General features: G+C 39.8%; 6 protein-coding genes, 1 long non-coding RNA gene and 1 other non-coding gene across 12 annotated transcripts; 6 read left to right on the top strand and 2 right to left on the bottom strand.

Moving 5' to 3' along the window:
- Positions 1-16,105: 16,105 nt before the first annotated feature.
- LOC143418766 (uncharacterized) lies at positions 16,106-18,010 on the top strand. The gene is made up of 3 exons (XR_013098782.1): positions 16,106-16,191; positions 16,493-16,548; positions 17,705-18,010. It is a non-coding gene; the product is annotated as an uncharacterized LOC143418766 (long non-coding RNA).
- A 6,122-nt stretch (positions 18,011-24,132) lies between these two features.
- LOC105941081 (uncharacterized) lies at positions 24,133-29,925 on the top strand. The gene is made up of 8 exons (XR_003024288.2): positions 24,133-24,350; positions 24,508-24,825; positions 24,915-25,223; positions 25,500-25,541; positions 25,802-25,838; positions 26,165-26,220; positions 28,481-28,507; positions 28,985-29,925. It is a non-coding gene; the product is annotated as an uncharacterized LOC105941081 (transcript).
- A 2,813-nt stretch (positions 29,926-32,738) lies between these two features.
- LOC111501119 (uncharacterized) lies at positions 32,739-40,241 on the top strand. The gene is made up of 8 exons (XM_076884472.1): positions 32,739-32,872; positions 36,407-36,598; positions 36,765-37,085; positions 37,170-37,484; positions 38,258-38,284; positions 38,484-38,561; positions 38,856-38,911; positions 39,340-40,241. The coding sequence occupies exons 1-8, from the start codon at positions 32,833-32,835 to the stop codon at positions 39,649-39,651; spliced, it is 1,341 nt and encodes a 446-aa protein (XP_076740587.1). The 5' UTR covers positions 32,739-32,832; the 3' UTR covers positions 39,652-40,241.
- Positions 40,242-53,805: 13,564 nt separating this feature from the next.
- Positions 53,806-58,559, top strand: LOC101484152 (uncharacterized). The gene is made up of 8 exons (XM_004559035.2): positions 53,806-53,899; positions 54,619-54,825; positions 55,097-55,384; positions 55,475-55,783; positions 56,222-56,317; positions 56,655-56,729; positions 56,960-57,015; positions 57,424-58,559. The coding sequence occupies exons 1-8, from the start codon at positions 53,860-53,862 to the stop codon at positions 57,721-57,723; spliced, it is 1,371 nt and encodes a 456-aa protein (XP_004559092.2). The 5' UTR covers positions 53,806-53,859; the 3' UTR covers positions 57,724-58,559.
- Positions 58,560-66,112: 7,553 nt separating this feature from the next.
- cand2 (cullin-associated and neddylation-dissociated 2 (putative)) lies at positions 66,113-83,502 on the bottom strand. Its single transcript, XM_004559037.2, has 24 exons — positions 83,369-83,502; positions 82,249-82,392; positions 80,414-80,568; positions 79,838-79,961; positions 79,604-79,661; positions 79,061-79,259; positions 78,519-78,624; positions 77,086-77,228; positions 76,077-76,387; positions 75,487-75,628; positions 74,802-74,920; positions 74,504-74,650; positions 73,851-74,072; positions 73,554-73,760; positions 72,833-73,020; positions 71,264-71,429; positions 70,900-71,040; positions 70,260-70,399; positions 69,797-69,972; positions 69,507-69,602; positions 67,639-67,808; positions 67,397-67,561; positions 67,139-67,246; positions 66,113-66,867 (listed from the first exon to the last, which is right to left on the bottom strand). The coding sequence occupies exons 1-24, from the start codon at positions 83,434-83,436 to the stop codon at positions 66,637-66,639; spliced, it is 3,726 nt and encodes a 1,241-aa protein (XP_004559094.2). The 5' UTR covers positions 83,437-83,502; the 3' UTR covers positions 66,113-66,636.
- Positions 83,503-83,547: 45 nt separating this feature from the next.
- On the top strand, positions 83,548-92,783 carry sec13 (SEC13 homolog, nuclear pore and COPII coat complex component). 2 transcript variants are annotated; one of them, XM_076884337.1, is made up of 9 exons: positions 83,548-83,683; positions 84,654-84,698; positions 87,168-87,283; positions 88,389-88,540; positions 89,842-89,975; positions 90,066-90,199; positions 90,976-91,096; positions 91,444-91,590; positions 91,893-92,783. In XM_076884337.1, exons 2-9 carry the CDS (start codon positions 84,693-84,695, stop codon positions 92,001-92,003), a joined length of 921 nt encoding a protein of 306 aa, XP_076740452.1. In that variant the 5' UTR covers positions 83,548-83,683; positions 84,654-84,692; the 3' UTR covers positions 92,004-92,783. The 2 variants fall into 2 exon arrangements, with proteins under 2 accessions (XP_076740452.1, XP_004559093.1); XM_004559036.5 differs by lacking the exon at positions 83,548-83,683 and adding an exon at positions 84,301-84,454.
- A 1,000-nt stretch (positions 92,784-93,783) lies between these two features.
- On the top strand, positions 93,784-110,975 carry LOC101485000 (deoxyribonuclease-1). Of its 4 annotated transcripts, XM_076884336.1 has the most exons (11): positions 93,789-93,897; positions 94,054-94,228; positions 99,995-100,087; positions 100,177-100,271; positions 100,370-100,456; positions 100,573-100,685; positions 104,530-104,642; positions 105,580-105,734; positions 106,261-106,357; positions 106,449-106,533; positions 110,418-110,975. In XM_076884336.1, the coding sequence occupies exons 3-11, from the start codon at positions 100,007-100,009 to the stop codon at positions 110,489-110,491; spliced, it is 900 nt and encodes a 299-aa protein (XP_076740451.1). In that variant the 5' UTR covers positions 93,789-93,897; positions 94,054-94,228; positions 99,995-100,006; the 3' UTR covers positions 110,492-110,975. The 4 variants fall into 4 exon arrangements, with proteins under 4 accessions (XP_004559097.2, XP_076740451.1, XP_004559096.2 ...); XM_004559040.5 differs by lacking the exon at positions 94,054-94,228 and having other exon boundaries at positions 93,784-93,897; XM_004559039.6 differs by lacking the exons at positions 93,789-93,897; positions 94,054-94,228 and adding an exon at positions 98,535-98,662 and having other exon boundaries at positions 100,379-100,456.
- A 14,148-nt stretch (positions 110,976-125,123) lies between these two features.
- On the bottom strand, positions 125,124-126,993 carry LOC143412424 (duodenase-1-like). The gene is made up of 5 exons (XM_076884334.1): positions 126,919-126,993; positions 126,684-126,831; positions 126,086-126,218; positions 125,622-125,876; positions 125,124-125,507 (listed from the first exon to the last, which is right to left on the bottom strand). Exons 1-5 carry the CDS (start codon positions 126,974-126,976, stop codon positions 125,328-125,330), a joined length of 774 nt encoding a protein of 257 aa, XP_076740449.1. The 5' UTR covers positions 126,977-126,993; the 3' UTR covers positions 125,124-125,327.
- Between the last annotated feature and the right edge of the window lie 17,186 nt (positions 126,994-144,179).

The following is a 144,179-nucleotide window of genomic DNA, read 5'->3' as shown; positions in this document are numbered from 1 at the left end:
GTAACTTAAAACCGAAATTAATGAAAGATCACTGCAGACCAACAGACTGAGGAGGGAAAAAGACATCAGGAAACAAACCGCAGATAAATAATTCAGACTTCAAGATCTTAAACAAACATCCAAAACCAGATAATGAAGTTTCTGCTGCTACTCGTCCTCTCAATAACAACAGGTACAAACACTCATTTGCTAACACATTAACACTCAGAGTGTATCTGAATGTATAATATTATAGATAACAAACGTATTTTTGATGTGGTGTAATCTTTTTTAAGACCGCTTAACACTAAAGGGATGCAAACTGTATGTAGAAACAGTCTGACAGTGAACCTGAAGGAAATCCAGCTGCAAATAATAAAATACTCAAACTCACAAACTGAACAATAATTTTGAAAAGACACTGTACAATATTTAAATTTACTTAAAAATTTGCTGTCACATACACACAGTTGTGATAATCATAAACACACAATTAATGATGAATTTAAACATTTACATGTGGTGCAGGGACAATTCTTAATATGTGCAAACAATCTCTGCATTAACAAACCACTTCTGATTTATAATTATAGGACGTACATTTTTCTGTCACTTTTTTATTATTATTATTAATTATTTCTTACAATATAAGCTCAAATATTTGTGCTGACAGCATTTCTTTATTAGGTCCAGAAAAACTGAGACGTGCTGGACTGGAAGGGCATTTTCACTTATGTCTGAACCATGAAATGATTACCAGAATATTTTTTTTAACTGGAGCATTTATTAAACTTTCTGACAATTGAAGAAATACTTTAATTTGTATATTTGCTAATTCTGGCATTTTTTTCTGTTTATTACTTAAAAATGTATTATGCACATTTTTTTTTAGATTTTTCAAGAGGACTCACACTGATGATATAGAAGTCACAAAATCTCACATACAAACGTGAGACACTATAGAGGTTAAGATCAAACCGGACTGCGTGTAGCTGACAGTGTAAAATGAGAATGAGATTCCTTTTGCAGAATATGATGTAATATAACTGTCTCTTTGATTTGCAGGTTACGAGGTCAGCTTTGGAATGAAAGCATGTCACCAAGGATGGTTTAAATTCACCTGCAAATATCCTGAAATAAATAAATCACATCAAGACAATGACATAGTCGATTCCAATGAAACAACCATTCAAAGCTCTGAGAAAGATGTGTGGGAAACTGAAGGCAGATTTTACCATGATACAAAAAGTAAAAATCACCAGGCAGCCATTAAAGACCTTAAAGATAAGTGTAACTCGACTGACAGAAAAGACGAGAAACCAGAACCTGGTAAGAAATGTAGCACATCTATAATTATTATTATTAGTAGTAGTAGTATTAGTATTATTATTATAAAAATGAACTGGATCATGAGAGACCTAAGAGATCTATTCCCCATGTATTTCAAATCATTGCCAAAAGAAAATTAATTTGAACACGAAAGAAACATTCCAAGTCCTCATAAGATGACAAATATTTGATTTCACTGTTTTGTTTACAGAGCTTGAGAGCTGCCAACGAACACTGAATCTCATTTTGTACAAAAAAACATGTGACTCTCCTGGAGATGATTACATGTCTGGGTTCACGTTTTTCTGCAGAAAGAACAATTTCACCTGTGAAGATATTTTATTAACAAATCATCCTCAAAAGTCGAAAGGATTATTCATTCTCACCAGCCATGGCTTTAGCGCCTCTATCAGTCATGTGTCCCGATGGGATACTGGTGTCTACTGGTGCGCAGTGGTATCAAATGAGGGAAGATTTTCACTCAAACGAGTAAAAATTAACCTCTTATCCCCAGCGCCCCTATGTGAGTATTACACATTTTCTAAATAATACATGAAAGCAAGTCTCAAATATATCATGTTTTTCTTTTTTTCTGTTTTCTACTCCTATAGATGCAATAAAGAAATCAGCCACTGTTGGCAAGAACTTCACCTACTGGTGTAAATACAACCAGGATATCTCCTCACTTAAAACATTTTTTTGTAAGGGAGAAGATCCATCTATATGTAAGCCTCTCATAAACAACAGAAAGACTCACATAAACAGGTTGTCTACGAGTGATACAAAGAATAAAATTACTATAACAGTGAGAGAAATAACATTAAATGACAGTGGGACATACTGGTGTGGAGCAGAAAGACCCGACAACCAAACAAGCAACGTTTTCTTTGGCAGATTGTTCCTGACTGTAGGTGAGTCACGATTTTTATATTATTTCAAATTATTATTATAATTCTGTAAGGACTATCAACAAAATGAGTCACTTTGAGATGTACAGTAAACCACAAAAGACAGGAATTCTTAAAACGTATTTAAACGTAGTTTCTAACGTAAAAAGCTAAAGTTTGCCCAAACATGAAAGATGGATGTGTCCACTGACCTGCCATCTGTTTCTTTCTAAACTTTTTAAAAGTCTGAATGTTTGGATTTTGGACACCGTCAGGTTGTTTTTTGGAACCAGAGGTGATCATACTTACATAATATGATGTAGTGCAAAATTATTAGTTAATTCTAGCAAGCTGTATTTTTGAACTATATGACTGCAACACACAAATATCTGTTCATCAATGCTGAGAAAGACTATAATACTATAAATGTGCTAATGAAATAGTGCAAACGTGGATGAGCTGCACCACACAAAAGGTGCTGCAGTCACAGCAGCTGCTAACTGTGAGAAATGCAATCATTATTTTAAAAAGAGTTACCCGCATACAGCTGATGTGAAGAAAGGGATTTTTAGTAGCAGCCATCCCTGTTTTAAGACCGGATGTACAGTTGTACATTTCCCGTAACTTTATTTTGCAGTCAGTTGCTACTGTGAAGATGGACTCCAAAATCATGTCCAAAATACAAAAACACAAAGATCGCATTAAATTACAAAGAGCAGAAGGTGGGAACAATCACCATTGCTGTGTCATAAAAAATCTAATGATCAATTTTGACGTTTGAAGAGTGTACAATCGATTGTTTGTTTACACCACTCAACAAAAGCAGAACTGCATTACAGAATCAGAAGACACATCGTCCACATTCAGAAGCACATCTCTGTATAGTGACAGTTATTATGATTTAAACAGGCAAATGTTCAGTATTCAAGCTAAAGGTGAACAATAGTCAAACCAGATGTTCCCCCGTTATGTCGATATCAGCTAGTCAAGTACACACCTACACAGCATGTTAACAAACCGTGAAAAAAAGCCACACAAAAAATTAATGAATGATTGCTTGTAAGGGTTTCTATACATTAGTATTTACAAAGGGTATGTTGTGACTTACCTTCAAAATTACAGCGGTCCTTCACTATAACATGGTTCACCTTTTGCGGCCTATTTCGCTGATTTTTATTAGTGCACTTTTGCATTTTTATTTTTTTTTTACAGTGCATTGTGTTCTGCTTCCTTTTTTTTTTTTTTTTTTTTTTTTTTAAATGACATCAGAAACAGCAGTATGCAACATTACGTGATGGCAGAGCTTCAGTTCATCCTTTGTCATTTTTTTTTTTTTTTTTTTTTTTTTTTTTTATAAATAGGACAGGGGGAATGAATGAGAGAAAGAGGGGGAGAGAAAGAAAGAAAACCAAAGGGGAGAAGAGACGGTGAGAGGGGGGGGGGAAGAGAGAGAGAGAAAAAAAAAAAGAACTCCTGGGTCACCTGTATGGAGAAAAAAAAAAAAAACAAAAAAAACAAACAGAGGAGACAGCAAACAACAAAGAGCAACATAATAATAGAGAAAACAAAGCACCATCACAATAAACTAGCTAGTCATAGATATCAATATTTACTAAATAATAAACGATATTGTGCAGCACGCAAGATAGACAGCGCACAGTGTGCTTTGAGGCAGCAGCCAAGAAAGCTTTAGTCCGCGTCTGTGAATACCCATGTGTGCATACCTGTGTGGATCAGCATGCTTGCATTCCAAAGGTTTCTCCATGTAATGATCTGTTAGGGAGTGTGGGGGGGCCACAGCCCCGTCCTCCAGGGTGTGAAGCGGGTATGGAGGAGATCAAAACTCCAGACATCCAGAGGCCCCCAGAACACAAGAGACCAAGGAAGACCAACAGAGGGGCAGCCGCGCCACTGTTCCAGTAAGAGCTGAGGAGAGTCCCAGATGAGGGCTCGCCCAGCAGCCGCGGAGCAGAAGTCAGGGGGAGTTGCAGTGACGCGCCCGTGAGCTCCGCCGGCCCCCAGCTGTGCCTGAGTGACCGAGCCCCAGGCCGAGAGGCCGGGGGCACCCCACCTCCAAAGGGGCCCGAGCGAGCCCCAGGCCCCGACAAGCGGCCGCCAAGGAGTGAGCCGGTGTGTACCCGGACGCCCACCCCCAGACACAAAGAACCACCAACACACCGACACCTGAGGGAGTCCGCCACCGGCAGGGGAAGTGGTGGTGGGTGGAGATAGGCCTCCAAACCTTGGAGGGCCTGAGGTGTCCCCAGAGAGGTGGCGTCTGATACCCAACCTGACATATAGACACAGACATACAGGCACCCACAGACACAAACATCCATTCCCACCCTCATGCTCTCATATGCACTCACTCCACACTCAACCAACGTAGAGACAGACATAAAGAGACGCTGTACACACGATCACACTCCCCAAGCGTACTCTACAAACCGGGTCTAGGTGCCCCCGCCCCTGGAGGGGGGAATTGCACCCAGACCCAGGTGGTGTTACCCTTTTCCCTGCGGTGGGGAGAGGCAGACCACCCCGACTCCGCAGCAGCAGGGAGGCCCCACACCCCAGACCGCAGTCGGACGGCCAACTCCTCCTACTAGCCCTCCCGCTCCAGCAGGCCGCAGAGAATGGGAGTGGGAGAAGACTCCAAACCTCCCTCCACCCGCTCATTGTAGTGTTGATGCATATGTGTTCTAAGGTGTAATTAAAACCCAGGAGGGCATGGAGCTACCTGCCAAGGAGCAGCAGGTAAGCGCATAGTCCCTCCTGCTAGCCCTCAATGACTAAGTGTATTTAAAATTGAGAGGTGGGCAACGACGTCAGGGGTGAGGTATACACCCTGATGGTAATTTGGACTCCGTGATTGTGCCCACCCCCAAGATCCTATATGTATGTGTAATGAGAGTGTGAATAATGTGAATGTCTAAGTTGTGGGATAAAATTGAGGCAGAGGCAGCCAGAAGGGGACGAGGGGGGGGGGGGGGGGGGGTAGCCTCCTCTGGACCCTGGTGACATACCCCCACTCCAAGGCCCTGCATGTGTGGGTGGTTGTGGAGGAGCGGGAAGAGGGAGGCAGCTGGAGATGGGGAGGGAAGGAAGGGAGGGGCAGGTAACCCCTCCCTGGGGCCAGCTCCCCCGCTGACCCCAGTAGGCACTCCCACCCTCCGCGACCCGCCAGGGAAGGGGGGCCCAGGCCCATCAGACCGGGGCCCAGTACAGTAGCGCCCTCCGGCTCCACAGAGCCCTGGACAGTCCACCCAACCCCACCACAGAGAAAACTGCACCCACCCCACCATCCACACATCTTCCAGACTACATAAGACGGTAAACGCCCAGGCTGAGATCTTCCTCCACCTCTCCTGTATCTCCCCCTCTTGCAGAGAGTTCCTGAGAGAAGAAAGCTCCTGCAAGATGTGACCATCCCCCCCACCAGTTGAAGAGCCCCCCAGGCGGCTCGACGCACCGGCGGCACCCTGCTCCAGGGCCGGGCCCCCATGCACCCACCCGCCCACAACCCCGGCAGCACACCAACCAGGACCCAAGCCCCCGAGGCCCGGCCCGGGCCCCAGCCCAGAGACGGAGCGCCCCCAGAACCTCACGCCCATCCCGGACCCACCCAGGGGCAGCCAGGTTGCCAGGTCAGTAACCCACGTCCGTCAGCACAGACCCTCCCCTAGCCCCGCTGCATGCAGCCGCGAGGAAACAGTCACCTGAGAGCCAACAGAGCCCCCAACCGGACGTGACCGCTACCCCGGGTTGAGCCCCCCAAGGAAGATGCCTCCCGGGAACCCCCCGACGCCCTAAGCCTGTCCCTACCCCCTCACCAATCACAACAGTGAAGGCGGGACCAAATTATGACCCCCCACCCCCACTAGGTGATGGAGCTGATAAAAGGGGCCCAGAGCAATTGATCTAATGTGGTGGCAGAGGCTGTGTCAAGACTAATGTAATCTAATAGATAATTTCTATATTGGTTAGAATTAAGATTATTTTTATTTTTCCAGTTCATGAGGACTGTTTTCTTGGCTATGCATAGGGCAGTGAAAATCATATGGGCTATATTCTTTTCTGAAGTGACATTATCTAAGCTGCCCAGTAGACACACTAAGGGGGAAGTTGGAATGTTACATTTCAGACACTTTGATAAGTCTTCACATATCTCGCACCAAAACTTTTGCACTGGTGGACAGAACCAAAGAGCATGAATGTAATTGTCTGGTGTATTGCCTTGACAGTGTGAGCAGTTGTTGGAAGATGTAAAGCCCATCTTGAACATCCGATGACCTGTATAGTGCACTCTATGAAGTATTTTGTATTGTATTAATTGCAGACTGGGATTTTTAATTAATTTAAAAGTTTTTAAGCAAATCTGAGACCAGAAGTTTTGGTCTAGGTTGACTGATAAATCTGCTTCCCACTTTGCAGTAGGAAGGGATATTGATTCATCTAATTTAGAAAGTGTTCTGTATATTTTAGATAATAATTTGGGGGATTTAAGAGTAAGAAAATGTGCCGCACTTAGTGGTGTTTGTAATTCAACTTGACTGAGGTTAAATTTCTTTTTTACTATGGATTTAATTTGTTGATATTCTAAAAACCTTGTCTTGTTGATCCCATATTGTTCAACTAGTCTGTCAAATGGAATAAATTCTGTTCCCTCTAATATATGTTCTAAGTATTTAATTCCTTTACAACTCCATTCTGGGAAATTAATCATATTATTGTTTTGTAATATGTCAGGGTTATTCCAGATAGGTGTACGTTTGCATGGGATTAATGAAGACTTCGTTATTTTTAGAAACTCCCACCATGCTGTCAGAGAAAAGCTGATGTTGATACTTTTAAAGCATTCATGTCTTTTGATGTTTGAGCTAATAAATGGTAGGTCTGAAATCTCTAGATCCTTGCATAGTGCCTGTTCAACATCTAGCCAGGGCTCAACTAAGAAGGTATGTTTTAACCATTCTGAGATGAACTGAAGCCTGTTGGCTAAGAAGTATTGGTGAAAATTAGGCAGATCTAATCCTCCTCTATCCTTGGTTCTTTGTAGCGTTTTTAAGCTAATACACGGGGGTTTATCTTTCCAAAGGAATTTGGAAATATATGAATCCAGAGATCTGAACCAATCTTGTGATGGTTTGTTAGGGATCATCAAAAATAAGTAATTTATTTTTGGCAAGATCATCATTTTTATAGTGGCGACCCTTCCCATGAGTGATATGGGTAAAGATTTCCATCTAGTCAGATCGCCTTCTACTTTCTTTAGAAGTGGGATGTGGTTTAGTTTAGTTAAGTCTGAAAGCTTAGGAGAGACATTAATACCTAAATATTTAATATTTCTGGATTGCAGTGGGGCAGAGGAAGAATTATGGAAGGAGCAGTTAATGGGGAGAACTGTAGATTTTGGCCAGTTAATTGAATAATCTGAAACTCTTGAAAACCAGTGTATTAAAGTAATTACCTCAGAGAGGTTGGTTTGTGTGTTTTGCAGAAAAAGCAACACATCATCCGCATAGAGACTGATTTTATGTTCTATGTTCTTACATTTTATGCCCTTAATTGTTGTAGCCTGTCTAAATGCTGCTGCTAGAGGTTCGATAAAAATTGCAAAAAGTGAAGGGGAGAGTGGGCATCCCTGTCTGGTGCCCCTCAGGAGACAGAAGCTGGAGGATGTCTGGTCATTTGTTCTGATACGAGCCGTTGGGGAATTGTATAATATTCTTATCCAGTTTATGAAAGAGTTTCCAAAACCAAATTTGTGTAAAGTTGCGAATAAAAATTTCCAATTAACTCTGTCAAATGCTTTTTCTGCATCTAGAGATAATATTATGGTTTCGATGTTTTTATCGTATGAGTAGTCTATTAAATTAAGTAATCTACGAGTGTTTGTTGAGGAGTGCCGACCTTTTATGAAACCAGTTTGGTCAGGATGAATTAAGAGGGGGGTCATTTTCTCTAATCTCTTTGAGAGAGCTTTGCAGATTATTTTAAGGTCTACATTTAAAAGAGAAATTGGACGATAGCTTGAGGGAAATAAAGGGTCTTTGCCTGGTTTTAGCAGGAGACTAATGTTGGCAGAATTCATATTTGGTGGTAGTCTGCCCTTTTCCTCGATTTCCTGCAACATGCTGTGGAATACTGGTGCCAAAATTGTCCAGAATTCTTTGTAGAATTCTGCAGGGAAGCCGTCTGGACCTGGAGCCTTATTATTGGGCATACTTATCAGGGCTTCCTGGAGTTCACTTGGCGTCAGTGGCGAATCCAGTTCCATTGCTTGACTGTCTAGTAATTTTGGAAGAGTTACGTTGTCAAGAAACAGATCAATTTCATTTTTAGATGGGTTTATTTGTGGTGAGTATAAAGTTTCATAGAAATCCCTAAAAATGTTGTTTATTCTTCCAGGATCATATATTGTGTTCCCCGATAAATCTTTAGCAGCACATATAGTTATTTTTTCTTTATTTAATTTTAGCTGGTTAGCTAGAAATCGACCTGATTTGTTACTGTGTTCAAAATTCTGCAAGCGAAGTCTTTGTATAAGGAATTGTGTTTTTTTATTAATAGTTTCATTTAATTCTAGTTTTGTTTTGCATATTTTGTTCAATGTTTCCTGATCTTGGTGGGACGCGTAGGCTTCTTCTAGTGATTTGATGTTTTTTTCTAATTCCTGAATATTTTTGTTTTCTTCTTTCTTTTTGTGTGATGAGAAAGAAATTATTTTACCTCTCATCACAGCTTTCCCTGCTTCCCATAGAACAGAAGCAGATATTCCGGGAGTGTCATTAAAGTCTAAATATGAAGTCCATTCCTTTTTAAAGTATTTAATAAAGTCTTCATCTTTAAGTAGTGATATATTAAATCTCCAGTTTTTACTTGGCGTAGTATTGTTCTTGTGCATTAGTGTTAAAGATACAGGAGCATGATCGCTGACAGCTATAGGATGAATCTCAGTGTCTGAAATGTCACACAGCAGTGAGCTGCTGACCAAAAAATAATCCAGACGAGAGTAAGAGTGATGAACATGCGAGAAAAAAGTATATTCCTTACTGGTGGGGTGAAGAGAGCGCCATGCATCGCAAAGACCAAAGTCGTTCATATACTGTTTGATTATATTTGTTGACTGCCAATTACGCTGAGTTCCTGTTGTGTTGAGCCTATCCATTTCTTCATTTAGTCCAAGGTTGAGGTCACCGCCAAGAATGAGTGTGCAATCAAGGTGTTCAGAGAGTGCACTAAAAAAACCGTGGAAGAATGAGGGTTCATCAACATTTGGACCATATATACTAACAATACATAGTTTTTTGTTCAGTATTGATAGTTTAATAATTAGAAATCTACCCTCTGGATCTATAACTGTATCGAGTAGCATTGTGTTCTGCTTCCTAATCAGTTGTAGATCATTGTCGATCTCCTCCGTGCCGTCTCTCCTGTACAGAATCGCTACATCGATCGCTAGCAGTGAGACTCTGAAGTGCAGTACTGTATGTTTGTAAGTTTCCCCCCAACAAACACAATGCCGACGAAACGTTTTCCAAAGGCACCTGCGGTAGCATCCAAAAGGCAGAGGAAGCGCAAAAAGTTGGACTTCTGATTCGTTAGTGTTGAATTCTCTCGCAGCTGCTCTATTCCCATGCTCTGGACCTGAAAACAGGGTTTGATCTTTGGTTTCATTCAATAATACTGGACTTATTTTTCTACAAAGGTTTGAACCTTGAGAGAAACAAGAGAGAAAAGTGTGAAAATGTTCATGTCTGTATGGGAAACGTGTATAAAGTGTGTAGTGAGGGGTTTACAGCCTTAAAACATCTAAAATAATTGTAAAAAATAAAGTTGGCTACTTTGTGGATTTCACCTATTGTGGGTTATTTTTAGAACATAACACCCTCGATAATCCTTTCTCTTGGGGGGAAAAAATATCACGATGAAGACGATGAACATTATCTACAGATATATTTGGTAAATGCCCAAGACATCTAGAGAAATGTAAATTGCTGTTGATTCATCCATTTGGTTGACTTGTTTTGGGAAACCTGACCGTAAACAAGGCACGAATATCGCACTGGAAACAAAGCGCTATACAGTTTTCCCACCGGAAGCAGCATATGCTAAGGTGCACATAGTCTATTAGAGGAACTATAGATTGTGTTAGTTCCACATTGGCATCATTTATTATCCCCAAAGTTTGCTGCTTGATCAACACACTTAGTCTTGATTTTAAACCACATGGTCCTTCTCTAAGTGGAGTGACTGAAATAAATAATTGTTTGTTCTCACTACGAACATGATAAACTGATTTCCAACCAAGACCCATTCCTGTAAAAAAGTCAGTTCTGTTATTATAACTCTAACAGCAACACAGCTCAGCAGTAGCATGTACAGCTGCTGCTGTTTTTGTTTTCATTTCCTGCACCTCCTGTAACCCACAGAAACGCAATAGCAGGAAATTATCAGCCACAACTGAAATCGCTGACATCGCTTCAGTTTTGAAATTCTTTTTTTAAATCTTTGTCTTCTGTGATTTAAAATGTAGTTTAAATTAACCTCACCAAGTTCACATTTTTCAGGGTAATGCAACACTGACAACGACACTTCCTATCCATAAAATATCGTCTATTTTTTCAGCGACACTGGTTTGACACAGTGTAGTTTGCGGACTTCTTCAGTGGTTTTCATTACATTGTAGGCTCCCTGATAGTCAACAATTTCCAAGATATTGGGTTTTTTTTGTATTGTTTTTAATTTAAGGTGATTCTTTAAGTGGCTCCATGATGAAATACTTTACAAATGCATCTAAAACAAAAAAGATTCTCAGTTCATGAGTGGGAGGAGACACAAACCCCTGGCAGGGTTACATCAGCAAGGGTGTCTGGTATAATAACTCAAGACATGCCAAATCAAATATCTGAAATGTATTTAAAAGTTGTTTTTTAAAGTTTTAAAAGCAAAAAAAAAATGTTTAGCAGTAGAACTCAATGATATAGGTTTTTATTTCATATGTTTCACTTATAGAAAAGAAAAGGCTTTAATGACGAGGACTGTCTCTTATTGTTGAAGGCGAGTCTTTCATGCAAAATTTCAGGGTGCAACATAAAAGCACACAAACTGTCACAAAGCATCTTTGTACTGAGTTGAGCAAAAGCATTTTTAGCATTATAAATCACCGTGCATTTTAGTAGTCATTCATGTTGCTGTACCTAGAGTACTGTGTGGAAGTCTGAGGTAACACACACACACAACGTCTTTATAACTATTGTGTAAACCTCAGAAAAAAGCAATCAGGATCATTAATCAAGCTGGATTTAGAGACCACACTAATGTTCTACTTTTAAAGACTAAAATCATGAAGTTCATGGAATTCATAAAATATAAAACTGCCAAGTTATATACATGTATAATTATGATATGTTATGTTATGTTACTCTGTTATGTACAGAGGATGTTGTTTTCCACAGAGAATAACCTGGGGTGAAATCTGAAGACTTAATGATAACAGTTAAAACCTGTTGTGTTTCCATTTGTGGAGTAAAACTGTGGAACATTGGGTTTTTTTATTTTAAAACCTGCTTTTAGAAAAAGAAGAAATTAATGAAATTGATGACTGATAGTATACATTATTATGCAAATTCATATCAGATTCTTATCTAGCGTTATATTTATACATAGATTTTTCATTTCTTTTTCCTCTTATTTTGTGTGTGGGGCGAGTGTTTACAAGCACTGAGGGGAAGTGGGGGTAATGACGAATATCAAATCAAATTAAATCACTTTTATTGTCACATCACATGTGCAGGTACACTGGTACAGTACATGTGAGTGAAATTCTTGTGTGCGAGCTTCACAAGCAACAGAGGTGTGCAAAAATACAATAACATAAGAACAAGCAAAATATAAGAATGGCTAAATCTGAGAGTTATATGAATAAATATATGTACAATATAAGAGTGTATGCGCCTTACTGAATGTGTATACTAAATATGTATATTTACGTGTGTGTATATATGTGTGTGTGTGTGTGTGTGTAATTTTACTGAATACTGATACTGAATACTGATACTGAATATGGTGAATCGATAGCATGTTCAACATCGGGTAGGAAGTATGTACATACATGTTCCTACTCCATAATTGAGTGGATATTTGATGCCCTTTATATTTTGTTTATTTTGTGTTAGTAAGTGTATACATTTGTCATGAGCAAGATGGCCCCTGTTTGTTTACTTTTCATGTTGTGCTAGTGTCTTTGCTACACTTTTGTCCAGCGTCATCTCAGTTCGCATTTATGATCTCCATGCGTTATTGGCGATCAAATCTGCTATGGATAATTTTCAGAGTCAACGAAACAAGGTTGTTTTCCCACCGCCGCTTGAGCGCGGCGCAGCACCCGGTTTACCTCCATTCTTGCTGGTCAGCTCTTTTTTGCTTCCAAGGCCTCATCGGAGGAAGCAGAGAACTTGGTCTTCAGGGGCTTTACTCTTGGGCTGCCGCTGGTAAGATACGGCAGAAACTTGTTGGAGCTGGATTAATCCCCACGACTCCCTGTGTTTACCATCCGGGCTGTCACCTGAAAGCATGGAAAGCCATGGCTTATTGCAGTAGGAACCCTGATTTGCTGTGTGGCTTACCACATTGTGCGGACTCTACCCCTGTCCCGGTGGGATGCAAAAAAGTGAATTGATGCCCGCTCAATTGCCAACAAGTCTTATATTTTAAATGACTTGTTCTGTGCAAAGAAGCTTGACTTCATGTTTATGAGACGTGGCAACATGAGAATGAAGTCTCACGTCTTTTAGAGCTTTGTCCCGCAGACTGTTCATTTCTCTGTGCACCTCTGATATCTGGACAAGGAGGTGGAACAGCTGTAATTTTTAAAAAGACATTTTTATGCCAGATGATCTCTTTGAGCTGTTACAATTCTTTCGAGATGATCATGATAAAAATTGGAAGAGATTAGCCCCTCTACGGTATCTTAATTTATCGTCCACCTGGGTCTGCTGCAGCTTTTCTTTCAGACTTGCAAGAACTTTTAACTTCCACTATTAAACTGGTCATGGTCATCATTGTTTGAGACTTCAACATTCATGCAGAGGACTCATCAAATAGTACAACTAAGGAATTCCTGAGCATCATGCACTCTTTTAATTTTGTTCAGCATGTATCAGGCCCTACTCACACTGCTGGGCATACTCTGGACTTGGTCTTCACTTATGGCATTTCCCTTGACCAGTGGTGTAAATGGCGTTGTTTTTAGCGATCATAAGACAGTCTCTTTTGATGTATCTGTCAACTCAGAGTCTCTTCCCCAAGGGTTTATTAGGCGCAGGCGCTTTATTGATGACTTTTATTTCTAAATGTTCTTCCTTTTTTGATTTTAAGACTTCTTTTGACGATGTTGAGCTCCATATTAACTCTTTTAATGAACACTATCTTGCCATTCTCCATCAGGTTGCTCCTTTTGAAACTAGGCATTGTTCTGTTCGGTCCCGTACACCCTGGTTAAATAATCAATCTTGTGGTCTTCGACGCTCCTGTCAGAAAGCAGAGCGTCTCTGGAAGTTCACTGGTCTGGTTGTCTATCGTGAGCAATTCAAAGATCTTCTTCACTTATAAAACGAGTCTGTGAAAAAGGCTAGATCCTCTTATTTCAATAATCTTATAAATCGTCATAAGAATAACCCAAGAATTCTATTTGATACCATCAACAGTATTGTTTCTCCTCCAACTCAGCATGCTCAGTTACTTTCTGATTAAGATTGCAATACTTTTCTCCATCACTTTGTAAATAAGGTGATGGACTTGAGATCCAAAATCTCCTAAAGTGCCTCCCCTTATGAAGATGCCCCTCGGTGTCCTGGGTCATTTACTTCCTTTCATCCAATCACACTTAATGATTTAATTACAGTGATAGGTAAAATGAAATCCTCACCATTAGTTCCCTTTGTCCTGTCTGGGACTCTCAGCAGCATTGGTCCCACATTGCTATCCGTCATCAACAGCACACTGAGGCAAGGTTGCGTTCCATCCTATTTTAAACATGCTGAGGTAACTCCTCTATTGAAAAAACAGAATCTAGATCCTCGCTCTACTAGTAATTACCAGCCTATTTCAAAATTGCCATGTTTAAGCAAATTACTGTAAAGAAATGTAGAAAATCTGTTCAGGTCCTTAGTATGCAGATTATAGATTGCTGACCGTTTTCAGTCTGGCTTTCAAAAGCATCACTCCACTGAGACGGCTCTCTTAAGGGTCTATAATGATTTATTAATGGCTTCTGATGCAGGGGATTGTTCTGTGATCGTTTTGCTTGACCTCAGTGCAGCCTTTGATACCATCCATCCATCCATTCGCTTCCACTTATCCTTGTCAGGGCGCTGGAGCCTATCCCAGCTGTCATAGGGCGAGAGGCGGGGTACACTCTGGACAGTTCGCATGTCTGTCGCAGTGCTAACACACAGGGATAGACAATCATTCGCACTCACATTCGCTCCTGCATTCACACCTATGGGCAATTTAGATTTTTCAATTAACCTATCCCCACAAAGTGCATGTCTTTGGACTGTGGGAGGAAGCCGGAGTACCCGGGGAGAACCCACGCTGTGAGGCAACAGTGCTAACCACCATGCTGCCTTTGATACCATTGACCATAAAATTCTACTTAACAAGTTGAAGGTTTTGGCTGGCCTATCTGGATCTGCCTGGTTTTCTTCCTAATTATCAGATAGGACCTTTTCTGTTAGGGCTGACAGGTTTACCTCTAACATTACCCCCCTAACCTGTGGGGTTCCACAGGGTTCAGTTTTGGGTCTATTATGATTTTCTTTTTATATTCTTCCTTTAGCTGGCATAATTCAATCTTATTATGTCTATGCCGATGACATTCAGCTGCATATGTCCTTTAAGCCTCACCAGCTGGGTAGGCTGTCCACCTTAGTCCAGTGTTTAACTCAAATCTCTGATTGGCTTTCTAACAATTACCATGTTTTAAACAAAAATAAAACAGAGACCATGACTGTAGCTCCTTAAGAACTACAATCTAAAATCAGTCAAGTTATTGCCTCTTTCTTTCCTTCTGCCAAGTCAAATATTCGAAATCTTGGAGTAAGCTTTGATTCTTCTCTGGACCTCCTTCCTGCTTCTTTCATTTAAGGAACATTTCTAAACTCCAACATATGGGTTCCTCAGCTGAATTATAAAACATTGTTCATGCATTTGTGTCATCGTGTTTAGATTATTGTAGCGCCCTGTTTACCAGCTTGGACAAATCATCTCTTTCTCGCCTCTAAGCTATACAAAATGCAGCGGCCAGGCTACTAACATGCTCTAGCAAGCGTGCTCACATTACCCCCATTTTATATTATTTACATTGGCTCCCAATAGATTTTAGAATTCGTTTTAAAATTCTTGTTTTAACATAGAGCACTAAATGGCCAGGCCCCAGATTATTTATCCAAGCTTCTTATAAAATACACCACTGCCTGTTGTCTTCGCTTCCAGGCTCAGAGTTTGTTGGTTGTTCCCTGAACACGACTGAACATTGCATATGCATTTATATTTGATTTGTTTGTCTTATATGAAGAAAATAAAACGTTTTTCCTCATAAACAGATGGGCCTGCAAACACAGCACCTGATGCACCTTCTAAAAGTCATGGTAAGAGATTACACTTAATGTTTTAATTCTTGGTTGTCACTACGAACATGATAAACTGAGTTCCAACCAAGACCCATTCCATGCATTTAATGTTTTAAAACTGTTGCTGAACACGAGTGAGGTGAAGATGTTCACGAGGTTTAAAAAGAACAGTTTCATTTAAATTTCTCTACAGTCTCAAATAAAATTACACAAGCGTCCACAGTCTGGGAGATAAAGCCATGCTGACTTTTTGTTTGCCTTCATTTCCTCAGATGTAGTGATTGTTGTGATCGTCTGTGTCACTTTGCTGCTGCTGCTGCTGCTGGTGTTTGTGATCGTCTTGATCCTTATCTACAAACGTAAGTACATTTTATTATTCATTTGTGGAGCACAGAACAACCATCTCTTCCTTCCCTGTGTTTTGTACATATGATGTCTAAAATCCCACAGCAGACAGGATGATGTTAGCAGCTTCTATTCATTTTTTGTTTGCTTTTTGAAATTGATATTTTAATATGTAATATGTAAATACTACATTATCAATGAAACTCTTACAGTTCTTTCTTTAAAGGTCATTGAGCTCGTGGAAGAAATTGAATTAATTTTTATGAGATTTGTAGAAATTTGTTCAATTTGCACTATTTCTTTTCTGTTTGGCAGGAATTTCAAAATTACAAAACACAGGAAATGAAGCAGCTGTGCAGAATATAAAAGAGGTGAGTGACTTAGGCTGTGCCATGTGTCATGTCTGCTCACTCTATTGTATTGTAATGTATTAGTATTATTAATGTAATGCCTCAGAAGTCAGATGGTTGAGCTGGGAGTAACTCCTCAGTTGAGCTTGTTACAGTAACAATAACTAAGCATGAAGTTGGAAAAGCAGAGAAATGCAGGATTTTTCTCTCTTTAGAAAACCTTTCATTCATCAGTGCTTGTTGTTTTTGTTTGAAAACACAGCTGCAGCAGACTCACATCCAGAGCCTGGATAAAGCTCTTAAACATGTCTTACAGTTTTACTACTATTTACATTCACAGCTGTGGAGTGGTCAGGCTTGGTGGGACTGCTATATCTTTATGAACTGGAAGTCTGACTTGAGCCAGTTCAAGATACCTGAAACAAGTCAGAATCTGGATCACGATTCTTTTATTGTCATTAAACATCAGATGTTCAACGAAATTAGAAGCAACTCCCAGCTGCAGCATTTTGAATAAATAACAATAAAAACACCAACCTATGGGGTATTGCACTTGTCACACTTGTTGCTGGAGTGAGCAGGTCAGTCTGTAGTGTAGAGGGTGTAGAGCAGTGGGCTCAGCACACACACTCGTGGGGAGCCACTGCTCAGTGTACAACTGGAGGAGAGGCGGGGACCTCCATAGAGCTGTCATACTTGGAGAAACTACACAGTGAGACCAAAACCACTTTTTATTCAGGCGTTTTAATCCTGTATTGATGATCATTATAACGTGGTAGTTTATGGAGATTACCTTGCTTTTGGGGTAAGATGCAGGTGGAGAGAAGCTCAAGTTTCTGGCACTTTTGGGTGGGGATTTTTCAGCTGGGTTGCTTCTTGCTTTCATGTGATGAAGCCCATTTTACCAATAAAATGTGTTTGTTAGAGGAAACCAGTTTCTTAATGATCTTGAGTGAATATACTCTAGAAATTATGACCTAACCGTTACCAGATCAGTGCATCAATGTTAAGTTGTAACCAGCTGGCTAACTGCAGCTTGCTTGATAATGTTATCACAAGAAAAATCACAATTCAAATGTGAGTTGGCCAGGAATTTTATTTGCACTTTGCATGGAAAAGGCTTCCTGTTAGATCAAATATAAACTGTTCAACGGTGTGTTTTCATTCTTTCCTGCAGGAGAATATCTATGAAGAGTTCCAGGAGCACCTTGAGTATCCAGACTCAGAAACTGCAACAAACACAGTTTATCTCACTGTGAATCCCCCAAACCAGCCTGACTCACTGCATTACTCTACTATCAACTTTCAAAGCAGGTCAAACAGAGCTGGTGGTGAGACACCGACTGTCAAACCCAGCTCCTCTGCCTACAAATATTCTGCTGTGACGTTCAGCAAACGTCCGACCAACTCATCTGTTAATCAGCTACACAGACCTACAGAGGAGTCTTTGTACTCCAGAGTCAAAAGGACGGGAAAAAACTAAAACGGGAATTAGAGTTCATTTCTCTTGTTAGAAATGTATAAATTACAGAACCTGTATGGCCAAGAATTCAGGTCATTACATCTGTGTTATTACATCAGTCCATCTAAGACTGATTAACACCAAACTTCTTAGATGTTGGCTTGATGGAGACAGAAATCACTCAACTAATGTGAGGACTTGCGATCTTTTTACACTGATCCATACTGAGCTCTTAGATATCAACTGGTAGAGTCCCAGCGATACAAGGCACACTTGATGCTGCTTCTTCTGAACAGGCGTTCCCGCTGACCAGCCTGTTTGGACTTTGGGATTAGACTTGTTCAAGTTTAAACCCATCATGGGTTGGCTCAGGCAGCCTGGGCTGGGGTGTAGACGTGTGTTTCAGCTAACTAACATTAGCAAAAGTCAAAATCAGGTTACTGTAAATATTATTTAAGCAATGATTTAAAAAAATCCTAAACAATCCTGATGTTTATCTTTCGATCACTCAATGTCATCTATCTGCAAAAGTGCACACATTACTCTGCTGTACAACCACAGTGTGATTCTTGAAATCAACAAAAATCAAAAATTATTTCTATAGCACATAATTATGCAACAAAGTTGATCAAAGTGCTTTGCAGTTGGTCAGACCAATAATATAAGACAGTTAGAATAAAAACAGTGAAAAGGAGGGCAAGAAAACAATATGGGTAAACAGCATAACTAGCCACGAAATTACCAACTAGTTTGAATTAAAAGCCAGACTAAAACAATAAGTTTTAAGATGCAATTTAAAAGACTGGATGGACTCGAAGGAACAAATATAAGGAGCGAGGTTATTCCAGAGTCGGGGTGCTACGATAGCAAAGGACCGATCACCTCTGGACTTCAGACGAGACCTCGGTTGCATCACGAGCATCTGATTGGAAGATCTTAGTGCTCTATTAGGAATATACAAATGGAGGAGTTCAGACAGATACGATCTTCAACAGGGAGCCAATGTAAGTTGACTAGTACGATTTGACAGCTGCGTTTTGAACTAAGTGGAGCGAGAAGAGAAGAATATGGGCAGCCTGAGTAGAGGGAATTTCTTCCCTACCTTCCCTTTTTCAATTAGAACTCCCAGTGGCTCCTTTCATGGAGGACGAGTGGCTCTACTTCAAGCCCCTGCTGAGTGGTCAAACTCCTCACTTTATCTCACTTATCTCATTTCTATCACTTTTATCCACAATCACATTCTTTCATTTAATGACTGAAAAAAATTATAATCAGTTATTTCTGTACCTTAATAATAATCATATCCTCTCACAGCATAAACTTGGTTTTCAGATTGAAATACTTCCCAACTAATGCTCTCTTAAAATCCCGTGTTCTCTGCCGATCGTGGTCATCTTAAAGTGGTGATAGCTGTAGGTCTGACTAAAGCTTTTGAATTGGTTCATTTTTCTTTCTTTCTCTCTTTTTTTTTTTTGTGCCTGTCCCGTTTGGATCTTTAGCCATCAGAATTGTTGTTTGAAGGCCAAGAAAGATGCCAAGCGGCTTTACTATACCAACTGGATCATCATGGCCTTGCCATATTGGTCCATTTGATTGGCCTTTATTATAATTATGTATTTATTTTATTTGGTTTTCGGTTGTTACAGACAGGACAGACATGACTGGGGGATAGGACAGGAAGAAAGAATGGAAGAAAGAGAGGGAGAGAAAGAAAAATAGAGGGGGAAGAAGAGATGGTGAGAAAGGGGGGAAGAAAAAAAAGGAAAAACAAACACAACACCTGGATCACCTGTATGGAGATAAGAAAAAACAGAAGAGAAAACAAACAAGAAAGAGCAACATAATAAATACAAGTTCATTCTTCTTTCTTTAGATGAGCTTAGTGTTATTGGTCTTTCCCAGCATGCACTGATGTGGTTTCAGTCTCCTCTTTCTCTTATTGCGCTTCACCAGAGATGATCATTGTTTTCATTCAGCGTTAGACAAAGATATAGCTCGGTAATTCTCCACCATATATATATATATATATATATTGATATGCAAATTTCTATTAGGCTGTTCTTTTTACTATGTTTTACAGACTCTGTCATCTTACAGACTTACATCTTCACCTTGGTTTAAGACATAAGTTTGTGATATACCACTTATATCAATTCATCATTAAATGTAGTGACTTTGACTTGATTTTCTTATCTTGATTGTCTAAAACAATTTTTTTTGTTCCTTCTGTTTCAAGTCGTGCTCTAAAATGTTCTGTTGAGATCCTCATTAAGGTCTCTTTTGTACTGACAGAAGTTTGTGAAAAACCTTTATGTTTTAGGTTCCTGCTGATTGGAATTTGTGACCTTTAGTTTTTTGTTTGTCTTTAGCAGCTGAATCCGTTGTTGTTGTTCTGAATTAGTTATATATGATCTGCCTTTGTTGTATTATGTGTTCTGTATTGTTCTGTACAAATGTTTGTTTAGACGTTGAGGAGTTTATCCCATTAAAATGAATTTGAAGGAAAGAGCTTAAAAATTAATTCCTGGTTGCTTCAAAAGTTTCTGCGCAGAAATCTGCCCATGATCATGACAGGGTTGAAGCTTCATCGATTGCTGTTTATTGTAAATCATGTTTATATTTATGTCAAGCTCCATTTGTGTATTTTTTGTTAAAGAAAAAAGAGATCATAATGTATTTTAAGATGTTCAAATGTTATTAGGCAGAGGAGGTGTCCTTAAAGAATTAACCTGTAATTATATGTCGTTTTGTTGACTGTATAATAAAGCAAGTTTCACGTAGCCGTGATATCTGTCCATCGTTCAGTTTCATTTAACATCAATCATCAGTTCAAGCAATCAAATGAAGTCCAGGAGTCAACTCTGAGCATGAAAGAGTGTCGTTGGCAGTACATGACAAACAATTATAAAACTTGGACAGGTGAGCTGTGAACAGAGTGATATATTTTAGAAAATAAAAATCTATATATACCAAGAGGTTAGACACATAAATGCAGACTTCACAACCAAAGCAGCAGTATGTTAGAGTAGTGCTGTGCAGTTATATAGCATTTATAATAGCTCTTTGAACATAGTGTTAGGGTCTGTAGTGAGATTAGAAAATCAATATACAAAAATTGTAGCCTTATTCTTTCAGCTGCAACCTAAACAGTCTGAGAGCAAATAAACAGCAAATACAAAAACAGAAGTAAAGTACGTGGGTATTATTCACTACCACACTTTTTACATAAGATTAGTAAATACAAGGCTTAGATGTCTTATTTTAGATTCATGTCATGTCGGCCTCGAGCCTTTTTAAAAGATGTAGTTGTTTTAACCCCCCCCCCCTTTTTCTTTTAATGCTAGTTTTCTCTGTGAAAGACAAAGACTCTCTTTCAATAAACTCGCAGTATCTCTAAAACTTCAATAAACTCAACATGATTCCGAAATTATGTGGAATTCATTTCTCTTTATAGCCCAATTAAATGCTGTCTACATTTCCTCCACTGAGATGTTGGTGGCTAGATAATCTAAAAAACAATGTTCTGAGTGTTGCTTTCACTTTGCTTGTCTTAGCTAGACTCAAGCTATTTGATGAGAGTCCTGGTTCGAACCCAGGCAGGAGCTGCCGTGTGATCTTTGTGGGGTTTTTTATGGTTTTTTGTACATTAAAATGTATTTAATTAAGGAAGCCATGGATTTTTACCTCTAGCTCATACCATGAATAATTGAATAACTAATTTTCATGGAATGTTTTTGAAGCATCAAAGCAGCAATTTAAGCAATCTGATGCTGTTAACCCCAATAAGCATGAAGGGGCCATGACTGAGGGAACCAAATAGTGGAATTCTGTTCCAAAGTCTTCTGATGAAAGAAGAGGTGATGGGAGACCCATGCACCAACTTTTTAAAACATATTCCTGATATCAAATTCATCCTTAATTTATATTTTAAAAAATAAAATCAGATTTTAGATATTGTGTTTGTGGAAACGGATAACATATAATCTAAAAAATCTAAAATAGATAATAGATAATATTTGTTTACTTGTTAAACATGCATTTCTGTAAAAGAACACATGCTGTGAGAGACGTTTCCCTTTCTTTTTGATAATCCTTTTTATTGTCATCACCACTGCTGTTACCAGTTGGATTATCTGAGTTGGAGTTGATCAAGGCACCAAGGCAAAGTTGGAGGTCCAAAGAAAGGTGACCAGAATTTTGTTCTCTTAAACTTGAAGCTACACATTGGAGAGCCACTGAGTAAGTATTGGTTCTAGTTTGAGTTAAATAAAGTTGATTAGATAAAGAAATGTTTTCCCAGTAAAAGCTTGCTCACTTGCACATTGATCGTTTCAACACTTCTCTTCAGACAGTCACAGCTGTTAAGAGGCTCAGCAGAGAGAAGCACATGAAGGTAGGAAATTGGGCCCAAAAGCAGGGCGTTAATGAAGAGCAGTGAGGCTTTATTTACAGAAAAACACAATGTCCAGCATTCAGCACTGTGGCTCCCGTGGCGATTCCTCCATGAATCTCACACAGTGCATGTTAGGTCTAATGTCAGACCTCGCTGGCGCAGAGGTTTGTCACTGTGGACAAAAGCAAGACACTCCGTATGGTTGTCACTTGCTAGCGAGGGAAGTCCGGCAAGATGTTGAGCTGACTTCAAACTGATTCCCCTTGCAGGCTCTGTTATTGACCACCGTGGGTTATTCAAACACAGTGAAACTGGTTTAAATTGGTTACACAATGTAAAACCCATATAGTGTGCCATAAAAGCTAAGTATGTGTTTGTATGCATGTGCGAACATGTGAATGAATGTGTCTCTGTATTAGTGACTTCCTGCCACACAATATATGCTTACAACTGTTTAACCATATTTCCTAGTTATCCAAAGGTCACCTCCCCACACCTGTATACGGCTTAACTTTAATGATTCACCATAAACACTTACCAATAGCCTCCCCCACGCAGATGTAGGTGGGGGATAAGAATAGAAACAGAAGAATAACTTTGATCATACAGTTTGAACCAAGGCAAACAAATTTAAGTACAATAATGGCAACATTTAACAATTCACTCTAACACTGCAAATATTCCTAAAGATGAAAAGATGGCCACTCCCAAATCCAACCCGTGACTTCTCTCTGTGGCAAGACACTCCGCTCTGAGTCCTGGTGACACAAACACACACACAGTTCAGCAGGTGATCTACAATTGATAGCGAGGTCTTTACTCATTGAAACATATAAGTCGACGGCTGTACTTAACGGGTTTCCCATATGGAAAAGGTATATATATATATAAAGTTTGTATCTGTCTTGTGTGAAACTTGTATGAAAAGCATATAAGAGTGAAAACAGATAAAAGATCCCTTGAAAAATTATATAAATGAAACTTTTATGTTTTGGATACTTACTAAAACAATATATGAAAGTAATGAGAAAGTGGCCACTTTCATGAGTAAATCATATGAGCCTTATGCGATTTACTATATGAAGTAGGCCACATCTTATGCAAGTCTTTTATAAGGTTTTTCTATTTCTTTTCCATATGGGTTAGGTTGCTCCTGATGAGAGTAATCTGCTACAGCTGGCTGCAGGTGATGAGCAGCAGGTGTGGCTGGAACACCACAGGAACAGGAACACTTCCGAGTCGCAATCCCCCTGGTCTGTGTGTGTGTGAGGATAATGGTACATTAAACGTACTATTATCCTCACAAAAACATGAAAAAGATCTGGATACTTCATTATGTATTTAATGACACATTAAGCACAGAGTGTGGTTAAAAATGAACCGAGTCTCCTGCCCTTAAAACCTAAAACGTTTCAGTCTGCAGTGTAAAGAGATTCATTTACTTATAACTGATTCCATTCCTAGTTTTTATTATAGAACTATTAAGTTATTTCTGATGTTCAGTCACATGCTTCTACCAAACTTCCCTTTTCACACCCAAACGAGCCACTTATTTCCTGTTTAATGCAAAAAGTTGTGTTTGTGTTTGTCAGAGGGGGCGGTGGTGAATGGGCCATGAGAGGAAGAGGGAGGGGTGGTTAGAACGGTAGGCGTGAAAAATTTTGGCCACAAAAACTGAAAATCAGCAAACAAAACTGCCGAGCAACAGACTGGAGACACAAACTGAAGACAAACAACGAAGACATAAAGCTTCAAAACCAGTATAATGAAGTTACTGCTCCTACTCATCCTCTCTTAAGAAGGACGTGTGGGAAGAAAATGGTAGATTTGTCCTCTACCATGATACAAAAAATAAAAATCTCAAGGTTGCAATAAAACATGTTGAAGAGCGAGAGTTTGGGGAGTACAGGTGCAGGTTTTTCCAAAGATCGAACTCATCTGACATACAGGAAGGAAAACTGGAGACTAGTAAGAAATGTGACATCTGTTCAAATAATAATAATAATAATAATAATAATAATTATATATTAATCAATTTCCATAGTCTGCAAGTCCTCATCAATTTAAAGTCTAGCTGCCTATGGAGCTAAATTTTAAATACTTTATTTCTCTGATTTGTTTACAGAGCATGCAAACTGCCCGCGAACATTTCTCAGCGTGTACAGAACAGCTAACAGCACCATCACATGTGGTTATCCAGATGTTTACGAGTCCCACATAAAGTTCTTCTGTAAAAAGAAACATTTTGCCTGTGAGGACATTTTATCAACAAAATCTTCTTCAACGCCAAAAGGGAAGTTTACTCTCACAGGCAGCAGCCGTGCCTTTAACATTTCCATCAGTCATGTGACCTCACAGGATGCTGGTGATTACTGGTGTGGAGTGGAATCAAATGATGGAAGTTACAGATTATCACACACACAAATACACCTGAAAGTTATAGGTGAGTATTCCACATGTTCAGTATCACAGGTTTAAATGATAAAAGCTGGCTGATAAGCTGAAGGCAAATATTTGTCTTTTTGTCTTCAGATATTCAACCTTTGACATCAACTATTGGACAGAACTTCACATACCAGTGTAAGTACAACCAGGATGCCTCCTCATGTATAAAATCCATCTGCAAAGGAGAAGATTCAACTGTATGCAAACAGCTAGTAACCAGCACAGAGCCTGACGTGAACCAGAGGTTTATAATGAAAGAGAACAACGGGAGTATCACCATTACAGTGAGAGAAGTAACAGCAAACGATGGTGGGATATACTGGTGTGGAGCAAGAGTCCCTCACAAACACAATCAAACACATGACGACTTCTTTGATGGATTTCATTTGATTCTAGGTAAGTTGCTTGTACAATTTATCACTAATTCTTAACATGTTTCTGTTCTATTGAGTTTCATAGAAGTCTTACAAAACAATGTTAGCAATAATATTTAATTTATCTCTTGCATTAGGTAAACATCTTTTATGTCTCACTTGTGCAAGAGATGGTTTTAATTAGTATCTTAAAAATACAGAAAAGAAGTGACAAAGCTGGATTAAGATGTTCACACAGTTTATAAAAACAGAAAGAAAAAGCTTTAACGGTGAGGACTGTGGTTTTTCTCTGAAACAGGTCTTCTAACCACAGCAACCACCGCAGCTCCTCAGAGTTCTGGTGAGAGACTTTATTTAATTTATTTAATATCTTAAATCTGCTATGAAGGCAAGTGCTGAAGCTGGATTAAGACGTTCACGCTGTTTATGAAAACATAGAAATAAACTGATGATGTGAAAGTCTCAAAACTTTCAAAAGCTTTATCTTTCCTATGTTCTTCAGCACCGGCAGTTGAACAATAATGTCATGCTGAATAATTTTCTGGTCTAAATTTCTGTGATGTAGTGATGACCTTGATCCTATGTGTGGCTGTGTTGCAGCTGATGTTTGCAATCATTTTATTCCTTATCTATAAACGTGAGTACATTCATTTTCATTTCTCAAAAATAAGACAATATTGAGATTCTTCCATATTTTGCAAAGATAACATCTAAAAATCCACAGCAGACAGAGTGACATTAGCAGAGTCCCCAAATTCTCCATCCCATGACATATGAATACTTCTGAATACAAGTTATGATTATCTTTTCAAATTTCTTGTTAAATCGGATTAAATCAAAATAGAAAATGGTTCAGTGATAATGATCAGTGCAACTCTGGCAGTTCTTTTTCAGAAGCAGCCAGTGGAGGCTGCTGCATATCAGTTTAGTGAAATGTGTTTATTTTCTCTTTTCCCTTTGCAGGAGTCTCACATTTAAAAAATGCTGAAAATGGAGCTGGAGCATCGTAAGTCAAACAGGTAGGTGCATGTGTCTGATATGAAGTATAGTTAATGCAGCAATGTTTTGATACAACCATTAGTTAACTTTTTCATGTATTAGTCATTTTTTATACTGAGGAGAGAGCAGCAACATAGGTACAAAAAACAATGATGTGGTGGATTTGGATGAGAGGGGAGAGTTATCATAGTGAGTAAGCTGAATCCATGAAAGGATGCACTATATGGATTTCAGTCACCCAAATGAAACCACAAACTTTCTAGTCTTTTAGTAAAACCATATAATTTTTCAGACAATCAACAAAAAGCTCTCCAAAAGCACAAAAAAATCAAGAAATCCAGTTCATTACCTCTCAACTAGTAGAGAATATTCCAAACTAAACCTCCTCATCAGCCTATCCAGTATGATAGGTATGAGTATTCATCCATCACCTCTGTGGATTTGTCATCCTGAGAGAAACCACTCAATGAGGGTTTATTATGGTGATGTTGCTAAGCCTCACTGTTTAATGAGTATTGTTGAGAGTAGAGGCAGCAATGTTGTACCAAGTGATCTAAAATAACTATGTAGTGCTATTTCACATAAAAGATTGCACTCATAAATGCAGCAATTTATAAACAACCAATTAGTTAAAACAAAAGTAGTTTCCACACAATGACGAAGTAACGTTGATTAAATTTTAGGGACATAATTTTATTATTGACTCTCCTCATCAGGCCAGCTATTAATCTTTAACTGCATGGACATTATTTAAGCTCGTATCCAAAAAACAGAAATAATGTTGACATATTGCTCAACATGTCTTGCAGCCTGTCTGAAGAGATTAAATTTGTAGCGTTCTGTAGAAAACCACTGCCTATGTTTCCTCTGCTGAGAGGTTTGTGGCTATGTAATCCATCAGATAAAACTCCAGCGACATTTTACATCAAGATGTTCTAAGTCTTGCGACACCAACAACAAGCACAAACCAAATTCTAATTTTATTTGTCACATACACAGTACAACATGTAGTGAAATGCTTGTGTATGAGGCAGCAGACGTAGCCACGCCATTCCAGGGCTTGGTTTTAGCATGGGGGGTCTAGCCAGGAGACCCTTACTGGATAACCAGTTGCTGGTTTTTTCTACTATCAGCTTGAAAAAACACAGCAATTAGTGCATGTAGTAGGTGTTAAAGGTATCACGCTGCAGTGTTTTGAATCACATCTATCTCAAAGACTCCAATTTGTGCATGTAAATGGAGAGTCCTCTTCACACACTAAGGTCAATTATGAAGTTCCGCAGGGTTTTGTTCTGGTACCATTTCTGCTACATTGTATCATTAGAGGGCATAGTATACATTTTCACTGTATACACACCAATTAGTAACTGCAGGCATGTCTTAAAGTCCGGAATGGCCTCTAATTTTCTGCTTCTAAATTCAGATAAAACTGACGTTATTTTACTCGGCCCTGAAAATCTTAGAAATATGGTATCTAACCAGATTCTTACTCTGGATGGCGTTAGCTTGGCCTCCAGTAACGCAGTTGGTCTTGACCAATAAATGTCCTTCAACGCACATATTAAACAAATATGTAAGACTGCTTTCTTCCATTTGTGCAACATCTCTAAAATTAGAAATATCCTGTCTCAGAGTGACGCTGAAGAACTAGTTCATGCATTTATTATTTCCAGGCTGGACTACTGTAATTCATTATTACCAGGATGTCCCAAAAAAAACCCTGAAAAGCCTTCAGCTAATCCAAAACGCTGCAGCAAGAGTCCTGACAGGGACTAGAAAGACAGAGCAGATTTCCTCTTCATTGGCTTCCTGTTAAATCCATAGTCAAATTCAAAATCCTGCTCCTCACATACAAGTCTAGAATAATCAGGCCCCATCTTATCTTAACGAAGTTATAGTACCATATCACCCCATTAGAGCACTTAGCTCTCTGACTGCGGGCTTGCTTGTTGTTCCCAATCCTTCAGTTTTCAGGCCCCTGTTCTGTGGAACCAGCTTTGGATTTGGGAGACAGACACCCGCTCTGTGTAGGCTTAAAACTTTCCTTTGTGCTAAAGCATATAGTTAGGGCTGGATCAGGCGATCCTGAATCCTCCTTAAGTCATGCTGAGGTAGGATTCACCCCCAGCATGTTGCAGCAGATGGCCCCGCCCCTCCCTGAGCCTGTTAAAAGGGAGTTTTTCCTTCTCACTGTTTCAAAAGCATTTGCTCATGTGATTGTTTGAATTTTTCTCTCTTTTCTTGTATTACAATATGCTTTTATTCTGCTTTTTATTGTAGGATAATGGCAACAACAAATACCTTGAGGTACCTGTTTTTACACACACACACACACACACACACAGACAGACAGACAGACAGATAGATAGATGCTATTCTACTACAGATGACAAAATTTAGGTACTGTTTCATCATAGAAGATTGAATGTCATGAACCTTTAGCCATGCTAAAAGAGGAATATGTTAAGTTAAATTCAAATTTCCTTTCTTTTTTATAAACTTAACGATGTAGTTTTAGTGCCAACAGCTAACAGTATGTTATAGTCGAAGTATAAAGGAAAAAAAATGAAAGGAATCACTGAGTGAAGAGCAAAACATTACTTCAGAATGCTGTGTGGCTGCCTGTGTGTATACCTTATTGTATGTATTCTCTATTGTCTCAAACACAGGTACCCAGTGGTAACAATTTGGTATAATTATTATTTTAGTTGTAATTTGTAGTGCAGTTTTTATCACAAGTGTTGTGACTGTGTCTAAACAATGTTTGTCGTTCTCTTACTGAAGGTCTGTGCCTGTGAGGATACACAGGAGCACCTCCAGGTGTCAGACTCAGAACATGCAGCGAACTCAATTTAAGTTAGAGCCAACCTTCACTCTGTGCTTTCTCGCCACATTACGCAAACATCAACTTTCAAAGCTGTTCTGTCAAAGCTGGTGGTGAGGTACTCAAACCCAGCTCCTCAGCCTGTGAATGTTCTACTGTGGAGTTCAGCAAATGTTCAACCAGCCCGACTTGCCTTTCTATCAGCTAAAACAACAAAGAGGAATGTTTTTCTGATTACTGCGCATTGCCAAAAAATGAGGTTTAAAGTTAACACAGCCAAACAAGAAATACTTTTTATTCTCAGAGTTCATAACAGAGTTGGGCAAAAATAAATATCATTTTTAAAAATACTGCCCTTTGTTCCTAGAATAGTCTGTAGAACAAAATAAAACTGTCAGAACTTGTTACTGTGACTTAATATACTTAATAGTTTAAGTCAATTTAAAGGATCAACAAAATAGATATGAGACAACGAGATTACTCTTAAAATTGATTTGAAATTCATTGTTTTGTGGTTGGGTACGAGCTGGTTGTATTCACTCAAACATGTACGGTTTGACAGCTGTATTTGTGTGACAGCTGATTTTTGTAATTGTTACAATTTCTCCTCCTCTCTTGGGCACATAAAATGTTACTAAATAAGGAGAAATAAAAAACACAAAGAATTTAACACCCTGCTTCTGGCTTGATAAGCAAAAGAAATTCCATAGAAATTCCTCGAACACGTTTTAAGACCAGAGGAGACGTTTTAGAGCGGTGGCCCCCAGGTTGTGGAATGCGCTCCCTCCATCATTACGTTGCCTTGATTGTATTTATTCTTTTAAAAAGCAGCTTAAGACTCATTTGTGCTGAACGTTTGACTGTGCTGTTTTTATGTATATCTGTTTTTATATTACTGCGAAGCACTTTGTGGTTTTTATCCTGTACAGAGTGCTATATAAATAAATTGAATTGAATTTTTCTGACTGTAATTATTAGGAATAATAGGATTTTCAGCTAAAGCGATATTCACAATAAACAATAAAAAGTCATACTGTCACAAACTGAAAGCAGGGACTCAAGCGCAGAGCAGGTTGACGTATCAGAACACGATTTATTTACACACCAGTGCAATACTATATACAGTGACGGGGGAAAGTCCAGGATTCCAGGGGATTAGGGGAAGGCTCTCTCTCTCTCTCTCTCACGCTCGCTCACGTCCTTACATCCGACTCACACACGTCCGTACCGCGGGGAGGTCACAGGTCCGGGAAGATAAACTGGAATAGGGAAGGGAGAAATCACTCACAAATCACGAAGGTAGGGCGTAAAGGTATAAGACCAAAAGAAAGACTAACGTCAGTAGCTCAATCATCCAGCGATGAGAGGATCTGTGACCCAGCCTCAAATAGTAGATCGGTAATCAGCTGATCGCCATCAGCTGATCGCCAACAGCTGTGTGAGCCAAGGGTGGGAGCCAGCTGTGAGCTCCGCCCAGGCAGAGAGGTAGGGGAGAGAGAGAAAAAGCAAAAACACAAGTGTAGCCTTGTGAGGCCGGCTGGGCAGGCACAGGGACCATGACACATACCATTCCCCTGGTTCTTTCTCTAACGTCTTTATTGTTCTACTAAATCTCAACTTTAGCAATTTCTTGTAAATGTTTTATAAAACTATTCGTTGGTGCTTAGAAAGTAGTCAGCCTAGACCCAGTGCGAAATCTGGGTTGTAATACAGTGCTACAACCCTGCTACAGTTAGCTCTGGGATCACAGCCAGGTCCAGCTGCTGAAGACAATCATCAGCTTCCAGTCAGCAAAACTGTTGGGTCTGCGCTTCAGCAGGCCTGCTAGTTCAGACTTATTCCTGTGAACAAAGCAGGACAGAACACTTTAACCGTTTCTTAACTTGCTAGCAAGTTAAGAAACTTGCGACCCCCCTGCAGCCTTTTATTCTGTGACACAGTTTACACAAACACCTACTGTAAAAAACCCCTATGGTGCATCATAAAACTAAGGCACTGTGTGTGTGTGTGTGTGTGTGTGTGTGTGTGTGTGTGCGCGCGCGCGCGTGTGTGTGCATGCATGCTGACTGGAAGCTGATGATTGTGTGTGTGTGTGTGTGTGTGTGTGTGTGTGTGTGTGTGTGTGTGTGTGTGTGCGCGTGACTCCCTGGTGATCATCTCCCCTCACCCCTGTATGTGGCTTAGCTTCCTCCAAAGGTTTGCCCTGTACAAACAGGAGATAAAGAGCAGGAAGTAAAACATCCTCACTAAATAAGGACACGAGAACCTTACGTGAAATGTCTGCAGGTAAAAACTACAGCTAACTGTCTCCCCCACCATTCAGCAGGCGGGGAGGGGAACAGAAACAGAGAATGTCTTTGATCACACAATTAAAGTAACACAATGACAAGATTTAACAATTTCAACCTAACAAAAACCTTTTTTACGCAAAACTACAAAATTAATTATGACAGGTTTTATAAAAGAGTTAAAGAACCAGAATTTCAAGTTAACTTCCTGTTACTTGATGAGATTATGAACCAAAATTAGATTGTTATGATCTTAAAGATACATTCTTTAATAAAACATGCATTATAATATACCAGAAGGAATTTTTAGCATTTTGAAATACATACATACATACATACATAGTTGTCACATGTCTATCTGCTGGTCTTGCAGTGACCCGTGGACAGTATTTATTTTGGGCTTTCAGTCAGTGTGTTCAAATGTTCAACACAAACCACGGGACAGCAGAAATAAAAATGTCTGTAAGGCTTTTTTCTCTTCACAAGTTGAACTTCTTCAGTCTTTTAATCGTGGTGTTTAACAGAGGTGACAAAATAGACACTCTTCACTAAAGTAGAAGTACAAACACTTATCTTAAAAATACTCTGGTAAAAACTGAAATACTGAACCAGCTTCTTTATTCAAGTAACTGTGAAAAATTACACACCCTAGAAAGTGCCCAAAATATTTTGAGTTTCGTGTTTTCAGAACTGTGTACATACATGGTGTATGTGTATACATTATAAACATATCTAATATAATTATATCTATTAAAATTATATTGTATGTCTTCTATTTCTTTTCATTGGGGTCTCGTGTCATGTGTAAAAACATGATTTACTGTTTATCCATCCATTCGCTTCCGCTATCCCAGCTGTCATAGGGCGAGAGGTACAAAAAGTGTGTAACTGTGCAAAAAGGTGTGCCATTAAATGATCATCTGTTTTGCAAACAAGATTGCAAGAGATACACAAACTGTATTAAATCAGGCCTAACGAGACAGGGGAAGCAAAAACCAGACACATTAACATCAGACATCACTTCAAAGTAAAACAGGAAACATAACACAGAGATGCGGACTTGACTCGGGGATACAGCAACTATCACAGACAGAAAAGCAGAACACTAAAACTCTAACAAAACCCACATAGAGAACCTAAACTAAGAATAATCCTATGACCCATAAGACAAAGCTAGAATATAATGAAATAACCAAATCAAAGAACCAAAAACACAAAACACTGGGTGGACGACCCAGGCACCCTAACAAGCTGTCCATCTTTCTCAAACTTACACATACCAATAACTTCCTCTTTACTAAAAATGAGAAGATGGCAGTGTGTGATGTTGAAAGGGGGCATTAAAAACAATTTAAAAATGGGAAGTACAAACAGGAAGGAGCAGCAAGAAAATGTAGGTTCCATAAACCATGAAGTTAAGAATAGACACTGGAGAGCAACTCAGCAGCCAACAAGCGAATGGGAACTAACTGCATTTGAATACTTAAGTCATAAAGATTTTAAAGAACAAAACAAACATAATGAAGTTACTTCTACTGCTCATCCTCTCACTAATGACAGGTAAAGAGATTACTAACCCTGATATTATTTAATAATGAGTGCTGTACTGTATATTACATTATATGTTCTTATTATGGTGTTAAATCATACACAGTAGGACGTTTGAGTTTGAGCTTTTTATTTTCTGCTTATGTACTGTCTTCATAACTTATAATAATTTACTTTGAAACAGGCCATCTTTTGGCAAAAATAATGAGTTTTCACAGAGTTAAATATGATTTGCAGACCTCATTTAATCCTCTAGTAAAACTAATGACATTATCACTCAGTAAAATACTTGTAATAAAAATGTTGACATTTACTTCTGATGATGACACACATGACAATGTGGGAGACAGAGGATTACAGAAGCAAATAGTCTGAGTTCATTTTTAGCTGTTTTACAGCTTTTTTTAACCTCATTTAGAAGAATTAGACGACTCTAACACTTCATTTCACATCTTTGTTATTTTTGTGAAATTCCTCTTTGCCAAGATTTTAATTGTAGTGTGTAATGTCCTATGAAATGGGCACTCATTATATACACTAAAACACAGTGTCTTCAAACTAGAAGCGTTTAAGTTTCTATTTTATTTAAAGTGTAAAGTTTTTTGTGTGTGCGTGTTTACGTCAGAGGTTTTGTGTCCAGGTTTAGGAAACGCCCCTGAGCAGATGTAAGAGGAAACCACAGATTTGGAAAGGCAGAGAGTGAATAAAAACAATTTTAATGAACAATGTGCTTTAACAACAACAGAACTCCAAGAGAATAGAACAGGAACATGAGCTCAGTGGCATCAAACAGGAACAGAAGAACACAACCAGTAAAGGCAAAATGACACACAAAAGCAAAAGGCAAAGTAAAACGGGAAGTGACAAGAAAAAGGAAAACTATAATGAGCTCATGATGTAACAAGCCAATTGTGACAGATTACAATTTTAAAAAAGAAAGAAAAAAAAAAGGTCTCTATGCCCTCCTGTAGGCCCCCCACCCACAGGAAGCACTGTGGGCGTAGGGTGGGTTGTGTGTTGTGGCAGCCGAGGGCAGAGGCCCTGACGGACCGATCCCTGGCAACCGAGGCTGGCGGTGTGGATATGAAACATCAGCTCTCTGGTGGGGAAGGATCCTGGGTCAGTATGTGAGGTTGAGAGGTACCAGCCAGATATAATCAGGCTCACCTCTACACACGGTTTGAGCTCTGGAACCAGTGTCCTTGTTGAGAGGCAGCAGGCTGGGGTGCGTAGCCTGGTGTCCCCTCGGCTTCCTTGCCTGTATGTCGGGGCTTTTGAATGAGAGGGTTTGTTCTCTGTGCGTCCAGGTCAGGGAGCAGGTCCAGCCTGTCATCTGTGCAGAACAATAGATCAGAGACAATGCATTCGACCTTGTCGCTCAAAGTATTCTGTGGGACATGGTCCACTATTATGGGGTATCTGGTCGGTTGTTGCAAGCTATTTGGTTCTTATACAACTGCTGCAAGAGCCTGGTTTGCATTGCCAGCAATAATTTGGACTATTTCCTGGTGGGTTTTGAACGCTGCTCTTTGTCATTGATTGTATTCTTAATTCTTGTAGACAGAATTTCTAGGCATAGCCAGATGGTGGAAGGTTGTTCAGTGACTTGTGCAGTCACAGGGTCTTGTTCAGAGGGAAGCGGGAGGTCGATAGATGGATTGGTACTGTGGCTGCAGAGATGTGGCTGCTGTACCACAGCTTCCATTGTGCAGAAAAGAGTGCTGTGAGAGCAGTGTTGGGGAGTAACAGAATACACGTACGAGCCCAGTTGTAAGTAAGCTGTTAAGACTTAGAAGTACACTGTGTTTGTGATTGTGGTTTGGGAACAGTGTTGGTCAAGTTACTTGAAAAAAGTAATCAGTTTTTTTAACTTGTTTTATCAGTTTTAATCTTTTAACTTTATGCATCAAGCAAAACATTTGATTATATGCAACATTTTCTGACTTGAATAAATTAGTTTAACATTTAAACCTATTTTCTACACATTCCAGCACATAAAATAAAATATTTTTTGTGTTTTCACTCACTCTTTCAAACAGATGCAAGTAAAACACAGCAGAAAATAAATAAAGTCAAAGACTCAGCGGTCCTTTTGCTCTATTTTCACCTGTAAAGCAGGAGCAGGGTAGGCGGAGGGTTACCCTGGTGCAGGTGTGCTGCGGTCAGTTGAAGAATCCGCGCGAGTGTCTCTGTGAGTTTCCCATCACGTCGTAGCTACTCGGTGCTTGCTCGGAAGTTTAGGGGTTTTTTTCGCTGTAAAAAGAAGTTTTCTTTCCACGCACGATGGACGCTAATGTTTTTGTCACTTTTTATGGAATCAAACTCAAAGTAAGGTCAGTACTTCCACACTTTAAACGCTGCACGCTCATACTCTCTCCCGCACTCGATATATTATCCATTGTTGATCTGCACACAGCTGCTGTCACCAACGTCGCACTTGCTTACGTCACTGTCATGAGACATTCTCGCAAAAAAAATCACGGTTTTAGTAACGCAGTAACGCAGCGTTCCTACGGGAAAGTAACGGTAATCTAATTACCGATTTTGCAATAGTAATCCCTTACTTTACTCGTTACTTGAAAAAAGTAATCAGATTACAGTAACGCGTTACAAGTAACGCGTTACTGCCCATCTCTGTTTGGGAACACGGTGTTGTATTCTGGTCTCGTGCACGACAGACTACAGAATACCCCAACGGGGCAGTTAGGTTTATTAACAAGTCATGTGACTCAGATTGACTCTCTGTCATGTACAACAACAACAACAACAACAACAACATACAGCCTAACGTTCCGGCCCAACACTCACTTACTTGTGTCACACTGTCACACGTGTACACATGGAGCCCGACTTATTAGACAGAGGTCTCTTTACTAAAGTTCGGAGCTGTAAATTCCGACACCACTTCACATTTAAAGTGAATCTGACCTGCCAGCAAACAAGCTGCTCTCAGCTGGAAGTAAGTTCTTTTTAAAAAACTAGCGTTAGCCTAATGCAACTAACTTGTTTTAGTTGTGGTAGTTACCTGGGTTATGTGCCACTAAAGTATCTTTGATGTACTATTGCTGTCTGATTTATTACTATTAATGAATGTTGCATTAACAACCTGCTAGCTGCAAATAATCATGTGCAGTTATGAAAGCAGACAAAAAGAAAACATCACTGATACAGGAATAGTTTTCTACGAGATCGCTGCAAAAGTGCAGCCTTACCTAATGTCCACCTACTGTTACTCATTTTAAATAAAGATTTAAAACTCTAGTTGGTGTTGGTATGGCGAATAATCTTCAGTAATAGTAATAAATCACACAGCAATAGTACATTCATGTAGTTGTAAAAAGCATGATCATATATTAGTAATCCAAAGTATTCAGAATACGTTACTCTCATTGAGTAACAGAATACGTTGCAAAATACATTTTGAGGCATGTATTCTTTAATCTGTAGTGGAATACATTTTAAAAGTAACCTTCCCTAAATACCATCTTCGGACCCCCCTGTGCGATTTTATTTCAGTGACCTTTATCATGTGAATGTTTGCTTTAGGTTGTGAGCTGCTGTCAGAAGAGAAGATTTGCACAAAAGGATGGGTTGAATTCACCTGCAACCAAAACACAACTAGAAAATGTCAAATGACTAAGGCTTCAACAACTGAGCAAAACACTCTCAGAGTGATCATTAAGCAACATCAGACGAAGAATTCATCAGCTGACAGAGAGGAATTAGAATTTAAAATTGGTAAGAAGGAATAATTTCTTATTCACATTCATATATGCTGTGGCTGATTTTAATTCACATTGGTCAACACATTCATAGTTTGGATTACTGTATCTAAATAAATGGATCATGTGAGCCTTTCCTTTCCAGTGAAAAAGACATTTGTGAGTAATACTTTTTTTCCCAGCAAAACAATGCCCAAAAGCATTTCATCAAATTGCATACAGAACAGCTAAAACCACCATCAGATGTGATTATCCAGAAGACAAATACAAGTCGTGGATCAAGTTTTTCTGCAAAGGGGAAGGTTTCACCTGCGAGGACAATTTATCAACAAAATCTTATCCAAAGTCAAACAGGACATTCACTCCCTCAAACATCAGCCATAGCTTCAATATGTCCATCAGTAATGTGTCCTCTCAGGATGATGGTATTTACTGGTGCGGCGTAAGATCACCTGAGGGGATTCATCATGCTGCACTCACAAAAATAAAACTAAGTATTAAAAGTAAATAACTTATCTTTTCCACTTTAAAGGTTTACGTTTTATATTTAGGAACTACTAACGTATGTTTGCCTCTGTTTTCCACAGATATTAAGAGCTTCACAAGATCACCAGCTGTTGGAGAGAACTTCACGTACTGGTGTAAATATAACCAGACTCTCTCAAATTGTACAAAATTTATCTGTAAGGGAGAAGATCCATCTATATGTACACCTTTAGTAAGCACCAGAGATCCCAATAGGAACAAGAGGTTTTGGATGAATGACAATAAAAAAAAGAAAAATATCACCATGACAGTGAGAGAAGTGACAGCGGACGACAGTGGGACATACTGGTGTGGAGCAGAAAGCACCAATGAACACCAAAGTAACAGGTTCTTCAACAGATTGTCCCTGACTGTAGGTGAGCCGTGCTATTTTATTATCTGACCCTGGGTCATAATGCACAGCATATTAAAGCAGGCTCATTTTACACATATATTATACTTTTAATTCATTATTTATAATGTTTTATTTTTTGCAGTTTTAATAAAATCATTTTAAAAATAAAAATATTAAAAAATAAAGACTTTTAATCGTAACTGTTAGCAAGAAAATGACTTTAAAAGAATTTAAAAGAAACGAACTTGCCAAAAAGGTTTGACACAGAATGAGCTTTAAGAAAAGAGGATGTGCTTATACTCGGCACTAAAAATGTGTATTTTCTGATTATGAGGTATTACTACATTAGGTTAATAAATGGTAAATGGACGGGTTCTTGTATTGCACTTTTCTACTCTGAGCACTCAAAGCGCTTTATACAACTTGTTCATTCAACAAATCAAATCCATTCACACAAGCACTTTTCTAGGTTTTCAGTGCAACCTAACTTACATTCTATTACACATTCACACTCTGATGGATGCATCGGAGAGCAACCAGCGGTTAGTATCTTGCACAAGGATATTTGATATGCAGATTTTGTAATGCCACTTTAAAAATTGGAGAGGAAAACGAGATGGTAACCTCTAAGCTGGTGTCTAAAAATTATAAATATTCTTTTTTTCCAAATTGATGATATTATTTTATCATTTAATTAAACTCTGTTAATCTAATGCCTCAAAGTAGAGTCTGAATGCACATTTGTTTCCTTCGGTTTCCACCAATCATTTACGTCTGCTGTTTTTTCAACTACAGGACCCACTGCATCTGCTGAGAGTCATGGTGAGAGAGTACATGTGGTATCCTAAAACTTCTGCAGCTTATGAGAAGTGGGAAAGTTTGTCGATGTTCACATAACATTTTTTATTTTTTAAATTTCTTAAAAACTGCTCCTTTCACATTTTCCAACAAAGACAGTTTGGGATGTCAATGCTGGGATGATGAATAATGCTGGAAAATTGTTGTTTGGTTTACGCTGCAGGCATTTCTGACGTTGGAATAGTTGTAATCATAATAACTGGGTTGGTGTTTCTGGTCGTTTTCATCCTTGTCTACAGACGTAAGAACTTTCACTAAATCCTTTGTACATCATCAGTCACACAAACATGTTTGCTGCTTTTATCCAAAAAAAGAAAAAACACATCCCTGTACTTTTGTACAAATGCTATCTAACAATCTGCAGTATACATGATGCATGACATTAGCTGACGTAGATTTTTTAAAGTTATGAAAGATATCATCTTTGCTGAGTTCTCATCATATCAGACATTTAAAAACAATCAAACTAGAAAAAATGTAAATCTTTAACAGATAATTTTGCTTATTTCTTGATTTTCTGCTTCGTCTCTGCCAGGAATCTCCTTTTCAAAATGCAGAGGAGCTAATGCAGCATTGCAACATGCCAAAGAGGTTAGTGTGGAATTTTATTTTGTTTATTTATTTATTTTCATGTATAACTGGTGACAATCCAGGAAACATAGTTGAAATGTCTCCCCAGTTAAAACCTCCTGGACTGAACTGCAGACACACAGATGTTGGCTCATAAAAGCTTTTCAGGCAGACGTCTGTTATAAAGGATGAAATATATTTCACATTACGGCAATAATGAAAGAAAATATACATTCCTTTAAAATATATTTTACTGGCAACTAATGATTACAACTAATCAGCACATTGCAACATAACCTGCCGCAATGTTTTTTTAATCATTTTGAAAATGATTGTAGGGTGTATTTATGATAAAACATGACAGCAATAAATCATACAGATGAATAAACATCCAAAAGTTTTATGTGATTTTATATGAAGTTTTTAAACTATATTTTTTTATTTTGTAGTTGAAGGACTGTACGTATGAGGAGATACAGGAGCGCCCCCAGCAACCAGACCAGCCAGAAAATGCACTGACCTCGATTTATGTCACTGCTAGCGTCCCCACAGATGTAGCTGCCTCACCACATTACGATTGCATCAACTTTGAAAGCTGCTCTGACAAAGCGGGTGGTGAGGCGCTGAAACGCAGCTCCTCTGCCTGTGAATATTCTACTTTGACATTAAGCAAATGTCCAACCAACCCGACAATCACTCAACCATCCAGACCTGCAGAGGAGACTATCTACTCAGTAATCAATGAGCCTGAGCCAAAATGAAATGTGCTTTTTAAAGCGTGTTATATTCTGTGGAGCTGGGCAGGTGTAGGTGTGTGGTGCTGCTCTTTCTTCCACTCTCTCTCTCTTTTCTCTCCAGGGCCCACATGCCGCTCTTTTCCCCAGTCGGCACCTGGACCCACTCGGCCATTAACCCCGACATTATAAAATCCAGGTGTTGTTTTCTAGTGTATGAAACCGAGGTTGAGCAAAAGAAGAGCCCGGTAATGTATTTTGGAGTTGTGTTTGTGGGAGCAGTGTTGAAATCTAGTGATGGGCAAATTAAGCTTGTTTTGAAAAAGTGTTTGTTACCCAGTTTTTCAACACGGTGCTATTTGGCGGCATTTGGTGGCCAAGAATATGAAGAGCAGCTTGGAAAAGGAAAAATGAACTGCTAATGATGCTCACACTCAGCTCGCGCAATCGGACTACTGTTGTGGTCCTCTTAATATGTCTTTGGGGAGTTTTTTCTCTTTCTTTTTTTTGTGCGTGCATATTTCTTATGTATGTTTTTGGTTTGGCTTTTGACTTAAGATAACACAACGTTATTATATTTGCTTTTTTATTTAGTAATAGCAGAATGTCCTTCTTTCCTGGTGAATTGTGTCATGTTTTTCTTTTTGTTTTGATATTGATATAACAGCACTGCTGTCTCTTTGTGTCGATAAGAATAAAGTTTATAATTTAAAAGTTTCTGTATTATTTTGCTTGTTTCTTTCTCTCCCAGCTCTACTTTGGTTGCTCCCCACACCCTCCTCGGGCCTCCGTCTTGGGGACATAACAAAGAGTTTAGATGAAATCTGCAAATGATGTCATAATTGGTGGAAAGTATTTCCCAGAAGGATGACTGGCTCAGTGATTTTATTTAGCACAATGACTGGTTCATAAAATGTGAGCTGGTCACACAGACTGTAAATAACACATTGTGTGGAAGAAAGAAAGGGTCATAGATTCCTTTATCAATTCATCTATCAGTAATCGATCAGGGAATTTAAAAAAAAGAAAAGAAACTAATAACCAGAACTTATCTAAACTAAGAACAAATCAGTCTGTGTGTGCTGTCGACTCAACCACTCAATTAACTTTTACCAGGCCATTCTTTGACATCTTACTGTCAGTGACAAGTTAACAGGTCCGTGTATCACAGTGATGTAGTTAGCATCACTTCCTGCTTTCAAGATAAGTGTTTTTCTGCATGTCTGTGGTCATGCAGCAGTTTATTTGTGCCACTTCTTGATCCCACAGGTTTTTAGTTGGAAGTTAACTCATCGTTATTTTTGCTGCATTGCCAACACCAACCTCTCTCAGGGTTAGAACAGTTCCTGTTCCTGGCTCTGCTTCTGCAGAAATGATGCAGGCTCATTTGAGCTTACAGGGTTTACAGATTACATCAATTTACAGATGAAACTGGGCCTTAAACATCTGGTTTGCAGGATGAAAACGACAGATTTTGTGACGTGAAACTAAAGATTTGATTAAATTGGCTTGGTTAGTGATTCACATTTACATTACTACTATAAATATTCTAAAACGATTTTAGAGTTCAGCAAACTACCTGACGTTGTGAATGAATGTGGTGGGAAACATGTCGCTTTCCCATCATTCGACATGTTGTCTTCGAGGTGTTTTCAGTCGAGGTTTAAGAGACTAAAATATTTTCTTTCATCTCCAGTTCAGACAGTGTTCAAATTTTCTGGAATCAGTGTCATTCAACATCATGTGGTCACATACAAATAAACGTTGCTTTGCTTTTGTGAAATATTCTTCATAGCCTAACCTTGACGTGATGGTGCAGTAAAAACTAAAAGTATGAAGCTATTTCTGTCGTGCTGTCTGATCATTTCCTTTGTCCCACGCAACACTTACCTCATCTTTACTGCCAATGATAAGATCGTAACCTATGACAAAATAACATTAAACAGAAAAGTTAGTGTGAGGAAACTTTAGGTATTATGTGACAGAAATTTAAGCGACCAACAGAAGAGCCAGCGTGACAAAAGGAAGCTAACTGCAGATCTGAAACCAACATAATGAACTTACTGCTACTACTCATCCTCTCACTGACGACAGGTAAAAACATTACTAACACATACTTACAGATATCTCACACTAAGCAACACTACATATACATATGTGACACAGATGTCTGATTATCTATAGTGTTAACTGTATGAGAAGGGGTCCTACCTACTAAACACAGAAAATTCAATAACAGGACATAACAGGATACTAACATTTCTCTTTGATCTGCAGGTTGTGCTGCCTATGGTGTTGATGATGATGATGAATTGATGGCATGCAAACAAGGATGGGTTCAATTCATCTGCAAATATCCTGGAGCAAATAAAAAATATGACCACGTCAATGTAGTTTTTCCCAATAGAACAAGCTTACGAAGCTCTCTGAAGGATGTTTGGGACGATAAAGGCAGATTTTCTCTGTACCATGATACAAAACATAAAACTCTGATGGTGGGCATCAGAGATCTTAAACAAGCAGACTTTGGGACGTACAGATGTGAATTTGATCAAGGCTCAAACAGATCTCCTGTCATAAAGAAATTGGAATCTGGTAAGAAATGTGATTATTATTGTTGTTGTTGATGTTATTAGTACAACACAAGAAATTAATAACTAAAATCAGATTTCCTCACCTGTATTTTGGTATTATATAGTTTGTTTCTATCACACAACATAAATCATAGTTTGGAAATGTAAAGATTTATTACAGATTACAGGTTAAACGCATGTTTACATTACTTTGTTTGTTTTTTAATCTCAGAAGTTACTTTACATCTCAGACTTTTGAAAGGAAATTTCACAGTTTGCTCGTGTCTTCATCTGTTTCACACCTTTGTCAGCACACGAGGAAGTTAAAAATGTTAAAGTAGTGTGTGACAAAGTACAAGTTACATGTTGTGATATAATGAAGCACATTCAAATACTTTATTGTCCTTGTTTGGGGGGGTTTGTCTTTATTTTTATACAGAAAACTGCCAGCAGCCATTTACTCAAACTGTGACCAGAGCAGCTAACATCAAGTGTCATCCAGATGTTTATTTCAAGTACGGGGTCCAGTTTTTCTGCAGAGGGGAGAATTTCACCTGTAACGATATTTTGTCAACAAAAGGTCAGAGGTTAAACGGGAAATTCAGACTCACAAACACCAACAGAGGCTTCAACGTGTCCATCAGTGGTGTTTCCTCACAGGACGCTGGTGTCTACTGGTGTGGAGTGGAATCAAAGGATGGAAGCTACAGAGTTTCAGTCAGACAAATAAAACTGGAGGTTGAAGGTGCTGTAGGTTTATTATTAATCATGTATCATATATTTAAGTCCATATATCAAACCAATTAAAAAGTCCAGGAAACATTTTTTCAGGATCTAAGAGTCAAAACATTCTGGTGTGTTTCTGTGAAGGACCAGTGTTACTTTTGCTACCTGATGCATGTTTGATGTATGTCTTAATCTTTTGTTGGACAAATACAGTTAAATATAATTCTCACTGTTTGTTTATAGAGCCATCAAGAGCATCACCAACTTTCACACAGTCAGCTGTTGTTCCTCACGAGAGCTCTGGTAAGAATCTGTGTTTGTCCACAAAGGGAGTGATGACTTTGAAGTCTCTAACATGGTCATGCGGGCCCTGTGTGAGAGCACTTTGGGGAGACATATGTCCAGCAGAGGAAGTCTGTAGTCAGAGAAACCCACACTGGGCACGTGGTCATGAAATGTAGCAGCCTATACCACAGGCTGACATTTTAGTCCTCCAGTCAGATACTGCTGCTGCAAAGTGGTCTGCTATATTTATTTAAGGGTTTAGGCATGCCTAGATTTAGGAGAGCATATGCCCACACTCTAGGTGTAGACTGCCCTACTCGGGCCCAGATATGGCCCAAATTACACACAAGTGCTGGGACCCACAGTGCAGGTCACACATGTGTCTCTTGGTGCATTACCACCAGTGAATGGTATGGAGCGAGGACCACAATGCTGCTCTAAGGGTTTCACCAAATTCAACTGGTGTATTTATCTAAATTATATCTATGATGGGTCAGTGTTACTTTTGCTACCTGATGTATATTTGATGTATGTCTTAATCTTTTGTTGGACAAATACATTTAATTATAATTCTCACTTTTTTTTACAGAGCCATCAACAGCATCACCAACTTTCACACAGTCAGCTGTTGTTCCTCATGTGAGCTCTGGTAAGAATCTGTGTTTGTCCACAAAGGGTGTGACCACTTTGAAGCCTCTAAGCCAGCAGACATGGTCCTGTGGGTCTGATGTAAGAGTATGTCCAGCAGAGGTAGTCTGTAGTCAGAGAAGCCCACACTGGACTATGTCACAATGAAATGCAGCAGCGTATACCATTGGCTGCACATTTTAGTCCTTCAATTAAATATCGTTGCTGAAAAGTTCAAGGTGGTCTGGTACATTTATTTAAAATGGCCATAATCTCTCCTTTGTTTAGGCATCCCTGCATTTAGGAAGGCATATACCCACACTCTAGATGTAGACTGCTCCACTTAGGCCCAGATATGCCCCAAATCACACACAAGTACTGGGACTGGGCACATGTGTGACCACAGTGCAGGTCACACATGAGCCTCATGGTACCTTACCACCAGTGAATGGCATGGAGCGTGAGCTGAATTTAGATTAATTACAGCTCGATTCCTAAAAATGTTGTTTTGATTGAGCATCAAAGGGCTGTACAGCGGTTCCTCGTTTATCGCGGGAGTTCTAAAAATAACCCAGGACAGGTTAAATCCAGAAAGTAGCCAACTTCATTTTTTACAATTAATATAGATGTTTTAAGGCTGTAAAACCCCTCACGACACACTTTATACACTTTTCTATGACAGGCGTGAACATTTTCACACTTTTCTGTCTTGTTTAAACTCTCAAAGTTCAAACCTTAGTAGAAAAATAAGTCCAGTATTATAGAACGAAACCAAAGATCAAACCCTGTGTTCAGGTCCAGAACATGGGAACAGAGCAGCTGCCAGAGAATTCAGCATTAATGAATCAATGGTACAGATGTAGAGGAAGCAAGAAGAATGAGTTGAGTAAAGTTTGACTTATCTGACTGTTTTGTTTCGCTTAATGTGCCTTATAATCCGGTGCGCCTAATGGTCTGAAAAATACGGTAATTTCTACTTTCCTTTAGCACGTCCAGAAGTCAGACTTTTTGTCTGATAGTTATCATCTTCCTCTGCTTTCAGCAGACAAAACGGTGCGAAAAGTTTCATCGACATTGTTGTGTTTGTTGGGGAGAAAACTTACAAACATACAGCACTGTACTTCAGAGTCACACTGCTAGCGATGGAAGATTATGTAAATTTGACAAGCTGAACGCATTTTGTACTGAACAGGAGACACAGCACGGAGGAGATGCAGAACACAACGTGTTGTAAAAAAACAACAACAACAACCCATGCAAAATTGCACAAGAAAATCCGCAAAACAGCGAGGCCTCAAAAAGTGAACCGCTTTATAGTGAAGGACCACTGTATTGCCCAAAAATATGTTTAACAAAGTGAATATGAACTTAGTTGAACTCTAAACTGAGCTGATTCAATCTCACATAGAAAACTGAGTTTTAAGTTCCAGAACATTACAATTACAATGACTTTAATGTCTGTGTTGTTAATTAACACTTGGGAATCTACCAGGGATCAGTCCATTGTTTAGTCCACCTCAGCAGGTTAGCACAGAAAGAACTGGTGCAGATGCAAAAAGAGGTCATGCAAAGTCCACACAGAAAGATGGTCCAGTCCTGCTGTGAGACAACAGTGCCAGCTACTGCATCGAGTTTTTGAATTTTAAACATTATAAAGTGTCGCCTGAAATTAGAGCAAATGCAATAAGACAGTTGATTTATGAGATTAGCTAGACTCAGTAAGACTGTTTTGGTGATTGGTTGCGGAAAAGATGTTGACATTTTTATTTTATTTTGTTTCAACATGTGAACATATTATAAAAGTAAATGCTGAGTTTGAATCAGTAACTCTCTAAAGACAATTAAAAACTATATTTAGTCCCGTTAAGAATCTTAAAGTGATTTCAGACTCATCTTCACATAGTTTGAAACATGATGCCAGCTGGAACAAACATTTTTCCATCGGTGTCTAAAGTTTACACCCTTTTGTTTATTTTGCAGGTGTCTTCGAGCTGCTCATTACTGTAATGAAGTGTATAACTGTGCTGGTGCTTCTGGGAGTTTCAATCCTTATCTTCAAACGTGAGAATGTTCATTAATCTCTGTCAAATTGTAATTGTGTGACAGCAATAATGTGTGTGATGGTTATTATGTGTTGTTGAGCTAGAAATTCAGTAGTAAAAGTTTTAGGTAAAAATGTTTTACCTTATTTGCAGTTTTAAGTCCAATTTGTCTGAATAGCATTTATTATTAGGATTATGAATCAACTATTTCAACAACATTTTTCGTTCTCTTGTTGAAGGACTGTGTGTCCAAGGAGATACAGGAGCGCCTCCAGCAGCCAGAAGATGCAGCAAACTCAATTTGTGTCACTCCCAGCATTCCCACAGGTGTTGCTGCCTCACCACATTATGCTAGCATCAACTTTCAAAGCTGCTCTGGTAGTGAGCACTGAAACCCGGCTCCTCTGCCTGTAAATATATATTACAATCTTAAATTAAGCAAATTTCCAACCAACCAACTGTCTCTCAACCATCCAGACCAACAGAGCAGAAACACCACTCAGCAGTCAATGAGCCTGAGCAATAGACATAAGGACAGCTCTGCCACTTAGTCATTTTTGAGGTTATTTAATGTAAACAAATGTTGTACTCATTAATATCCATAGATTAACATGTAATTACAAACAAATCTGGGCAGTTTATAATGTGCCAGCTGGTTAACTGCTGCTGAATATAAGCAAAGATGATGGCAAAGCGATACTCGCCATGGAAGGATTTCTTGCTCCTGATAACGCTCCAGTGCTCTGCAGAAAAACCCCGCTCAAAAGCCTTACACACCTTGGCTAACTCCTTAACTCCAACATCCCTGCTCTCCTCCCTCTGGTGTTCATTGACCTGTCGCTCATTCAGTCTTAACTTAAATCCGACCTCGCATTTTAAAGAGCTGTACAAATTATTCGGACTAGTGTGTACCACCTCCAGGAGCACCGAAATTAGGCTTTAAAGTCCACGATTTATAAGTTCATCCACCAGGATTAATGGGCCTCCACTGAATCTTTCTTACTTTGAATTGTTGTTTGGCAGGAGACTGTGTGTTGGACCTACTTAAGGAAAACTTAGAGTAAGTCCCAAGCTCAAGGAAAAGTTGCTTGGCCTGAATACTTTGCCCGAGGCCAGGAATTTCAGCAGCTTATGTTCAACCTGCAGAACTGTGCAGGTGGACAGAGGGAGGGACAGTATCTGGAGTGGGCAGTTAAATGGTAATGATAAATGGTCTGGTTCTTATATAGCACCTACTCTTTCTGAATACTCAAAGCGTTTTCTGTCTAACATTCATATACAATCATCATCTAAGTGTACGTTTGTGTCACAGAGGCCGAGATTTGCTACAAAAAATATTTTATAATAATGCATGTTTTAAATGGTCATGAAAGCCATTGTTCATATTTACATTTCATGTTGTGTTTTCCTTTTTCTTTGCTTCTGTGTATTGTGCTGGGTTTAATGTCACATCCTACTTTCTTATGTAGCCTAAATGTGAAGTTGCTTTAAAAAGAAAAAACAGGAATACATCATGTAGTTCACGTGCCTGTGTATTGTCACCACTGCTGTTGCCATGTTCCACAGTAATTAGAAAAACTCGTAGCTTCCTGCCGTTACCACTGATCAGCATTTAAGATCTGTGCAGGGCAGCTGAAACCCATTCAGTAATTATGCTGTCACCAGAGTTACTGAACTTCATTTTGGGGGGTGGTAATATTGGATGATGAATTAAGATGGAAATGTCATATTGAACATGTTAGAAAAAAGATGGTTAAAAATATTTATATTTCGAGTAATGTCAGAGATACTAGATTATAAGGCAATGCGTATTTTATATTTCTCACTAATTTCCCCCAATCTCAATTATTGTGTTGAAGTGTGGGGGAATACATATATAAGTAATATAAAACCTTTATACTTGTTTCAGAAGAAAGCGGTACGAATGGTTCATAATGTTAAATACAGAGATCATACAAATGAACTGTTTATAAAATTGAAATTGCTGAAATTAGAAGATTTGGTGAAATTACAGACATTATTAATTATGTTCAAGGCAAATAATAATACATTACCTCTTAAGTTACAAAGTTTGTTTGTATTGTGTTTAGGAAGTGGGGACAGTGAAGGAAGTTTTATTTTAAGCATTAGTCTACCAGGAACACAAATCACAGCAGCAGTCACCACAAGGCACTTTATATTGCACAGTAGATACAATATTGTATTGTACAATAGTCCTTCTATTATTGTACAATTATAAGATACAGAGAAAAACCCAACAATCATGTGACCCCCTATGAGCAAGCACTTTGGCGACAGTGGGAAGGAAAAACTCCCTTTTAACTCATTCACTGCCAGCCATTTTCAAATCAGGCAACTCCCCACTGCCAGGGTTTTTGAGCATTTTTACTCATTTTTGAAGAGCCACAGAAAACTGTGTGTTATGATCATATAAACGCTGAACCTACCAAAATGAAGAACAGACTCTCTTCTTTCATCCAAAAAAAAAGCTTGTTTCTACCATTTTCCATTCTTTAGTAATCAGCTGTAGAAGAGAGGTGGGTTCCACCAAAAATGCCTGTTTTGACCAAAAAAAGGGAGAAAACGAGCTTTTTGTGAAAAATACATTTCAAGCAGAAAAGTGCCTTTGACACTAATATTTCTTGCTTTGTGACACCTCTAACATATAAAATAGTTTTTCACTTCTATAAAACAGAAATAACACTGAGAAAGGTTATGTTTTATCAAAACAATTTATTTACAAATATATGAAAAAATAAAATTCACTGACAAGCTGCCCAAGGTTGTATTCTGGCCCCTCCCATTGAAAAACTTAATTGACGTCTATAGACGTCAATGGCAGTCAACGTAAGTTTTTCAATTGACATCTATAGACGTCAATGGCAGTGAATGAGTTAACAGGAAGAAACCTCCAGCAGAACCAGGCTCAGGGAGGGGCGGGGCCATCTGCTATGACCAGTTGGGGTGAGAGAAGGAAAACAGGATAAAGACATGCTGTGGAAGAGAAACAGAGATTAATAACTCTTGGTGGCGCTGTCACTTGGTGTTTGCTCGCTCTGCGGTAGAGTATCACTTCCTGTTCCTGCTCAAACACAGTGGTGTTTCTGAGTAGCTTATTTGCTTAGCAATTTAATTAACAACTTTTAAATACATTCTTTTTCATAGTATAATCTTCACGTGCTTCATCCGAAGCACACTTTCTGTGTACTCACTACCTAATTTATAGCCAAAGTATTCACTCACTTTCTCTGTACTGTTTCGCTAGCTTAGCCTAGCTCGTAGCCAACTCGTTAGCACCATGGCTACTTCACCTGTCCTTTCTGCACTTTCCTGCTCATTGTGTCAGATGTTTAGTTACTCCTCGGCCTCCTTTAGCAATAATGATATCTGTAACAAATGTAGCATATTTGCAGCTCTGGAGGCCAGGATTACTGAATTGGAGACTCGGCTTCGCACTCTTCATTCACCCATAGCTAGCCAGGCCCCTGTAGCTGGTGCAGCCGAAGATAGCATAGGCCCCGCTAGCTGTTCCCCGGCAGACGCCAAGCAGCTGGGGAAAGAGGGTGGGTGACGGTGAGGAGGAAGCATAGTCCTAAACAGAAGCCCCAGGTACACCACCAACCCGTTCATGTGTCTAACCGTTTTTCCCCACTCGGCGACACACCCGCCGGGGGTCAAACTCTGGTAATTGGTGATTCTGTTCTCAGACATGTGAAGCTAGAGACACCAGCAACCATAGTCAATTGTCTTCCAGGGGCCAGAGCAGGCGACATTGAAGGAAATTTAAAACTGCTGGCTAAGGGTAAACGTAAATTCATTAAAATCAAAATTCACGTCGGCAGTAATGACACCCGGTTACGCCAATCGGAGGTCACTAAAATCAATATTGAATCGGTGTGCAACTTTGCCAAAACAATGTTGGACTCTGTAGTTTTCTCTGGTCCCCTCCCCAATCAGACCAGGAGTGACATGTTAGACGGATATTCTTCTTAAATTGCTGGCTGTCTGAGTGGTGTCCCAGAAACGATGTGGGCTTCATAGATAATTGGCAAACCTTCTGGAGGGAACCTGGTCTTGTTAGGAGAGACCGCATCCATCCCACTTTGGATGGAGCAGCTCTCATTTCTAGAAAAATGGACAAATTTATTAAACCCCCCAAAATATGACTATCCAGAGTTGGGACCAGGAAGCAGAGTTGCAGTCTTACACGCCTCTCTGCAGCATCTCTCCTCCTGCTACCCACCCAAAAACCCATCTCCATAGATACTGTGTCAGCTTCCAAAAAGACAAAAAACAAACTAAAAACCAGCAACAAACAACTTAAACATAAACAATTACAAAGAAAGAACAATACAGTATCCACATCTGAACCAAAGAATAAAAAAACAGTTAAATGTGGATTATTAAATATTAGGTCTCTCTCCTCCAAGTCTCTGTTAGTACATGACTTAATAATTGATCAACAAATCGATTTACTCTGCCTTACAGAAACCTGGTTGCAGCAGGATGATTATGTTAGTTTAAATGAATCAACACCCCCGAGTCATTCTAACTACCAGAAACCTCGAAGCACAGGCCGAGGGGGAGGTGTGGCAGCAATTTTTCACACCAGCCTATTAATTAATGAAAGACCAAGACAGACTTTTAATTCACTTGAAAGCCTGAAAGCTTAGCCTCAGAAACCAGTCTTACTTGTTATCATCTATCGTCCACCTGGGCCTTACACAGAGTTTCTGTCTGATGTCTCAGACTTTATATCTGATTTAGTTCTGAGCTCAGATAAAATAATTATTGTGGGTGATTTTAACATCCATGTAGATGCTAAAAATGACAGCCTCAACATGGCCTTTAATCTGTTATTAGACTCAATTGGTTTCTCTCAAAATGTAAAAGAACCCACCCACCACTTTAATCACACTCTAGATCTTGTTTTAACATATGGCATAGAAACTGAACATTTAACAGTGTTTCCTGAAAACCCTCTCCTGTCTGATCATTTCCTGATAACATTTACATTTACAATAATTGATTACACAGCGGTGGAGAGTAGACTTTATCACAGTAGATGTCTTTCTGAAAGCGCTGTAAGTAAGTTTAAGAATATAATCCACCCACTGTTATCATCTTCAATGCCCTGTACCAACACAGAGCAGAGCAGCTATCTGAACGCTACTCCAACAGAGGTCGATTATCTTGTTAATAATTTCACCTCCTCACTACGTACGACTCTGGATACTGTAGCTCCTGTGAAAACTAAGGTCTCTAATCAGAAGTACATGACTCTGTGGTATAATTCTGAAACACGTACCCTAAAGCAGATGATCGTAATCTGGAGAGGAAATAGCGTGTCACAAATTTAGAGGATCATCATTTCGCCTGGAGAAATAGTTTGCTGCTTTATAAGAAAGCCCTCCGCAAAGCCAGAACATCTTACTATTCATCACTGATTGAAGAAAATAAGAACCACCCCAGGTTTCTCTTCAGCTCTGTAGCCAGGCTGACAAAAAGTCAGAGCTCTTTTGAGCCAACCATCCCTTTAACGTTAACTAGTAATGACTTCATGAACTTCTTCGGTTTCTAACAAATGGTCAGCAGCCAGCTGGAGCTTAAGCAATCATAACACACAGTGGCGGTCCTAGCCTGTTTGGCTCCCTGGATTGTACATTAACATAAAACTGTTGTCGGAACCACACACACACATGAAGTACATATGTGTATGCATTGTATGCAAACGGCTACCAAACAGCCATCATAATACATCATAGAATGAGAACAGGACAAATCAACAATTGACAAGGACTAATTAATATTAAAATCATAATGTTTGGAGTTTAGTCTGTTACTGTTGCTATATTTACCATTTCTTCTTGGCGCAACTGTAACGCACATTATTTAGGGATTAATATTAAAGTATTCTGATTCTGATTGTTTCAGGATGAGCTGCCATTATCCATTGACACATCTGCTTGCATCTTTTGCTCGTTTCTCCTCCTCTTCTTTTCTCTTTTTTCTAAACTGAGCACCTGATGACTTTGAACTTGTCTTGTCCATCTTCCATTGGTTTTAATTTCGCACTCCAGTATGAACACAAGTCCCCCAACTCCAGTTTCACCACAACATAACCTAATAGACCTACTGTCATGGACCCGGGCCATGTGGGCCCGGTATTCTCGGTTTTTGTATGTTTTGTATTTCATCCCCTAGTCATGCCTTGGTTCCTAGGTTCTTCTGTTAAGATGTTCCTTATTTGGTTACCTCCTGTGTGCCCCTGTGTAACTGTGAGCCCTCGTGTTTTATTCCATGTCTTCCTCAGCCCGTTATGTCTGTGTTTTTCCCCGTGCTCTCTCTCCTCCTGTTTGAACCTCTGTACTTCCTGTTTGACTCTGCCTGTCTCCCGTCAGTGTTATGTTCACCCCGCCCTGTCTCGTTATGGTTATCTGTGTCAGCTGTGTTCCCCGTGTGTTCCCACTTTCCTCGTTAACCCTCTGTGTATTTCTGTCTGCGTCTCCCTCTGTTCGGCGTCGCGTTCTCCCTCATGTTGTGTGGATCTTCCTGTGTCTACCTGCGAGTGTTAGTTTACTTTTCCCCAGTTTAGTTTTGTATTTCCTGTGTTCTGCCGTGCCAGCATTAAAGCTGTGTTTCTCGAGTTCATCCCCGTGTCTGTGAGTTATGCATTTGGGTCCTCCTCCTGCTTGCCACACAGCGATCCATGACACCTACAGCTTAGTTCACAGATTCACTTTGTCTAAGGTGTATTTCTGGGAGTTCACACAACCCAGGATTCAAATCATGAATACATAATGGGCTTGGATTTACATCATTATAAATGAAATTTGCTCTATTTGGAAGCAGCCGCCCCCCCTCCCCTGTGTGAGACTTTAAATCATCAAACTGTAAATTATAAATTTTAAATTGTTATTGATGCCTTTACCCCGAGTCCTAAAGAGTATATTTATTTTCTTACGCTTCTTATATTTATTGTTTGTTTACTTGCACTGCTGTAACTGGAGCCTCGTCGTCTCGTCTCTCTATATACTGGATTGTATGTAGCAGAGATGACAATAAAGTTTACTGTGACTTCAGCAGCGAGCACGCGCACCGAGGGCTCTTGCGCTCACTTTTCGTGTATAGAATTTCGAGAAAACATCGGTGCAAATTATAAGTCTGTATCATGATGTCTGGTGTTTTCGTGTTTGTTGGTTTGTTTTTATTTTTGTTTTATTTTGCAAGTTGGTTATTAGATGCTGCCCCCGCCGCCCCGCCCTCTCCTCTCTGTGCAGCAAGCCTCACAAACGGAGGGCGCCCTTACTCCCAGCAAATGGGCGACAGAAAACCGATCGGTGCCTATGCCATTCCCAATATGCGCTGGCTGATGTTGGAGCAGCATAAGTACGAGCAATTTTTTATTTTGCCGATGACCATGATGCCGCCCCCCGCCACGATGCCGCCCCGGGCAACCGCCCGTGTCGCCCGTATCAAAAACCGCTACTGATAACACAGAAGAACAAATGAACACCACCACCCTGAGGTGTGGAGCAGTGAAAGAAATGCACAAAATTATAACCTGGGTCATAAAACTGTCTTGCAAATCCAAACTGGGAGCTGGTTCCAAAGAAGAGGGGCTTTTTGTGCTCCTGCCTTACTTCTGCCTTCTGTCTTTAGAATTATTCACCACATGTAAATCATTGGGGAAAATATGCTTCACTGTGGGAGAGTGGTTAGAGTTTTGCAAAAAGATTCAATAATATTTGCAAATTGTGTCTAACTATTGGAAAACTATTGCATGTCAAGAGTGGTTCTGTTTCACAGACCACTTATTTCCTGTTTGGTGCTAAAAGATGTAATGTATAAGAGGAGGAGTGTATGCTTAGAAAGTGCAAAGGGGAAGTACAGACAGAAAGTCAGAAGACTAAATTTTGACCAACAGACCGGAGAGACAAACTAACTGCAGATAAATAAGCCTTCAAACCCAAACCAACACGATGAAGTTACTGCTAATGCTCATCCTCCTACTTATATCAGGTGAGGAGATCAGAATACATATGATGCAATAATAATAACTATGTTGTAAATTGTTATGTTATGCATTTTTAATCTCTTTTGCATCATTGCCTCGAACAATTACCATTAATATACGATCCTCCTTCTGTGGAATTTGCCTGCAGGCCAAGCCTCTTCTGCTTCGACTCTGTTTTTATCTTTAGTCTTTACTCTCAGAGCTTTAAACACCACAAGACTGCAGCAGAAACTGATGAAATACTCGAGTATAATCAATCAGATTCTCCAGTTTCGTAATGATTGAGTTTTGATATTGATAAATATTTTAATTCACGCAGCAGCTTTCTGTTCTGGATTTAAATGCACTAAGTTTATTACTATAATTTAGAAGCTATTTTCAGTTCTTTTAAATTATAGTAACAAACCAAAGTAACCAAATTGTTACTTTAAGCTGTTAAACAGCTTTGTGTCACTGCTTGTCTTGATTGCCAATGTAGGGTCAATAATTCTAAATAAAGAAAGATACTTTGGGTGTGATCAACTCGCGTAACAGTGCACGGCCCAGAACTCACGCAACTCATATGACCAGAAATAGAAGAAACGTTTAGTATTTATATTCTGGATTTTTTTTGTTACATTTATATTAAAAAAGATGATTGATGATGATGATGTCTTTAAGATGATTGCATCAACCCCTGTGATTATCTTACAATGACTGACATGATGTGAGTGTTTGTCTTTAGATTGTGAGTCAGAAACGAAGAGATTCACATCAGAATGGACCGAATTCACCTGCAACTGTCAAAAAACACCTGGAAAATGTCAAATGGTCCATGTAGCTGATCGTAGCTCAAAAACTGAAAAAAAGACTCTCAGAGTAATCCTCAAACAAGATGAGAACAAGGACCCCAAAAAGAATGATGACAAAAAAGAACTGCAATTTAAACTTGGTAAGAGACTCGCTTTAAAATTCAAGTGTTTTTATTTGTTGTTTGTTTGTTTTTACTGTATAAAACAATATTTTTATAAGAACCATCAACAATGAAAAAGACAAACAAAAAAGCTTCCAATAGTAAAAATTTTATCTGCCAATTCAAGAAATTACACTTATTATTAATGCACTATTTATTTTTTTAGAGACATTTTATTTACTTACTTACTCATTTCCTACAACCATTTTGTTAGAATTGTTTACGTTTTTCTTTGTTGTTTTCTTTGCAGAAGAAAATGGCTGTCCAAAGCAATTCAATCAAACTGCATACAAAACAGCTAAAACCACCATCAGATGCGATCATCCTGAAAATAAAACTGAGTTGTGGTTTTTCTGCAAAGAGAAATCTTCTGTCTGTAACAACATTTTATCAGACAGAATATCCTTTCACACAAACACATACAGTGTCTCCATCAGTAATGTGTCCAGTGAGGACAAGGGTGCCTACTGGTGTGGAGTAAAGTTCACTGAGAACAATCATCATGTCGCACTAACAAAAGTAAAATTGAAAGTCGAAGGTGAGTAAATTCACATGTTCAGCCCCCGAGGTCTAAATTTTAGGAAATGGCACAACTAAAATACTGTCTGCTGGCAAATTCTTTCTTTAGAGATTAAAAATTTCAAAAGAAGCCCAGTTGTTGGACAGAACTTCACTTACTGGTGTAAATACGACCAGACTGTCTCCTCAACAACAAAGTTCATCTGTAAGGGAGAAGATCCATCCATATGTCAAGCTCTCATAAACACCAGCCAGCCTGGTATGAACAACAGGTTTTTCATGACTGATAACATAAAAGAGAAAAACATCACGATAACAGTGAGAGAAGTAACATCAGCAGACAGCGGGACGTACTGGTGTGGAGCGGAAACAAAACAACAACGCAGCAACAAGTTCTTCAACAGACTGTCCCTGACAGGTGAGACGTGCTGTTTTATTCTGTGGCTGTCATCTGACCCGTGGTCATTAAGCACAAGACAGACATATGTTTTTTTTACCTATTTTATTATACATTATTCATAATAACTAGAAATAAACTGTATGAACCCTTAAACTGCATACTTACACAAACATAGTAACATACAAAAGTTTTATATGACAGGAAGCTGTTTGAGCTTTAAGATAGGAAAATAATAATAATAACTGTTTTTTACTCTCAGCAACAAAGCACAACGTTTTAAAAAATTACCAAGATGAATTTTTAAAAAGCTGTGACATTTAAGCAAGAGTGTCAATTTTTTTAACAAAACCATCCCACCAGAGATCACAACACAAGAAGAAATCAAAATAACAAACACAAGAAAAAACACTTTTAATTTGCAAACTTCAACAGATATTTTTTATTTTTTGCTTTCAGTACAACCAGCACCACCTTCATCCGCTACCCCTTTAACTACAACAACCACCACAACTGCTGAGAGTCATGGTGTGACAGTAGAGCTGGAGACAGATGGTAAGTCTGAAGATGTCCACGTTGTTTAGTTTTACCTTTTAACATCTGTAAAACTCATTTATTTCCTCAGGACATAAAGTTATGATACATGTGCGTGTTTTACATTTAATTTATGAATTCTATCATATGTAACATGAACCAAAGGCTCTGCTGCGAGTCGTTGTGAGATGTGTGATACACCCTGAAAATTCTGCTGTTCATAAGAAATGGGGAAGTTTCAAGATGGTCACACGTATAAAACATTCACATTGTTTTTATACTATTTTCTTTCAATTGTTCAACAAAGACAGTTTGAGACGTTTATGATGGAAATGTTTATTCTGGTTTTGTGTTGCAGTCATCTTTGGGATTACCACTGCTGTGATCATTGGCGTGGCTGTGTTTCTGATCGGTTTCTTCCTTATTTACAAACGTGAGAACATGCATTATTGCACATCATGAAACACAACTATATACAGGCTATTTTTACCCACATAAACACACCCATGTACTTCTCTATTTGTAATGTCTACTGCTAAAATTTCAAGTTAATAATAGTTTGAAAATTTCTATTTAAATCACACTGAACAAAACCAAATTACTAGAAAATACTCAACATGTGATTTTGCTTGTTCCCTAATTTTTCTTACTTGTTTCTGCCAGGAGTTTCATGTACAAAAAACAAAGGAATTAGTGCATCGCTGCAGCACGTCAAAGAGGTTAGTGTGAAAATGTCTTTAATATAACTGGTGCACAGAGTCTGACCCAGCAATCATGGATAATTGAACAGAGCTGCACACACGCAGATGTCGGCTTACAAAAGTGTTCTAGTCAGGCGTCTCTTATAAAGCTTCAAATGTTTTTCACATTATTGCAAGAAAGAAAAAAATGCTTTAATACATCTGAATGACAATTAAATTAATAACAGCAACTCAACACATCACAACTGAACTTCTTTGAGAATAATTTCAGAAAATATTTAAACTACAGTTTGAATTTGCTAAATGACATAATAATTTTTAATATATATATATATATATTCTGAGTATAATTTGCATGTATATTGTTAATTTTTCGGATGCTATGTGTTGTTTTTTAACTTAATTTTTCATCGCATTCAATTGCAGGACTCTGCCTATGAGGAAATCCAGGAGCGCCTCCAGACGCCAGGAAATGCAGTGGATTCGATTTATGTCACTGCCGGCATGCACACAGATGTCACCTCAGTACATTACTCTACCATCAACTTTCAGAGCCACTCTCGGGAAGCTGGTGGTGAGGAAGTGAATCCCAGCACGTCTGCCTGTGAATATTCTACTGTGGATTTCAGAAAACGTCCAGATAACTCAACCATCACTCAAGCATCCAGACCAGCAGAGGAGAATCTCTACTCAGCAGTCAATGAGCTAGAGCAAATACGAAAATAAGATCAGCTCTGTCAGGAATTTCTAGATGATTTCAGCATTATACATCCAACTTGTAGAATTAGTTTTAGTGAAAATGTGTTAATGTGATGTTATGATTAAATAACGTTAAATATGACTCAGGGGTTCAGCAACTTGTCTTAGGATGTTGAAAATTTGGTTCAGAATGAAGAGTTAGTAAAACAAACTGTAAAACTATGTAGCTGCAAAAACCGCGTATAACCACGAGGAGAGAGAGGTTTTGACTGACTGCTATAGATAGATAGATAGATAGTAGGGGTGCAACAATACACAAAATTCATGGTTCGGTTCGATACTTTGGTGTCACGGTTCGATATTTTTTTGATACAAAAAAATGTTCATGACTTTTTAATTATTATTTTGATTAGTCAGTCTAGACTCAATGCTTGAGGTAGTTAAGCTGAGTGATAATGTTGTGTGTGTGTATTTGTGTATGAGTGTGTGTGTGTGTGTGTGTGTGTGTGTGTGTGTGTGTGTGTGTGTGTGTGTGTGTGTGTGTGTGTGTGTGTGTGTGTGTGTGTGTGTTTATCAGTCCAGTCCCTTTTTGTTGAGGAGACGGATGGCTTGTGGAAAAAAGCTGTTGCACAGTCTGGATGTGTGTGCCCGAATGCTTCGGTACCTTTTTCCAGATTTTTAGGTTTTGTATTGTTGATTGTAATTTATGCTTAGAAATATTTAACCATATATGCTTAGAGGTGTATAATCAATTGTGTAGTGATAGGATGTGTGATCTTTAGCAGGCTGCAAAGGCTTGGTGTGTATTCCACACTGGAATGCACACCTACATCCTGGGAGCATGGGAAGAGGTCGTACCTTGTTTTATTGTTTTATGGTAGGATTAACGTAGTTGGTAGGAGTGTGAAGAGTGTGTGAGAGGGGTGTGTCCGATCAGCCACAATGCTGGTGGCTTTGCGAATACAGCATGTAGTGTAGATGTCCTCAATAGAGGGGAGAGAGACCCCGATGATCTTCTCTACTGTTCCCACTATCCGCTGTAGGGTCTTGCGGCACAGTTCCCAAACCAGACATTGATACAGCCACTCAGGATGCTCTCAATAGTTCCTCTATAGAAGGTGGTCAGGATCGGTGGTGGAAGCCGGGCCTTTCTCAGTCTTCTCAGAAAGAAGAGACGCTGTTGGGCTTTCTTGTGCAGGGAGCTGGTGTTGAGCGACCAGCTGAGGTCCTTCTCCAGGTGGACACCCAGGAATTTGTTGCTGTCGACGATCTTCACAGAGGAGCCGTTGATGCTCAGCGGTGAGTGGTCGCCTCGTGTCTTCCTAAAGTCAACAACCATCTCTTTTGTCTTGTCAACATTCAGAGACAGATTGTTGTCTTTACACCAGTCCGTTAGTCTCTGCACTTCCTCTCTGTACGCTGACTCGTCGTTCTTGCTAATGAGACCCACCACGGCCGTGTCATCAGCAAACTTAATGATGTAATTCGAACTGTGTGTTGCTACACAGTCATGAGTCAGCAGTGTGAACAGCAGAGGACTGAGCACACAGCCTTGTGGGGCCCCAGTGCTCAGTGTGGTGGTGCTGGAGGTGCAGTTCCCGATCCGTACTGACTGAGGCCTTCCGGTCAGAAAGTCCAGGATCCAGTTGCAGAGGGAGGTGTTCAGGCCCAACAGGCTCAGCTTTCCGATCAGTTGTTGGGGGATGATCGTGTTGAATGCTGAGCTGAAATCTATGTACAGCATTCGAACATGTGTATCCTTCTTTTCCAAGTGTGTGAGGGCAAGATGGAGTGCAGTAGAGATGGCGTCGTCCATTGAGCGGTTATGGCGGTACGCAAATTGCAGTGGGTCCAGTGAGGGGGGCAGCAGGGTCTTGATGTGTCTCATGACGAGCCGCTCGAAGCACTTTATGATGGTGGGTGTAAGTGCAACAGGACGGTAGTCGTTGAGACAGGACACAGAAGACTTCTTGGGCACGGGGACGATGGTGGTGGCCTTGAAGCACGTGCGAACGACAGCACTGCTCAGAGAGATGTTGAAGATGTCGGTGAGAACATCTGCCAGCTGTTCAGCACATTCTCTGAGCACTCTGCCTGGGATGTTGTCTGGTCCAGCAGCTTTACCTGGTCGTTCGGAGGAGAGGTGGACTTCCTCGCCGCCACGTCGTTCTGCCTGTCGAACCGAGCGTAGAAGCTGTTCAGCGCATCTGGGAGGGAGCCGTCACCGTCACAGGCAGGTGATGTCATCCTGTAGTTAGTGATGACTTGTAAGCCCTGCCACATGCACCGTGTGTCGCCGCTGTCCTTGAAGTGGTTGTGGATTCTCTGGACGTATACACGCTTCGCCTCTCTGATGGCCCGAGAAAGTTCGGCCCTAGCTCTTCTAAGCGCCACCTTATCTCCCGCTTTGAAGGCAGAGTCTCGGGTCCTCAGAAGTGCACGCACTTCCGCAGTAATCGACGGTTTCTGGTTGGGTCGTGAGATGATGGTCTGTCTTGCTAGTTTGCGCTGCGCTCAGTGGATCTGCACTTGACAGTGCAGCCTAGGCGAAGTAGTCGAACGCAGATCCACTGAGCGCTCAACACAGACAGCATTGTCAGAAGAAAAGTTGATAAAATAAATAAAAAAAATTGCATTGTTCGATACATATGCGTACCGAACCGAAAGCACTGTATCGAACGGTTCAATATCGATACGAGTATTGTTGCACCCCTAATAGATAGATAGATAGATAGATAGATAGATAGATAGATAGATAGATAGATAGATAGATAGATAGATAGATAGATAGATAGATAGATTGATTGATTGATTGATTGATTGATTGATTGATTTTAGTTGGACAGGGTGGGATTAAGTGAGCGTATGCTTCTTCATATTTCTTTTTGACACCTCTGCTTTACATAATAGATTTTTTAAGATGAATGTCATTTGGTTTTTTGCTTTTGAACCACAAATTCATGACAGGGTCATTCCTGCTGTGGCTCCCTGTTTGTATGTGATGGTGTTGTTACTGTTTCAAGTCACTTCAAACAAATCGTGCTACAACAAGTCAGCTAAGCTGTTATTAAACTGTTATTGAGTTGACATCTTTATTTACTCTTACTGACTGGAGGAAAAGGAGCAATGGATCATGAAGAAAAATCTGTTTTGTTGTTATGTGTTATGTTAGTATGTCGCTGTGCATTTATAAAATCTGAATGCATGACTACTCATATTCATCTATGTCATGCAACATTCAAATCACATTTGCTCTACACTGCATAAATTCAAGCCAGTGATGAAGAACCAAAAACTGCAGTTCCTCTAATGACCACCTGACGTTGTCTAGATAGAGATTGGTCACCAAAGACGTCTGTGTTAAAACACTCAACTTTACAGAAGAAATAAAGATGTTTTGTTTGCTAATGTCACATTGAGAATGATACTCAAGGAAGATTAATACAACTGAAATATTTAATATACTATAACAGTATTTCTGATGATAATTAGCACGGCCCACAGCAGGCGTTTTGTGTTCTGCTGAAGCTCTTCGAAGACAAACTGTCAGCTTTTGCGTTTTTTCAACAAAACATTTTATTTTAAGCTTGTTGTTCATCATCAGCATCTTGGTAGCAAGCTAACCACCCAGCTCTAGGTATAAGTAATCACTTATGCCAACTTATACACAACTGGCTGCATGTGGATTTATAAAAAAGTGTGCATGTGTGTGTGTGTGTGTGTGTGTGTGTGTGTGTGTGTGTGTGTGTGTGTGTGTGTGTGTGTGTGTGTGACTGCTCTAAAATGTACAGCATATGCAGCCTTTTGTTACCATCTCTCGCTGCATTCAGAATAAATGTTCTAAACAAGTAAATGCATTTGTTTAAAAATTCTGTATCTGTCCTCTTGAATTTTGATTTTTTTTTCTATCACATGCTTGTGTCTGTAATTATGGAATAATTTAAGGTATTTGCAGTTCATCTTTTAGTTCGAAATGAAGTCATCGTTGTTGCAGCTACCTCTCCAACACTGCCTTCTTCCAGAGTTAGACCACATTCTACTTTAACCCTCTGTTCATCTAACCTCAAAGCAAAGAACCAGGCACAGTTAGAGTGTTTTCAGAAGAAACTGCAACACAGTGGGATGTTGTGAAAAAAGATTGCATAACCAGTGTGTCATAGACTTCCTGTTATTTTCTTTCTCTCATACACCACATCATGTATACAATGAGAGGATGCAAAGTATGATGAGAAAAGAGTTGCGTTCAAAAGAAAATTAAGAACAATTGAGAGAAATTTACGAAACAACACTGGCGAGCGACAGACTGAAGAGACAAAGTGACCGAAGGAAACTAACTGCAGACTTCCAAAACCAACACGATGAAGTTCCTGCGACTCGTCGTCTCTCTGATGACAGGATCACTAAAGATCCTGTATATGCATATATATGTTTACTATATTTCAGTGTCTGAACTCTACAAGTCCTATCTGTATAAGAAGGACGTCTACAACCAACTGAAGTTCTCAGACACACAAATTCAATAACTGTACATCACATTTCTCTTTGCTCTGCAGGTTATGAGGCCTTCTTTGAAGTGGCTGCATATGCAGCATCATGGGTTCAATTCAGCTGCAGATAACCAAAAACAAATAAAAAAATATGATTATATTGATACATTTATTCCCAGCAGAACAACCTTAGCAAGCTCACAGAAGGATGTGTCAGAAAATACAGGCTGATTTTCTCTGTAACATGAAAAAAAAATAAAAATCTCAAGGTGGTCATTAAACATCTTGAACAGGCAGGTCGTGGGTACTACAAATGTATTTTATCAAAGATCAAACTTATGTCCTGTCATTAAGAACATGTTATTGGAACCTGGTAAGAAATGTGTGGATGTTGTTAAGAAGAAGTAGTAGTAGTGATAGTAGCAGTACATGTGGTGTTTAACTATTCTTTAGTAGCTAAAAAGAACAATAAACAGTTCCAATATAATGAAAACCTTTCGCTTAGTGTAATCAGTCAGAGCTCGCTGAAAGAATTCGGATCATCCTTTCTGGAACTAAAAACTGAAACTCAGAGTTACCATCTTTTGACTTCCTCAAGTTTAAATTTACACTTACAATTTGTTGAAGCTGCTTTCTGGAACACAGCCCCGGTCTTCAGCTCTCAGAAATCTCTATTACAAACATTTCATCAGGTTTACCAGCTAAAGTGGATCTGTTATATGTTTTTGTGACTTTTTTCACATACATGTAAACATGTATGCTCTTGAATACCATTCTGGTCGTTTAGTTTTGGAGTAACCAACCAAATCAACAGTTCACTGCACAACCTCATCAGCTGGCACAGAGTCAACTGTTGGTTGTTTTTGAGGCCTAAAGACTAATATTGCATTAGATATATGACCAAAGTTTAAACAATAGTATGAATCTACTTTTAAACTGGTGCATGTTCATAATAAACACTGCCAGCGTTTTAAATAATGAGAAGGTTCAGGTCTCAGACTGTTCTACAAACTGTTTTAGGAGGGTTTATTTTCTAATATTGGAGCAGCATGTCACAGAGTTTTCATTCCTAATGTAGTAAAGTGTGAGTGGAAGTGTAGAAGGCATGCTTTTGTTTACCCAGTTAGTCCAAAAGGGAACAGAAATCTGAAAAACATGATCTGTCTCGCCTCTGATGCACAGAAGCCCCACCCACTAACAGTTCAAGACTTCCTTAAAAGGAAAGCTGTCTTAAAGGGGGAGGAGCTAAATAGTTTCTTTCAGATAGAGCATAAACTAAATCAAGTCTCCATAAGCAGCACTGTAAACAGACTGATTACATTCATCCATTCAGTTTCTAAAACTACGTATTCAGGGTCTCAGAAGGCCGGGGCCTCTACCCAAGCTGAGGGTATTTGAATTTGATCTGTAAAACATGCTCTACTAGAATATATCTGCATAATTTTTAAAATATGGAGCAAAATGCATCTCCTTCAAAGCAGAGTATTGATGATAGATTGATTAAATATGGATTGATTTCTATTTCTGGTTTTGTCCACAGACCCGGGGTCTGTGATTTCAGTTGTGGTTCACTGTCTGCATGTGCTGATGTTGCTGCTTATAGTCATCACATGGTTTGTCTTCAGATATCTCTGACATTTTTTCAATTTCGGAAAATCATTTATAATAAGATCTTTCTCATTTTATTTTACATACAATCACAAAATCAAAAACATAAAATGCAGAAATTATTGCATGGTTCATGCTAAATAGAAATGAGGATTTGTGGCCAAAATCATTAAAATACAATGATAAAACCTTTCTTTTTTTAATGTGTCTGAAGAGGAATGGAGCACAAAGGAAAATAAATGAGCTAGTGTGTAGCATAAAATTGTACTACATAATATCTACACAAAAAAGCACAGCACAGTACCACACTCAGTGAAAATTCACCATCCAAGGCTGAAAAGTTAAGCCAACACAAGTACCAAAAGCTGCAGCTCCTCTAATGACTAATTCAGGTTTTCTCCAAATAGACTCCTGTGTTAAACCTCTCAACTTTATGGCAGAAGATGGAGACCATGGTCATGGTCTCCACAGCTTAATGTTACCTTTAACACATTTTTTTCTATTCCCTTTTTACTTGTACGTTGCCTTTAAGCATGTTCAGTATGTGTTTATGTATTGCTCTGGCCCTGATTATATGAAACTAGCATTTACATAAATCATTTCATTAGTTAAAAAGCAGAGAGATGCCAGTTAACACAACTTTCATCTGAGAGAAAGATGTCGCTGCTACTAGTACTGTTCAAAGAGGCAGACGAACATCTTAGATCCAACATTTAACTGCTGAAGATTAATAACATTTAAATTAGAAATATGTTTGACAAGTATTTCTGTGGATAGTTAGCGAGGCCTGCAGCACAGGTGGTCCTTCTGTTGTCTCGAAAACTTGCTAAACAGTTTTTACATTTAATTGACAAGTTTTATTTAAAACCTGTAATTTACTTCAGAGCAACACACTTTACACCTTAATAAGAAGTGAAAAGCCAACAGATCTAAAACATGTAGTAAATATAGGCTTTTGTCAGCAACACTTGCTGTTTTAAAAAATGAATATTATAAAATGTGAACACACATTTATTTTAGTCTGTGAGTCACTGGCTTTAGTTTCTTCTTAAATATTGTTTTTCTGTGTGACATTATTTCACACATCATGGAGCAATTCATTTGTGCGTCCTTTCATAATGTACAAAATGGATTTTTATTAATAAATTAACTCCTCTTTTTTTCATTACATTGGAGCTTTTATTTGTGTGTGTGTTTTGGGTTTTTTAGGGCCTCATTTAACCATCTGAGGTGGGATTACATCAGATTGACTTCAGTTTGTGGAGAGCTCAAAGTGGCTAACACTTCACTTTTCTGAGTGAAATTCTAGCAGTCGTAGCGTACAGCCTGGACAGACTTCTACAAGTCTCAAAGTACACAAGCTTTTTTGCGCCACAGACCGGAATTTACAGAGAATTGCTGGCAGCTGTGGTTGCCAGAATTTCACGGTGAAAGATGAACTGTAAATGTAGAACACAAAACGGTATCCTATTTTGGTAAAAATTAAAAGCACGGTATGTTTCGAGTAATTAACATACAGTTGTAACTTGTAAATTCAAATGAAAAAAGCAGCAAAGATTGTCATTCATACAGAGTTATTATGTAAATTGTAGGGTGATTAATTGTAGATAATGTTACAGATTTTTCCTGTTGTTTTCTAAGACAGTGTGCCATATTACTGTAAATTAATATATTTTCAAGTAGTGTAAAAATAAAAGCAAATCACCGTTTGTCAATCATCATCATTTACTCTTTTTGATTTAATGGTAATTTACCGTTGCCATTTTACAGTTTTCTAGGGTAATTTTTACATACATTTCTTACAGTGCAGTTGCAAAAAAAAAGAAATTTAGAAAACCATAAATTTCACACCCAAGGCTCAACTCTCACGGCCTGGTTGCAAATGACTCACAGACGGGTCCGTGGCCTGGTGGTTGAGGACCGCTGCCTTATAGGACAATTAATTACTAGTTCTTTTCTAATAATGTGTCACTGAAGTATAGATCATGAATGTTGCTGGTTATTTCCTGTCATGTTTAAAAGCTGAGGCTCACATTACTCTGTTGAACCATTCAGTCCTCAGCTCCATTGAAAACAAATCCTTCATGTTTTTTTCACAATTTTATTGTCCTATAACGTAAAAAATACAAAAAAAAAAGATTCTATATATTTCTACACTTTTCCATTGATATTACATTAATCCAGACAATGTTATAACAATGCAAAATGCAAACAATGCATTAGTTGTATGACGTCCTTATACGCTCTGTTGTTTGTGCTACGTGTTACCCCAGAACTCTAAATACAAACATAATATAAATATAATAAAAACATAATACAAATTTGATTTGTCACAGTTGTTTATTTATGTGAAAAATACAAATTTTGTTTATAAACATCTAAAAGAACCAGCTCGAATAACCTGTAAAGGATGTAATCATGCTCAGTTTTACTTTAATATACCAATTTATTTATAAATCTTACAAAACTAGGGAAAAGTCTGCACTTCACACAGACAGCTGACTGAAAAGCACGTCACACTCAGTGAACAAATTTCCTTCGTGAGTGAAACACAGATGTCTGCTGTGGTGTTGTGATGTCCCATTTTCATATAGCATAAAACCAAATGTATGTTTTTTTAGATCCTGAACAAATCCATGAGAAAATCTGAAAGACCCAGGAGGCTGCTGCTACAACTTTAATTCATGTGAACTAATTTAAACCGAACTCCTGCTGGAAGGAACAAAATATGAAGAACAAAATAACTGAAAATGAAACCTGACACTGTACAAACACAGATCAGTTTAATGTGCTGTGCCTAAAGCTCATCGATAAAAACATTCTCATGAACATCTCCAGCATGTTTCTAGCTCATATCCATGCTCTCTGTGGCTCCTATACCCCCACCCTCCCCTCCCTTGATGCTCTGGTAGATAGACGCCATGTCAGTGCTGGTTTTGATTTGATTGGCAAATTCGGCCATGCTGGGGCTTCTTTCCACCTCAGGTACAGCCAGCAGGGCGGCGACAGCACGCATGGCCGAGCGCCGCAGCTCCTCCTGCTTTTCAAACTCCTGCTTCACAGAACCGGCCTTCACCTGCAGGTGGAGGAAGGAGACGGAGACTTCATTTCAAGGCAGAGGGAAACTCAAGGTTACAACTCCAGGTTTGTAAAGATCTCTGTGTATTTTACCTTTAAACTATAAAAAAAAGGTTCATAGAGAGTAAGGATGCGGTTTTTATAAATAATTTCTGGTAAGTTGTGTTTAAGAGACCATCAACTCCAATCCATGCAGTTTTTTTTTATTTTCTGAATCATAATGTTTTAATGAAGTGTTGATTTCTAAGACTGTGTGTCTGTTTGAGTACTTTGGTGGTGACGGTCGCTTTAAGTGGTTCCACCAGCCTGTCCAGTCTCTGGAGAACAGCAGCAGGACACAGAGAGACCAGTCTGGCCAGCATCAGGAAGGTCAACATCTGCACAGTGATATTAAAAACAAGGAGAAAATGATCAAAAATAAATCATTATTTTCTGATTGCTGGTGCTACTGAACACCCCAGAAATCATTCCACAGGACAGAAGGTAAAGAGGTGGATTATTTTTACTTTAACTATTTTTCCACCCACTCTGATATCATAGTGGTCTTTGAGTCCTTCCTCTACATGATCCAGGAACTGCAGGATGTCCAGCCCCTCCAGGCAGCTGTCCAGAAGACTGTACATACACTCAAATGCAGCTTTACGCACATCCAACCCATCATCAACAGTGTGCTTGAACGGACCCATCTCCACCTGCAGCACACAAACAGTAAAACGTCTGCACAGAGCATGAACAGAAACGCCTGCTGCTTCTAAATCAGCTAACTCACTTCTCTGATGAGGTCCTTCCTGATCTGGGTCTCCTTGTAGAGGTGAGGCAGCACTCTTCCCAGGAGACCGCGGATCAGAGACGGTTTGTTATGAGCTGCTGAGTTAAACATTACCAAGGCGATACGTCGCACATTGATGTCCTCATCCTGCAGGGTCTTCAGGAAGTCACCTGTCACACAGAGATGACATCACAGCTTTTTATTTTTCAGAGCCTCATCTGGGTTTTTATATTTGAGTCAGCATTAGACTTCAGTTTATATTTAAGATTAAATGAACATTTGTTTTGGTTTTTAAGTGGGATCATATGAGGAACTTATCTGTAGTCAGTGTATCACTTATCTGTCAACACATCCAAGCATCAATCTGTGGGGCTGAAAAATGCTACCAACAAAGAAGGGGGAAAACTGCAGTTCCTATAATGGCCACACAGGTTTGAGACAAATGAGAAGACTCCACTCAGGCAAGTCTGCTGGACCAGACAGGGTGAGTCCTCGTGTTCTCAAGGCCTGTGTATAAACTGTTCCTGATGAGTTTGAGTTTGCAGACAGTCCTGGTGCTGTGGAAGACATCTGTCCCAGTGGCCCCCAGGACTACAGACCCTTGGAAAGTCTCATCCTTGACCTGCTATGAGCTACAGTCAGGCCACATCAGGATCCCCTTCATTTCGCTTACCAGCCCTGCGTCGGAGCAGAGGACCCTATTCATCTACCTGCTCAATTGTGCAGAATCCTCTGCAGCTCAACGTGACAAAAACCAAAGAATTGATTGTGGACTTTATGGGGATCAGGAAACCTGTTTCAATCCAGGAGGACAAAGTGGAGGACTATAAATACCTCAGAATAAACGTTGATAATAAGCTGGACTGGGTTAAAAACACCACTACACTCTACCAGAGTGGCCAGCGCCATCCTCTATGCCGTTGCATGCTGGGACAGCAGGCTGAGGAACAACTTATTCTATGCTGTTCTTATTGTCTTGGGGACACTGTAACCACATAATTTCCTCAGGGATTAATAAAGTATTCTGATTCTGCTTGAAAGGCGAGTCAATCTGATTATGAGACATGTTATACTATGTGTAATGATACTACCGGTACAAGCCTGTATTTCAATGCAGTGTGATTCTTCAGGAATTGAAAGGGAGAGCATACATCTACAATGAGTGATGTTACATCTGACAGCATTGACAAAATGAGGCTTGTTTCTCTGACATGAGATCACTGCTTCGTGATGTGCCTCGAGCTGTTGAAAAGATGCAGGAATTTTAATTTTCTGTGTGAACTGGATCTGGCGTGACTCTGAGGATCATCACAAGCTTGCAAGGAGATTATAAGAACATTATGGAGCCAACAAGGTGAAAAATATCCGCAGTTAGGGAGCATTTAGACATGATATCTCCTAATAATGACACACATCTTCTCAAATCAATCTCAGAGAGGATGGTTGGTTAGAGGTGTCTGTGTGTATAGCAAAAATAAAATACAGAACCTGATATCCGCTGGTATGCACCCCACATGTATTATCACAGCTGGGCTGCTGTACATCGAATGAACAGTAGATGTCATTACTTCAAAATGAGCAATTGTTCGGAAAGATTCGACACATTCATGGAGCTTCATCGCACCATCACCATCTACAAGTGTTCCAGTCTACCCGTTGGACCAGGTCAGCAATTGAAGTTTTAGGTTTAGAACTTGCTTTCACACAGCCTTTTCCAAAGGGAAACACCAGAATTGCTCGGCTACCTCTGCAAATCTGCATATGTGAGCCATTAACGTTTCACCATGAAACTGAATCTTAGAAAAATGTTCCCACTTTACTGTAAAAAGATGAAGAGTAATGATGTAACATGGGATGCAAACATTTACCTATGCAGTCTTTCAGCAGTGAATCTATAGGTGCCGGGTGGTCAACAATAGTGAACTTGATGGCTGTTACCACGGTGCTGCGAGCTAAAGGAGAACCTGTGGAGACAATGTAACAAAAATAAAGATTTTTGTATATATTTTTTTCTCATTCATATTGAAGCCATATTAATACAAAATGTCAAGACCATGTACAGAAACAGAGATTGACCATGAAGATGTTAATTCTGTGTTATTTGTTGCATCTGACATAAAAAACAAAAATATAAAACAGTTCTTAAATATCATCCTACCAGTTTTAAGTTGTTGTTTAAGTCGAGGCAGAAGTGCTGCCGGATTGACTAAAGTGAGTTTTCCCAAACATTCAGCCACCAGGTTCCTGGTGCCCTCCTCCTGACACTCGCAGTTCTGAAACAGCAAGGCCCACACAGACTCTACATGGGGCGAGAGACTGGAGGCTGGACAGACACTGAACAAAGAGAGAGAGGAGGAAGGAAACTTTAAGAAAACTTTAAACTTATTTTATTCAACATATGTCATGCAAATTTTGTTGCAAAGCTTTGCAAAGTTTTTTGGCAAAATCTATCATTTTTATCAGCTTAAATATTAAACTGTTACTGCAAAATTCACACTTAAACTGCAGTGAACTCATAAATGATGCTTTTCAATGATCACCTGCTTCAGAGAACAACAACAGATTATGGTGAATTAAATGCACACACACACATTTAGCCAAACATTCAACAGAACACACACCTGATGACTTCTTTGAGGGAGTGAAGGAGCAGGTACTGTCTCCGTGGCTGGGCTGAGATCTCCTTCAGGAGGAAGGGCAGGTAATCGCTCAGGCAGCCGACGGCCATGCTGCCTAAAGCGCAGGAGGCTGCCGTCTTCACCTGAAATCACAAACAAGATGTCCACACAGTCGGCTGTCTGAGCTTATTTAACCTTTGTCGCATTAATTCATCGACTGAACTAACCCACTCTACTCTCCACACAGTTTGCTCCACAGAGCTAAAGCAACATCTCATTCTGAAGGATCTTTTTTACTGATTGTCAGATCTCTAAATCTTCTTTAAGCTCTGTTTTCACACCTCCTGTTTCTGGCCGTTGTGAAACAACTATCAGACACTGAAGAAGCACTTACCTAATAAGTAGTAAAACAAACAACTGGCACTGATATCAAAGCAGTAAAAGGGTAAAAAACAAAACGGACTTTTTGACTAATTAGGTTTCAATATCAAGGAAATGTAACTGTGATGTGGGGGAAACAATCAGTTTTCCTTTGTGGAAAATAAACAATCGGATTTGGAGAAGCTCTTCTTTTAACTAAAAGATAAATTTATTCATTGTGAATGAAAAATTTAAATATTCAGATGTGGATAGTGTGTCCTACCTCTTCACTGGTGGAAGAGAAAGCCTCCAAGATGACTCCCTGCACCTCCTTACTTCCTCCCAGACTGCCCTTCCTCCCCACCTCCCCCAGACACAACAGGGCGAGGACACGAGCAGCCTCTGGAGAGCCGGGATTCTTCACCTGAGGAGAGGAGAGGGCAGAATTTCAATGAGGTAAGTGTTAAAGTAATAACAGCAAAGAAAACAAAGGTGGCTTCTAAGAGGACAGTTTCAGATCAAATTTTATAAAACAAACAAACACGAAATTTGTCTAACAAATTTATATCTCATGTCTGTTTGTGTCACATTCTTAGAGGAAACCTCCATTGAAGCTAAAGCAGAGTACAAATGCCAGACTCTCACACCTGCTGTATGAAGCCGGCCACAGTGCCAGGAGTCTCTTTGGGAGAAGCAGAGGACAGAGCAGCCACACAGTGAGCGACTGAGTGGTAGGACTGCCTATGGACGATGCTGCCATCTGCAGAAGACTGAGATCTGTGAAACGGCTCCATGAGAGACTTCAGCAACTGACTGAGAGGAGAGGAGAGGAGAGGATTATAATCCCGGGTGTAGTATTTGTGTTGATATGTTGCTAACACTAAATGGACTGATCTGATTAAATCTTCCAGTTATAGTTTAACAAAGGTGCTGGGAAAAATGTTCTGATTCATATCAAACAATATAATTAAAGATCTTTAAGAAAAATTACAGATAGAAATAAAAAATCTTGAGCAAACAGGAAGAGTGCAGACGGAAAACGTAGACCTGTCAGAGTAGAATCCAACCAAGCATTTGCGCTGACCATTATTATATTATTCTGTAAAAAATATATCATACACGAAAATAAGTGTACTGCAGTGATTGAGGCATTTCACCCCAACTGAATGTTCGTCTGGTCTGGATCCAAGATCAAGCTTTGCCTGAACAAAAAGCATTTTCAGGTATATGGACAGTATGTACACAAATGATAGAATATAATTAATCTGATGAAGGTCACATGGACTGAAATATACACACAGTCGGAGGAAGACACACTATACATCTTGCTCATATGTTAATCGGCAGTACAGGAACATCAACATGACTTGCTGATGCAATGTTGGGTTAGTTGAGGCTAACCAGGTCACTTGTGGTCATGATTAACATGTTTTAAACAAGACTTTAGCAGCTTGTGAGTGCAGAGTCTGACTCTTATCTGACAAACCTTCAGGGGAAAGACTTGCTTTACTGCCACTTTAAATAGAAGATGTTATCAGGTTGTGTCATTCTCCTGGTTTGGTTTAATTATCTCAAAGTCAACACAGAACAAACTGACTCATGCTTATTTTCTCAGACCAGACAAACTTCTCCAAAGCCAGAGAAGACATTACACAACAGACTGAGTATTCCTCCCTCCGAATACTGAACTGATATTTATCTGTAAAAACTTTGGAGTTCCCCTGCAGATGGTAATTACATGAATATTCATTTCTTGGAGATAACACTCACACTGACGTCTACACCCAGGGGATGTGATTTAATGTGGACTCCTGGGAATCTGATGGTGTTTCAATGCGCTGTTTCATATTCTTGCTGTCTAATAATATAAAATAATGACTTCTAATCACTTAAACACATTTGAACTTTGGCTTTTGGAAGGTTTTCATGGCATTTGATGAGATAACTACTGTTTACATGCCTGAGGGAAACACTGGAATGATGCACTGCTGCTCTTTTAAAAATGTGGGCTAAATTAGAGGCTTTCCAACAACTATTTAAAAACATTTGATTCATATCAGTGATTAAAATTCATTATAGTTTAACGAAAACATTATAAATAAGCCATTAGCAATAATCCTCAGCACTAAACAGCTTTCCCACTCCAAAACTGTTGATCTGTCCAGTGTTATTAGGATAAATGACCCAAAGAGATTCACAACCACATCCTATCTCACCTGTAGCTCAGATTACTGGTTTTGGACAGCACCAGTGCTTGCAAGTACTCGAGTATTGCTTCCAGAGTGCTACCCTGCAGGAGCGGTGAATGGATGAGTCTGAAGACTCCCGGCAGAACAGACGAGCTGATCTTAGCCAGAGTCGAGGGGTAGGCTTTGGCCATACCGGTGAGCAAGGTGATGGACACCTAAACAAAGGCAAACTACAGGTAGATTCAACCACAACATGTTTCATGTGTCCAACAATGTCTGCAGGCAACATCCTGTTTTAAGGAAAGCTGACTCAGCGGCCTGTGAACTTTTGAGTCATGCAGCTACGCTAACAGAGAACAAGGAGAAAAAATCTAAATAAAAATCAAAATGAGCAGAATAAGATCCCCGCTTTCCACCAACACATGTAATCTGAGCCCTAAACTTTATGTTTGATATTCCTTAACCCACTTCCTAAATGTATATGTTTTTCTTGGTGTGAACTATATGATGGAACAAAAAGAACCACCTCCAAAAATCTGCAATTACACATATTTTACCATAATACGACATAAAATAGGCACATTACTGCTTTCTAAAAGGCAATCTCAAAAAGTAAAACTTCCTGTCACTGTCTGTCTAAGTTCAAATGTCATGCACATGCACGTTGATTCATTTATGAAAAAAAATTTTATTCTATAGATTTAATTCTTGACCTGATTCATGTGCATGTTCGGTTCAGTGCCTGTACCTGTGAAACATGCATGTCACTCTCATCCACCAGAGTAGGAAGTTCGCTCAGCACGGGCTCCAGGGCTGCAGGTTTAATGCTGGCAGCGTGATGAGTGACCAGCGCCGTCAGACACGCCAGCGTCCCGAGCTTCAACGCCCGCTGATTCTTCCTCAAGAAAGATCCCAGCACAGAGAGCGCTTCTGGCAGGATGGGTGACATGTCGATCTGTAGAAAAGGACAGGAAGTTACTAAAATCTTTCAAATTAAATAATGTGTTCATTAAATTAAAAAAACAAAACGAAAGTCATAATAAACCTTTAACGGAGAGGCAGCGATGAGGGTGATGGTCCTAACTGCTGTTAGTCTTGTGATCTCATTCTTTAATCTCTCCAGAAAGATCGCCAAGACTGCCTGAACTTCTGCCCTCAGGTGGTCACCAAGGTGACAAACAATGTGACCCATACAGGAAATCGCTCGTTCTTTTACTTCCTGGTCGATGTCTGTTGCTTTGAGCCGCTTCATCGTTGCAGAAAACACCTTTGGGAAAAATAAATAAATTAAAATTATAAAGAAAAGGTAGAACCTGTTCCACACATCAGGAAAGCCTTGTGAAGGCACCAGCACAGCAGCACAAAATTCCTGGTGCCAAAGTATGAACCAGCGATGTCAATGACCATGAAGAGGGAGCAGTCACAGAACCTTTTGATCACAGTTTGTTTCAGATGTTTTTAAAATCTATAATTCTGTAGAAATACTTTGATTCAGGCAAGCAGGAAAGCACCGGCAAAGTCATGTTTGTTCATTTTCCTTAGACAAATCACAGTATTTAACCTGCCATTCACAGTCGTTTTTCATTAATTCTTTGCTCCCACAACACATGAAAAATGATAAATAGACAGGATGCTATGGAGCACAATTAAATTAAACCGCCTCAGACCAGAAAGCAAAACAGTCCTGAGCTATTTCACCTCTTTAACGAACGGTTTAGGGTCAAATCCTCCTGCTTGTCCCTGCGGTCTCATCACTTTGACCAGGTGCTGGATGACCAGCAGAGCCTCTGAGGTGATTTTATAGAACGTGTCCTCAATGCATGCAATCACTGGGGGCAGCAGCACCTGCAGGGGTCACAGCACAAGTTAGTCTTTACATTCTCATTATTGTTGAAAAATTTAGTGATTCAACTTTTTAAAGCTGCAGATCCCCCGAGTCATTATGAGAGACAGTGTACAGGTTTCAAGACAAAGCCTTAAAAGAAGTTTTTGAAACCTGCATGTGTGGCTGAAAGGCCTGAGGAGGGTGGGAGAGGAGCAGGACGTTGAAGAAGGAGAGCGCATCGATCCTCATGGTGGACAGGGTGGATTTGTCTGTCAGGGAGAAGACGATGCCTGCAGGAAGGAGGGGACAGGAACAGAAAGAAAAAAAGAAAGAAAGAGTGGGAGTAAGGAGCCAAAATACAGCAGCTGAAGTGAAAGAGAAAAGCTACTGGGAGACTTAGGAACAGCCGGTTGTAGGAAATGTGTGAGTTTTAGATCTTAAAGATCTTAAAGATCTCCCTTAAAGTCTATGTGACTTTGCTGAAAAGAGAGTGAAAGTTTCTGACCAGTTTGACGGTTAAGAATTAATTTGTAATGCATGTGTGTGTGTGTGTTCCTGTCTAGCTATCTTTGTGAGGACCGAAATCTGCATTCTACTATACTTGTGAGAACCAACAGTCATTTGTGAGGACACGCAACCCGGTCCTCACAAATTTGAAGGCATTTAAAGGCATTTTTGGGGCTCAAAATGTGGTTTTAGTGTCTGGGTTACAATTAGGTTATGGTTAGGTTTAGGGTAAGGGTTAGGCAATCATTTTTAATGGTTAGGGTAAGGGGCTAGGGAAAGCATTATGTCACTGAAGGACCTCACTAAGATAGTTGAATGGGGTTGTGTGTGTGTGTAGGTGTGTGCCTACCAGGTATCAGGGCAGGTATATGCTCTTCCAGGGCTCCCGGTACAGTGTGAGCCAGCTCAGTGAGGAGACAGAAGCAACCCTGTCGGGATTTGATGCTCTTCTCCTTCAGCTGTCTGTGGAGGGCCTTTACAGTCGCCGGCACCTGGACACACAAATCGCCGCACAATTTATTTCTGCAATTCATATTTACGAGACGCTCAGCAGAACTGGAAGACTGCAACATCTTAGATATGGACACGTTTGTTTAAAGGCGAAGAAGCTCAAGCAGGTTTTTTCAGACAGAAAGTGAAGGGTCTGTTTAGGCTCATATATGGGATAAGCATGCAGGCATTTGGAATTGTAAATCATAGAGAGCTACTCTGATGGAGTCCAAGAATAAAAAGATGATGCTAGAAATGAGCAAAGATCAGCTGATTTGCCTGGACTGTTAGGTAGTCTCGACTCTGTAGCCTGCCTTTTAAATTTAAATACCAAACATCTTTGAATTTTAGGTAAGTCAATGACACCTTTAAAAATGTAATTTAAATTTATCTACTTTTCAGCTCTACTTGTGAAACTCAATTAAACTCCATCCAAAAACTTCTCAGCACCTGTTTTTTCAGCAAGGCGACTGCCGGCTCCTCCTCTCTTCTCACCCCGGGATCTGAACCAGACACGATGAGGCTGTGGCGACTCGATGCCACCCGTGTTTGTCTCAGCAACGTTGAAAAAGCAGTAAAGACGTCGGCCCTGACATTCTCCTCGCGCTCCTTGAATCGTGCCAGCAGAGCGGGGCAGATGGAGGAGTAGAAGGAGAGCAGGAGGTCCAGACGCGTGCTGATCAACGCCTCCAGACACTTGATGGAAGAGCGCCGCACCTTCCAGCTCATGTCATCGTCATCACTGTACTCGTCGTCTGACTCTGAGTGAAGTCATGAAACGAGAATAAACTCGATTTGCTTCATACAGGTGACGGATGGAAGACAGCAAAACTCAAAAGATCTCACATTTTGTTGTGTGAAGTTTGTAATAGTTTTAAGAATCGACAGACTCAATCTGAACAAAAACAGCCGCTTTTGTTGAAAAGTTCTTTCTAAATCAGATAAACTCACTTAAAGAATACAGGTACAAAAATCATCCATATGCAGCCTAAATGTCTTTAACTTCAGTGTTTTTAATGTAGTCTGTGTTCATACAAACATTTCATGCTTCAATGTCAGTTATAAAGACCTGCTTTAAAGACTGATATTTATGTTTTAAAATACATATGAAAATGTAAACACCAACAACATAGAGACCTATTTGGGAACCAAGAAAACAGCATTAAAGAATAAAGGTTGTCCTGCTGTGGTGTCAGCTGCAGGTAAGGACTGTTGTTCTCTCTGAGCTCTCATTTGTTCACATTTTCACGCCACTGAAAACAGACAAATGATCAGTTATCATTTGGCCATTTGGAATGTAACCATGGATGTACAGATCGTAATCGCTGGATTAATTCAAAACTAGACACCTAAAACATGATGATTGATTACCATCGTGTTCTGTATGTTCCTGTTATTTGCTTCCTGTTAATAGTTTTTCTGCTAAATTTCTATTCACAGACACACAGATCTCACACACCTTCCTCAAGCTCATCATCTATGTCCATTCTATCTTCATCCTCCTCCTCGTTGTCATCATAGTTGTAGTTGGGGTCAAAGGTCATATACTTAAGACAAAGCTGAGTCACTGTGGCAATGTGAGGCGACATCTCCTTTGGACACCTGCCAATCAGGAAGTAACAGAAAGAGCCACAGTAAGGACACGGAGTGTGGGTATGTACGCCTGTGGGTCATGCTGAGGGGACAATGACCTGTTTACAACATGGACTGAACAGAGGTCCCAATAGTGCAGACCTTACCAAAGTGTGGGGCCCGCCCCCCTATGGGGGGGGGGGGGGGGGGGGGGGGTGCAGAGCCATTACAGGGGGGGGCGTATGAAAAGGGGGGGAAAAAAACAAAACGCTTGGACACTGCTAGCACGGGGCGCCTCCACAAACGCAAAGCAGGAGATGAAGCATCGCTGAATATGTTTCCAAACCAACTTCATTCTAAGCCAAAGACTTGAAAATATGGTGAAGCATATCTGCTCTTGGCTTCACCTGCACAAGTGCTGAGGTAGGTCTCCCTGCAGGGTTGGTTTTCCCTGCGTCGGGAGCAGCGCTGGGCTGTTCAAATCACGGACTAACAGTATCCCACAGCTGTTAATGCTTTTAAATCCATTTTGCACAGAGAGGCATTTTTTGAAAAATGTATTGATAGCAATGTTGAATATTATTACACATGAAAAAAAAACAACTACATGTAAAATAATCACACGGTGACGCCTCTGCCTTTCTAAATAGAGAGACAGTAACTGCGTGTGTGTATGTAAGTGTGTAAAAAGTGCAGACAGTCAGATTAACAGTATTTTGTCTCTATCTGCCATTCTGCAATTCATCTCATGTAAACAATAACGTGGCGCACAGCGTGACGTGAAAAAAGGCTCATACCTTTGACATTGCGTGACGAAGTCTGTATTCCTCGTCCACACGTAAACGCAAAAAAGGAGTTTTAAAAAATCTCCGTTTTAGGTGATTCCAAACGCCGTTTACGTGTGGACGAAACAGCTGCGTGTTCAAAAATACCCGTGTAGGTGTGGATGTAGTGTAAAAGAGTTAGTAGCTTATTTTATTACTACCTGTAATTTATTGCAGTTTACTTGTATTTCCTTAATTGTTTACTAAATGTTTGAGGTGTGAAAGGGAGCAAAATATGGGCGTGTGTGGTTGGAGGATGTGTTTGTGCGTGTGCATGAGAAGGGGGGGGGCATTTTTCTTGTAAAGCAAAGGGGGGCTTAGCAAAAAAAGTTTGGGAAACACTGCTATAGTGAATGTATATAAAGACTTGCTTCAAGGTAACAATTAGAACAGGGTTAGGTCTGTAGAGCTTCTGGTTATAGTCAGTGTAACTCTGTGGGAAATCAGCGTGAAAATATTGTCCCCTAAAGTGATGGAAACATGACTTTGTTTGTACCTGCGTATAAAAGCTTCAAAGGCCTGGAAACAATACTCTCTCAGCTCATCATCTTCTACTCCGGTGAACTTTACCACCATTGGGATCAACTTCTCTAAATGTTCACCTACAAACCACAAAGAATGGGAAAAGAATCTACACTTTAGATGTTTTTCTTCACTAAATGACACAAAAAATGCATGAAGAACCAAAGTTTAAAAAGATCCACGAGTCTGCAGCCATGTGGGGGCTTCATACAGTGCAAGGGCACCAGATGAAGGGCCAAGAGCCGACTTCCCCCTACAGGGAAAGTTGGAGGAAAGTCATCATCTTAGCTATCAGTGCTAAATTGAATTCTAGATCATCTGAAAGGCATTTACATGTCTGAGTGTGGAACATTTGCTACATTAGTGAAACTAAGAAGATGTATTCTATAAAAAACAGTCAGAATACAGGAGCGCTGGACTATCAACATCTGAAACCTTTCAGAAGACCGGTCACTGTCCTACTAGTTTGTTTCCCCATTCAGCACTGAAGGCGGCATAAACACAGCATCAGCTCACCGACTCGATGGCCGCCCTGACGACTAATGGTTGCCAGGCACTGGATGTATGTTCTTGTCATTGATGTGGGCGGACCCTTGGCCAGCTCTTTCATCAGGTGTTCTGTCAGCTGGGAGAAGAGGGCAGGGCTGCAGCAGGGCACCAGGTGACCGAGAGCTAAGATGGAGCGCTTCCTGACCGCCATTCTGGGGCTGGTTAACTGCAGCATCCAAATGACGAATGAATGAAGAAACATTAACGAGCAGATAAAGGGACAAATGAGTAAAAATACAATCAAATAAACTGTACAACAAAATGAATGAAAGTCATCATAAAGCTGTTAAAGCATACAGTAAATATACTGAAAGCAACGTGAAATGAGAGAAAGTGATGTGCACGATTCTTATAAAAACGGGTTTCTTATAATAATATGAAAAATATCCTGCTATCTTAAGTATACTAATAATTATGTCTAAAAACAGATGACAGTGATTTTTTGGGTTGTCATGGTAGCACTACACTGTAAAACCACAGTTAACATTTGAGCGTCTGAGTGTTTCTCACCTGAGGCAGCAGGCTGGAGAGCAGAGAGCTGTGGAAACTGACCAGTGCACCACTCAGCCTGTGGAAAAAATGCAAACAGTGAAAAGCTTAAAAGTTCAGCAACGTGTACAGTGTGTGTGTGTGTGTGTGTGTGTGTGTGTGTGTGTGTGTGTGTGTGTGTGTGTGTGTGTGTTTGAGCTGGTACTTTTCTAATGTGGGACAGTCATCACGTTTGGACCGAGATCTTGTTTTTACCTTCCCAACATGTCCGACAGGATGTCCAGGGCCTCTAACTGCACAGACACATCATCGTGTTTCCCCATGGCACCAATCAGCTGGGAGGTAATCTTCTTACACACACTGCCTGTCAGAGTCAAACCTGTGGATCCAACCCAAAACAAGGATGTTTAAAGAACTTTGAGCTTTCACTGCCTTCAAATGATCAGACATCCTGATTTCAGCTCACATTAAGGACTGTAGTTGCTGAATAATTGTGACAATTAAGCCCAGATGGCAGCGAAAGTGTGCAAAAATTAATGGTGAAAAAGTGACAATTTACAATTATTGGTTATTATTTAGTGAAAACACAAATATGGCATGTTGTAGCTGTGTAGGTAATTTCAGACACTTTTACATGCAGTCCCAGGAAAATTACAAACTTATTAAAGTAAAATATGAATGACTGTCTACAATGTAAGCTTTGCTTCTATGCCATGTATTATTGATGCTCTTCATACTCTCGAAGTTGCCCCTTTAACATGAGATGGAAATCCACCATTAAAAGCTGATCATCACGACGAGGAGACAGGTGGGAGGACAGTGAGCGCTCACCTGAGGATGTGAGTGGCAGCTCTGCGATCACGGTCTTCAGTCCCATGCTGGAAATGTCCCTCAGCTGCTCTTTGTCCGACGTCATGTTTGAACACAGCACGTCCACCATCGTCTCCACCTGGGGCTCCTTCACTTTGCTCACCAGAGGCGCCAGGCTTAAAAACAAACACACCAAGTTAAAAAATGTCATAATTTTGTTTCAAACCACTATTTGTTTAAATAATTATGTGATAGAAATATGACCTGTAGTATCTAACCAAGCACTTTGCAAAAACAAAAAGGTGGCTATCTAACACACAGCCTGCTACACAGACACCATCAATACTTTAAGTCCAGCAGAAATGAAGGTACCACTCTCATTTTAGTGCATTAACACTCTTATAGCTTGCCTTCAAGACCTTGAAAGGGACAAAATCATTGACCGCCTTACATATCACCGCCTTTACCCAGGGGATGCCATACCCTGCATTTACGGACTTCCTAAGATCCAAAAGGAAGCTGTCCCACTCAGACCCATTGTCAGTAGCATAAACTCAGCCACTTACAACATCTCGAAACACCTTGCTACTGTCCTAGCACCTCTTGTGGGGAACACCCCACATCACATCAAGAACTCCACCGACTTCACCGACAAGGTCCAGAAACTTACCCTGGACCCAGATGAAACCATGGTGTCCTTTGATGTAGTCTCCCTCTTCACTTGCATACCCACCACGGAGGCAGTGGAGACTGTCAGAAAACAACTACAAGAAGACAGCTCCTTGGAGGACAGGACCAACTTCACACCCGATCAGATTTGCACACTGTTAGACCTCTGCCTCACCACTACATATTTCAAATATAACGAGGGTTTCTACAGACAAAAACATGGCTGTGCCATGGGCTCCCCCGTGTCACCTTTTGTAGCCAACCTTTACATGGAGGAAGTGGGCCATCTGACCTCAGGAAATCACATGATAGGGTGGGGCCAGGTTTCAGAATGAGCTCACCCGAAACCCTGGCTGATTGGGACCTACACCCGCTTTCACACCTTGGCTCATGTGATTAGGTAGAGGCTCGTCAGGGGGTCCTTTGTCCCTCTTTGGGGGGAAACTTCCACTGGGTTTAAATCTGGGACTCTCCGCCATTTGACCTTAGAACTGAAGAAGCTTCTCGGATGAGAGGTGAAACGTCTTCAAGCAACTTAAACAAGTCCAGACGCTTTTCTTTCCAAGCTCCTTAGCCTACGATGACCTGGATGACTGAGAACCTTCACAGACATATTAACACTCTTATCCTTATTTAATTCAATTCAGGTCAATTCTGTTTTATTTATACAGCGCCAAATCACAACAACAGTCACCTCAAGGTGCTTTATAGTGTAAGGTAGACCCTACAATAATACTTACAGAGAAAAACCCAACAATCATATGACCCCCTATGAGCAAGCACTTTGGTAACAGTGGGAGGCTCCCCGCTGAACTCTGATATAATGCTGTCACTTTCCATTACCTTTATTCAAAAGACAAAAGTTTCCAGAAACAGACTTTCGAGTAAATGGGAGTAGATGATACAGTAAAACTTAAAATAGTCTATAACTCAAGGGTTGGGGATAATGCAGCCCTCTGGTGGTTAAACCTAGTTAACCCTTCCACAGAGGATAGTTACAAAGAGCACCTTTCTAGGAATCCAAAAATAAATCTGGATAAATAAAATACAGTTTACATGAACTAAAGGGCCCGTGGTTGAAGCTAACCTTTGACCCCTGACCAGACTGTGGAGTTAAGGAAAGAAAACACACCAGGACACTGACTTCTGGCACCGGTTCACACTGTGCGTACGAGTGAGATTTTTACCATTTCACAGCCAGGTTCTGCACCTCCCCATTCTTGTCTTCCAGCAGTTTGAGCAGCATGGTCACAACTCTTCTCTCGCTGTCCTCGTCCAGCTTAATGCTGTCCTTCTGCAGCTCCAGCATCAGGTCATTGGTGGCCATGAACCTGCACACACACACACACACACACACACACACACACACACACACACACACACACACACACACACACACATAGAGACCAAAGTTAATAAACTGATCTGTGAATCCTTTCAGTAATCCTTCTTTTCATTACTGCCTCAAAAAAGGGTCAAATAATGAATTAAGTGTCTAGATTTGTTTAGATGTCTATTTATTCTTTAATTAGATGCTTTTTCGACACTTCTGTTACAATTGTGGTCTTTCAGTAAAGATGTGCACATTACTTGTCCAATAAATATTTAGCTCATCAATTCAATGACAACAAAGAGAGAGGTAGAGGTTGGTATTATTAAGTAATTCAAATCTATACTTGTGTTGTTGTTGGCTTATAGATGTGTTTATAACACTCAAAGAGTTATCAAAACATGTAAAACAGTTGCAGAATATACTTTTCTTGGTCATACATGGCAGTAAACCCAATATGTGTTCTCCGGTATTAAAAACATCTCCAAAGATATTTTGCAATGTATTAAAAGATTTTTAAGACAAAATAAAATAACAAAAATCTCCAACATTCTTGAACCTACTGCTATCTACCTGGACAACAACGACTCACTTTATCAAAATATAAAACTATTTAGATCATGAATTTATCATGTTAGCAAAAAATCCCTACTTCCAATTTCTGTAATTGAGTACTTTAAAAAAAATCACAGCCGACACAGATATTTACAAACATATTTTGATAATGATTAAATTAGTCAATAATATTAATATAATATTTGGAGTTTTTTATGAAAACGTAACCTTGGTTAGGTAAAATTGTTACATCTATTTTTTGTTTTCAGGTAGAGAAAACTAATAAATGATGTGTCGATTAAATAAAAGTAATTAAGACTGTATAGAGGGCACTATTGTCTCCTCTGTGGAAAAATGGCACACACAAGTGGGGGTTTTAAAAAAGTGTCATCTCACTGTGAGAGCTGCTCACTGTTTCTTACCTGAAGTCTTTGTCAGTGGAGGTCATTTTCTCCAACAGGTTGGAGATGTGGTAGGACACACTCGACATCTTTCCACTGTTTAGGCTGTCACTCAGGCTGAGAAAAAGTTTTTTTTCCAACGGTAAACTCAGAAAACTGGCCACCAGATTTAAGCCGACAACATGGCGAGGCTAGGGGGGGCAGAGAGGAGAGCTGACGGCCTGATGGAACCCGACACTCGGCGTGCCCGGCCAAAAATAGACGGCAAGGGAAAGTGGTTCAGCTTTGTGGCGCCGCCGTGTGGACACACGGAGTCCAACCGGCCATACGGAGGCGGTAATGTGCCGATAAACCGAGTTTCAAGTCTTATTTTTACGCTAATTTGCCGAAAAAAATGCCGACGGTTATCGGTTAGCATTAACCGTTTGGAGTTTTATCCCAACTTTATTGATAAACAAATTCAACAACAATTACAGTAGCCGTTTAGATTTTTTTCTCCTCAACTTTATTGATAACTCACACATGCAGCACAGTTTGGGTTAACTGTGTTCTTCACGTAACCACGTAATAATAACAATAACAACAATAATAATTATTATTATTATATAATATAATAATTATAATAATAATAATAATAATAATAATAATAATAATAATAATAATTAACAAATTATTATTATTATATCGAAGTTTGGGTGAGGTTTGAGTGGAAACAAAAACAGAGTCACTTGACAAAAAAAGACAAAATTATGACAAGAAACTGCCCATATTTAATGAAAGAGATATTTGTATGTTTAAAAATCAGTTCAAAAAGAGAAAATGTAGCTTTTTTAAATATTTTCACTAATCTGGGAGGGATCGGATTTTAATTTATTTAGAATGTGTTCATATTTAGCTTCTAAACAAGGTTAAGGTGATCTCGTCTAAACGCTTATGCGGAACACTTGTTTACTGGTTGTTGTTTCCGCCGGTATGAAGTGCAGTTGGACTCTGTGGGAAGCGGTTATCTTACTTGTTGCCACGTCGGAGTAGTCGGTGAAGCCGGTTTCTTTTAAAAAAGGAGGATTACTCGTGTTGTTCGGGGTTTCGGTGTCAGTCACGGTCATGGTGAGTTTGATAACTTTGCATTTAGGCCACCGGTGAAGCTGTTCGCTGACATTTGTGGCATTTTCCCGGTTACCGTTAGCTGCTGACGTGCCCAAGTCCAAGTAGCTCCTTAGCAAAGTGGCTAGTAGTAGCAGGAAAATCAATGAACATTTTAATTCATGTGCAGTATTTGTGATTATATAATGTTTGCTCATTTCAGGTTTCTGTTATTAATACCGTGGACACCTCTCACGAGGACATGATTGTAAGTTTTCCATTTTTTTCCCTTTTTCATTTAACCGAAACTAGCTGCTAATCACAGCTGATGTTAGCCTTCTTGTTTTAAGTACCTGTAAGTGAGCTTTTACGCGTGATAACTAGAGATAGAAACATGTGTACAATGAAACGTCAGTAAATATTATCACTGTAACGTGTTATCCATCGTCCTTAAACCCAGTTGTAACAAACTGATATTGCTGCGATCTGACACTGCTAGCTGATCATCAGAGACTGATACTGTTCTGTTAGGATCATTGTCCTAATTCATGACCCTGTTTCAGTCAAGTTTTAGCTGTCGGACTGATGACTTCACATTTGACTCCAGAATAAAAAATATCTGGGGGTTTTCTTGGATAACAAAATTAGATTTGAGAAACAAATTAATTCAGTTGTTCAGCGGTCCTTGTTTTAAATTAAGGCTCATATCCAAGGTGAGATTATTTTTATCCTTTAAAAACTTGGAACGAGCAATCCATGCGTTTGCCTTATTTCAGCTGGATTACTGTAATTCACTTTATGTTGGTGTCAGTCAGTCCAGTTTGGCAGGACACTTGTACAAAATGCTGCAGCCGTCTTTTGACTCCTGTGAAGAGACACCAACATTTTACCCTGGTGCTTGCTTCCCTTCATTGGCTTCCAGTGCAAAATTAAAATAAAATTTAAAATCTTACTTTTGACTTAATAATCGCTAAATTGTCAGGCACCAGACTATTTGTCTGACCTTTTGCAGCTTTATATGTCCTCTAGAGGCCTTTGATCAAGTGATCATTTACTCCTTACCTTACACAAGTCTAGGATGGTTCATAGAGGGAATTGGGCATTTGCGGTTGTGGCACCGAAAACGTGGAACGATCTACCTCTCCACATTACAAAAGCCCCAACTGTCAATCCTTTTAAATCCCATTTTGAAACATATATTTTCGCTTTGGCTTTTTATACTGCACGAGAGTTACCAATTCTTTTTATCCTAATTTTCTTTTAATTTTCTTACCTGTTGTTGCTGTTAATGCCACTGTTTAATTATTACGTTGTGCAGCGCTTTGGTCAACTCTCTGTTGTTATTAAATGTGCTTTATAAATAAATAAATAATAAATAGAATACTTTGGTATACAGAGGAGTTTATGGTCGACTTGTAACTGCAGGGTTTCCATGTGCAGTGGCTGCACAGCAAGCCCAAATCAGCACCTCTTAACCATTGTGCTGACAGTTGGTCAGAGATGTTTGTGCTAGTACGCTGAGTTTGGTTTTCACTAGACTTCTACACCTGATCTTGTCTGTCCAAAGAACATTATTCCAGAAGTGCTACCATGTTCTTTAGGGAGAGACGAGGCTTTCTCCAAACAAACCAGACTTGTTCAGTTGTACTCTCTTGTGCATTTCACATACTGACCAATACATGTAGCGTTTCATAGAAACAATAGGGTGTACTAAGTTTATTTCAAAGATCTACTTAAAGTTTTTTTTAAACGGACTTTTTTCACATGTCTATATGTCACTATGTTTCATAAAGTCCAGACTACTAAACTAAATTACATATAAAAGAACATTTGAGTTGATTAAATTAACAATAACACCAGGATTGTCAGTGGGTGACGACACACAGCAGAACATCATCAGCCCACTCTGAACCTGTTTTGTGTTAATTCACACAAACAGTGATTTTCACTGTTGATTGTGATCATTAAGTCATACATGATGAAGCACATTGAGCTGAGCTCCATCTTTGGCAAAGGCTATTAAAATAATAATTTCAGAAACAAATCATTAACAACTTGCCACTCATACCCTGTGACTGTTGTCACAGATACATTTGAACTTGACTTAGCTGTACGTTTGTTATAAACTGTAACCTGTACGTCTGCTGTAGGACTTTTGTGTTTTACACGTTTATCTGAAGTAACCCCTCAAAAACATGAAAGGGACACAATAACATTAACTAACTTAAGAGGGCAGTGGTAGACCAACATGTTCAATGAGGTAACGACAATGTTTGTGTCAAAGCCGGTTTTGAATACAGTGCATTCATAGATATGGCTTCATTTCCCTGTTGGAAAGAACAGTCTGATGGCAGCTGTGAAAATACTCTTAATGTTGCAAACTGATTTATTGTGTTTACTTTTGGCTGCTGACTACAGCCACAGAAAGCACATTATTTAGATTTAAGGCTGATTCTCCAGCAAAGGAAGATGTGCAAAAGCTCCTCAGTATCTGAACTATCCCTTTTAAGAGAATAAAGTATTTTCTTTTGACTAAATCATTGTTGCAGCATTTATCCTTTTTATTTTCAGTTAGATGATGTTTAAACTATCACAGAACAATCACCATGAGCATTTTTAAGTTCATTTTACTTTTGACTTTGACTTGTTGCTGAAAATGTATAAAATATTCTTTAAATTGAAAGGTAGAGGTGGAGGTTCTCACTCAGGTTTTTACATTTTGCTCTGTCTGTTTCAGCACGATGCCCAGATGGACTACTACGGGACTCGGCTCGCCACCTGTTCTTCTGACCGCACCGTCAAGATCTTTGACGTCAGAAACGGAGGGCAGATCCTTGTGGCAGACCTCAGAGGGTAAGAAGTAGGGCTGGCCCATATCATACCATTCACGGTAATACCGGTATAATGTTGGGCAACAATAAGAAAATGAAATATTGTTATAGACTATGGATAACTGCATTTCGTTGCCCTGTACCTGTGCATGTGCAATGACAATAAAGTTGAATTCTATTCTATTCTATAAACGTGCGTGCCTTTGTTTTCATATTCCCATGGTGGAAAAAGCATGGCGGCGGCAGAGAATGAGAAGGGCGAAAGCTGATCGTTGAATGAAACAGATGAACCAGAACTAGTTTGTAAAAATGCTGCAGCTTCACTGGTGTGTAACTGGTTTGGCTTTTGTCCCTCAGATACACAACAAAGCACTATTTTTGGCAGAGCATGCTAGCGGGTCGTCGTTATTACCGTGTTTTTTGGAAAATACGGCACACTTAAAATCAATTCTTTGATTTTTCTGACAATCAACAGAGCCCCTTATAATCCCGTGTGCCTTATGTATGAACTCTGGTTGTGTTTACTGACCTCAAAACGATTTTATGTGCACGGCGCTCGAAAATCTGTTAAATGTTTTAGTACGACTTTGCTAAGCTACGAAGCCGCACCGCTTGATGGATTGTCGGAGCATTACGGCTATCGTAGGCAGGAGCCTCGCGGAGTGATACGTGCTGAGCTTCAACATAATGTTACCATACTGTGTGTGTTTAACCTCTGTTTAAGTTTTGTGGATATTATACATGGTTATGCTGAGGATATGTCAGCCAGTTTCCACTGGAAATGCCTTTTGGTTAAACTGTCAGCGAGGAATTTGCATTTGCACTGTAAAATTTTTTATATCGCTTTAATATTTTGTCTAGTGTCAATTATATCGTCAGTTATATCGTTATCGAAATTTTCGAATGTATATCGTAATAAATATTTTTGGTCATATCGCCCTGCTCTACTATGAAGCCTCAGTTTGTTGAGCAAACCAAGAGTCTAAAGCTAAAAAATGAACTTGTATCACTTGTGGTGATGAAATATAACTTGTTGGCACTTTTGTCTGCTGTAATTTAATTGCCAGGTGACAAATCCAGGTACTCAGTGAAAAACAGAACTAATTTGCATCTCTTGTGTTTTGTAGCCACGAGGGTCCCGTGTGGCAGGTAGCGTGGGCTCATCCAATGTTCGGCAACATCCTGGCTTCCTGTTCCTACGACCGAAAAGTCATTATTTGGAAAGAAGAGAACGGATCCTGGGACAAGATGTACGAGTACACCGGACACGAGTCGTCAGGTGGGTTTGATACAAGTTTAATCTCAATTCTTGTCTTATACATGCAGGTGGCTTCACACAAGAAAAGATCAGATCCTCACAGATTATTTAATTCATGTTCTTTGTATTTACAATTACAACACTATACATTTAATATCTTTTATTGAACACTTAGGACATTTACTGGATCTCCACGGATACAAGAATAAATCCAGGGTGCTCAGTCCAAGGCTTTTCAGAAATTAACCAAAAAGGCCTCTGATTCATTTTCCTTATTCAACCTGCCACATTTTTGTGTCGGTATAACAGGACTGGGCCATATCATACCATTCATGGTAATACCGGTATAATGTTGGGCAACGATAAATAAAATGAAATCTATACATGGTTATGCTGAGGATATGTCGGCCAGTTTCCACTGGAAATGCCTTTTGGTTAAACTGTCAGCAAGGAATTTGCATTTGCACGGTAAAATTTTTATATAACTTTAATGCACATAAAAAAAAACAGCTGCCACCTGCCCTCAGAGGTTGATAACAGTCTTTCTAAATGGTAGAAGGAAAAAGTCTGAATCTCAAACTTTAGGTTTTTAACCAACCTCATAGCAAAATGCCACCAAAGTTGAAGTATATGTAATAATTTTACTAACTTGTCGAATATATATGAAATATATTTAAATATTTTTAACTTTTAGTGGATTTTCCTGTATTCACATTATTGTTCTCACCACAAAGAAAATCACTTTGCTTTAGGTGTAAACACAAAATCTGGGTTGGGCAATGTGTTTTCACAGAAGATCCAGCCATCACTGTCTGTGTATTGACTGACCTTTTTTGTTATTTGTGGTGTATCAGTGTTATGGTTTTTAACCATCATTTTCTAGTTCCTCATTTCTGTAGCTCCACTTTGTAATTGCCCTTCACCACAGTGTCTTTTATCAGATGCCTCACTGTGGGTTTCGGGGGGGGTGTGGCTCTACCTGTCAGCCACTTTACCTTATAGTGGCATCTTGCATGTTATGTTTCCTTTTTAATTGCTCAATTTTATTGTAGTGATTATGAGAATTTTTCTCAGTAGGTTAGTGTGTTTTGATCTGGAGTCCCTCTGGCTGTTTTTTCCCCTCCTTGTACTCTTTTATTTGTTTCTTTTTGTCCCTTCCTCAGAAATCCGGTGTTGTAGATTGTGTCCTCGGTAGAATTAGAAGTTTAACAGATCAGTTTGGTGTGTCAGCTCACGAAATAATGAAGCACAATTTATTGCATTAAGATTTGATAGACTCCTCAGGCCTCTGTCTCATTGAGCCTCCTCCTGTGTTTCCACAGTGAACTCAGTCTGCTGGGGTCCATATGAGTTTGGTCTAATCCTGGCCTGTGGCAGTTCAGACGGAGCAATTTCCCTTCTCACGTTCACTGGAGATCAGCAGTGGGATGTCAAGAAGATCAGCAATGCTCACACTGTGAGACTTACAAACTGCTCTGAATGTTTGAAATGTCACTTTAGCAGCATCCTGCATTGGATGTAACACACTGTTGTGATTCTGCTGCAGATTGGCTGCAACGCTGTAAGCTGGGCTCCCGCTATAGTTCCAGGCAGCTTGATTGATCAGCCATCGGGACAGAAGCCAAACTACGTCAAGCGCTTCGTCTCCGGAGGCTGCGACAACCTGGTCAAACTCTGGAAGTAAGTGCTCATGTTTTCTGAAAATCTCTGAAGGAAATTACAGTTCATACCATAGGTGCATCTACTAAAACTTTTGGACACGTTCTAATCTCAGTAAAAAGGTCAAAGGTCAACTTTTCTGAAACCCACAAAGGATTTTCAAATTTATACTATAGGTGCATACCAGGAGGTTGATGGGTAGCACTGGCAGTGTTCCTGCAACACACTCAAAGTTTCAGAAGCATTTAAGAAATTATTATTATTATTATAACATAGCTGTGTAAGACATGCACACTTGACCAATCAGAAGCATTGAACACTACAAAAGAAACCTGAGGAGTACAAACATATTTCAGTGGAACATAAATCAGATGTTCGCTCTTCAGAAAGTTTCGGTTCTCTGGGGAAAGTTCACTGATCTTGATATTTAATGTCACCACAGCACAAACACGGTGATCCTTGTGTGACAAGTGTGGTAGTGGTGAGTGGAACCTCGCAGCAGAAAGGCTTCTGGTTTAAAAACGTGGCTAGAGCCTTCCTGTGCCTAGTTTGCATGTTCTTTCAGTACCCTTGTGGGTACTCCTCCTTCCTCCCACATACCACAAGACACACTGGGTTAGTTGGTTATCCTAATTGGCTGAATCCAAGGAAGATACATTTCTTGCTTGAAGTATAGACAATAAAGCTCTGCATGAGTGTGTGGTTCAGGGTGGCTTGTGGTCTGAAGCATTTTCTTGTTTTGTTTTTGGTTTTTTTCTTAAACCTAATTGTCACTGATTGATATTTCCTGCCTGCAGAGAGGAGGATGGGCAGTGGAAGGAGGATCAGAAGCTGGAGGCTCACAGTGATTGGGTGAGAGATGTTGGCTGGGCTCCATCTATTGGTCTTCCCACCAGCACCATTGCCAGCTGTTCTCAGGTGAGATTTGATGTGATTACACATGCAGAACATGCAATTTATTCTGCTTTCCAGCACCTAAAACATAAAGTGTTCATTCAGACATTATAAATAAAGTTTTGATAACTTAGGTACAAGTTTTTCACCACTAGATGGAGCCAGAGTGTGCCTCCGGTTCAGTCAAGTGTGAGATTAAAGATCCACCAGTTCATAAGCGGGTTACATTAATCTGTAGTGCTTCATAAAATGTGGTATCATATAAAAGCAAGTGTTATTGGCAGCTTGCAAAAAAGTATTTGAATAAAATCAAACCATTCCTGTTTTTCTTCCACTGGGGTTATGTGGGAAATTGTTTTCCATTCTTCCAGGATGGACGAGTATTTATCTGGACGTGTGACGACCCTGCAGGCAACACCTGGACGGCCAAACTGCTCCACAAGTTCAACGATGTGGTGTGGCACGTCAGCTGGTCGATCACTGGAAATATACTGGCCGTTTCAGGAGGAGACAACAAGGTAGAAAATACACATTTACACCAAATCCACATAAAATTATAGATATCATTTGATTTCCTTCTGTCTGACTTGGTTATATGCAAACTAAACATGCCACAGTCTGGAAGAATATATTTTATTGATATGGTTTTATCAACCTGCAGTGAGCTCTGCCCTTATTTTTTTTAACCTTATTGATTCAGGATATTATGGCTGTTTCTCAAAGCTAATATTTAACTCTAAAGAATAAGTTGAATTAGATTTGAGCGCTGACTCTGATTTTATTTATAGTTTATTTATTAAACTATTTATGAACTTTTCAGGTAACGCTGTGGAAGGAGTCGATGGATGGTCAGTGGGCGTGTATCAGTGATGTCAGCAAAGGCCAGGGCGCAGTCTCCACCATCACAGACACACAGCAGAATGAGCAGTGACCCTCGAATTAAAACACACACACCCATTCCGTGACCCCTGACCCTTCGATGATGACCCTCAGCCTTCAGAGATGAAAGAATAAACATGCTGGACATTTGGACTGAAAACAAGACGCCCACAGTGATGAAGCCTGGTCTATAATCTGAGTTTTAGGCTTCAGCATGAGTTGGGTGCCTGCTGAAAATCAACAAGGAGAATTTATTAGAGGGAAAGAAACCATTACAACTCAAAGAATCATCGCTCTCTGTATTTTTACTTTAACGTTTAGAAATCCGGACACAACTTTGTTTGTTTAGTCTTTAGCTTCATCAAAGTTTAGTTCTTCCTGCTCTGCTCCAGAAATATTCCACCTCCACTGCTGGAGAACAAAATTACCATCACCCTTAATGCTCCCAGCATCCTCAGGGGCAGTCGTCCTGACTTTCAACACTTTATTCTAATTACTAGTTCACTCAAATTGGCTGTGGGTGAACCAAGAAAACTATAAAAACAAAGCAGGTGAGCCCACCTTCACACCTAAAACAAACTCTCATGTTCTCATAGTGAAACAAAACATGACTTGACTGCCTGGTTTGGATTTACATTTAATGATAAGTGGATAAATGTTTTATTTGGTAAAATGTTTGCAGACTCTTTTCAGCTGTTAAATGAATAATCTGCCTTAACAACCATGAATGGAGCGATCGTTTTTCTCCAGGTGTATAATCAGAATCCATTGATTTTTTTTTCATGTTTGATGTAATTAAATAACTGTTTAATATTAAAACAATTTTAATGTCTTTTTTTCATTTATATAATAACCATGGCTGGGCAAAAGAGTCCTTTTCTACTAACATACTCTTACTACAGGTCTCATTCATTAACACACATTCATAAATAGCTTTTTTGCTAAACATTCACACCCTTTGATGTATCTGGGTCAACTTGTAGTTTAGTATCTTGATCAAGAACACTCTGTAATGCTGAGTCAGGGATCGAACTCCTGGCCTTCTTGTTAATGCAATGACCCTAAGCCACAGCTGAGGGGTCACCAATGGAGGTAGATCAGCATGTTCGATTTGGCTCAGATTTTAGTCCGGATATTTTTCCCAGATGCCTTAAAAATGCACGGCGTCAACGTTAGCGCCGTCCAGCCCCACGCACGGGGCGATCCGCGTTAATGCGTGTGTGTGTGTGCGTGCGTGCGTGTGTGTGTGTGTGTGTGTGTATCCAGTAATAAGAAACAGTTTGTTTCCACCTACAGAATGGTAAATGGACTTGTTCTTATATGGCGCTTTTCTACTCTTATATGAGCACTCAAAGCGCTTCATACAACTAATTCATTCACCGTTTCCAAGTTGTTAAATGCTTGCTATCTATCATTCAAACTCCGATGGATGCATCGGAGACTAACATGAGGTTAGTATCTTGCCCAAGGATATTTGGCAAGCACACCAGAGGAGTCTGGGATCGAACCAGGAACCTTCCAGTTAGTAGCTGACCTGCGCTACCACCTGAGCTACAGCCAAGAACACTTATTCTCTTCCAGCTCTGTTTGTTTTTACCGATCCTGGGGGAAATATGTAGATATTTATCTGCTAAATGCTCCACCGTGCGCACCGCTGTTTAGCAGAAGTTTCCTGTTGGGATGCAGAAACTCTCCCGTCAGTCACAGTTTACCTGCCGACCTGTTCTCTGCTTTTTCCGTGTGGCAGACAGTCCATGTCTTTTCTTTTTTTTTTAACCTGGGCGTTTCCTTTAACTGCCTGATTGGTAGCCAATCGCATTCTCGGCTAACAAAAACATTCTCCTCCTTGCGCATAGCTGTTACAGGTATGTCTCGTTTGATACGCTGTTCCTTTTGTATAAGCCGCCTGTTGTAGAGACTGCCTCCTCTGTGAAGACGCCGGACCGGTATGTAACTTCTGAACTCATCATTTTTGGTTTGAACATCGTTTTATAACTGGCCTAACTGGTGGTCAAACAGCTGTATAGAAATAAACGCGCTCAATATTTGATATCTTTAAAATGCATTTCTTTGCTCTTGCTTGCTTTGGTAAATATTTACAGATGATTTAGGGATGGTCAGCCCTACAAATAATTCATACACTTTATATCTGCTGGACTGTTGGAGTAGACGTTAGTCTGTTGTTACTCTTTGACACGGTGACAGTCCAACCAGTTTATCCTGTGGCACACCTGCGCCTGAGACCTCTACCAGGAACCAGGATTTCGTCGGATCCGGGTAACTTCGAAATTTTCAGCTAAAGTGTTTCATTTCTTGCCGCGGTCCATCCCACAGTATCTTATGCACATTAAAGATCAACAGGCATGAAGTCACCGCCCACTGTTCTGTCAGTTCTCCGAAAAAACCCCATCACAATTCCTGGAAAAACCCTCCAGCTCTTTGTGCAGACAGAAGGAGCGTCTGAAGTTTTTCCACTAGCGTGAAAATACTTTGCGTTTTCCAGGGGGTTAATATGAAATTCTTAGAGGCAACGTTATCATCTGAGTAACAATTTTATATTTTTAAATAAGCAGCACAGCACCCATTTGTACTTTCTGGCCTACATACTAGAGAGTATTCAGGGAATTTAAAATAGAAAGTAGCTCGTCCACAGAAGGACTGGTAGCTCCCCTTACGATAAGGGTTCAGATCACCGAACAGGTGTGAAATGTGTGTGTTTAGTTAGTTTGTTTGTTTGCTTGTTTTAATCAATTTTAAATCATGCTTTTTATTTGTTTTTGTTTCTAATGTCTCTGTAAAGCACTTTGAATCACCTTGTTGTTGAATTGTGCTATACAAATACATTTGCCTTGCCTTGCCTTACATACAGGGCTGAACTGGTAATCTGTCATTTGCCTGATATGCTGATACACTTGTTTCCCCACGATTCAACACATACTTCCACCAACAGAGCAAGAAAAAGACGGAAAGTGTAATTAGAGAGAATAAAGCATTAAGTGACTATTAGTTAATTAGGTTTAACTATTTTTTCTTTTGTTTTTCAGGGAATAAAACATTTAATTGACATCAGTCCTGTTTCTTTCTGTCTAATCGAGCCAGGTTTTCGAAGTAGAATTTGAATATTATATGACAGTTTTTTTTTTATTCTATTTCAATTTTTTGCTTGTACTATTCAGCTTTACCACTGCTTTGTGGAACTGTACAAATATTTACACTGTGTGCTGCTTTGAATGAGCACAGTGGGCCGCCTGGACCAAAAATGCTGATGATTTTTGTTTTTTTGTCCCAGTGCAGATCTGCTAGTAATGATCCTAAATATTACTGGGGGTGTCTGCTACTGACTCTGTGTGTGTGTGTGTGTGTGTGTGTGTGTGTGTGTGTGTGTGTGTGTGTGTGTGTGTGTGTGTGTGTGTTTTATGCAGGTTTGAATTGCACTGCTATACAGCCAGTAATTTAAAAATTCTTCTTATGTAATTCTTAAGATTCTTGTTATGATAAATGCCTCAGGAGGGTTTTTTTTTTTAAATCATCTTCATATGGGTACTGAGAGGAAACACCCATAATGGTGTGGCACGTGGAAACCAAGTAAACTGGTTTCCAACACAAATGATTGCTTACTTACTCAAGAGAGAATGCTTGCCCTCAGGATTAATGATGGAGGCGAACATTGTCTTCCACTGGAAGATATTATAATGCAAGAAGAAACTAAAAGGAAAAAAGCAAGGCTCTCGATGAAGTATCAGACACCGGCTAAGGAGATGAGGAAGAGGGCATCCGCTTCCAATAATCACTCTATCAAATGTGAGCTCTCAAGAGTTAAATTAATGAGCCAATACTACACATCAAATGCGAACAGGATTATAGTTGCAACAACGTGATCTGCTTCACTGAAATGTGGCTAAACTGTAATCAGACTTTGGAACTGTGTGCATTTAATCTGAGCTGTCAGAGATGAAATATAAACAGGAAAGTCAGCAACGAGCAGACCTGTACAAAAAATCTTCAGACAGTGGATTTAGACAGCTTGCAGTCATGGTGGTGTATGCCTCAGGTCCCTACAGTAAGTTCATATATTGGACACATACAATTCTGTGCAGGCACAATCAACTGATCACCCAGGATTTTTTTTTTTTGAGACTTCAACATACTGTTTATACTTTCTGATCTTACAACAATATGTTGACTGTCCAACTCGTTCTACAAGGATTCTTGGCTGATATTATGGCAACATTTAAAACGGTTATAATGTGGTATGCAACCCACATTTGTTAGTCTGGAGCCTCTCGAGCGTGTGTTCTTTCATCATTGTTATTTTGTTTATGTAAAGGACATGTAGCTACATGATACAGCATACTAAATAATAAGATACAATAGTTCTATTGATGTTTTTCATATGCATGTTTTTGTAAGAATGTGGGATAATAACTACCAGTATTTTATTATGACTTAATTTGTGATTTGGTGAAGTTAAGACAATGATCCACTATTTTAGAATATAAAGTAATTCAATTCTAATCAATTCCAATTCCATTCTTAGGCTGCTGGCCCAGATAAGCATAAGAAAATGGATGGAGGAATGTAAACACCTGATGCATAGTTGTGTAGTTTTTGTAAGCGAGTAGTAGGCTACATAAGAACAGCGGCAGTTCCAGAGGTCATGTCTGAACACGAAAAAGGAATTGTCAAGCTAAAACCTGTCAAATGAATCCAGGACCCTGTACACAGTTCAACAAAGCCAGGGTATTTTTTCCTTTATCTGCATCACCCTAACATGCAGGTAACATCTGACCAATCACACTGACTGATGTACCAGCAGTTACTGGATGAGTAAGGATGGAAGAGTAAACTATAATTATAGAAATAATACAAAGATGTTACACGCATAATACAGAATGAATGCAACACAGCTGCTCCAGTTAAATTAATGAGGTTTCAACAGTTACCCACAACACTGAATTTAAACGCTTTGATCTATAAGACCGTGAAAGAGCTACTATATCATACTATATTTAAAAAACTGTCGCTTAGAGTTCACAGAAAACAAACTAAAGTGGCCGCTAACAATTTCCTACTAATCCTCACGGAAAACTACTGGAGAACTTTAAATGCTGTCTGCACAAACAGCTCCGAGGGATCTTCCAGGAATAGTGATGTTTTGTTTTGTTTTTTCAAAGAACTGACAGGAGAGTGGGCGGTGATTTCACGCCTGTTGATCTCTAGTGTGCACACCTGCCTAACATCAGTGCTGTGCTGATTGGTCCAACAAACTGGATTCAACAGTGCGCGGGACTCCAGCAGCTGTGCTATAAAACAGGTGGATCTGGTTGGGATTAAGTTACCTAAAACACTTCTATAATGCATGTAAGAAGCCTTTTCAAAAAAAAGAACTGAGAAGGACGCAGGTGAGGTGAGAGAAGGCGGAGAAGGATCTGCCTCCTGTTGCTGCTGCAGAGAGATGCACAGAGACAGAGATGGCCACTGGCTTAGATACGAACTCTGGTCGGAGAATCGGAGCGTCTAAAGTGCGGTCAGTGATGTCAGGCAGGACGGTCGCTCTCCTTTTCTTCTCTCCTGTCATTGGGCACTCTGAAGACCGTGCAATATTAAATAAACATTGCCTTATAAAATAAACATACAAATAATCTCACACAGTCAATAGGCAAAGGCAAAAAAGTAATAAATAAAATTATATACTAAATCTAAACTAAGGCATAAAAATTGAGCTTCACTCTGCCTCTGAGGTTTACTGGTCCATGTACATGTCTATTGGTTTGTGAAAAAAGTGTTTCTTTGAAATATTAATATAATTGAATTAACACAGTATTTTATTTTATTTCTTTTAATCTGAAAAATGTTAAGATTCACCAGTTTGCTGCAATCGCCTCCATGTGAAATGGGATGGCAGCATTTGATTAACTTCAGCAGGCTTAAACATGGTATCAGACTAAGTTGACAGTTTATCTGTATATTTTAATACAACGTCTGATTACTGCTGATTTTGTTTTCTGTGTAAAACAAACAGTGGTGGATGGAGCAGCTACAAATTTTGCTTTTCTTCACGTTGGAGTCTGTTGATTAGGGGCTCTGATGAAGGGCTCCCTGTAACTTGTTCCCCAGTAATGGTTTAAAGGATGATCGCAAGAACAGCAGTGCTATATTCTGTCTCGTTTTGCATAGTGCATTAAATGTTAATGGACTCGTCACTGCCCCCAAATGCAGAAGAGCAGTCAGTACTGACAGGAAGTTGATTAAGAAAAAATGCAATTGCAACCAATTTAGATAAGTTCAAAAACATTTTGAAAATAGAGAGAGTAAGCCCCTCAGGAGAACATTGTAACAGAAATACAAGAAACTTCTAACACAGGTTAGGCAAAGAACAATACCAAAGAACTAGAAATCACCAAAATCTAACTGAAACAAAAAATTCACATAATTAAAAACATAAGCACTCGGTCACGAGACTCAGGACAAAGACTATAAACCCCTCAGCTGTATGCAAACACAGGAAACACAGCTGCTGATAAAAGACAGACGGGCGTGGTGTGGTTTCCATATGCTGTATGTATGTGTGTGCGTGTGTGTTTGTGTGTGTGTGTGGTTGAGAACTTCCTGCTGCTTAGACAGTTTGTCTTTGCAGAAGTCAGCGTCAGTGTGTTTGCTGGCAGATTAGCCGCTTCTTTCATTTTTCATTCTGCTGTTTTAGCCACACTCGTGAGTATTATTTTAAAATTTTTCGTTTTACTACTTTTATAAAGTGAATACGTATCTGCATTATTTAGAATTACTCGCTTTTAAAATCAGTAACAGCGTTTTTGCTTTCATTATAAGGGGAATCAAAATGAAACCTGAGTACTGCTGTTTGTGCCGCTGTAATGCTCGAACACCCACAGTGTCTGTGACTGAACAAAGAGCTGAAGATGTTACATCCTGCCACTTAATTAATGTGCATTCAGGGAATCCCTCAGTTAAAAAGTTTTTATTCAAGTGAAATAAAAGGCACTAAATAACTTTTAAGTATTTGATCTTACTCATAAGATATCCATTATTTGAAAGTAGTATGAGCTGCACTTCTGAAAGTGTTTAGAGTAGTTCAGAATACTGCATATGCATTATTGATACGAAACTATTTCTGTCATTCAAAACCATTAAAATGTTCCACGCTGCATAAGCAATATTTTTACTTTTGCTACATTGAGCTAACTCGAGCCGGGCCTTTCAGTGTGAGGTTTGAATGTTCTCCATTTGCCTTTGAGTGTGACTTGTAGTTAAAAGCACTTTGAGAGATCAGTAACACTAGTAAGGTGAAAAAAGCAATACATCAAAGTAACAACATTATAGTTGCACCCATGAGCTAATAAATAATGTACAGAAAGACCAACTAGAATCCATTTATTCTGAGCAGGACCCAACCACACACGACCTCCTCACACTGCTTTGAAGGCCCAGACTAGTTTGGAATAAGTGATTTTATGTTTTAGTTAATGTTGTAGTTTGAAAACGGTAGTTCAGATGAAGTTTTTTAGATATAGCAGTGAGAATACAGTTTAACAGTCATCACATATTATATAATAATAATAGGCTTTCATGTTTTAGCTACATTGGACACGATACTGTGTGATAGTAGAATTTCTTTTTCAAAAACAAGTGTAAAACCTAAAAATATATTATCCCTGCTCTCTGAATTTAATTACTTTTAAAAATGTTACTGTAATGAGAAACCGCATTAGAGGAACTGGAGTGCCAGGAACTTCTCCATTTTCAATTCCAAATGTTGCTCCTGTGCTGCTAAGTAGAGGCCTTCACCTGGGAAGTTGTAGCTTGAAAGTCATCAGTGACTTATTTTAGTATATTCATGATGCAAAATAACCAACCACAGTTTTTTCAGTGTTTAAGTTTTAGTTTCTCTTTCTTCCCTTTGCTTTGGTTTCTTCTTTTTTCTGCCACGCTTTTCCATTTTCTTCCTCTGTTTTGATTCAGCAGACGTTTGAACAACACGTCACACACTGTGTGTTGATCGTCTAAAACAGAGTTGATCTCTTGCAGAATCAAGTCAGAATGAAGATAGCAGCCTTTAATGGCAAGAACCTGGGACATAAGAAAGTCCATGACAAGTCTGTCGTCAAACACCTCACCAAGGTGATAATAATTTTACCTTTACAACAGAAAGCTTTAAATACAACATCAATGACGAAATGTGTAACACTTAAATGATGTGTTTCCTCCAGATCATATCTCGGTACAGTGTGATTGTCCTGCTGGAGGTGGTGGATAAGAGCGGCAAAGCCATGGAAACGTTACTTCAAGAACTCAACAAAACTGAGTGAGTTCCCTGCAGTGATAGTGTGTGTATTTAATTATTTTATTTACAACATTTTTATGTAGAAAACTGCATGTTTAAGTTGCTTCTGTTTTCCTCAGCACTAACAGAAAACGCCCCTACAAAAAAACTGCCAGCAAACAACTGGGACGAGACACCTACAAGGAGCAGTATGTCTGTTTCTACAGGTGTGTGAGTCTAAGTTCACTCGAATACAACATCTCAGTGGTTATTAATCAGACTTTAATTTGTGAGATTCATGGCCAGACACACTGATGTCTGACTATTTGTGTTTATCTCTCAGACCAGATGAAGTGACGCTGAAGGACTCACACCAGTATGAAGATAATCAGGCTGGAGATGAAGATGCCTTTGCCAGAGAGCCCTTCATCCTGCGGTTTGATTGTCCAACTACAGGTTTGTGCTTTTTACTGTGTTTGAGTAACGCTTTAAGTTACAAAACAAAACAAGTGGAAGTGCCAAACACCCTGAGATCTGTGTATTGGCTCAGCAAAGGGGAAAGAATCACAGCTCACAATCATTTCTAATTTTCTTAGTGTATTTGCTGTGATCAGCTGACCTGCTGCTCTTTGTGGATTTACAGAACTGAATTCAATAAGATGTACACAGTTTGACAAGCTATAATGGCTGATGTCTATCCCCTGCATTGACACTACACTGTTTATTATCTTTACACTAGACAGAATACAGCTGGTATAAAGTCAGAATTTAGTGAATGGATCTAAACATCATCAGTTTAAGTTTCACCTAAATCTGACCACGAGCACTACAGTCACTGTGCACCAGTCCAACACAGAGCTTTGCTGTGAATCCACATTAACTCAACCTAACCTTATTATCCTGGACAAAGCTGCTGTTACGACCCGGCCTCGGGGCGACGTTCCATCTAAGCTGCACGCGTGCGCAATTGTTGTGCACAAAAAAATCTAACCGGAACTAAAATGTAAATAAATAAGTTAAAATTCATGTTGTTTCACAGTGTGAGTCAGTGAGTGACCGGTGACTGCTCCATGATGCGATTCACATTCGTATATATGCAGCTAAGCAACGTCGACAGGCTATGACAGCGTCCTTGTGTGCCGACGCCGGTGTTTTAGCTGGCAAAGCGGCGTGGCTGATGTGGAGTGAATGACAACGTGTACAACCATTGGAGATGTGAGCAGGACAGACGGAACAACTGACGGGAAAAGTGTGGACTTTATATCAGTTTTTAAATTGTGTTGATAGGTCACGTAAAACCAGAGTTCTGATAAATTTTTTTGCAATGTTTGGTTTTCTTCCTGAATACTATCGTTGTTTATATTTACTGCAGGAAGAAACAGTAAAATCAGCGTTTTATACGTTTTATTGGGGGGGGGGGGGGGGGGGGGGGGGGGTTAAAAGGGAGAGTGCAGTTTTACTTAGTCCAAGTACAAAACATAAAGCTGATGTAACGCACATAGGTTTATAGCTATTGCTACTTTTCACCAATCGTCCCTTAGTTTTAGGAGTCACAGCGGTGTTTTGAGATGTGAGAGATTCGCGACGTTTTGTGTTTGGAGTCTAAAGTTAGTGTGTTGTCTTGTGTAGTTAGTGTGTAGTGTAGTCAGTAGTTTTGTTGTGTGTGTCAGAACAATGAGGCGACTGCTGAATGTCACAGGTGTTACAGCAGTGATACATCTCCTCTTGTCAGGCCTGCAGGTATCAGGCTGTTGTTCTCCTTCATCTCATAGTGGACAGAAATTATTTTTTGGAGCGGCACAAATAATCTGTGTGGCATCAGATTTGATGCAGAACAGCTGATTGTTCTGTAAATAGTTTGAAATGTTTATTTAAAACTGCCTTGGCTGCATTATTAGGTAAACAGCTGAAAAAAACTTTGTTGTTTGCAAAACTCAGTAACTTTTAAGTAACTATATAAATAATTGCCCAGCATTGGTCATTATTTACTGTATTTTGCAGACAGAGAGTTACAGGACTCTCTCCTAGACCACAGACTCATAATACAAGTCAGAGCTTTATAAAAAAAACTATTTTACTTTTACTTTATTTTTACTTCCAATGGTGTTAACATACTACACAGGTCGTGAACAAGATTCTTTCACATTTTCATTGTAAGTGGGCTAAAGCAGTTAATTAAAAGTAATCTAACATAAATGCAAACGCTGTAATTTGATTATTTTAATAAACATGTCATACAGAAATGAAAGAGAACATTTTGTTCATTTGTTTGTTTCTACACGAGCTTTGTGTGATTTGTAAGTATCTGAGGCTGAGACCACAGAACTGTAAAACATGATTGTTGTGTAATCATGTTTTACACAACAATCATTGTGTATTATGTAATTTAATTATCCATAAAATCGTCACATTCTCTGTAAGAACTATTGAACAGCGTATATTTTAAAGGCTTTAAAACCAAGTAAGTAGAACTTGCTCATAGGGGGTCATATGATTGTTGGGTTTTTCTCTGTATCTACAATATAAAGCGCCTTGAGGCGACTTTTGTTGTGATTTGGCGCCATATGAATAAAATTGAATTGAATTGAAACATCGCTAATGTCACAAAACTTTGCCGACATGTGGCCAACAGTAATGTTTTAATGTTCTTCATTATTAAACATTTGCACATAAATAAGTTACATAATATTCAGTACTTACATTTGAAAGTTTACTCCTTGGCTGCCCCGCTTCCGCCGTTTTTTTTGGCAAAATTATCCACACCCACCGCCGCACTAGGAAGTCTGGGATATGTTGGGCCATGAAGGATACGCCGACCCATCCTTAAAATTCAGGGAAATGAAGGACACATTTGAGGCTGCATTTTGAGCAGCCTTTGAATTGGGACAGCCTTCGTCGCGTTGATGTGACGTAATCGGCCTTAAAATGCGGCCTTTAAGGCTGCAGACCCTGAATTGGGATACAGCCAAAAACACACACACCAATGGGAGGAGCCACACATCAAAACAGGTGGCATGCGATCACAAACCACAACATTTCTTGGAATCAAAGCACTACCTAATATTTTCATGTAACATTTGAATAACACAATATTAGTATAGCTTAGTTTGTTTTGCTGGATGTTTCCCAGTATCAAAATACACTAATCCAATATTTGATTAAAATGATATTACATGGGGCGACCGTGGCTCAGGGGGTTGGGAAGCGTATCTGTAACCGGAAGGTCGCCGGTTCCATCCCCAGGCTCTCTGTCCTGGTCGTTGTGTCCTTGGGCAAGACACTTTACCCTACTTGCCTACTGGTGTTGGCCAGAGGGGCCGATGGCGCGATATGGCAGCCTCGCTTCTGTCAGTCTGCCCCAGGGCAGCTGTGGCTACAACCGTAGCTGCCTCCACCAGTGTGTGAATGTGAGAGTGAATGAATAGTGGCGTTGTAAAGTGCTTTGGGTGCCTTGAAAAGCGCTATATAAATCCAATCCATTATTATTACACGCAAGCTTTAAATTTGCAGTTTATCAAGCACCACTGAACATCATTACCTTTAAATCTAAGCTCTCTTCTTCCTCTCCTGTCTTGTCTTTCTTACCTTTCTCCATCTCTGAGTGAAGTTAGCTCTCTTTCTTTTCTCTCCCTTTGAAACAGAGCTGCTGGATCTTTAACTAGCGACACAGTGCACACAAACAGTTTGTGTACGTGCTGATGTGTTGAGCAGATAGAAGCGCTGCATTTAAAATTACCTGCCACTAGGGCTGCCACAAACGATTATTTTGATAGTCGACTAGTCACCGATTATTTTTGCGATTAGTCGACTAATCAGATCATCATCCATTGGACGTAAAACGTACAGCTTATTGCACCAGCAGCATCTGCTCTTATATAACTATCATTAGCTTACAGCTTGAAGTGTTTCAGGTATGTGCTAACTAAAAATAAAGACAAGATGATAGTTTATTAAAGTTTAATGAAATTTGCAGATTGTTTCGGTGAAGTTTAATAAACTCCTTGCTATCTAAAATATAACAGGACAGTAAATTCTCGAGCATCTCACACTTCTGATAATCAGTTGTCTGCTTGATGTTTGTTCAGCTGTGTAAAAACTATAACTTTATTTAGTGCCCAATAAACACAGGTTATACCCTGTATTAGCCATTTCTGTCCTTTAGATTCTTACTTCATATTTTTCACACTAACAACCTTGGCAGTGTAGTCAAACAGAGGGAGCCTGTTACCTGAGCCTGACAGTGATGCCTGATAGTGTAGCACTCCACCTTCTCATCTAAATATAAAAAACTGTATTTCAGTTATGGACGATCTGGTCCTGATCCCAGTCCACACAAAGCCAGAGGACTCTCTGAAGGAGCTGGACGAGCTGCATGATGTAGTTGAAGACATCAGGAAGAAATGGAAAACTGATGTAAGTTTTATGTTTTGATTAAAAAATTCAGACCAATTCAGTTGTATTTGTATAGAGCCAATTCAACACAACAGTTGTTTCAAGGGGCGTTATAGTAAATAAAAAAAAAATGCATGATGACCCACTCCACCCTGCCTTTCCCCCAGCCTGCTTGTGTCACAGTTTGTTTCTGCAATAAAGAGAGGGTTTGGCTTATTTCAAATAAGCAACACTGCACCTGGTCAGGTGTTGCTAGTGATTATACTGACTACATACCTTATAGCAAGGTTAAGTTCTTGACTATGCAGCCTGGTGTGTGACACGTATGACCATGAAATTACCTGGGATTTGTTGCCTTTTAGAATATTTGTAGAATATAGCTGAATATTTTCTCTTACAGCAGAAATCTTCAAGCTGAAATACTACAATATCTTTCTAAAACTAAACAATTACTTTTAGTTTCTAAACCTAACCAAGCAGCGAATAAACAACAAACTGTGAACTAAGCTCCAAAACAGGACACAGATCAAACTCCCTTCATTCAGAATCTTAATAAATAACTTTATCTGACCTTTGTTTTAAAGCAGATCCTGAATATCTCACCTTGTTAATCCATATAGTGACTCAGATTATAATATATTTTTAACTACTTGATTTTGTCATCCTTTAGACAGACCGATAAGGAAGGAAGTCTTCAAGCTGCTTTGCTCATTAACAAATGAAAACTTTAAAAACACAAGTGCATAAATCTTTGTATCCTACAGTGAAGTGATGCTCAATAAATGACAGCTCTTCACGGGATCGCATAATAACGAATATATCCTACCATATAAATCTCTGTGCTGTTATTTAAAGAATACATTAATACCATTAGACATTAGAGTGTCACATACTGGCTGTAACAAACATCTGTCATTGTACTAAGTGAGTTCTGCTCTCTTTTGGCATTTTTTGGCAGAATATAATGCTTTTGGGGGACTTTAATGCTGATGGACGATATCTCTCCAAGAAGAAGAAGGAAAAGATTCGCATCTGCTCTTCTTCCTACAACTGGCTCATTGATGACAATGTCGACACCACAGCTAGCAACAAAAATGATAACACCTACGACAGGTGACACACATATAGCACTTTCTATGCCCGAGTTTAAAAAACTTTTTATATAATCACTATATAATGGCACGACCTTTTGGGATATTTCTAATTTCTATTTCTTTGCTTCTGGTGTTTTGCAAAATTGTGCATAATGACCAAAAGGAAATAAGAGTTAGTTGTTATTTGTTTGTTAGAGTTTGTCTGTTTTGTCTGTATTGGGAACGTGCACATGAGGCTGGATGACTCACGAATTCTGATTAAATCTACCTGTGTGTACATTAAATTTGTGTGAAAAAAAGTGCAGGAATTCAGGAAATAAATCAGTATAGCTGTAGTGGAGGCATGTAGTCCCAGACTCTTAATGTTTTAAAGATTTTTTTCTCAGAGTGCCTCTCACATAAGAAATAATATTGGCATCAGTGACTTTCAATTTGAGACAGAAAATGGAGAAATAAAACTATTGGCGCTTCACGCTATAAAGTAGACAGACAGAAATGAAGTTCTTAACTGTTTAAAAGAAATGCGTCTCCTCTTTGTCAAACAGAATTGTTGTGTATGGACAGACCATGCTGAACGCCATCGTACCCAACTCGGCCAAGTCCTTCAACTTCCAGCAGGAGTTTGACCTGACCGATGAGGAGGTGAGTTTTTTCTAAGCTCAAAGATAGAAATGATTTGACAGGTTTTAGTATTTTAAAGGACACCATGAGTGTTGTCATTCAACTCTTTAAGGCCCTGGGCATCAGTGACCATTACCCTGTGGAGGTGGAGCTGAAGACCAAAGATGCGTCTGGGGAAGGACAATCTAAGAAAAAAGGTTATTATTTTTCATCTCTGACTCTTACTGTATTTATATTTGACAGCAGGAATGGAGATTGATAAGAATTTAGTGATTCTGATGCCATTATCGATATCATTGAGTTCTCATTGGCTCCGCTTTAAGGGTCACCACCGTCTCTAAATGAATATATTTGTGCAAATTAATTACACGCTGTGTGGTCAAAGGTTACATGCTGACCTCAATGCTATGATCAGCATTGAGGTCATAACTCAAAAGAGTAACATATTACACATATTACACAGAACACTCTTATTAAAAGTAATGCAGTACATTACTACCATTACTTCCAGGAGAAACTAAGTACTTATACTACACATTACATTTCTTTTTCTCTATAAAATTACCTTAAACAAAATGTCTCATAAATACCACATACAGTGGGATGCAAAAGTTTGGCAACCTTGTTAATAGTCATTATTTTCCTTTATAAATCGTTGGTTGTTACAATAAAAAATGTCAGTTAAATATATCATATAGGAGACACACAGTGATATTTGAGAAGTGGTAAGCTCAATGTAACAGGATAAACCCGAGGCTACAATCCCACGAACCAGCATAAATCCCTATCCTAATGAGGACACACATACAGTGCTGGTATTTGGTTTTTAGGTATGAACACAAGGCCTGCAACACAAAGCAAAGATGAAAACCAGACCAAAGACACTTTAAAACAATCGCCACGTGAGTCTACTGTAGAAACATGAACCAGGAGAAGTGGAAGCTACATCCTGACTACTCATCACTGCTTTTGTTACCTGTGGCAGATCAGGGACTGGCTATTGGGCTGGGATCGGCATTGAGTCAGCTTTAACATCACTCTATTGAACACTTTTTATGATTTTCAAACTACCCCAACCGCTCGCAGCAGATGGCCCCGCCCCTCCCTGAGCCTGGTTCTGTCTGAGGTTTCTTCCTGTTAAAAGGGAGTTTTTCCTTCCCACTGTCGCCAAACTGCTTGCTCATAAGGGGTCCTATGATTGTTGGGTTTTTCTCTGCATGTACCCTACAGGGTCTACCTTGCAATATAAAGCACCTTGAAGTGACTGCTGTTGTGGTTTGACCCTGTATAAATAAAACTGAATTAAGGAAATATATTTCTAAAGGTGCTATTGACATAAAATTCTCACCAGATGTCAGTAACAGCCCATCCAATGCACACATTCAATGAAATCAAAGTATACATGTCCATAATTTATGTCTAATAATGACACAGGAAAATGTTTTCAACATGCTCACTGAATTTTATTTCATACTTTGAACAAAACCCTTTGTTGGTGATGACGGCATCAAGATGCCTACAGCACGGAGAAACTTGTCACATGCATTGGGTGCAGGTGTGATTTTGTCCCATTCTTTCATACACCCAGGCCCTGTTTCAGGAAGCCGGTTTAGTGCAAACTCTGAGTAAGTATACGCTGAGTTAATGAAAACTCTGGGTTTTCGGTTTCACAAAGCGAGTTTAGATTAATCCTGAGTGAGTTACTATGACGACACACTCCGTGAAGCTAACCTGCCCCCTAGCAGGTTTACTTCAACTAACCCTGACTTTCTCCGCCTCTTTGTCAGAAACCTGACTGTAGGAAGTGTCAGACATGGCGTGCCCCTTCCTTGAAGAGCCAGTAGATGTTGAAGCCCAAATTCTCCGCAGAGCTCTCCGCCGGGAGAGAGTGATTAGAGCGCGTTTGGACATTTTATCATTTCCTGATGATTTTCTGTGTGAACGTTACCGTTTTTCAGCACAATCTATAATTTATTTGAATAACATCCTCAGGCCTAATATTGCTCATGTGACACATCGCGGACATCCTCTCAGTTCTGTGCATATTATTTGTATTGCACTTCGGTTTTTTGCAAACGGGAGCTTTCTGTATAATATTGGTGACGCTGAGCACGTTTCCAAGGCTACCGTCTGTCGGGCAGTCAGGAATGTTACAGTTGCACTGAAACGTCTCCTGTACTCGTTTGTGGTGTTCCCCGGTCATAGACCCACAAGATTTATCAAAGAGGGATGCCACAAAATTGCAGGTAGCAGGATGAACGAAACTTAATTCATGATGTGGTGATACTTGAACTACTACTTAAATTTTACATTTATTCTCACGGTTCCCAGGCGTGATTGGCTGTATAGATGGCACTCACATTCCAATCATTGCTCCTTCAGTAAATGAAGGATGTGAACAGGAAGTCTTTCCACAGCATTAATGTGCAGGTACATAGTTCCCTGTAGCATTTCAAACTAACAAATTATTTCATTATAGTAATGGATGCTAATTTGTGTTCTCTGCACTGTGAAGATCATATGTGATGCTGCCAACATTATCACAAATGTGGAAGCCAACTGCTCAGCCTCTGTGAGTGGTGGTGGTGGAGGACCCCCACCTGTTTTTCGGGCCTCCGCTTTTTTTCTGTTGGCTATAACGGGTCACATTTGAGCATACAGAGTAAGCAAATACGTACTTGTAATGTGCTCAGATAATTTCAATAAGTGCTTACAGAGGGGAAATTAATGTAGCCTCTAACTGCAATTGATTGACATCGGACAAACAGACCAAGCACTATGGCTCATAATACAATTACACCTCACCTCTTTGGACTATATTTTTATATTTCATTTTTACTTGCTGCCAGGAACGTTTGGGGCCTGTTGGGTTGCACCTGCGCTCAAATCACATCACAAAATAAAATGTATAACATAAAAAATAAAATCAAATATAATAAAATAACGTGTTAAATGGGTGTAAATCCCTCGATCAATGTTTAAATTAACACTCACGCATTGACTCTGTCGGCTATGTTTTGCCATGCATGCTCCCTTTCTTTTGCAGCTGTGGCTGTGTTACTTTTTTCCCGCGGAATTTGCATGTTATCGGCATATGCTGCCATCAGAATTTCGGCCTCAAGCGCTGTAAAATACATTGACCGCGCCTTCTTTCCCTCCGTCTCCATGGTGACTCGCTTAATCTGTGCTCCACTAATCAGGGCTTTATGCATCCTCGTGCGCGCGCTTAACTTGGGGTTAAAGCAACTCCGCGTTGACTGAACTAATTGTTATCAGCCTTTCTTTCGAATATTCCGAGTTGGACAGTTCGGGGTTACTCAACCCTGAGTATCGTTTTTCACTCTGAGTTTTCTAAACCGGCTTCCTGAAATAGGGCCCCAGTCTTCAAATCCTGAACTGGAACCTTCAGTGGTTTAGAAATTCTTCGGTAACCAGTGTTATCAGTATGTTTTGCAACAACAAGGCTGCAAAGGTGTAGAATTTGCTCATTGGCTTCATCCTTCATGAGATGTTTCCTGTGTGACACCTTAGTAATGAAACATGGTTCTATAAGCCGTCAGTTGAGACTAAACCAGCTGATTTTAATTTGCACTAAATGGCTTTTTTTTCTCATTCCTGTCCCGTTTGGCGCTGCAGTAATCAAAATTATTGTCTGAAGGCCAATTAAAATGCAAAACAAGTGGATCATTGTGGCTTTGCCATACTGGTCCACTTGATTGAGCTTTATTATTTAGTTATTTTTTTACTTTTCAGTTATTACAATTGGAACAGACAGGGCTAGGTGATAGAAAAGGGAAAGACGTAGACAAGTTCAAGAAAAGGGGAGGGAAAGAAAAACAGCAGGGAAGAAGGACAGTAAGAAAACTAAAAGCGTCTTTTTGCCTGTTCCTTTGTTCATGTGTTCAATACCTTTTCGTTTGTCATTTCTCTTTATTACACATAACTTTAATGGGTTGTTACTGACATCTGGTGAGAATTTCATGACAACAGCACGTTTAGAAATATATTAACTTAGAAAATTGTTGACATGTGCAGTACTTATTTTACCCAATGTATTTCCTCTTTCTAATATTAACAACAGGACAACAGGAGCAAAAAAGAAAGCAAGGACAAGCATCCAACATGCCAACCAAGAGAGGACGTCGGGCTGTTTAGTGTTAAACTTTAACAATCTTGCTATTAATTTTTAAAATTTGGGTTACTCCAGTTAATTTTTAAACTCAGTTTTTCTTCGGATTTAACAGAAAACCACATCAGGTGGTTCAACGTGATAAAAAAATAACTCTGTCTGCTTTACTGAATTTACTGTGGAAAAGACAAATGAGTGTAAAGATATTAGTACTACATGGAAATTAGGTTAGACTATGTAAGAAATGTTGTTTTATATGTTTTCCAGACACCTTCCATGGTAAACATGAACTTATTTTGGTTTCTCTTGGTCACTGTATAGATAGCATACCCCACAGGGTCTACCTTGGGCTATTTTGCTATTTAGAGTGGGAACGTATGTATAAATATTTTACTTCTGAGCTAAGGGCATTAGTAGGAAATAAAATGTATTAACATTTTTAATAATGGAAATGACCATAAATTGTTGAAGAGCATGCTGATAAGTGAATAAATGTTTTGTTTGGGAAAATATTTGCAGATTCATTTCAGCTGTTAAATTGAGAATTTGCCTAAATAACCAGGAATGGACAGATTGAAGCATATTTTGTTCCACCAGTTGAATAATAATGGACGGTTTTTTTCATATTTGATGCAATTAAATGACTGTTTATATTAAACCAATTCTTGCTGTTTTTATTTATTTATTTTTTACAATAACCATGGGCAGGCTGGGGTACTCGAGAAAACAGATGTATGTGTCACGGAGTTGGAGGAAGAAGGACCCAAGATGCAAGCAGTGGATGAAATGCTAGTGAAGTTTATTTACAAACAGGGTAAGTGGCAAAACTGGGGCCCCTTCTTCGTACCTCGCTAAGTAAGTTAGCCGGATTTGACTGTTGACTGATTTCGCGTGATCCTGGATCGTTCGGTTCTTCGAAGCCCATCCGGGACTTGCTGTCATAGCAACAGAGCCGTAAGCGTAAACCTGCTCGGGAGCAGGTTTACTTTATGTAAACAGGATTAGATCGCGGCCACTCAGGTATGTCCGCTTCATGTATACGAAAGCAACAGCGATATTTTACCACTGTCTTACCATAAATAAATATTATCAATGTAACTAAAGATAATGCAGCACTTTATCCTTTTATTGATGTCACACAGATACATACAGGTCATTTCCTAAAAAAGGGAAATGTACTATTAACATTCTATTACATGTATGTGATTATTACAGATGTAATTCATATTTCAGAGTAGTAATTGCAAATTACTTTGTGTAATCAAGATGAGAGACCACGGCTATAAAAGCAAAGGTGGCTTTGGGAAGCCTGTCGCAGCCATGTCCTGTCCGTATACGCGAGCCACCCATTGCGGAAGGTGCAAGATTGATAAGGAGAGTCCTCAGAATTCAGCGTATATTGCGGGACAGACAGGATCCTTTAGCTCAGCGCGACAGTGTGCTCATAGAGAGATATCGATTTTCCCGTGAGGGTATTATTTACTTAACCAACTTGTTGACGAGGGGGTGCAGGACCACCACCTGTCTTTTTTTGCTCTGCCCTTTTCTTGGTTGCTGTTATGAACAAACAGATTATTTCAGGGTCTCTGTCCAAGAGACGAAAAGCAATAAGAGTGATAAATATTACCATTCTGTAGAATATTCTTATATTTCACTTTTACTTGTTCCCATGTTCTAGTGGGTCCTGTTGTGGCTCTAATGTGAAAGGGGATATAATATAACATAATGTAATATAATATTGGATAATATGGTGTGATATGATAAATCTACCCTACCACCTACTGGTGTTGGCCAGAGGGGCCGATGGCGCAATATGGCAGCCTGGCTTCTGTCAGTCTGCCCCAGGGCAGCTGTGGCTACAACCGTAGCTTGCCTCCACCAGTGTGTGAATGTGAGAGTGACTGAATAGTGGCATTGTAAAACGCTTTGGGTGCCTTGAAAAGCGCTATATAAATCCAATCCATTATTATTGTTATTATTAAATTACTTAAGAGTTTAATTTGTCAGCAACTTTCTGCCAGCCCTCTCTCCTTGCTTTTGCAGCCTTTGCAGTGTTCCCTTGCGTTTTAATTAAACTCTGAAACTCCTAAAATCCCTCACTCAAGAGTTCTTGCTCTGCTGCCGAAAAATTACCGAGCGCGCTCCTTCGACATTTTCGCCGACCAATCAAAGGGTTGCCGATCAATGTTTCTACTATCGATGCGTAGCCCCTGTTGGGCCACCCAGTGATCTCACATTACTTCATCCAGCTATACTAATCGTCAACAACAGGTGTGTTCGGGGAACCGGAATAGCGAGCTCAGAGTTAGCGCGATGATTTGATCTTGGATGTGTCATTTGATCTTGGATGTAGTAAGCGAGGTACGAAGAACGGGCCCTATTTCAGGAAGCCGGTTTAGAAAACTCAGAGTGAAAAACGATACTCAGGGTTGAGTAACCCCGAACTGTCCAACTCGGAATATTCGGTTTCAGAAAGGCTGATAACAATTAGTTCAGTCAACGTGGAGTTGCTTTAACCCCAAGTTAAGCGCGCGCACGAGGATGCATAAAGCCCTGATTAGTGGAGCACAGATTAAGCGAGTCACCATGGAGACGGAGGGAAAGAAGGCGCGGTCAATGTATTTCACAGCGCTTGAGGCCGAAATTCTGATGGCAGCATATGCCGATAACATGCAAATTCCGCGGGAAAAAAGTAACACAGCCACAGCTGCAAAAGAAAGGGAGCATGCATGGCAAAACATAGCCGACAGAGTCAATGCGTGAGTGTTAATTTAAACATTGATCTAGGGATTTACACCCATTTAACACGTTATTTTATTATATTTGATTTTATTTTTTATGTTATACATTTTATTTTGTGATGTGATGTGAGCGCAGGTGCAACCCAACAGGCCCCAAACGTTCCTGGCAGCAAGTAAAAATGAAATATAAAAATATAGTCCAAAGAGGTGAGGTGTAATTGTATTATGAGCCATAGTGCTTGGTCTGTTTGTCCGATGTCAATCAATTGCAGTTAGAGGCTACATTAATTTCCCCTCTGTAAGCACTTATTGAAATTATCTGAGCACATTACAAGTAGTTGCTTACTCTGTATGCTCAAATGTGACCCGTTATAGCCAACAGAAAAAAAGCGGAGGCCCGAAAAACAGGTGGGGGTCCTCCACCACCACCACTCACAGAGGCTGAGCAGTTGGCTTCCACATTTGTGATAATGTTGGCAGCATCACATATGATCTTCACAGTGCAGAGAACACAAATTAGCATCCATTACTATAATGAAATAATTTGTTAGTTTGAAATGCTACAGGGAACTATGTACCTGTACATTAATGCTGTGGAAAGACTTCCTGTTCACATAGTCTCCTTCATTTACTGAAGGAGCAATGATTGGAATGTGAGTGCCATCTATACAGCCAATCACGCCTGGGAACCGTGAGAATAAATGTAAAATTTAAGTAGTAGTTCAAGTATCACCACATCATGAATCAAGTTTCGTTCATCCTGATACCTGCAATTTTGTGGCATCCCTCTTTGATAAATCTTGTGGGTCTATGACCGGGGAACACCACAGACGGGTACAGGAGACGTTTCAGTGCAACTGTAACATTCCTGACTGCCCGACAGACGGTAGCCTTGGAAACGTGCTCAGCGTCACCAATATTATACAGAAAGCTCCCGTTTGCAAAAAACCGAAGTGCAATACAAATAATATGTACAGAACTGAGGATGTCCACGATGTGTCACATGAGCAATATTAGGCCTGAGGATGTTATTCAAATAAATTATAGATTGTGCTGAAAAACGGTAACGTTCACACAGAAAATCATCAGGAAATGATAAAATGTCCAAACGAGCTCTGATCACTCTCTCCCGGCGGAGAGCTCTGCGGAGAATTTGGGCTTCAACATCTACTGGCTCTTCAAGGAAGGGGCACGCCATGTCTGACACTTCCTACAGTCAGGTTTCCGACAAAGAGGCGGAGAAAGTCAGGGTTAGTTGAAGTAAACCTGCTAGGGGGCAGGTTAGCTTCACGGAGTGTGTCGTCATAGTAACTCACTCAGGATTAATCTAAACTCGCTTTGTGAAACCGAAAACCCAGAGTTTTCGTTAACTCAGGGTATACTTACTCAGAGTTTGCACTAAACCGGCTTCCTGAAATAGGGCCCAGGCAACAGGGAACAATAAACTAAAGAAACCTGAACTGGGAAAACTAAACAACAAACCTGGGATGATACAAAAAGGGATGAGCCGCAGCCGCCGACCAGGACACCGTGAACCTCGGCGTAACACAGACAATCTGACAACAGGCAGGAGAACACACAGGGCTTAAATACACACACCGGTAATCAGGGGATGAGAGACAGGAGGGGAACACACCTGGGAGAAATCACAGCTGACGAGACAGGGGAAACGTAATCTGATCACACTCACATAAGACACAGACCTTCACAATAAAACAAAGGGAACCAGACAAGAAGCTGAACTGAACAGACAGATTCACAAACAGACGGGGTGACACCATATACAGACAGTGACGAAGAGAACTCAAACAATAATAATCATCATAATAATAAACTAGAAAATGATAATAATAAACTTAAAGCACTGGGTCACCGACCCAGGACCATGACAGTATGAGTGCCACTTATGACTAGTCCTTTATTTGTAAATCGACTGTACTTGAATAATTGAGTTTCTACTGAAGTTTAAGAATACCCACATATTTTGTGAGGGATTATTCTGACGGGTCACCACAGCAGGTAGATCAGCATGTTTGATTTGGTTCTATTTTAGTGTTTGCTTTTGTTTGTTTTTTGTTTTTTAAATTTAAGCGTTAACTGTATTGACAGAAATATGCTTCCATATGATTATATGTTTTGTGAAATTACAATACTCACACTACCTATCCATATCACAACATTTTATATGAGTACCACATATTGCTGTGGCCAAACAGAAGCCAGGAAGAAATCAAGTGTCATGAGTCACTTTGTTGCCATTGTTGCTGCACAGTCTTCCCTTGAAAATATGACAGGAAGGAAACAGTGTAACGTCACAGTGTTTGCCAAAATGATTCTTGACGACGATGTTGAGGAAGGTAGTGTGTGTGAAGCTTTGATTTTTATACATGAAAAAAATTTGGTCTCACACGCAAACATTGTTTTCCAGTCTCTTTACTCTCTTTGTAGCTTAGTGTTTGTATGTTGGTTGTATTTTGTTTTCATGTCTCAAGGAACCTTTTAACTTAACGATCGTGGCTCAAGAGTTGGGAGTTCGCCTTGTAATCGGAAGGTTGCCGGTTCGAGCCCTGGCTTAGACAGTCTCGGTTGTTGTGTCCTTGGGCGAGACACTTCACCTGTTGCCTACTGGTGGTGGTCAGAGGGCCCGGTGGCACCAGTGTTTGGCAGCCTTGCCTCTGTCAGTGCGCCCCAGGGTGGCTGTGGCTACAATGTAGCTGCCATCACCTGTGTGTGGATGACTGGATATGTAAAGCGCTTTGGGGTCCTTCGGGACTAGTAAAACGCTATACAAATACAGGCCATTTAACTTCTGATTTTGCATTTTAAGTCAGTAGTTTAATTTTATTAACTCTATTTTAATGATTTGGCTTGGTCTTCAATAAGAAAGCTTTATGCTTTTAATATTCACGGTTTGTTGAGTAGTATTACTTAGTTTCAGAACCTTTCTGGCCATTAGCTCAAGGTAATTTTTTTGGATATCATTCACTCACAGAAAATATGTTCAATAAAAAGAACCTAATTCACAAGTTGCTTCATGTTATGAGTAGCACTTGGCCAGGGTGGGACAAAAGAACTCACTTTTAACAGGAGTGTGCTGCACAATATGTACACCCTACTGAACACCCACTTTAAATAAAACAGCAGTGAAAATACAACTTTCTTGTGTTCTTGTGTTCAAAGAGAATTATACCACGGAGTCAGGTACTTCTGATTAGAGACCTTAGTTTTCATTGGAGCTACAGTATCCAGAGTTGTACGTAGTGAGGAGGTAAAATTATTAACAAGATGGTCGACCTCTGTTGGAGTAGCGTTCAGGTAGCTGCTCTGCTCTATGTTGGTACAGGGCATTGAAGATGATAACAGTGGGTGGATTATATTCTTAAACTTAGTTACAGCGCTTTCAGAAAGACATCTACTGTGATAATCTCTCCACTGCTGTGTAATCAGTTATTGTAAATGTAAATGTTATCAGGAAATGATCAGACAGGAGAGGGTTTTCAGGAAACACTGTTAAATGTTCAGTTTCTATGCCATATGTTAAAAACAAGATCTAGAGTGTGATTAAAGTGGTGGGTGGGTTCTTTTACATTTTGAGAGAAACCAATTGAGTCTAATAACAGATTAAAGGCCATGTTGAGGCTGTCATTTTTAGCATCTACATGGATGTTAAAATCACCCACAATAATTATTTTATCTGAGCTCAGAACTAAATCAGATAAAAAGTCTGAGAAATCAGACAGAAACTCTGTGTAAGGCCCAGGTGGACGATAGATGATAACAAGTAAGACTGGTTTCTGAGGCTAAGCTTTCAGGCTTTCAAGTGAATTAAAAGTCTGTCTTGGTCTTTCATTAATTAATAGGCTGGTGTGAAAAATTGCTGCCACACCGCCCCCTCGGCCTGTGCTTCGAGGTTTCTGGTAGTTAGAATGACTCGGGGGTGTTGATTCATTCAAACTAACATAATCATCCTGCTGCAACCAGGTTTCTGTAAGGCACAGTAAATCGATTTGTTGATCAATTATTAAGTCATGTACTAACAGAGACTTGGAGGAGAGAGACCTAATGTTTAATAATCCACATTTCACACGTTTTACTCTTTGGTTCAGATGTGGATACTGTATTGTTCTTTCTTTGTAATTGTTTATGTTTAAGTTGTTTGTTTCTGGTTTTTGGTTGTTTTTTGTCTGTTTGGGAGCTGACACAGTCTCTATGGAGATGGGTTTTTGAGGGGGGGTAGCAGGAGGAGAGAAGATGCAGAGAGGCGTGTAAGACTGCAACTCTGCTTCCTGGTCCCAACTCTGGATAGTCATATTTTGGGGGGTTTAATAAATTTGTCCATATTTCTAGAAATGAGAGCTGCTCCATCTAAAGTGGGATGGATGCCGTCTCTCCTAACAAGACCAGGTTTCCTCCAGAAGGTTTGCCAATTATCTATGAAGCCCACATCGTTTCTGGGACACCACTCAGACAGCCAGCAATTTAAGGAGAACATCTGGCTGAACATGTCACTCCTGGTCTGATTGGGGAGGGGACCAGAGAAATGGTTTTTAACACGACACATAGTCTGCTGTGCGGTCGGTAGTCACACTTCTCCACTAACACGAAAACAATAAATTAAACGGTTCGCTAAATGTTATTGTTCTGCACACACTTTTGTATCCTCCTGAGAACTGAGGTAAATAGTATCTGTCAGAGTAACTTTATGTGATTTGCAGAGGACATAATGAACAGGCGGGGTCTCTGGAGGATATGATTTGAGGATGTTCAGCCCTACAACTAATGCATGCACGTTATAACTTCTTCACTCAGATACAGTGTTAATCCATTAGTGCACTGTGCACTAATGGATTAACACTGTTAATGCCACAAGCACTGTGATTTACTTGTGGCACACCTGCATCTGAGGCCTTTACTAGAAAGTAGGATTTTGTTTCATTCTGGTAATTTCGAGGTTTTGTTTTCTACGAAGATGATTCACTTCTTATCTGGGTGAGTATGGCGCTTAGAGATCAGCAGGTATGAAATCACCACCCACTCTCCTGTCAGTTCTCCGAAAAATAGTGTCGCTATTCCTGGAAGATCTGTCAGAGGTTTTTGTGCAAACATGAGCGTCCGTCGGTTTTCCAGTAGAGTCTAATATTTCTGCGTTTTCCCGATTATTAGCAAGAAATGATTACACTAAACTTTATTTTATTTGATTTTTTTCTGTTAGCTGGGAAAATGTTACAGCAGTTTTATTGCTTTTTAAACATTAGCGTAATATACAATATTAAAACAAAGTGCATATTTACATCAGGTTTACACGTAGACTTGAGTTTTTATATTTATCCTTTACTCTTAGAGCATCACTGGCACTGCAGCTGAAAAAAACGAAACCTTTAAAGATTTATTCAATAAAATAACTCTGGTGGAGTTACTTTGTGTGTGTGTGTGTGTGTGTGTGTGTGTGTGTGTGTGTGTGTGTGTGTGTGTGTGTGTGTGTGTGTGTGTGTGTGTGTGTGGGTGTGTGTGTGTTTATAAATATTTTCAAACCTTGTGATCTACAAAACAGCATAAGAGTAAAAGAAGAACTGACTGTCGTCATAAATAAGTCTCCAATAACACCAGAAAAAGTCGCCAGATTTGTCGCTAGTCGCTTTTTAGAAAAAAAATCCCTAAGTAGGTCTGAAAACTCGCTAAATATAGCGACAAAGTTGCTATGTTGGCAACACTGGTCGTGTCCAAATTCATGGGCTGCATCCTCCTGAGGACCCGGCCTTCGCGGTCTACGTGGGCCGGGTCCTCAGAAGGTCCGGTAGGCCAGAAGTAAACGGCTGTGAAATTGGACAGTCTAGCCTTCAGATTTGCGTCATCGCTGTCTCAATGGAGTTTAATAAACTCAGCCGTCTGCTTCTTGCTATCTAAAGTATAACAGGACACTGGTGTATTATCTCGACCATCTCACATTTCTGTTTAATCAGTTTTTTGTTTGACGTTTATTCAGCTGTGTGAAAACAAAGGAGGAACCCTCCCGAGGGATTAATAAAGTTTTATTTTATCTATATCTAATCTAATAACTTTATATAATATATAATATATAATATGTAAGTGACTTATCTAAGTGACTTAGATTATCTAAGTGACTTATATTTTACGTTTAACCTGAGTAGCGAAAGACCGCGGTGATCTGAAAATGATATGCCTGGAGTTGTGCCGTTCTCGGCGGCTCTAGTGACCCTCGAGCTCCCAGCTAGCTATCGAGCTAGTGGATAACAGACGTCTCAGAAAACGTCAAAGCAGTTTTGCAAGTATGTAATATCTTGATAAAACGAGCAAATATTTGAAGTTTACACAGATACTTTCTCACCTGAAAATATGTTAAAATTTTATTTTGTGACCCAGAAAGAGTATTAAGTGTAATATTAAAAAAAGTAAAAGTAGCTGCCACCATTGTTGGAAACAGGAATTGGCTGGGATAGGTTGGGCCACAAAGGTTTTACACCAGACCTATCCTTCAAATCTGGGGAAAAGGAGGACGCATTTGGAGGAGTCCTTGAATTTGGACAGCCTTCGTCGCATCGCTGTAAAGTAATCGGACTACAAATGCAGCCTCCGAAGGATGCGGCCCCTGAATTTGAACATAGCAACGATACCGGAGGTTGCTTCTTCTACTTCGGGGTTTAACGGAAGCTGGCATCCTCGTAGATGTATTGCTGCCATCTTCTGTTTCAGTCCGTTATTACACTCTTAAAACCTACTTATGCGTGCGTCTTTCAGGATCTTACAAAGCTTCAAACGATGCGTCGACTATTAAATTAGCCGTCGACGATTTTGATAGTCGACTAATCGTGGCAGCCCTAATATATATATTGGAATAAGAAATATATTAACAAAGGATTTTTACTGTTGTTTAGTTGACTTACGTTTCAGTAACAAAATAAAAACTGCACTGAGGAAATTAGTCAACGTAGATCAACTCTTGAGTGAGTAAAGACTATTCAGTATTATTATTTTAAACAGGTAATGGGAAAGTTCTCGCAACATATTATTTGCTAGCTGTGTTTAACTGAACCCTGTAGTGATGGATCTTATTGAACACATTTCTGGGTGTAAAACAAGGGAATAATGATGTGGAGCTTCATTCTCCTCAAGTATTTTTTGGCATTTCCGTCGCTCCGTATTCGCCATTTTATGCAGCACTGGGTCAGAGTACCCATTGAACTGTCTCATAAGCCAGGATGTATTTCTGAGTAAGACCAATGTGTCTAACTGCACTCCTCATTGTTAGCATCCACAGAATTTGTACAATTGGGAGGTCAGTGATGTGAGACTGAATATTTTGTTGTTAAAATCAAAAAGAAGATTGCAGACTTTAATGTTTCAAATCTTGGAGTTTGAAAAATCAACAATGAAATTTATGGAGATTTTAGAAGGATGAGTTATGACATATTTACAATATCCGTGAATGATTTATAGGATTTTTGGTTAAGTGTGTTTGTGTCATCAAAGAATTATTAAAACAATTAATTATAGGATAGTTCATCGGGACTAGAGTGCGACATCAGGTAGATTTGAATTGAATATTCTTTATTTATTTATGGCGCTTTTGCACCCTGGTGATGGCAAGCTACATTGTAGCCACAGCCACCCTTCCGGGGGTTAAAATATGTGTGTTAAAACACTCCCCCAGAGAGATTCATGTTTCAGTCATGCAGAAAAAGTCCAAACTCTGTGACCTAAAAAATTACTTTTTGTTCAGGGTGGACCTTGCGTTCACCAGACCCATTCTTGTGGGAACTGGGTCTGTGAAATCTGTGCAAGATGCTGCAGATTCCCAAGGTTGCCACCTTTCAAGTGCAGATCAAGGGGAGTGGAACAATGGGGATAGGACACCTGATCCAAGTCGGCAACAAGTACCAGCCAGGAATGAACAGGGTTCAGGAAACTCCAGGATGTAGAAAGTCTAGGAACCGATCCATATTTGATCAGGAAAGTCCCCGGAGACCTCAGCCCCTCTAGCCGCTTGCCACGACTTCTGTGAAGGCCTCTCCAGGGAGGTGGGTGTGGCGCCCAGCAAAGGTAAGCTGGTACTCCAGCCGAGAGTGGGGCTAAGAATTCAGGTCTGATTGCTACAGTGTTTGCTTAAAAAAAAGTCTTGAGAGCATTGTTAAGGAAGCAAATGTTGTTTTAAAAATACTAAATAACAATAAAGAAGCAGAAGCAAACAGAGGTGCAACCCAAAGCAGAGTAAAGAACAATAACACGTACAAGTCATCTGTCCGTGTCAGTAGTGTTGTACAGTCTGTGAACATAAAGAAAGGTCATAACATCACTACTTCCATACGGCTTAAAACCCTGTCCAACTCAAGGTACCACATCTTGGTAACTTACCTTATATATTTCATTTTTAACTATAACTGAAACTGCAAACACATATTTAAAGTTTGGAACATAAGTTTTTGTACTTCTAATGATGCAAAGTTAAAGATGTTAATGATGCTGATACCCTAAATTAGAGATGGACCGATCCGATATTACGTATCGGTATCGGTCCGATACTGACCTAAATTACTGGATCGGATATCGGAGAAAAATAAAAAATGTAATCCGATCCATTAAATATCACGAAAGCACCTCATAAAACTTGCAACACGCCGTAACTCACCTCAGAACGTTAGCACGTCGGAGCAGTATGCATCACGTGATAGAGCGGCTGTGGCATGCGGGATCTGTCGGTGGTCTGGATAGCATTTGGAGCTTCGCTAGCAACCCGGCATTTCATCTCCGACAAAGTTATCCCCGAGAGAAGTAAAGCAAGTGTGTAAGTCCATCTCTGAATGTTTGTAAAGCATTCCTGCGTTAAGCTTAACAAGCGACTGCCTCTCCTGCTGCTACTTCAATCATGAAACTGCTAATGCTGGGCAGACACTGTGTGATTTTTTTTCAGTCGCGCGATTCAGCTCCTGCTCAAACTGTACGATTGACTCGCAGGGGTTAGAAGTTCATAGGTCACGATGCAGGGTCTCACACTATACGACCCGATGCTCTGATACGACCTGAGTGCTCACACTGTGCATACATAAAATGGAGGTTATAATAGAAATTCTGTCGCTCGCTCTCCCTCTCTGTCTTTCACTCACACAGACACACCACCACCATCAACTTTGCTAAATTGCTAATGAAAAACATTGATCAGGCAGCTGTGATTGAGCAGCAATGTAGATCCAACTATTTTCAAGGTTGTTGTGTCGTGATAATTTTGTGAGGCCACATCGAAAAGGCTTGGATGAGCTTTCCATAGTTCTACAAGTTGTTCCTCCATCGCTTGTGTCCAGATCACACGCTGCACTGCCGTGCTGCTCCGTCTTTTTTTTCGCTGACATTTGTGTTTGTGCGTGCGCAGTGTGACAAACTGCGGTGACACCCTCGCGACCAAGCGATTGATGATCGGGAGCTGGTCGTGAGGTGTTAATCGCGTCTCGTTACCCCACGTATACTACACGACGCACGATGAAGGCCAAAATCGGGCCGATTGCCAAAACGGCCCATTTTGAGCCAAAAATCGGCTCAAAATGGGCCAAAAATTGCACAGTGTGAGCCCAGCATTAATGATTAGCTGATCGGCTTTTCTGTCGGGAGTCCGTCTCTCTTGTTTGTTTTTGGCCCACTTTGCACCAGAAAGAGGGAACCAGCGGATAAACAACAGCAACACGTTTAAGCTTGATCAGCTGTTGTTAGAATTTATTTAATATTACTTTCTAGCCCAGGATCTTTTTTTACGAAGCTGACGCTGGTAACTGTGCAGGGGCGGATCTAGCAAAGTTTAGCCAGGGGGGCCGATAGGGCATTAACAGGGAAAAGGGGGCACAAAGACATACTTTTCTTTCTTATTCTCATTTAAAATGTCTAGCTTTTAATAAATAATTATCTGACACCCAAAGTTTTAATTTGATGTAAAAGGAATAGAAGTCAATTACTGTATATAGTGACTATTAAGTCTAATATATATACCCTAGTAAGATATAGTACTTTTTCCTTTGGGAAAGTACCATCTGTGCAGTCTGCAATTTTGTTGAAGAAAGATGTTGAATCTATTTAATATTTCTTGAAAAATAATTGATTTCTGTGCATTTTTTTTCACACTGCATCAAATTAAGGTTGATTACGTCGATTAAGCATCATGAGGTGGAGCGTGAGGGGTGGTTCCCTATTTTTTATTTATTTATTTTGTTGTTGCTGGGAGTTGGAACCCTATTAGTTAGGTTGCTTAATATTTACGCTAAGTACTCTTTAAAATACCAGAATAGGGAGGATGGTGTAGGTTTAAGTTTATTAGATTGATCAGTATTGCTGAACTATGAAATATTTTTTTTGCATACAGGTATAACAGAATAGCTTTAGTGTAGTTGTTGTTTTAAACTTGAGTATGAACTTATACAAAATGCAGCAAGATATTTAAAAAACAGTTTTGTTGATTAAAAAACACTATATCGGATTCATATCGGTATCGGCAGATATCCAAATTTATGATATCGGTATCGGACATAAAAAAGTGGTATCGTGCCATCTCTACCCTAAATATTACTGATCCAGTTATTTCTTGGTCTTTCATTCAACCAACCACTTTGATCAAGTTGCATCACTGGTGGGATGCTTTAAGTTTCTGTCAAAGATTTATGCAGTTGACAAACACGTTCATCAAAAACATTTAACATCTGATTAATAATTCTTATTATTTTGACATGATTTGAATGATTTGCAAGCTTTTTCAAAATCCCTTTACCCTTATAGTGTAATTCTTCATATTACATACAGATATGTAATTGTCATGGTGCTGGGTCGTTGACCCAGCGTTTTGTGTTTGGCATTATATTTATTATTATTACTGATTTGATGTTTAATTTCTTCATGGTTATCTTATTAGTATGTAGGTTTCATTCTCAGGGTTTCCAGTTCGTGGTTTATTTCCTGTGTCATTCTCCTGGTGCTTCGGTGGTGTCCCTGAGTTTGTGTTTGTGAATTTCCTGTTTTACTCCACAGTGTTAGCTTGTCTCTTCCTGTCATCTTGTGAATTGGGATCAGCTGTGCTCCCCTCCTGTGTGTCATTACCTGATTTCCTTGTGTGTGTATATATAGTGGGTGCGGTCTGCTCGTCTGCGTTTCATTGGGGTGTTTGTTCCTTAGGCTGCATCTCTCTGCCCTTCATGCTGTTACGTTATTATTTCAGGTTTGCTCTTTAGATTCCCACTTTAGGTTTTTTCAGTAACTTCTCATGCCTCATTACCTGTTTTTGTCATTCTGCCACTTTGTAAATAAACGTTCATTCATATCATCAGTCTTTTGCCTGCATTTTAGGTAGTGATGGGCAGATGAAGCTTCATGAAGCACTGAAGCTTTTCATCCAATTGGTTCATCCCAGCGCAAAGCTTCTGGAAGCTTCATTTGCTCTAGTAGGACACCTACTGGACATAAAAATATTAGTTGGCATGAATTTGAAGAGTGTGGCCTTTTGCACACAGCCTGTAAATGTCAACAACAAAAGGAGTGTGTAAAACATGTATATTGTAGTGATGGCAGTATACTGTGTATATTTATACTGGCATTTATCTTACTATTAAATTAGAAAAGTAGTGTTACTGTAGTTAGAGCTGTTTCTAGTATTAAATTGTCATGGCTTCAGTTTTTTGACTTATTAGAGATTTAACTGAAAACCACATCAGGTAATTCTCTGTGGTAAATGAAACACCCTCTGTTAGTCTTTAGTATTTATAGTACTCAAAAAAGCAGGATGAATGTACTGTAGAAATGAAAAATTAGTTTACAGATATTAGTATTGCATGGAATTAATTTTCCATGGAAAACCTGAATTTCAATATATAGATGGATAGATGGATAGATAGGTTTTAAAGTCATAATAAATATTGTTCGTGCACAGAAACAATATTTGAAACATTTTCTTTATTCTGCATTGAGAGCAAACATTGACAGAGGCATAGCTTGCACACTTACAGTGTGCTGATGCAAAGGTTTGTGTAAGAAAACAATATTTGAAACATTTTCTTTATTCTGCATTGAGAGCAAACACTGACAGAGGCATAGCTTGCACACTTACAGTGTGCTGACGCAAAGCTTTGTGTAAGATTTAACTTTTTCCCCCCTGGAGAATCCTCCTGAACCAGTTAACGTATTTTGAGATATCTGTATAGACATTGGGGACATCCGGATAGTTACAATTTCCCAGCTCGGTTCCAGGAAGCAGATTGTTGAAAGAAACAATACCGACAGCCATTCCCTTGCAGACCAGAGGGCCACCAGAATCACCCTGTAAGGAGGAAGTATTTACTTTTTTCATGTGATACTTAATGCCGGTTGCTCATATATTTCTCAACCACAGAGCAGTTAGCAAGAATTTTCAAGGAAAGGACAGAAAACATACCTGACAGAATCCTTTATTTGTGTTGTATCCACCTGCACAGATAACATTGGGAGGAAGACCACCCCATCTTTCCCTGCAGACTTGTGGGCCGATGACAGACACATCCACCACTCTCAGGTTGTCAACAACATTACCGTAAGTGTTTATCTTACCCCATCCAGCCACTTGGCACTTCTCATTTTCATTTAATGTCATTTCACGGAAGGGAAGTCGAATGAATTGAATTGTATTGCATGTTTGGACAGGTCTAGACAGCTAGAGGCACAGAATTAAAGAGTAAAGATTAAAAATAAGTGAAAACATGTAACAGCAACACAGAACATCTATCATTTATCTTTTTTTTAAGTAAGCACTTTTTCCCTCAATTAGAAATTTGTTTTTCAATAAGTGCATTGTAAATTCAAACACTCAAAAATATAAAACTTCCAGTGTGGTGTGAGAAAACAAAAAGATAAAAACCTTACTTTTAAAAGCATGATGTCGTATCCAGAGCCAACATCCTGATAATATGGGTGTTTGTATTTGTCGGCAATCTGTATCACGAGCTTATTAGCACTCCTCAGATGGTGGTTACCAAGGACTACATACCTAAGATTCCTGAATAAAATATAATAATGAAGATCATCAGTAGATTTTCTGCAGTTACATAAACAACATGATGAAAATATTAATACATTTTTATAGTTAAATTAAATTTTATGTATTCACTGAATTTATTCAAAATTTTTTATGGTTTTAGTTTGTAAGGGAAGAACTTAAATAATTATTATTACATTATACAGTACTAAATATACATGTCATGTGTATATCCCTATACACATGACTTCATAGAAGTCTATATATATATATATATATATAGACTTCATAGAAGTCTATATATATATATATATATATATATATAGACTTCATAGAAGTCTATATATATATATATATATATATATAGACTTCATAGAAGTCTATATATATATATATATATATATATGTCATATATCTATATGTAGAGAGAGAATTTATTTAAATAAGAAATAAATAAGAAATTTCCTTGGTGGAATGATTACTTACAGGTCACAGTGTGCAGCAGTCATTACAAGGTTCTCAGACACAAGAAATCCTCCACAAATATGGTAGCCGTTGCAATCCAGCACTGATGCCATATACAGCATTTCGTTGTCTGGGGCTATTTGCCCATTTATAATTTCACTTCCGAGGACTAGTAGCATTAGGAGGAAACAAAATTAATAAAAAATTATTTAAAAAACTATTAATATTCCACACAAGTATTCATGGTGCAACTTACCATTTTGCCCGAGGAATGTCAGCGCATAAATGACCACAAATGACTGCAGAGCAAACATCTTGGTGGTGAAATGCTCGATCTCTTATGTTGAGGCCGACGGGTCAGTCCTTTTAAGCAGTTTGTACCAACTAACATCTGACTTTTAACCACTTCCTGTGTGTAACATGTTTTTGAAATTTTCCACAGCAAATGCTTCACTATCACCATCTGTTATATGTGCACCCATTTCTCATTAACAGTATTGAATTTCAAACAAACTACAGCTAAATCTTCTGCTTACTGAGAAATGCTCCCTTTGTTTTTCTTTGGGTGGACAAGATGCTTTAGCTTGGAACTAGAAAAATTAAAATCAAAGTGAAGGGCTCAAATAGATACTTGAGGATTTTCACTTTTGTTTTATTTTATTTTGCAGTTATTCGAACTAAACCCAAACAACCACCATCTTCACTCATGGCACTCCCACTGGCATCAGCTGGAGACCTGCCAAGGTAGAAGCTGACTGGAACAACAAAAATTGTTCTCTGATAACAAGACTGTTGTTGGAGCTCTTTGTCCCTCCTTCACAACCAACTGGGCTCACTGGAGACTTGTTGACCTCTTCTTTCAGCTGAACATGGGACACACACACATATGCATGTAATTGACACAGACCCCCCCCCCTCCAAGAAAAAAGCTTCTCCCAGCTGACGTATGTGACAGGTCCGGACCAGCGCTGTAGGATGGCAGCAGGACGGGATGGCTGTTTGTCTACACTGGCTCACTCCATACTCCCACCCTGTTGCTTGTCATGTCTTTTGATGGTGTAAGATGTTTAGATTAATGTGCTTTATGTGCTGAGGTGTTTTTTTACTGACCTCAAGCTGCTCTCCTAGTGGAGCCCAGTCTGAGTAGAGTCCTTTTTTTCCCCTCCTCCTGTCCCAGATGTTGTGTATGTTCATTGTTTTGCTACCTATTCTGACCTGTCTTACCAATGTGATGTTTGTATAATACAGCGGCTTGCAAAAGTATTCGGCCCCCTTGAACTTTCCCACATTTTGTCACATTACAGCCACAAACATGAATCAATTTTATTGGAATTCCACGTGAAAGACCAACACAAAGTGGTGCACACGTGAGAAGTGGAACGAAAATCATACATGATTCCAAACATTTTTTACAAATAAATAACTGCAAAGTGGGGTGTGCGTAATTATTCAGCCCCCTGAGTCAGCACTTTGTAGAACCACCTTTTGCTGCAATTACAGCTGCCAGTCTTTTAGGGTCTGTCTCTACCAGCTTTGCACATCTAGAGACTGAAATCCTTGCCCATTCTTCTTTGCAAAACAGCACCACAACTGCTCTGTGACGCCTCAGAGGTTGTCTAAGAGAATACTGGGAGCAACAAATTGATTTACTCTGCCTTACAGAAACCTGGTTGCAGCAGGATTATTATGCTGTACAGTGCAGCGAGGAATGCCCAGACCTCTACATTGGAGAGACCAAACAGCCACTTCACAAGCGCATGGCACAACACAGAAGAGCCACCTCCACAGGACAAGACTCAGCAGTCCATCTGCATCTTAAGGACAAAGGTCACTCTTTCGAGGATGCCAATGTTCACATTTTGGACAGAGAGGACAGATGGTTTGAAAGAGGAGTGAAAGAAGCCATCTATGTCCACTGTGAGCGACCATCTTTGAACAGAGGCGGGGGTTTACGACACCAACTCTCTGCCATCTATAATCCAGTTTTGAGATCCCTTCCCAGACGCCTTAACGCCCACTCACATCCTGGGCCATCTGACCTCAGGAATTCGCATGATAAGGTGGGGCCAGGTTTCACAATGAACACACCCGAAACTCTGGCTGATTGGGACCCACACCCAGTTTCACACCTTGGCTCAGGCGATTAGAGGATCATCAGGGGGTCCTTTTGTCCCTCTGTGGGGGGTCACTCCCACTAGGTTTATATCTGGGACTCTCCACCATTTGACCTTAGAACTGAAGAAGCTTCTCGGATGAGAGGTGAAACGTCTTCAAGCAACTTAAACAAGTCCAGACGCTTTTCTTTGCAAGCTCCTTTGACTACGATGACCTGGATGACTGAGAACCTTCACAGACATTATTATGTTAGTTTAAATGAATCAACACCCCCGAGTCATTCTAACTACCAGAAATCTCGAAGCACAGGCCGAGGGGGAGGTGTGGCAGCAATTTTTCACACCAGCCTATTAATTAATGAAAGACCAAGACAGACTTTTAATTCATTTGAAAGCCTGATGCTTAGCCTCGTCCACCCCAGCTGTGAAACTCAGAAACCAGTCTTACTTGTTATCATCTATCGTCCACCTGGGCCTTACACAGAGTTTCTGTCTGATTTCTCAGACTTTATATCTGATTTAGTCCTGAGCTCAGATAAAATAATTATTGTGGGTGATTTTAACATCCATGTAGATGCTAAAAATGACAGCCTCAACATGGCATTTAATCTTTTATTAGACTCAATTGGTTTCTCTCAAAATGTAAAAGAACCCACCCACCACTTTAATCACACTCTAGATCTTGTTTTTAACATATGGCATAGAAACTGAACATTTAACAGTGTTTCCTGAAAACCCTCTCCTGTCTGATCATTTCCTGATAACATTTACATTTACAATATTTGATTACACAGCAGTGGAGAGTAGACTTTATCACAGTAGATGTCTTTCTGAAAGCGCTGTAACTAAGTTTAAGAATATAATCCACCCACTGATATCATCTTCAATGCCCTGTACCAACACAGAGCAGAGCAGCTATCTGAACGCTACTCCAACAGAGGTCAATCATCTTGTTAATAATTTTACCTCCTCACTACGTACGACTCTGGATACTGTAGCTCCTGTGAAAACTAAGGTCTCTAATCAGAAGTACCTGACTCCGTGGTATAATTCTCAAACACGTAGCCTAAAGCAAATGACTCGTAATCTGGAGAGGAAATGGCGTGTCACAAATTTAGAGGATCATCGTTTTGCCTGGAGAAATAGCTTGCTGCTTTATAAGAAAGCCCTCCGCAAAGCCAGAACATCTTACTATTCATCACTGATTGAAGTAAATAAGAACAACCCCAGGTTTCTCTTCAGCACTGTAGCCAGGCTGACAAAAAGTCAGAGCTCTTGTGAGCCAACAATCCCTTTAACGTTAACTAGTAATGACTTCATGAACTTCTTCACAAATAAAATTTTTATCATTAGAGAAAAAATTACCAGTAATCATCCCACAGATGTAATATTATCTACAGCTACTCTTAGTACCATTGATGTTAAGTTAGACTCTTTTTCTCCAATTGATCTTTCTGAGTTAACTTCAATAATTACTTCCTCCAAACCATCAACGTGTCTTTTAGACCCCATTCCTACAAAACTGCTCAAAGAAGTCCTGCCATTAATTAATTCATCGATCTTAAATATGATCAACCAGGTCGCTGGTTCGATCCCCGGGCACTCTGTCCTGGTCGTTGTGTCCTTGGGCAAGACACTTTACCCTACTGCCTACTGGTGTTGGCCAGAGGGGCCGATGGCGCGATATGGCAGCCTCGCTTCTGTCAGTCTGCCCCAGGGCAGCTGTGGCTACAACCGTAGCTTGCCTCCACCAGTGTTTGAATGTGAGAGTGAATAAATAGTGGCATTGTAAAGCGCTTTGGGTGCCTTGAAAAGCGCTATATAAATCCAATCCATTATTATTATTATTATCTCTAATGATCGGCTATGTACCACAGGCCTTCAAGCTAGCTGTAGTTAAACCTTTACTCAAAAAGCCATCTCTAGACCCAGCAGTCTTAGCTAATTATAGGCCAATCTCCAACCTTCCTTTCATATCAAAAATCCTTGAAAGAGTAGTTGTCAAACAGCTAACAGATCACCTGCAGAGGAATGGTTTATTTGAAGAGTTTCAGTCAGGTTTCAGAGCTCATCACAGCACAGAAACAGCTTTAGTGAAGGTTACAAATGATCTTCTTATGGCCTCTGACAGTGGACTCATCTCTGTGCTTGTCCTGCTAGACCTTAGTGCAGCATTCGATACTGTCGACCATAATATCCTATTAGAGCGATTAGAACATGCTGTAGGTATTACAGGTACTGCACTGCAGTGGTTTGTATCATATCTATCTAATAGACTCCAGTTTGTGCATGTAAATGGAGAGTCCTCTTCACACACTGAGGTTAATTATGGAGTTCCACAGGGTTCAGTGCTAGGACCGATTCTGTTTACATTATACATGCTTCCCTTAGGCAGCATCATTAGAAGACATAGCATACATTTTCACTGCTATGCAGATGACACCCAGCTCTATCTGTCCATGAAGCCAGATAACACACACCAATTAGTTAAACTGCAGGAATGTCTTAACGACATAAAGACCTGGATGGCCGCTAACTTTCTGCTTCTTAATTCAGATAAAACTGAGGTTATTGTACTCGGCCCTGAAAAGCTTAGAAATATGGTATCTAACCAGATTCTTACTCTGGATGGCATTACCTTGGCCTCCAGTAATGCTGTGAGGAACCTTGGAGTCATTTTTGACCAGGACATGTCCTTCAATGCACATATTAAACAAATATGTAAGATTGCTTACTTCCATTTGTGCAACATCTCTAAAGTTAGAAAAATCCTGTCTCAGAGTGACGCTGAAAAACTAGTTCATGCATTTATTACTTCCAGGCTGGACTACTGTAATTCATTATTATCAGGATGTCCAAAAAACTCTCTGAAAAGCCTTCAGCTGATCCAAAATGCTGCAGCAAGAGTACTGACAGGGACTAGAAAGAGAGAGCAGATTTCTCCTGTTTTGGCTTCCCTTCATTGGCTTCCTGTTAAATCCAGAATTGAATTCAAAATCCTGCTCCTCACATACAAGGTCTTAAATAATCAGGCCCCATCTTATCTTAATGACCTTGTAGTACCATATCACCCTATTAGAGCACTTCGCTCTCGCTCTGCAGGCCTACTTGTTGTTCCTAGAGTATTTAAAAGTAGAATGGGAGGGAGAGCCTTCAGTTTTCAGGCCCCTCTTCTGTGGAACCAGCTTCCAGTTTGGATTCAGGAGACAGACACTATCTCTACTTTTAAGATTAGGCTTCAAACTTTCCTTTTTGCTAAAGCATATAGTTAGGGCTGGACCAGGTGGCCCTGAATCCTCCCTTAGTTATGCTGCAATAGACGTAGGCTGCCGGTGGATTCCCATGATGCATTGAGTTTTTCCTTTCCAGTCACCTTTCTCACTCACTATGTATTAACAGACCTCTCTGCATTGAATCATATCTGTTATTAACCTCTGTCTCTCTTCCACAGCATGTCTTTTATCCTGTCTTCCTTCTCTCACCCCAACCGGTCGCAGCAGATGGCCGCCCCTCCCTGAGCCTGGTTCTGCCGGAGGTTTCTTCCTGTTAAAAGGGAGTTTTTCCTTCCCACTGTTGTCAAAGTGCTTGCTCATAGGGGGTCATATGATTGTTGGGTTTTTCTCTGTATCTATGAAGCGCCTTGAGGCAACTTATGTTGTGATTTGGCGCTATATAAATAAAATTGAATTGAATTGAATTGAACAACACCATGAAGTCCAAAGAACACACCAGACAGGTCAGGGATAACGTTATTGAGAAATTTAAAGCAGGCTTAGGCTACAAAAAGATTTCCCAAGCGTTGAACATCCCACGGAGCACTGTTCAAGCCATCATTCAGAAATGGAAGGAGTATGGCACAACTGTAAACCTACCAAGACAAGGCCGTCCACCTAAACTCACAGGCCGAACAAGCAGAGCGCTGATCAGAAATGCAGCCAAGAGGCCCATGGTGACTCTGGACGAGCTGCAGAGATCTACAGCTCAGGTGGGGGAATCTGTCCATAGGACAACTATTAGTCGTGCACTGCACAAAGTTGGCCTTTATGGAAGAGTGGCAAGAAGAAAGCCATTGTTAACAGAAAACCATAAGAAGTCCCGTTTGCAGTTTGCCACAAGCCATGTGGGGGACACAGCAAACATGTGGAAGAAGGTGCTCTGGTCAGATGAGACCAAAACGGAACTTTTTGGCCAAAATGCAAAACGCTATGTGTGGCGGAAAACTAACACTGCACATCACTGTGAACACACCATCCCCACTGTCAAATATGGTGGTGGCAGCATCATGCTCTGGGGGGGCTTCTCTTCAGCAGGGACAGGGAACCTGGTCAGAGTTGATGGGAAGATGGATGGAGCCAAATACAGGGCAATCTTGGAAGAAAACCTCTTGGAGTCTGCAAAAGACTTGAGACTGGGGCAGAGGTTCACCTTCTAGCAGGACAACAACCCTAAACATAAAGCCAGGGCAACAATGGGATGGTTTCACACAAAACATATCCATGTGTTAGAATGGCCCAGTCAAACTCCAGATGTAAATCCAATCCAGAATCTGTGGCAAGATCTGAAACTGCTGTTCACAAACGCTGTCCATCTAATCTGACTGGAAAAGTTCAAGGTTCTGGGTCTGGCAGCAGCAAAACAGTTCAGAAGGCCAACCATGACGGCGAAGAAGCCCAGCTAATGGTCTGGAAAGTGGCCAGTGCCGGCGAGGTGCTGGCACAGGATGTGGACGTGCAAACCGAGCAGGACCCGATGGCGGCGTGGCAGACGCAGGAGACGAGGAAGGACCAGCTGCTTTTCAGCTGCTTCTCCACTCCACACTCAGTTCCTCTCTTAAGCCAGAATCACAATGTCTACTAAAATAAATGTATCACATAACCTTGTGGCCATAAAATATAGAAACTGCAATTAACCCAGCCCTCAGAAATGTGGCATCAATAGAAAGCCCAGGATGTCCCTTGACAGTACAGCAGGAGTCATAGAAATTGCATATATAGTGCTTGACATAGAGGGCTCAGACTCATGTCCTTAACAGAGGACACAGATGATTTGCTGGGTATTAGGAGGTTATCATCCGTCTGGGTTCTTGGCTAGCCTTGCATTAGCATGTTGTTTGTGCAGATGCTTGTTGTTTTAGCATCGTAATGCAGTTGTTTCTATCCTGGATGCAGGTTCCACTTTACCATCCCACTGTTGTCCTTTTGTGCAATAAAATAAAAAGAATGTCCATATCTCCTCCGTCTTCTCCTGAAACTTATCCACCACCCATCTCCAGTATGTAAACTGAAATTAGCTGATTGTAGCACAGGAAGAAAAAAGGGTGTCCCCGTGATAATTTTTCTTTTGGTTTTTTTTTCCTGCCATGTCAATAACTGAAGAACCTTTGTAAAGTAAATTATGGTATAATTATAGCTGTAATGTACTTACTGAAATTAGTACAGCCGCACATTAAATTACTGAAAAATGAAATGTGATTACAGTAGTCTGTCACTCTAACATACCACACCCAACACTGTCGCCTAACACTTTTTGAACACTGTCACATCAATATTATTTGAATCCTAATAGTTTTATTCTTACATTTAAAAAACTAAATTTTCATCCACAGCTGTGAGGACTATAGCACGTTACTTAGTCCCTATGGACCCCAAAGCACTTTACACTACATTCAGTCATCCTCACACACATTCATACACCGGTGATGGCAGTTACATTGCAGCCACAGCTGCCCTGGGCCGGACACTGGCGCCACTGGGCCCTCTGACCAACATCAGTAGGGAATGGGTGAAGTGAAGTGTCTTGCCCAACGACAAACGACCGAGACTGTCGGAGCCAGGGCTCGAACCGGCAACCTTCCGATTACAAGACGAATTGCCAATTCTTGAGCCACGATCGCCCCACCTGTGCCAGGTTTAAGTCCAGCATGGCCCAGGGGCTCCAGCAGTGCGGCTACTCGCTGTACATGCTGCACCCAGGTGTCGCTGTGGATGATAACGTCATCCTAATAAAGCAGCAAAAGCCACGTGTACAAGCAGCACCCATTCCATGTGTCGTTGGAAGGTGGCTGGTGCTCTGAGCAAGCTGAACAGAAGTGTGATAATTTCGTAAACACCGTACATTGTGAAGAAGGCAGTGGAGAGTCTGCCAGTAGCCCTTGGTTAAATAAAGTGTAGAGACAAAATGTCGGTCCAAGCGCTCATCGACACGGGCATCAGATCGGCATCAAACTGTAACACTTAATAAACATACACAGATACAGAGTGGTGCAGGAAACATTATGATAGTGAACAAACTGATCAATGTGAGCTGAATGCCACATGATCTCACTGGTATCTTCTGATAAGTGGGGTGTGGAAATACTAGTGACTTTGCTGGAAAAGGGAATGGGCATTTAGAGTTTTTGCTAGTGAATTTTCTCTGTGTTCAAATGTTTTCATGCATACTGCTATACATGGAGCACATCAAACTGATTTAAGGTGGATGTGAAGGACGTTAAGAATGGATGTGTTTTTTAGGGTTTTTGCACAGATGCATTGTGGATACATCTCTGGCCTGATGAAAAACTGACATGGAACCATTGTGGTAAAACAGATGGCATAAAAAGTGAAACTACCACAGTTTTCTGAAATCTTCTTTTGAAATTTCAACATGATCACTGTCACCATACTGGTTGCAAAAAAGAAAAAAGAAGAAATAAAGAAAAAAAGGAAACAACAGTTTGCTCAACTTGTCAATTACAAGGCATGCCAATGAGCTCAACACTGATAATCCTCCTTTCTTATATGTAACGGAGGGAAGGTGATCTTATTTCCACTGTGTTTTCTAAAAGAAGGAAACCTTCCTCCAAACGGACAGAGCAGTGGAGCCGCCAAGGGAAAGCACACGATTAAAATATAATTTATTATATTTAAATAGTTAAAAATGTAAAATGAATTAAAACAACCCTGGCCAAGGGGTAACACAATAAAAATCAATAAAACACAACATTAAAAGTCCAGTGGCATCCGCCACGGTATAAAAGTCACAAAGAACTAAGAAATCCAGCGAAGTCCTCGCCTTCCTCCCCGCATTCCGCGTCACGGTACGCTGAAGAAAGGGAGGGAGCGGCAGTCACTATTCTTTTCAGGCAGTTTTCATTCGTAAAAATGGGATAAGTCAAAAGACTTACCCCGGGTGGGAAGAGCTCTCAACTCCGCCCGCCGCTTCTTTAAAACTGCAAATCGGCACCAGCTTTCTCGCCGCCTCTGCTCTCCCGCAGTGCACAAGCTGGGCTCTTGTTGCTACTGCCGTCCGACTGTTCGCTCCGTGTCGCTGGTGCTGTATCATCCTCCCCTCCAACGCCAAGCTCCAACCGTCTTATGTGTCACTGAGCACTCTGTAAATTACCCTCCCTTTCCTCTCAGGTGTGTCCAATTAGTAAAAACGGGGGAAAGGGCGGAGTCTCTCCACACTGTAAACCCCAACAGTCTACCTGACTTATAAAGTTTGTGGATATAACAATTAAAATTCCTCACAAAGTTGAAACAACTTAAAACTTTTCTGTTCGGTTAACGATTCAAACAGTTATAATTGTACATGGCTTAGAAGTTAAGAGTAAATACTGCTTTCTTAATTATGATTTTTGAGTAAATGTTTTTTCCGAGCTCCGCATGTGGACGTCATGACGTTCTCTATCTAAAACAATTGGAATATAGCAAGGTGTTGTATATTTAGTGCGCTGATAAGGTTTTCAATATTTTTATTTTTTCTTCCAAGACTGAAGACCGAAGACAAAAAGACAGAAGAAAAAAAAAATTGAGACTGCAGTTAATTTCAGGTGGAGACAGTAAACACAGGTGAGTTGAAAGATCTATTGAAGAGTCCTTTCTTCATGGCCATTAAAACATTTTTAGGTTAAAAGACCTGTGTCATGAATCGCTGTGCGGCAGGCAGGGGTTGGACCCAAAATGCAGGACTCAGACTCAGGGGATGAACTCAAAATCACAGCTTTAATTGCTGCTCACAGAAAACGAGCATACAAAACTAAACTGGGAAAATATAAACTCACAGCTTGCAGAGAGGCACACGAGGAAACACACAGCTTGAGGGACAACGCAGCACTGACTCAGAGAAACACAGGGTTTAAATACAATGGGAAGTAACGAGGGGAATGAGACACAGAAGGAGAGCACAGCTGGGAGAAATCAGAACTGACGAGACAAGGGAGCAAAGTAGGATACACTCACATGAGACACAGACCTTCAAAGTAAAACAGGAATTAGCACAGATGCAAACTAGACTAGGGGAGACAGAGCAACTAAGAAACACAGAGGGCAGCTACCAAATACTCAGAACTAAACAGAATACAAGAACACCAAACTAAGACACTACACTAAAGAATAAGCTGGGACAACAAAGAGAACTAAGAACATAATACAAAAAACTCAGAGGCTCAAGAAACTCAAAACACTGGCTCACTGACCCAGGACCATGACAACCTGTTTTTTTTTTTAAAATCACGCCCTGGCTTTGTCACACTGAATCATGTTGAAAAGATCTATTTTCATGGCTCCCCCCATTACCATTTCCTTGTACTTCTTTCTACCAGTCTATTTTATTTTGTGACATTAACATCTTAAATGTACCCCTAATTATTAATAGCTGTGTTAGTATTTATAATGCATTTTTTTTTTTATCATGTGCAGATCTACCAAGGGTCAGTGGCACAGTTCACCTTTTGTGGTAAGTTATAACACTTCATATGTGGTCACATAAGTAAGTTGTTTCATCAGTTGTTCAGTTCTTATAAAATGTTGTATAATTGTACCAAATCACTGAGGATACATCCAATGTGTAAATCACAATCAACAATTTTACTGTGATATTCGCTCATGTTTAGAGAATCTCCATTATCTTTGTTACTGAGTTTCCATTTTTGTAGGGCCAAATTTGTATTAAAAATTAATATTTTCATATGATGTGAAATGACTCAATCATTTCTAATTTTTAGAAGAAACCATTCATTAAGTCCCTTAAGGTGAAGATTTCATATATTGATAATGATAAAATTAACACAAATTAAAAGTTTCACTGATAAACACATAATTTTTCCTTGCTTTGAACCCCATGTTCTATATAGATTACAGCTCTGATCTGGAGAACACTATTTTAAAATACTGTGTAGGGTTTTTGTCAAATGATTAAGAAACAGACTCTCTGTCACAAGAGACAGAAAGGTTGTATCTTAAAAGAAAAGTCTCCAAAATTTAGTAGAGTCTGATGTCATGCAGTTTCATAAACATGTATTCTCCCCAAAGAATGACACCTGAAAACTTTGCGTTAAATGAACTTTTCTTTTCCCTTTTTAGGAGGCGCCTGATATCAACGTGAAACGCACTGCAGTACTTCGTGCCCTTCCTGTATACCTGTGGGAGGAGGATCCAGAATTCTTTTAGACATGTAATGTAAGTGTATTTTTGCATTACTTAAATTCTGCCAGTAAGATAAAATGCTATGGATTTTTTAAAATACAATGTAATACCCTAGCAGCTACCAAATTGTACAAACAAAATACCCTCTCTTTAGAAAACCCTCACACACACACACACACACACACACACACACACACAGGTCAGGAGCAGGGCACAGGCGTATCACAGCACTATGGCTATGCTGCAGGTGGCCCAAAAACCAGGCTGAAGTCAAGATTTAGTTTCTTTTTGAGATAAAGTCATGAAATAAAAAATTACTTTTTTTTTTAGAAAAATAATAAAAATACAAATTATGTAATGCAAGAAGCTAACACGTTAATGTACATTTTTCAAAAAAAGTAGAGTACCCTAACTCGTTACAAAGTAACCCACTACACTGCTGAATGTTTTGCTAGATTACAGGTCATGCTTGTCACATTCTCTCAAACCAACCTTACTTATTTAATTGGGGCGATCATGGCTCAAGAGTTGGGAGTTCGCCTTGTAATCAGAAGGTTGCCGGTTCGAGCCCTGGCTCCGACAGGCTCGGTCGTTTGTCGTTGGGCAAGACTCTTCACCCATTCCCTACTGATGTTGGTCAGAGGGCCCGCTGGTGCCAGTGTCCGGCAGCCTCGCCTCTGTAAGTGCGCCCCATGGTGGCTGTGGCTACAATGTAGCTGCCATCACCAGTGTGTGAATGTCTGGATGACTGAATGTGTAAAGCGCTATACAAATACAGGCCATTTACCATTGATACTCTGTCTATTCCAGGCGGACGCATTGGATGAGTCGACCCTCATTGACACTTCAGTTGCCCTTCTCACAGTGGTTACCGACGGCGCTTCCCAGTCCAGTCCATTTTACTTCCTCAAGCATGGCTGTTGTGGTGAAAGGCGACTAGGTGATGCGTGATATTCCCAGATTTGCAAATGCATTTGCTTTATTGTTTGGCTTGATCTATGCTCTGCATTTAGACTACCCCAGGAAGCTGGTTCACACATTTGCCTTTGTCCAAAATATCTTCATGGGGCTTGATGACGGCAAACCCCTGAAACCCCTGCCTACATGCTCTTAAGGAATATAAGGCAATGTTTGTTAGGACACGCACTCTGTTACTGAGCACTTTGTTTGAAGCACTTTAAGCACTTTAAGTTTACTACAGGCTTTGGGTGGATTTAACTCCATCAGTTTACCTAATTTTCCTATACTTGACTGCCTTATCTGGTTATTTGGAAGCTGATCGTCTTTGTACCCATTTTAAAAAATTGTTTTTCATTTCTATTTAAAAAAAAAGTGATTAGTATTTGACTTTTTGTTTTGCATTTTTGTGTATTTTGAGAAAGATGCAATTAGGACTGATGTCGTCCTTTGTGATTTTATAAAAAGATAAATGTTCTACACAGAATTTATAATGCTCACTTTATGGTGCCGATGTCCATGTTAGTTGTTTTATAAAAACATTTGTGATGTTTTTAAATTTTCATGAAAAAATGTTAAATAAACAAAATGTAAAGTAACTGAATTTCCATACTTTTTTTTTTTTTAGTAGTCTACACTCAAACATTGAAACATAAATATCTTTTAATTAATAATCAGATAATTTGAGTTGTAATATAATTGCATTGTGTTGCATCAAAATAATAAACTACAAGAAACACAAAAATATTGAAATTAAAGTATACAGTCTTTGAGTAAAGCTCAATTAATAAAATATAAAATATAATTTAAATTTTTTAGGTTAACAATAAATACAAATTTTGAGTACCCCATACTTAGAAGATATGAGTTTTTGTACTTAAATCTTTTGAGGTAATCAGTTTCCACAAAAGTTTTAAGTTCAGTCAACTTGTTCGGGTTTACAGTGCAGGACAATTTGACGGTATAAGCAAAACATGCAATCTAAATAAAACACTGCACAAAATATGACCAATACATGCAATATAAAAAATAAGTACACTTCACATTAAAATACAGCACAGCAAAACAACATCCGTCCTTCCCTGGAAGACATATACATTTTATGACAAAATTTTATCAAATAAACTTCATGTTTTTGTCAATGTGATCACAAAAAAGTGACTGAGTCCATCCACTCAGCAGGAAAGTGTTAGGTACATCTGTGTGGCAGGCAGAGGGTAAGAGGCCAACAACTTTGACCACAATGTGGGACATACAAGAGAATAAAGAAAAAAAGGGTTGCAACAAGGAATGAAACTGTTTACTCAACTTGTCAATTACAAGTCATGCCAATGAGCTCAACAGTGACGATCCTCCTTTCTTATACACTTCATGACAAAATTTTATCAAATAAACTTCATGTTTTTTTAATATGATCAGATAAATGGGACTGAGTCCATCCACTCAGCAGGAAAGTGTTAGGTAAATATATCACCCTCCACCGAGGGAGCTCGTGACGTACTACCCAGCTTTCTTTAGACCGCGAAGGCCGGGTCCTCAGGTGGAAGCAGCCTCTGAATTTGGACACCCCCGCTGTTTCCGGGCCGGCCAATAATAACGGTGATTTAACGTATTTTATCCGATAAATAAACCCTGTAAAATGTATTTATCACCCCCCCAACAGACCTTTTGAATGTCTCCCTAGTAGGCTACGGCCACAACACCTCACTCTTGGAGCACTTTTTTGCCACATGTATCGCAAACCACGTCTCAGGTGTTTGTGGAGGTACAATACGTCCGCACAATTACGCTCAGCCATTGTCGTGAGTGCGCACGCAAGGTGCTGCGAGACATTTATACAGCCGTATTTCGCACATGACTATGAAGGGCGGAAGAAGAAGTAGTTCCTTTGAATGTAGACAATCCGAATGTTATAGTTTCTTTCCACTGTCTTCCTGTTAATTGTTAACCATTCCTCGCCGTCAGTCCCCTGACCGTGGTCGGGAGACGCGAGGGGAGATGTTTCCTCCAGGGCCGAAGTTTGTCCTCCTTCGGGGTTAACTCCCTTCACTTTTGTGGAGTAGTGAGACAGACAGAAATCAGCCGAGGCCCCGGAGAGTAATGAAGAGATGAGGCTTTAATAACAGTACTGCACACTTCGAAACACACTGCATAGCCTGTAGCCCGTTAGAACGCTGCTCCCGGTCGCCCTCTCTACCCATGACACACTCTCTCCATTTTTTTCTCTCTTTCGCTCCCCGCGTTTCCTTCACGCGCATGCTCACACACACATCACATACACTCCTTACTGCATCCAGTCACACACAAGACGGAAATTCCCGCAACATAATGATAAACTACAAATTTACTCTAAATTACTAAAATATCGATATTTTATTGTGAGAATCGATTCTAGAACATAAATGATTGGTATCGGAGGAATCGATATTTCAGGATCGATCCGCACATCACTAATGGTTATCTTTATTAGTATGTAGGTTTCATTCTCAGGGTTTCCAGTTCGTGGTTTATTTCCTGTGTCATTCTCCTGGTGCTTCGGTGGTGTCCCTGAGTTTGTGTTTGTGAATTTCCTGTTTTACTCCACAGTGTTAGCTTGTCTCTTCCTGTCATCTTGTGAATTGGGATCAGCTGTGCTCCCCTCCTGTGTGTCATTACCTGATTTCCTTGTGTGTGTGTATATAGTGGGTGCGGTCTGCTCGTCTGCGTTTCATTGGGGTGTTTGTTCCTTAGGCTGCATCTCTCTGCCCTTCACGCCGTTAGGTTATCAGGCTGGCTCTTTAGTTTTCCCACTTTAGTTTTCTTCAGTAACTTCTCATGCCTCATTGCCTGTTTTTGTCATTCTGCCACTTTGTAAATAAACGTTCATTCATATCATCAGTCTTTTGCCTGCATTTTAGGTAGTGATGGGTAGATGAGGCCTCGTGAAGCATTTCAGCACATTGTATCGATACTTTGTCGACACAGTGTTGCTGTTTTGCTCCATACTGTCACCTGCTGGACCTTAAATATCATTGCAGGCAACTTACTTGAGACTGGAGACAAGACATCGAGAGTGCAGCGGGAAGATGACGAGGCTCCTTGGAGAGTTCAGTGGGGAGCAGTCCTGATACTGGTGGCTGACTTGGCACTGAAGAATGCTGACATGACAATAAATGTTTTGCCCCACACTGTATGATTGTCATGTTACAGACAGGGCAGTGAGCGTGTCCTGTCGTCCTACATGGCAGCCTGCACCGGCATATCATTTTGTCTGTAAGAGAGAAAAGTTGTGAATAGCAACTTTTAAGGCAACAAAGAGACTGCAGAAGTGCTGAAAAGAAGTGCATATTTATAACTTTAACTATGAGGTATATTTAATGCCAACATAACTCTGAAAGGCAAAGCATTTTTAATGTGTCCATTTATATGCTCCACGATCTTTGCCCTGACTTCGCTCCTTCCTGAACTGCTGTTTATTTGATGGCAAAAATTTAAAACGAAGACAAAGAGGATTTGGGTTTTTAATGGAAGTTGAAAGTGGGGCAGAGAGGGCAGTGAAAGAGTCTTCTGCAACATGTTGTGCATTCCTGCAATTCTGGCTTGGAGGCAGAATTCCAATTTGATATGTGCATCTAAAACAAAGAGAAAAACAGATAAACACCATATACACATTTAAGTTCAGGTTTTAGCAGAACTAACACATTAGTTAGCGTGTAAGAAATTTGGGGAGAAAATTCTTTACAAAAACATAATTTACAAGACACTTTTATTTGTTACATACGTATATATTGACATATAACAGACAATTTAACAAAGGCTAACTAAAATCTGGGCAATAAAAAAGCAGAACAGAATGTAATAGAGAATATTAGTATTTATAAATATATAAATCTCTTTGTGACGAACTTTACAATGTTGATGCAGGTGGAAGGAAAGACATGAAGTGCGATATGCAGTAAATGGAACAATGTGCATTGATGTTACAGATGGTTAAAAGTAGTGAAGGGAATTTGTTTAATAACAAGCAACTGACCATTAAATGCTAACCAGAGGTGTCAAAAGTGCACACATTCCTTACTAAAGTTTAGCTACCTCGGGGGTCTGACCGTTGTTGTAACGCTAACAAAGTGCCAACGTAATCAGTGTAAGCAAACTAGATGACTCCTAGAATTATGAAATTATCAATGGCAAAATTATATATGAAAGACTCTGTGTTACACCCCGGCCTAGGCAACCGGGGTGCAACGCAGGAAAATAAAAATAAGGCAAAAGACACACGAGAAAAAAAACTAAAGCTCTCCACCAAAATCCCAAACGGAAGTGTCTCAAACGAAAATATTAACAAACCCATTCACAACTATTTACAACAGACTATTTATTTACAACAAACACACCAAACTATTTACAACACGGGGGAGATCGCGACCATGACACACTGAAACACAGGGTTTAAATACCTAGAGGGAGCAATCAGGAAAATGGACAACAAGAGGGAAACACAGCTGGGGCAACTCAGAACTGACGAGACAGGGAAACGTAAACTGAAAAGACTAAGATAACACAGACTTTCAAAGTAAAACAGGAAACACATAACAGTCACGCCAAAAACAACACACTGACAACACCGAAACGTAACAGTTCCCCCCACCCAAAAATCAAACATTTAACACCAAGTGAAAAGTTTGATCCAGACAGACGAAGCCGATGAAGGCTGGAGCGGTCCCACTGACCCTCCAGCAGACGACGAAGGCTGGAGCGGTCCCACGGACCCTCCAGCGAAGGCGGATGAAGGCTGGGGCGGTCCCACGGACCCTCCAGCGAAGGCGGATGAAGGCTGGGGCGGTCCCACGGACCCTCCAGCGAAGGCGGATGAAGGCTGGGGCGGTCCCACGGACCCTCCCCTCAGCGAAGGCAGACGAAGCTGATGAAGGCTGGAGCGGTCCCACTGACCCTCCAGCAGACGACGAAGGCTGGAGCGGTCCCTCGGACCCTCCAGCGAAGGCGGATGAAGGCTGGAGCGGTCCCACCGACCCTCCAGCGAAGGCGGATGAAGGCTGGGG

Source organism: Maylandia zebra, linkage group LG5, assembly GCF_041146795.1.
Source record: "Maylandia zebra isolate NMK-2024a linkage group LG5, Mzebra_GT3a, whole genome shotgun sequence".
Taxonomy (NCBI): domain Eukaryota; kingdom Metazoa; phylum Chordata; class Actinopteri; order Cichliformes; family Cichlidae; genus Maylandia; species Maylandia zebra.
The sequence above is the reverse complement of the archived record's forward strand: the minus strand, read 5'-3'. Positions and strand labels throughout refer to the sequence as shown.

Coding starts and splice junctions, on each gene's coding strand:
- LOC101484152 (XM_004559035.2), top strand. CDS start 53,860: ATGAAGTTACTGCTAATGCTCATCCTCCTACTTATATCAG. Junction 55,385..55,474: donor AGTAAAATTGAAAGTCGAAG/GTGAGTAAATTC, acceptor TTCTTTCTTTAG/AGATTAAAAATTTCAAAAGA. Junction 56,318..56,654: donor AGTAGAGCTGGAGACAGATG/GTAAGTCTGAAG, acceptor TTTGTGTTGCAG/TCATCTTTGGGATTACCACT.
- cand2 (XM_004559037.2), bottom strand. CDS start 83,436: ATGTCGAGTGTGTCCTACCACATCTCCAACCTGTTGGAGAAAATGACC. Junction 73,021..73,553: donor GTGACATGCATGTTTCACAG/GTACAGGCACTG, acceptor GCCTTTGTTTAG/GTGTCCATCACCTTGCTCAC. Junction 67,562..67,638: donor GGAAGGACCTCATCAGAGAA/GTGAGTTAGCTG, acceptor TGTGTGCTGCAG/GTGGAGATGGGTCCGTTCAA.
- LOC111501119 (XM_076884472.1), top strand. CDS start 32,833: ATGAAGTTACTTCTACTGCTCATCCTCTCACTAATGACAG. Junction 36,599..36,764: donor GGAATTAGAATTTAAAATTG/GTAAGAAGGAAT, acceptor TTTTTTTCCCAG/CAAAACAATGCCCAAAAGCA. Junction 38,562..38,855: donor TTTCATCCTTGTCTACAGAC/GTAAGAACTTTC, acceptor CGTCTCTGCCAG/GAATCTCCTTTTCAAAATGC.
- LOC143412424 (XM_076884334.1), bottom strand. CDS start 126,976: ATGTTTGCTCTGCAGTCATTTGTGGTCATTTATGCGCTGACATTCCTC. Junction 126,832..126,918: donor GACATTCCTCGGGCAAAATG/GTAAGTTGCACC, acceptor TAATGCTACTAG/TCCTCGGAAGTGAAATTATA. Junction 126,219..126,683: donor ACTGCTGCACACTGTGACCT/GTAAGTAATCAT, acceptor TATTTTATTCAG/GAATCTTAGGTATGTAGTCC.
- LOC101485000 (XM_004559040.5), top strand. CDS start 100,007: ATGAAGATAGCAGCCTTTAATGGCAAGAACCTGGGACATAAGAAAGTC. Junction 100,088..100,176: donor TCGTCAAACACCTCACCAAG/GTGATAATAATT, acceptor TGTTTCCTCCAG/ATCATATCTCGGTACAGTGT. Junction 100,686..104,529: donor GTTTGATTGTCCAACTACAG/GTTTGTGCTTTT, acceptor ACTGTATTTCAG/TTATGGACGATCTGGTCCTG.
- sec13 (XM_004559036.5), top strand. Junction 87,284..88,388: donor CTTGTGGCAGACCTCAGAGG/GTAAGAAGTAGG, acceptor TGTGTTTTGTAG/CCACGAGGGTCCCGTGTGGC. Junction 88,541..89,841: donor CACCGGACACGAGTCGTCAG/GTGGGTTTGATA, acceptor GTGTTTCCACAG/TGAACTCAGTCTGCTGGGGT.